The sequence below is a fragment of the Moschus berezovskii genome, chromosome 10 (assembly GCF_049115385.1).
Source record: "Moschus berezovskii isolate FMDL1 chromosome 10, NW_MosBer_1.0, whole genome shotgun sequence".
Taxonomy (NCBI): domain Eukaryota; kingdom Metazoa; phylum Chordata; class Mammalia; order Artiodactyla; family Moschidae; genus Moschus; species Moschus berezovskii.
Genome location: NC_142469.1, coordinates 47,608,734 through 47,752,912, shown reverse-complemented (window position 1 = coordinate 47,752,912; position 144,179 = coordinate 47,608,734). Strand labels below are relative to the sequence as shown.

At 40.8% G+C, this 144,179-nt stretch overlaps 1 protein-coding gene and 2 pseudogenes across 2 annotated transcripts; 2 read left to right on the top strand and 1 right to left on the bottom strand.

The window, feature by feature from the left end:
- Nucleotides 1-28,550: 28,550 nt before the first annotated feature.
- On the bottom strand, nucleotides 28,551-71,828 carry OSTM1 (osteoclastogenesis associated transmembrane protein 1). Its single transcript, XM_055433186.2, has 6 exons — nucleotides 71,328-71,828; nucleotides 64,229-64,343; nucleotides 49,194-49,291; nucleotides 42,051-42,215; nucleotides 39,247-39,412; nucleotides 28,551-30,624 (listed from the first exon to the last, which is right to left on the bottom strand). The coding sequence occupies exons 1-6, from the start codon at nucleotides 71,730-71,732 to the stop codon at nucleotides 30,569-30,571; spliced, it is 1,005 nt and encodes a 334-aa protein (XP_055289161.1). The 5' UTR covers nucleotides 71,733-71,828; the 3' UTR covers nucleotides 28,551-30,568.
- Nucleotides 71,829-71,950: 122 nt separating this feature from the next.
- On the top strand, nucleotides 71,951-140,731 carry LOC129560920 (protein Mis18-beta pseudogene; annotated as a pseudogene). Its single transcript, XR_016038418.1, has 3 exons — nucleotides 71,951-72,196; nucleotides 125,575-126,034; nucleotides 126,320-140,731. The product of XR_016038418.1 is annotated as a protein Mis18-beta pseudogene (transcript).
- On the top strand, nucleotides 77,061-77,761 carry LOC129560922 (transgelin-2 pseudogene; annotated as a pseudogene).
- Nucleotides 140,732-144,179: the final 3,448 nt, after the last annotated feature.

The following is a 144,179-nucleotide window of genomic DNA, read 5'->3' as shown; positions in this document are numbered from 1 at the left end:
CACAAGCCACTACAAATATGGTTTACAACAGATGTTTTAAGTTCTTTGTCTGCTAATTCCATTACCTCTGTTATTTCTGAATGTCTCTACTGTTGATTTTTCTCTTGGGTATTGGTCGTATTTTCTTGCTTCTTTGTATGACTGATAATTTTTAGCAAATGACAGACATTGTGCATTTTACTTTGTTGGACATAAGATTTCGTTGTATTGTTAAAGGGTTTTGGACTTTGTTCTGACATTTAGCTAAGTTATTTGAGTTTGATCCTTTCAGTGTTTTCTTTTAAACTTTTTTAGGGCAGATCTAGAGTAGCCTTTAGGACTTCTGCTTTCAGCCATGATGGAGTAACAGGAACTGGATTTACTCTCCCGCCTGAAACAATAATGAACCAGATTAAATGTATGAAATATTGGTCATCAGGCAATGAAGGACAGTGATCCCTGAGAGGTAGGAAACAAATGAGATAACTCCTATGATTGCCCCAGCTTTCTGCCTTGAAAGGTTCCCAGGGCACTCTCTAGAACTCTCTTTCTGTTTACCTCCCTCCACTTTGATACTGTCCAACACAAATTCCCCGAACTCTGATCTCTTTTAACTTGGTAAGGTTATCAGGTTGATTAGATTCCTTCTTCTTCTTCATTCTTTGTTTCTTTCCCTTCTTTCAGGGATTACAATTCATGACCCATTGTCCCATGTCTGGAAACTGTTTCAAATATTTTGCCTGAAAAAAAAAAAAAACACAAAACCTTGGTATTCTAGTTGTTTATGGTTGAAGGGAAATTCCTGCAGTATTTAATCCTTCATGGTCTGAAGCAAAAATCTTTCGGGTTAATTTTAACTCTTCCAAAAGATGTCACTGTGCTCACTTACTGTCTTTGAAATTCACTCTTGGCCAAGTAAAACTCAACTCCAGTCCAGATTACAGGGGAAATTGGTGGTGGTGGTGGGGGGGTGGTGTTTACCTAAAATGGAGCCTGAATGAATGAGGGGCAGAAGGAAAGCAGAGAAAGAAGTCAGAATGATGTCCAGGTTTCTGACTTAGGTATAGAGGAGGTAGTGATGCTATTAAAATAGCATGAATTTGTGCATGTTGACATTGAAATATTGATAGAAGACACTTAAATCTTGGGAGAAGAGATCTGGCCTGGGCTGGAAAAATAGATTCCAGTGTTCTCATTGTACAGATGTACAAGCTTTGGTAACAAATATTATTAGAAAGAGAAATATAAAGGAATATAAAGGAAAAAAAGTAGGTCAAGGGCAGGATCTTGAGTAAAGATACATTTTGGAGGATAACAGATAAAGAAAAAGATGTATAAAAAAAGACACTGAGAAAGCTTTGGGAGAATTGGAAGAAAACCTGGAGGAAGAAAGAATGATCTGCTCTGCAAATGAAGCAAAGATGCCGCTGAAAATGAACTGTTTGCCTTAGCAGTTATAAGTTCAGTGGTCTTTGCAAGAGCAATGTCAGTTAGGTGGTCTGGAATGAAGCCAGGCTGGGGCAGGTTTAGAAGTGAAAAGACAAAGAGCAAGTGAAGACAATGAATGGAGTTGACTCAGAAAACTGGATGAGAAGCGAAGGAGGGAGAGACAGTCACAGCTATAGGAGATCAAGGACCTTGAAAGGATAAAATTGTTTTTCTTTTTAATTTGTTCTTGCCTGGAGAATCCCAGGGATGGGGGAGCATGGTGGGCTTCCGTCTATGGGATCACACAGAGTTGGACACGACTGAAGTGACTTAGCAGCAGCAGCAGCAGCAGAGTTGTTCATGGCATCAGGGGAAGGACCCAGTAGAAAGGAGAAGTCTGGAACTGGAAAGAAAGAGATGCATGGAGTAAGTCCTACCAGAGTACAAAGGAGAAGGGAATCAAGCTTTTAAGGAACCCTGTGATGACTGCTTTCTGTACAGTGAAACAATAATTTGTAAGGAAAGTAATTATGGACATTCTCTCTTCTCTCCTCTTCCTTCCCCTTTATGAAAGCTCTCTCCTGCTCTTCAAAACAATGCATAATTTATATACTCTCTAAGTCTGATTGTCACACATCAGGTTTCCCTAAGGCAGTATGGCTTCTTTTTTAGACTGTAGGACCCAACATACCCATTGTGTCCCTCTGAGATGGTTGGCTAGAGCATGGCATAGACATCCAATTATCTGCTGTGAGTCAAGGAGTGTTTTGGGTGCTATTCAAATAGAATATATTCTGCCAAGAAAAGTCTCATGGGCACAGTCATTCAGTGACTATTCACTGGGCACTGCACACCGCTGGGGTCAAGGAGGGTCTTCCCTGCCTTTGAGCAGTCTACTATCCAGTTGTGGAGGAGACAGGTACACACAAGGGACACTAAACTGGTGATGCTAACCGTGTGTGCTGAGTGTGCACGACGTGGGTGTGCTGGAGAGAAGGCAATGCCTGCTGCAGATTTCCAACGGTCTGGGTGGCTTAGGAAAGGCTCCTCAAAGAAGCAGGGCCTGAACTGGCCCCTGGAGAAGGGCTCTCACAGCTGGAACATCACATGGGCAAGTGCACAAAGGTTGTATTGTGTTTCATGTTGAATGTGGTACATTTAAAGGGCGGTCACACATCCTGTCTGACCGTGGCTGAGGGTCCAGAGTGGGAACAAGTAACTCTGGAAATGTGGTCAGACCATTTCTCAAGATAGGGCAGAAGGCAAGGCTGATTCCAATTATTAAAACACCTATACTCCTAATTCTCCTCAAAGTTGCTCCAGCACCGCACAGCTGCCACTCCCAGACATCCTGGAATGCGAAGTCAAGTGGACCTTAGGAAGCATCACTATGAACAAAGCTAGTGGAGGTGATGGAATTCCAGTTGAGCTATTTCAAAACCTTAAAAATGATGCTGTGAAAGTGCTGCAGTCAATATGCCAGCAAATTTGGAAAACTCAGCAGTGGCCACAGGACTGAAAAATGTCAGTTTTCTTTCCAATCCCAAAGAAAGGCAATGCCAAAGAATGATCAAACTAGCACACAACTGCACTCATCTCACACGCTAGTAGAGTAATGCTCAAAATTCTCCAAGCCAGGCTTCAACAGTATGTGAACCATGAACTTCCAGATGTTCAAGCTGGATTTAGAAAAGGCAGAGGAACCAGAGATCAAATCGCAAACATCCGTCGAATCATCGTAAAAGCAAGAGAGTTCCAGAAAAACATCAGCTTCTGCTTTATTAACTACACCAAAGTCTTTGACTGTGTGGATCACAACAAACTGGGGAAAATTCTGAAAGAGATGGGAATACCAGACCACCTAATCTGCCTCTTGAGAAACCTGTATGCAGGTGAGGAAGCAATGGCTAGCACTGGACATAGAACAACAGACTGGTTCCAAATAGAGAAAGGAGTACGTCAAGGCTGTATATTGTCACCCTGCTTATTTAACTTATATGCAGAGTACATCATGAGGAACGCTGGGCTGGAAGAAGCACAAGCTGGAATCAAGATTGCCAGGAGAAATATCAATAACTTCAGATATGCAGATGATAACACCCTTATGACAGAAAGTGAAGAAGAACTAAAAAGCCTCTTGGTGAAAGTGAAAGAGGAGAGTGAAACAGTTGGCTTAAAACTCAACATTCAGAAAACTAAGATCATGGCATCTGGTCCCATCACTTCATGACAAATAGATGGGGAAACAGTGGAAACAGTGACAGACTTTATTTTGAGGGGCTCCAAAATCACTGCAGATGGTGATTGTAGCCATGAAATAAAAAGACGCTTGCTCCTTGAAAGAAAAGTTATGACCAACCTAGACAGCATATTAAAAGGCAGAGACATTACTTTGCCAACAAAGGTCCATCTAGTCAAAGCTATGGTTTTTCCAGTAGTCACGTATGGATGTGAGAGTTGGACTATAAAGAAAGCTGAGCACCGAAGAATTGATGCTTTTGAACTGTGGTGTTGGAGAAGACTCTTGAGAGTCCCTTGGACTGCAAGGAGATCCAGCCAGTCAATCCTAAAGGAAATCAGGCCTTAGCATTCATTGGAAGGACTGATGCTGAAGCTGAAACTCCAGTACTTTGACCACTGGATGTGAAGAACTGACTCATTTGAAAAGACCCTGATGCTGGAAAAGATTGAGGGCAGGAGGAGAAGGGGAAGACAGAGGATGAGATGGTTGGATGGCATCACCAACTCAATGGACACGAGTTTGAGTAAACTCCAGGAGTTCGTGATGGACTGGGAGGCCAGGTGTGCTGCAGTCCATGGGGTCAGAAAGAGTCAGACACGACTGAGTGACTGAATTGAACTGAACTGAACTGATACTCCTAATTGACACCAATAACTGAAAATGATATGTTGGATAAGCACTGTCTGCTGCTGCTAAGTCGTTTCAGTCGTGTCCAACCCTGTGCAACCCCATAGACTGCAGCCATGCAGCTGCATGGCTCCTCCATTTATGGGATTTTCCAGACAAGAGTACAGGAGTGGGTTGCCATTGCCTTCTCCGAAGCACTGTCTAGCACCTACTGGAAAGAAATTTCTAAGTGATGTTTTAGAGAATTATCTCAGTTTTCCCACAAAGGGAAGAATTAGGCTTTTAAAGTGAAATCTTTTAAAAATGGATACTTTGGAAACTTCCTTTTTGTGTCAAACTACTGCTGTGGAAATGAAGAAATTGGGGAGAAGGATGGAAACGCTCCATGTCTTGATTGTGGTGGTGTTTATATAAGTGTAAATATTTGTCAAAACCCATCAAATGACACACTTAAAATGGGTGTTTTATTGGATGCAAAGCATACTTCGCAAAAAAGTTTACTTTAAAAAAGCAATGTGCATAAAAATTAGTGATTCCAAAATAAGTAAACAAATAAGTGTCCCTGGAATTCCTTTCTTTCAGCTGATCAATACCATTTTGGGTACAGTTTAGAACTTCTTGAGTGTAAGCAGGAAAAGAAAAAAGATTCTGAGTTACTAAGATGACTGGAAACAAAAATTTCCAATGAACTATTATGATTATTAACCAGCCAGCATGGGTTTACATAATTAATGATCCCAGAGGTTTTTATGACTTTCATTTTTCTTTTGCCTTTAAACATGCTCTTCAATGAGCCAATCATGGGAATGCACTGCAGGTGGTGAGAGGCATAAATTGCTGGGTGTAATTACCTTCCTTAGACATCACGTTGGGCACAGATACACTTAAACTGGTGTTTTAGAATCTTTCTTTTCCAGCCTATAGTGTATGTGTTTGCTGTGTTATTTAAGTATATCCAATTGTACTATAGAAGAAATAAAAACCCATAGGTGGATAAAACCCATAATAAGGATTCAGCATAGATAGAAAGCAAATGAGTAAGTTTATGAAGAAAAAAACTCAGGATCTGATGAGTATGCATGAATGAATAAATAGCCTATGAAACATAGAATTCGTAAGATGTGCTAAGTATTAGCAGAGAGGGCAATGGCACCCCACTCCAGTACTCTTGCCTGGAAAATCCCATGGATGGAGGAGCCTGGTTGGCTGCAGTCCGTGAGGTCGCTAAGAATCAGACACAACTGAGAGACTTCACCTTCACTTTTCACTTTCACACATTGGAGAAGGAAATGGCAACCCACTCCAGTGTTCTTGCTTGGAGAATCCCAGGGATGGGGGAGTCTGGTGGGCTGCCGTCTGAGGGGTCGCACAGAGTCGGACACGACTGAAGCAACTTAGCAGCAGCAGCAGCAGCTAAGTAATAGGGAGTAATTGGTAACTTGTAAAATATTTTATATATTTTAAAAAGAACAGAAAGACATGCATTCTGGCTTATACTATCTCTGAAAGTGAAAGTGAAGTCGCTCAGTCGTGTCTGACCCTTAGCGACCCCACGGACTGCAGCCTACCAGCCTGTTCCATCCATGGGATTTTCTAGGCAAGAGTACTGGAGTGGCTTGCCATTGCCTTCTCTGAAATACTATCTCTAGGCTGGTAGATATGTCATCCCTAAAGTGAGGACTTTTCAGTCACCTCAGTATCATCCTTTATGGCTCCATGTGTGCTCTGCCCCTGAAATGCAGATGAAATTCATAGCTTCAGTAAATTGATTGGCATGCTTTGACTCTGTGCATGTGTACTCGCCCTGTGTCTTTCCAATAAAGCAAGCATGGGGTAGCTCTAGGGTAGCTCATCTTACTACTAACCCCCACTACCTTGTCCAGACTCAACTCAGGTGCTCCTAACTACAACACAAGCAGAGAAGAGTAATCTTCCTTCCATGCTGCTCGCCCCAGTCCTTAGGATGGGGCAACCCATCCCATCCATGTCCCCCCACTTCCCATTCTGTGTTTTAAATAGATTCAGTAAACAGTGTTATTCTGGAAATTTAATTTGGTCCATGAATCTTTCTATTCCATGACCTGTAAGAAAGCTTCCCTGAGTCTGAACTTGGAGGCTGTCATTCCTTACCACACAATCTGACTTGGTGGATAGTTAAAGCAGTCTTAAAATTCATTTGATGTTTTGCTTTATTTTGGCTATGCCATGCAGCTTGCAGGATCTTAGTCCCTCTACCAGGGATTGAATCTGGATTCTGGCAATGAAAGAGCTGAATCCTAACCATTGCACCTCCACGAAATTCCCTCATTTGAAACTTTAAAACATCTTCAAGAATGCAAATAAAATTTTATTCCTGAGTTTTCAAGCCAAGTAAGTGTTTATCCAATCAATCCTTTTGTCACATGCCCTGTGAGGCAGCATGAGTGCTTATGTGGTTACAAAGAAAGGGGACCAAAAAATCCCAAACATTTCTGTGGCGGGAAAGGAGAGGAGGAAGAGGGATTTAGAGGAAGAGGCACACGCCTCCTGGCATCCTCCTTTCAGCCCCAGGGCCTTCCTGACAATGTGTTCCCTCTGCCTCTGGGGAGTGGGGGGCTTTCCCGGCCCCGGTTTCCACTTAGTTCACTGCCTCACTTCCCCCAGTGCCTGCTCAGTAGCCTTCACACAGAAGCCTTTCCTGACCAAGCCGGGACAGTGCTGGTCTTCCTCCCCTGGCTCCAGATGCCCCACCCACTTGTTTTCTTTTCCCCGTAGCACTTATCACCATCTGACATACGATATATTAATACTCACTTGTTTATGTATTGTTTGTGTCCTCCACTAGAAGGTCAGCTCTACAAGTCCAGGAGTTTGGAGTGTTTCTCTCCATGGCTGAATTCCCAGTCCCAACACAGTGCATAGCACACAGTTCTAGCTCCTCTGTAAACATTTGGGGGGTGAATGAACAAGTGAATGAAGAACTGTGGAAGGATGTTAAGCAGAGGAATCTCGTGTCCTTATTTGTATCTTAGAAAGATCCCTCTGAAGGTGGCTGAGCCTGAAGCAGGAAGATGGAGAAGAGGTATTAAAGGTCCTGCCACAGAGGACTAGAATCTAAACATAGTTTAAAAAAAACAGAGACCAGAAGAGTGTTTATAGACTGACTGAGATTAGAGCTACAAGAGGAATTTCTATCCGATCTAGTATATATCTGGCCAGTATTGGTTATAGACAAGGCATCTTGGGAGAGAGAATGAGGGTGTAGGTGGGACAGATTCTGCCCTGAGGGGGTTAGAATCAGGTGAGTCATGGGCACAGGAGAGGTTTGGTGCAAATGCTGGGAGAGTGGAAGAGGGAAATATTTGATTTTCATCAGTGAGGGGGGTTAGAGAAGATGTCGTGGAGGAGGAAGTCTTTAAGCTGGTTCTTGAAAATTGGGTAGAATTTTGAAGGCAAAGGCTGGAAAGGGAAGTAAGATGATAGATTTTCCCTTTCACCATCTCTACCACCACTTACAGAACTTAAAAAAAAAAACTTTTAATTTTATATTGGAGTATAGCCGATTAACAATGTTATGATAGATCCAGGTGGACAGCAAAGGGACTCAGCCATACATATACATTTATCCATCCTCCCCTAGACACCCCTCCTATCCAGGCTGCCCACATTATATTGAGCAGAGTTCCCTGTGCTATACAGTCAGACCTTGTGGGTTATCCATTTTCGCTACACAACCTTTGATGGAGTTGCTAATGACTTGAGAAACAATTCTGTCTATACCATAAAGTATATTTTTTCAAAAGAGGGTGTGGGGGACTTTCCTGGTGGTCCAGTGGCTAAGACCCTGTGCTCCCCAATGCAGAGGGCCCGGGTTCAGTCCCTGGTCAGGGAACTAGATCCCACATGCTGCAACTTAGATCCAAGGCAGCCAAATAAATAAATTTGGGGGGAAAAAGAGGGTGTGGAACACATAAAAGCAGGAAGGAAGAGTCAGGATAATTTACTGCTGGATAATCTGGAGAACAAGTGAATCATACCAATAAGATTTTAAGAAAACAGGGAAAAAATCACTCCCTTGTTCAGATGTGTCACAAAGGGAACAAGAACAAAAACCATCCAAGCGAATGACTGCTGACTCCTGGACTTGGACCTGGGAATTTTCTGTCTCTGTGGTATTGTTTTATAGTTGAGTGAAGATCCGAGGTAAGCAGGATTCCTACATAAAGGCTAGCAGTCATGCTGGCTTGCAGAGCTTGCCTACATTTTTAATAAAACTGTCAGATTAAGCAATGCCTGGCTGCAGTATATTATTAATACAAATTCTTAACTGTCAATTAGTTAACTGGCTAGTAAAAAGAACCTGGTTTATAAGATTGCTGTTAATGAATATAATGCTTTGTTCTCAGGCAAAACATCTGCTTTGGATATGTAATTAGAAGAAGGGCGCCCTCCCTCCCTCCCCATAGGGAGAACATGTGCAGCTTTATTCAAAGGAGCTTATTATACCTGTGAGGGGTCAAAGTCTGTGGATCTGTGGCTTATGGTATTATGACAGATTACAAAATCACTCCATTATGCTATTCGATCTGTTTCCAAGCACCTAGCGGGGAGCGAGCTCGGCACTGGACGCTCAGAAACAAGATTCCCATTGGTTTTCCTCCTAAGGCCTTATGATAAGTCAGCTGTTGTTGACATCACCTGACAGCTCACATGTCAGAGCCTTTCTGTCTGACTTCTGCCTCTGTTACTGCCAAGTTCTCCTCTGAGAGTCAGCCTGTGCCTCAGGCTGCCACCAGCTCCCAAGAAGAGCTTAACTGGATTTCAAATCCACGGGTAGCCCCATCATTTGTGCTAATGCAAGGGAAAAGGAAGCAGAACACTTAAACCTCAAGTGTCCTTTGTTTCTGACTCTCCCTCTCTCCTGCCCTTCCCCCATTCCGCCCCCCCCCCCCCCCCCGCCCACCGCCTCTGTTTCTTTTCCATTATTTCTCTGGTTCCTCATCCCACTCCTCCTGCCATGAGCATGTGCCTTCTTAAAAAACAAATTTAGAGAAGGGAGCGACTAGTTCCAAAAGCCTTTGTTTTAAAGTCAGTTGTCAAGTGTACCTACAAACCCATTTCAAACTCAAGAGGTTGGAAGATGTTTGGTATTTGCCTGATACTCCAAAGAAGTGGTTTTAAGGAAAATCAATCTTACTTCCCTCAGCACGGTAATAATTACTCTTAAAAGTTTTTCTCCCTCATAGTCTACTTTTCCAGCAGAGCTGTGCCATGGGCTGGACAGCATGTGCAGGAAGGGAGGGGGGCATGTCTTCATTCCTGCCAACTACGCCCTACCTGCCTGGTTTCTGTGACTGTCCAAACAGCCCAGAGTTTATGAAGGGGAAATTGACTGGGGGATGTGACCTGTCAAATCATAATATTTATAAGGCTTAATGAGCTGGAAAAATCCCACAATTTCCAAGTAGTAACATCTGAAAGAAAAAAAAAAAGAAAACCATATCCACAGGAGCTGAGAGGAATGGAATTGCTCTCCTGAGATGGAGAAAAAGTTTGGCTCCAGTGGAAAACCAGCACTTAGGCTTGCCTTTCCTTAGGGACGTCACACCCCTTGGAAGACTCAGCCTCTTGCCATCAATGAATACATTTTTGGTGACTGTTAGGAACTGAAAATGACTTTGCTAAGGTGACTGAGGGAAACCTGAACAGACCTAGGGGCTAAATGGTGTCAGCCAGAAGGGCTCTGGCAGTTAACAAAAGTGGGAGCAGAGGCTGAGCCAATTAAGGGTCTTACGTCAGTCATATCTGTAACTGAGAGTTTAGTGTTGTTTTTCGCTGTGTCCTCCAGGTATCCTTAGAGCTCTCGCATTATTTAACAGTTCTATTAGCACAGTGTGACATTGGATTGCACCCTCTTTGTAAAGGAGACTGCCTGGGTCTTCAGGGGTTTTACCTGGTGTCTATAAGATGTTCTCTAACATATGTAGAGAAAGGAAGTTAGGAAGAGAGCCATTGTTGGTGAAAAATGGAGAAATTGGGTCCTGGAATATTTGAAACAAGAGCCTGTGGTGTAGTGCAAGGAACATGGGCTCTGGCACTAGAAACACCTGGATTTGATTCATGGCTATCACTTACTAGACGTGTAACCTTGAACTAGTTACTGAATTTTCCCAAGTCTCAGCATCATCATATGTAAAAATGAGTTTAATACAATTGAAACTATCTTGAGGGAAAAACAATGTAAAAAAGGCCCAGGATAGGATCTAGCACATAACAAGAGCTCAGTAATGGGCAGTTCTTTTTTTTTTTAATTCAAAATTGGTTTTGAGACACTGGGCAATTTCGTGGAGTCCAAAGGATCTTAGGCTTCAAAGGTGAAGGATTCAGGAAATATTTCAAAATCTCATATTGTAAAAACAACACTCCTGAGACTACTTCATGTACTAATGAAAATCCCGTGGTTTGGGCAACTTACAAAAGGTAAGACGCCTTATGTCTTCAACCCATTAGAGTACAAGATGCAGCAGGAAAGGGAGGGAGACTTCCTTACCTATGTGGAACCTCACAATACTGTTTGGACATTCTCTTATTGAGAAATTCAAACTGATACGTGATGGGAAACATTACAAGAGACAGAGTGCAGCCCAAGTTTAGGAAAAGTTCCAATTAGAAGAAATTGCCTTGGGCCAATGAGTCTATGTGTTTTCCTGCCCACATCGATGTTCTTGGAGACTTCATTCCTGGCAGGCAATTCTGAATCCAGTTAACATCATAGTTGCACAGCTCACCACTACTTGGACAATAATACACAATCCTCCATCTTGTTTTATTTGTTAGTTCATGTATTCAACAAATGTTTGTCAAGCATCTACACTGTGCCAGGTGATATCTGAAATGCTGGGGATATGGAGGTGAACAAGACAAGTAAATTCTTACATAACTTACCTTCTGGGGGGAGAGGTGGGGCATAGACAGTTAAAAAAAGCTTAATGATTTCCCACAGGTCTATGAGGGAAAGGGCTTCCCTTATGGCTTAGATGGTAAAGAATCCACCTGCAATGCAGGAGACCCAGGTTTGATCCCTGGGTTGGGAAGATCCCCTGGAGAAGGAAATGGCTACCCATCCCAGTATTCCTGCCTGGAGAATTCCATAGACAGAGGAGCCTGGCGGGTTACAGACTATGGGGTCACAAGGTGTCAGACACACTGAGTGACTGACATTTTCATTTTCTATGAGGGAAATGAATAAGATGATAGGCTGGAGACTGAGTGAATACAGGTGGTGCCTGCTTCAGGTAAAGTGCCTCAGAAAGGCTTCCCTGGGGATGAGGAGCCACTCTAGAAAGGGAGAGCATTCTCGGTCAAGGTAACACGTGAGGACAGGGGCTGGGCCTGGAAGGGGGGAACGGCGCATGTAATTTGAGGAATAGAATGAAAAATAGCTGGGCTGGAGCATGGTGAACAAGGGGAGAGTGGTCAGCAATGAGCCTGGGTGAAACAGAAGGGGTCCGTTCACGATGATAATGCAGGCTAAACAAAGTGAGGGGTCTGGGCTGACTGCAAGATTCTCTCATAGATCATTTGGTGAAAGCTTTCCATTTGTGTACACTGGCTCTTCTGCAAAGGGGATAATCTGGATCTCTACAAACCCCTTTATGAGTCTTTTAAGTCATTCTTTGTCTACCCCTATGAGCCATAGATCCTAATGAATTGGGACCAGCCCTCCCTTGGAACATTTTTATTAAGGGTAATATATCTGATATTTCATTTTTGTTTCAACTTTAATTTTTTTATGGTACACCTGAATAAAGAGACACTTGAATGAGTACCTTTCAAACAGCTGAGAATCTACAAGTAGGGAAGTAGTCAACAAAATTTATGAAAAGAAAGTAAAGAAAAAAAGTAAGGCACATGAGAGAGTTCTAAGCCTGTTGCATTAGTCTAAAGCTAAAGGGCCCCATGGCTCCATAGAGTGTGATTAGAAGGACATTATCAGAGTTTTGAACTTAAGTACCACTGGCAACTAACTAGTGAACTGGAGAAACAAAGTGGAGCTCTCATGATAAACTTCTAGTTAAAGAAAATATTTTTATTTTCTAATTTAATTGGAATTCTCTTTTATTTTACTACATAAGTTTAGCTCTTAACTCAGGAAATTTTGAAAGCACAAATGCATGTTGTATTTTTTTTTAATTAAAAAAAATAAACTTTTTCCTGACAACACGGGAGCCTTCTTACTATTCTCTTAGAGAAAGAAGCAAGGCAACAGTACACAGAATTAGGGGTTATCAATCAAAAATTGGTCTCCAACTGCTGTGGGCAAATCATTTCAACTTGCTGAGCTTCAGTTTTCCCCTCAGGGGTTATTAAACCAGACACTAGAGAATCTCTTGAGTTCCCCCCAGTTCTAAGAGCTATGATCCTAGAAAACGAGGAGATGTTTCTGAGGAAGGATGAAGAAAATATAATGAAAGATGAGAGAAGCAAGAAGAAACAGAATGTAAGAAAAACAAAGGAAGTTTTCCTTCCGCACTTGACAAATTGACCCTGAAGTCCAAAAGGTTAAAACAGATCTCTACTTTGCCTGGGCTTCTCCAATAACCTTAATTCAAAAGTCTCCCCCTTTCTTAATTTATCCAGAATGGTCTCTTCAGCCCTTTGCAATGCACTGCATCGAGGATTTCAACAACATGAGGAAAAAGCCCTGACAATACTTCGTTAGGTGAGCCTTAGAAAAGTTTCTCGGTTCAAGCTCATCATGTTTTACTGTCTAAGCTCATCATGATTCAGTTCAGGTCAAGTTCTCCTTTGAAATATATCTGTTGGCCTTGTCTTTAGTGTCCAGAGGTCAAACCTTGAGAAAGAATTTTCTCATTGAGTATGCCAGATAGAATTCCCAACCTCCTGTCTTTGGCAGTGACTTAGAAAATACTGTCACTCAGATTCACTCATTTATTCATTATACCAGGCCATGAGCTCATTTGAGAGTTGGCACGTGAGTAAAGAGCAATTACAGCTCAAGGCCAGGGGGTGGTACTGGGTGCTGAGAGGCTCAAAGGAGGGTATTGCCAACCAGCCGTGAGGGCGGCATGGGCTAGGATGGTGCAGGAGAAAGGGAGTGAAGTAGATAAACTTAAGACACATTGGAGGAAAAACAGACAAGAAATGGCAATGAACTGCATAAGGAAAATAAGGAAAGGGTGTGGTTTTAATTTAAGCAACTGCGTGGGCATTGGTACTCATTTACCGAGATGGGAAACCATCTCTGTTTCAGACATGTTACCTGATAAATCATAACTCCTAAACTAAGTTATAACTCCTCCAAGAGGTATATGATTTTAAAAAAGAAAACTCTCAAGAATCAAAAAGAGTGAAGCTAGTGAGGTAAATGGGGCGGGGGCAGGGGGACAGTTGCATTGTTTGTGGTTTGGTTTGGTTTTATGTGGGGAATTTTTTTTAAATTCAGATATTATTGACTTATAACATTATATTATCTTTTAGGTGTATGATCGAATTATTTGAAATTTATATCTATTGCAAAATGATCACCACACATCTATCAGTCACCATACGTAGTTATGCTTTTCTCTTGTGATAAGCACTTTTGAGATCTATTTTCTTAGCAAGTTTCAAATATGCAATACAGTGTTATTAAATATAGTCACTATGCTGTACATTTCACCCCCAGGACTTATCTATGGGCTGTCATTTTTGAATCAACGATTACCTATTCTGCCTTTGGGTAAAGCTAGTTGGGTCATAATGACCATATTTTTTGGAAGTAAGCACTTCCTCCTCTACCTCCTCTAGTACAGACATACACCCTCCTTTAAAAAAAAAAAAAAAAAAGATTCTGCTTTGTTCTGGTGCTAGGAAGCTGAGTTTGGTGGTGAATTTCCCCTGAGTTGCTCCTGACTACATCTTGACCTAGAAAGCTGGATAAAATCTCTCACCTGAAGTGGTCTGTGAAAGTGACCTCTATTCTCTTCCCAGAGCAGCACTCATCTCCTGTCCCTAAGGCCAACACCCATGGTGGGCAGGGCATTGGCCTTAGGGACAGGAGATGAAATTAGAATATGCAGCCACAAAGTAAACTTGGTTATGGTTAATATTACCTATAAGTTAGCTTAATTTAAAGGGAAATCACCATGCTTTTTTAGCCAACTTTGTTTTTCATGTAAAATTAAAACAGCCAAAAAGACAAAAACCATTTTATTAAAAAAAGATTTACAATTTTAAATAAAATATAATTGCTAAGACTAGTTCCAGTCCCCCTGCTTTTTAATAGTTCCTAACACCTGGTTTTCTCACCCAGGACCTGCCTGGTTCCTGACCTGGGCACTAGCCCACCTCATTAGCTTTGTCATTAGATCAAGAGCTCTGTGAGTTAAGGCCCCTGTCTGTCTGGGTCCATGCAGAAGCCCCAGGGCCTGGCACACTGCCTGCCTCGCCTTACTTGCTGCTGCTGCTGCTAAGTCACTTCAGTCGTGTCCGACTCTGTGTGACCCCATAGACGGAAGCCGACCAGGCTCCCCTGTCCCTGGGATTCTCCAGGCAAGAACACTGGAGTGGGTTGCCATTTCCTTCTCCAATGTGTGAAAGTGAAAAGTGAAAGTGAAGTCGCTCAGTCGTGTCCGACCCCCAGCGACCCCGCGGACTGCAGCCTACCAGGCTCCTCCATCCATGGGATTTTCTAGGCAAGAGTACTGGAGTGGCTTGCCATTGCCTTCTCCGTCGCCTTACTTAGGGGGACAGAAATATGTCTTCAATGACTGAGTGGACACAATCCAGTGCCAGGGCTTGAGGATAAACTGAGTCTGGCTGGATTATTTCTGGAGTGACTGGAAGGAGATAGAATTTAAGGGGTAGATGTGAATAAGAGTGGGGGATGGGAGCCAACCCTAGAGGCATATCAAGTGTTTTTTGTTTCATGTCATCTCACCACACCCACCCCTTCCCAGGGGATTTTTAATAGGCCAAAAATAAGAGATAAGAGGAAAGTTCAGGCAAGAGGACATCAGGAACTTCTCAGGAAATCAGGTGGGAAGAGGGTAAAGAACAGAGCAAGGGTCTCAGATGTTGTTCTTGGTGGTGCTGGGCACATGCTGCGCAGGCCACTTCTCCCGTTTAAAGTTGAGATTTGGTCCCCATAGAAACTTTCTTGAAACCAGACTCTTGCTGCCATAGCTTAAAAATTTTAAAACAATTTGACAAAAAAATCTTTACAGTGAGCTATACTGTAGTTGGAGCAGGAAATGGCACCCCACTCCAGTACTCTTGCCTGGAAAATCCCAACGATGGAGGAGCCTGGTAGGCTGCAGTCCATGGGGTCACTAAGAGTTGGACACAACTGAGCGACTTCACTTTCATTTTTCACTTTCATGCATTGGAGAAGGAAATGGCAACCCACTCCAGTGTTCTTGCCTGGAGAATCCCGGGGATGGGGGAGCCTGGTGGGCTGCCTTCTATGGGGTCACACAGAGTCGGACACGACTGAAGTGACTTAGTAGCAGCAGTAGCATACTGTAGTTAGGGGCTTCCCTGGTGGCTCAGACAGTAAAGAGTCTGCCTACAATGCAGGGGACTGGGGTTCAATCCCTGGGTCAGGAAGATCCCCTGGAGAAGGGAATGGCAACCCACTCCAGTATACTTGCCTGGAAAATTCCATGGACAGAGGAGTCTGGTGAGTTACCCTCCATGGGGTTGCAGAGTCAGACATGATTAAGTGATTAACACTCACACACACACACACACACTGTAGTTAGGGGAACCTCAGCTCAAGATAGCCTTCCCTAAAGTATCCTTTTTGGTTTTTCTTAATAACTTCAATGATTATAGAAATTATAGACCTTTGTAGAAGGAAAAATAATGAGGAGTAAAACCAATGTTAAGCAGTAACTTTCTTGCAGAAATTCTCAGAGCCTTTAATATGTTAATGTACATATTAAATTAAATCCCAGAGAGAGGGAGTAGCATCTCTGAAGACTATAATTCTACAGACCCTTTTTTAGGGGGATGAGTAATTCTACTTTCCTCTTAAGCACTCTTTACTAAAAGAAATGCCCCATCTACATCACCATTTTTCAGAGGGCTTCATTTTCTTTTTTTGGTAGCATGGCAAAAGCCCAAGGGAAAATATAAGGACCAGAAATATATGATTTTCCAGCAAGAAAGAAATATTCTCTCCTTAATTTTGGAGTTTTTGCCTACTGAAGCCAGAACTGGAATTATTACTTTATATAAATATAAAAGTCCTTAAGTGATCATCACAAACAGAAAAATAGGACAAAATTGCTTTGTGAAAGGATACAAAGTTACAAAAACAATTTACCAAAATACAATTTTGAAAATACTTTAAAAAATCAAACTCAACCACAAAAACAGATATATAATGTGGATTTATCACCATGTATTTGAAAAGTAGAATGACATAATTTTCATAATTCCTAAGGGTACCATTTTATAATTCACCTAAAGGTTTTTTCTCCTAGTGGCCCCAAAGTGGCAGTGAAAGTGAAGTCTCTCAGTCGTGTCCGACTTTTGTGACCCCATGGATTGTAGCCTGCCAGGCTCCTCTGTCCATGGAATTCGCCAGGAAAGAATACTAGAATGCATTGCCATTCCCTTCTCCAGGGCAAAGTGGCAATATCTGCTTATAAAAGCCCTGGTTTGGACTTTGTGGGCTGCTGAAGCTTTTTCAGACCGTTTCCCATTAAAACAAGATTGTATGGTAGGCTCACTCACTCATGCTTTCCAGAGACTTAAGTGACCGGAATTTGCCTCTTCCTTTTCTTTATATACCACTTTTTCTTCCTGGCTAATGCCTGCAAAATATCCTCTAAGAAGCTACAAAGTTCAGAATTTTTCCTTCTTCAGAAGTCAGAAGATTCATGAATCCTGCATTTCACACAAAATATTTTCTCACAGATTCCCTGCACCTCTCTTACTTTAACAAAAAAATTGTGAATAACATATGAGATACACACAACTGATGGTGGTATGGGCCTTAGCCCATCATTGCTTATCATTTAAGAGGTGTCTGCTGCTGCTGCTAAGTCGCTTCAGTCGTGTCCGACTCTTTGTGACCCCATAGACGGAAGCCCACCAGGCTCCCCTGTCCTTGGGATTCTCCAGGCAAGAACACTGGAGTGGGTTGCCATTTCCTTCTCCAATGCGTGAAAGTGAAAAATGAAAGTGAAGTCGCTCAGTTGTGTCCGACTCTTAGCGACCCCATGGATTGCAGCCTACCAAGCTCCTCCGTCCATGGTATTTTCCAGGCAAAAGTACTGGAGTGGGGTGCCATCGCCTTCTCTGTAAGAGGTGTCTACTGCAGTCTAAAACAAGTTTTTGGTTCCCATAGATTTTCAGAAAATAAGCAACTAGATTGGGCCCAACTAAGAATCATCGAAGCAGCTTTTTGTCTGACCACCATCTACTCACCTCTTTCCTCTGCCAGCTGCTTTTCCTCCTGTGGCAGGAAGGAATACAGCAGTACAGGCTGAGACGGTTCTAGAGAATCACTAGAGAGGCCATGGGGAGGAAAAGAACCCAGGGACTGCAGGACTGAACTGCCTACACTGCCCTGTAGACTTCTGAAGCAGGGTCATTTTTGAAAGCAGAGTTAAGGAAGTGAGTAGATACTGAGCTCTGAGAGCTACTCTCAGTCTTAAGGAATTTTTCCCTCAATGAGCTGCCCAAAGAGTCCATTTTCTAGAAAAGTCTGAACGATGGCTGGATTACAGAGCTCTTGTAGCTTATAGATGGACTGTGCTGGCTTTAATTCCTCTGCTTGCCTTCTAGACCTATTCAACGTCCTTCCCAGCTCTGCTCTGTGTTCAAGGAGACGACCCCTTCCAATGAGAGGGCGGGAGGTTAGAGGTTCAGTTCAGTTCAGTTCAGTTCAGTCGCTCAGTCGTGTCCGACTCTCCGCGACCCCATGAATCACAGCACGCCAGGCCTCCCTGTCCATCACCAACTCCCGGAGTACACTCAAACTCATGTCCACAGAGTCGGTGATGCCATCCAGCCATCTCATTCTCCGTCGTCCCCTTCTCCTCCCACCCCCAACCTTTCCCAGCATCAGAGTCTTTTCCAGTGAGTCAACTCGTCTCATGAGGTGGCCAAAGTATTGGAGTTTCAGCTTTAGCATCAGTCCCTCCAATGAACATCCAGGATTGATCTCCTTTAGAATGGACTGGTTGGATCTCCTTGCAGTATAAGGGACTCTCAAGAGTCTTCTCCAACACCACAGTTCAAAAGCATCGATTCTTCGGCGATCAGCTTTCTTCACAGTCCAACTCTCACATCCATACATGACCACGGGAAAAACCATTGCCTTGACTAGACGGACCTTGGTCGGCAAAGTAATGTCTCTGCTTTTTAATATACCATCAAGGTTGGTCATAACTTTCCTGCCAAGGAGCAAGCGTCTTTTAATTTCATGGCTGCAATCAGCATCTGCAGTGATTTTGGAGCCCAAAAAAACAAAGTCTGACACTGTTTCCATTGTTTTTCCATCTATTTCCCATGAAGTGATGGGACCAGATGCCATGATCTTTGTTTTCTGAATGTTGAGCTTCAAGCCAACCTTTTCACTCTCCTCTAGGTATCAGGCTTTATTCTCTGCCCTCCCTCCTGAGTAGCTGTGTCTCTCTTGATCGCTGTAATGTTCCACACCTATGGCTCCCCTCAGGGAGCTCCAAATCTGGCCAGACTCCAAGGCCACTTTTTCTTCCCCTTTAGCCCTGGGAGAAATAATGGCTTCCTGCTGGTGCCGGACTCTGAGTGCCTCAACCAGTTCAGTTCAGTTCAGTCGCTCAGTCGTGTCCAACTCTTTGCGACCCCATGAATCACAGCACGCCAGGCCTCCCTGTCCATCACCAACTCCCGGAGTTCACTCAAACTCATGTCCATCGAGTCGGTGATGTCATCCAGCCATCTCATTCTCTGTCATCCCCTTCTCCTCCTGCCCCCAATCCCTCCCAGCATCAGAGTCTTTTCCAGTGAGTCAACTCCTCGCACGAGGTGGCCAAAGTATTGGAGTTCCAACTTTAGCATCAATCCTTCCAATGAACACCCAGGACTGATCTCCTTTAGAATGGACTGGTTGGATCTCCTTGCAGTCCAAGGGACTCTCAAGAGTCTTCTCCAGCACCACAGTTCAAAAGCATCAATTCTTCAGCGATCAGCTTCCTTCACAGTCCAACTCTCACATCCATACATGACCACTGGAAAAACCATACCCTTGACTAGACGGACCTTGGTTGGCAAAGTAATGTCTCCGCTTTTTAATATGCTATCTAGGTTGGTCATAACTTTCCTTCCCAGGAGTAAGCATTTTTTAATTTCATGGCTGCAGTCAGCATCCGCAGTGATTTTGGAGCCCAACAATATAAAGTCTGACACTGTTTCCACTGTTTCCCCATCTATTTCCCATGAAGTGATGGGACCAGATGCCATGATCTTAGTTTTCTGAATGTTGAGCTTTAAGCCAACTTTTTCACTTTCCTCTTTCACTTTCATCAAGAGGCTTTTTAGTTCCTCTTCACTTTCTGACATAAGGGTGGTGTCATCTGCATATCTGAGGTTATTAGTATTTCTCCCGGCAATCTTGATTCCAGCTTGTGCTTCTCAATATCCTTCATTAATTTCCTTAACCGCGCCCACTCCCCTGGAGGTAGTCCCTTTATTACAGTCTCTCCATTGGACTATCTGTGGGGAACCTGACTGACACACCAACTGAAACTCATTTTCAACATGCAACTATTAAAAGAGATCTCGATTTGGTAGAATACATTTCTTCACAACTTCAGTCAGAGTATTGCTTAGGAGTATGGGTGTTGGAATCTGTTATTGATTGTAGGATTCTGGGTATGCTTAACCTTTCTCTCCAAGTATCAGTTAAGTATCTCTAAGTATCTCATCCAGAAAATGGAGCTAAAGAGTATTTAACTCATTTAACAAATAAAATTATTATTAGGATTAAGCAAGATAATGTTTGTAAAATACTTAGCACAGCGCAGTGCTTAAAAGAGAAGACTGTCAATAAGTTGGAGCACTTCTTTTTTTATTATCATCTAAGTATATTTCAATTTTCAAACTATGTGATAATGCATGTTTCTCTCTCTATTAATTGTTCAATGTTTCATATTTGTGAAACTAAAAGTCAAACACATTATAGAACACTATTATTATTTTAATATGGGCATTGATTGCTCGCAGGATTTGCCCTGGCTTAAGATTAAGGACTATTAGAGAAAAAAAGAGAGTTCAAAATCCTTGGCCTCTGTTTCTTTTAGGAAGTAGCATTGCTCCTACAAACCCCATCAAAATGATTGTCTCACTTTTCACCCTTTTCACCCCAGCTATCACACACTCACCCCTTCCTGAGTGACATGACACATTCCTTTGTCCTTTAGTACAAAACGGAATCCTTCTGCTCCTCTGCTCCACCTGAAATACACTAAATCAGTTGGTATTGGCTTAATTGTGAATGACCAAAACCTCAAGACAAGAGTAGCTTAAGTAGCATGGAAGTTTGTTCCTTCTTCAGATAAAATCTGAGTGGTCAGGCCTGAGTTGGTAGGGGGTTCCATGATGTCAAGGACTCAGGCTGGTGGCTCTGCTGTGTATGGCCCTTGCCTTTTCTTTCAAGATGGAATCCTAGCCATCACAGCCATATTCCAAGCAGCAGGATGGAGGAAGGGGAGAAAGATAAAGGGCCTTGTAAAATAATAGAAAATATGTTTGGGTCTCTGCCTCCCAGTTCCTGGCACAGAGCTCCTAAAAGCCTTGGAATTTCCTAAGTGATAAGAGCACCAGGAGCATCTTTTGTTCAACTATTTGGTCTGTGACCCCAATTCCTGACACAGAGCTCCTAAAGCCATTGGAATTTTGAGTGATAGGAATCTTGTTGTTCTAATGGGGAAACTCTTGGTAGGCCCTTGAATAGCTTTGGAATTGGCCTGGAAACCATAAAGACAAATCTATAATTAGAAGATTGGAGCTTCAATCCCAACCGCATACTCTGGGAAAGTCTGGAAAGGGTCTGGAGATCAAGTTAATAATTGATGTTACCAAGCCTTCCTTAAAATCCCCAGAATGTGGGGGTGGGGTGGAGGGGTGGGAGTGTTGAAGAATTTCCAAGTTCAGAGGGTGACATACCCCAACTCCACAGGGACAGAAACTCCTGTTCTCAGGCCCTTCTGGACCTCTCCTAGGTATCTCTTCATCTGGCTATTCATTCACATCCTCCACCATATCCTTAATTATATAATAAGCTGGTCAATGTGTTTCCCTGAGTTCTTTGAGCCATTTATGAGAGAGTCACAGGGACTCAATTATAGCCAGTCAATCAGAAGTACAAATAACAACCTGGAACTGGTGATTGACTTCAAAAGTGAGGTTGGCATCTGAGGCTATCTCCAGGTAGTGTCAGAACAGGGTGCCAGAGAATCAATCACTCAACATATGCAAAACCCACACACCTGCCATCAGAAGTGAAGTGAAGTGTGCTCTTGGTGTGAGAGTAAAGGAGGAGCACGGGAATTTGCCTCCACTAGTTCTCTCAAGGATCCTAGTTACCATTCAACCCTTCTGTTGAGAGCCCATGTTCCACAACTCAGTCGGGTGGCCCCCCTTCTATCAGGGAAGACAGGAATGTTGTCTTATCCTGAGAAGTCATGTGTCACATGCAAATTTCAAAAACTATGAAAGAAAAATGAAGAGCTACCACAGCGGGCAATGAGCAGCTTCTGTTAAAGACATCTTCCTCTCCACCATTCTCCTTCCTCTCCACAGTTAACAGCAAAAGAGAGGCAAAGAGATTTTTTTTAAAAAAACCAATGCCATCCCAACAGTAGAAGACAGCATTTTAAAGTGGTTTTCACCTTCTCAGACATGGTATGGTATAAAAAGAAAACCAGAAAACTGTACTGTCTCATTTTGCCCCACCTTAAACTCTGCTCAGAGTGTGGTTCCCAAACATGAGCCATCAGTAGACCTTGTCTTAGACTGTTGCACCTGTCCAAACACACCCAACAGTCAGAGCACAAATCCAGATTAAAATAACATTGATTGTAACTAGAAATACAGAATACATGTCATATCTGGGAGATGGAGACAGGCTGGTATAATGGTCTAAGGTTTATCTTTCACTACTGAGGTATGGATTCAGCTAACAGCCACGAAAATTGCCTGACTAGTTTATTCTGTTGCCCTGTGGCCATCCATAATTCATAAGACTGGAGTGTCAAAGATTTTTGAGTAGATGAGGAGGTAAGATCAGAATTGCAATAGAAAGATATTAACTCTGGTGAGGTGCTAAGTGGTCAGGAAAGAGAGAAAATGGAATTGAACCCCAGTAAGGTGGAAATAGAATTGAACCCAGTAAGCGGATACTGCAATGGACCTTGTCAGTGGTACTGAAAAGTGAGGTCTCCAATAGGACCAGAAAGGTTACAGATAGAGATCTGCTCTGAAGGACTCAGAAGTAGATTGTTTTTAGGGAGAAGGTGTTTAAATTAGGAAGCTACCAATTTTGTCTTCTCAAAAGAGTTTCATTTTGTAGGGAGTTGCTCCCCTATTGTTCCATGTGATACTGGCTAAGCTGCCAAATTGTAGGACTCTGCCCTTTGAATACACTGGTGGGGAGGCAGATGGGAGAGGGCGGGGAAGCAGTGGTAGAAGCAGCCAGTCATAGACCCTTAGGCCCAGCCAGTCACACCACCTCATTCTCTTGGGCACAGTGATTGGTCCAGGGAAAGGAATATGCCCCAGCCTGGTTCAATTAGCCCTTTTCTGAGCCCTTTTCTGAGATTAATTTGGAGCTGGAGGAGAAGGAGTCTTTCTTTTTGTAAATACTATGTGAATGGGGACTGCCTGCAGCCATTTTTTTTCATGAAGGTGTACATGAAGAACACCAGTCGGCAGTAGGAAAAAATGAAGACAATATAGCAAATGAGTAGAGGGTGAAGGTGGCAATCTCCCTTGAGGTCCTCGGTCCAATCAAACTGGAAGCTAGATCAATTCCTGGACTTCCCGTTATGTAATCCAATAAATCTCCTTTAATGCTAAACTAGTCTGAGTTGGATTTCTGTCACTTGTACAAGTCTGAACTGAAAAAAAAAGAAGGAAAAAAGTTAACAACATGCTCTTTCTATTAGAAATACACTTAACTTCTATGAGTCCACTATAAATTCAAAGAAATGAGTGCTTAAGCAGGTTGGTATATAAGAAATATTTGTTAGCAAACTATGGACAAATCAAAGGTGTTTAGGAGGATGTTGAGGAAGTCAGTTTTGCTTATTTTTATTGTTTTTCTTCTTATACTGGTAGTTTTTGCTTTTGAAATTGTAAGAAGAAAAACAGTGAGTCAGTCAAGAGAAGGAATAGGTGACAGGCACTTAAAGGAGGTGTGGGAAAAGAGTGATGGAGAAGGCAATGGTGAGAGATGGCACGGCATATCGGAGCTCCTGCCCAGGAGTCAAGGCACCTGGGTCACAGCTCTAGCCCTGCAACTATGGCTCTGTCTGCCTGTGTGAACCACTTTGACTAGTTGTAATTTCTACACCTGAGAAATAGGGAGGCCTGGAATAGAGGTGATTAAGATCCCTCTTGATTCTAAATCAATCCTTCTACTATAACCATATTTCTAGTAGGAAAAAGAAGGAAGCAAGGAAGTAGGGTGGATCACTATTGGTCTCACATCTGTCAAAGGCCATGACCTCAGGTTTCCCAAGAAGTCTAGCTCAGATGGTGGCTGTTCTGATACTCCCCAACCAGCTTCAGATGATTCCCAGGCAACTGAGGCTCTGGTTTTTCCCTGGAAAGGTCAAAACCTGGTCAACAATTATTATGCTGGGGGTGGAGGTATATCCAAGACAGATTAAGACTTCATCAGATGCTGTGAGCGGAGAGGGCAGAACCCACCTAATCTCCCTCTTCCCGCCCCACCTTCTTCCTGCCCACTGAGGAATCCTGATTCATGTTAAATCCTAGCCAGAGGAGCATGCTGGAACCCATCCAACATAGCGAGTGCAGCCTGAACAACAAAGACCTGAGCAAACCAGTTTCACACAAGAAAATTCAATAGCCCGCTATTGTCACAGCCAGGGAGGCAGCGTCGGAACCCTCCCAACCATCACAGCAATTTAAGTGGAGGAGAGACAAGAATGGGAAGAAGTGGTGAATAAACATGGTGAAAGGAAGCTCTACTGAAGTGAGCTCCTGCTCAAAAGTTGGGGTTGAAGGGAAGTGTCAGAGAAGAAAGTTTTCTTCTAGATCTTTTAAACTGTTTTCCCCCATTTCCTTCAAAATAGTCAGCAAGAAGTTTCTCAGTTCTTACAGTGCTGAGAAGTGAGACTTAGCACACAATGGTGATAATGGTTTCATCGCAAAATTGTGTCTGACTCTTGTGACTTCATGGACTGTAGCCTGCCAGACTTCTCTGTCCGTGGGATTTCCCAGGCAAGAATACTAGAGTGGGTTGCTATTTCCTTCTCCAGGGGATCTTCTCTACCAGGGATCAAACCTGCATCTCCTACCTTGCGGGTAGATTCTTTACTGACTACACTTTATGCTTTATACCAGGGAAACCCACTAGCACACAGTAGGTGCTTAATAAACTTTTACTGAAGGAATAAATCAATGAATGGATGGGAAAATCTGTTGGTCACCATGTTGACTCCCTTTGTTTTTGATGAACCATGAAAACGGGACATGCTCCCAGAGGAGAAGGCATGATGAGAATGGGGTGCCCTGCAGGCTCAGCTGAGGCTGATGGTCCCCACTCTGAACTATCCAGGTAGTCATAATGGGTCACACCACACAGGTTATTTCCTTCAGTCAAGGAGCAATTACTGGGCCCTTCTTTGGGGGTCAGGACCATACAAATGTTAGTCCCTGACTTCTGAGAGACTGCAGTCTAACTGAAGTGATAATCTTAGCCCCTATAGAACAATGATATGAATTATATAAATCAGTAAATAATCACCCTTAAGTTGTGTAGGGAGAACTATGATTACAATAGAGTTCAAAGAAAAGAGAGATATGTGGGGCTGGAATCGTCCAGAAAAATCTGTTGAAATGGGATTTGACCGTGATGCAGAGAACAGCCAAATGTACATTCACTTGTGGGACACTTGAGTTAATTTTCTCAATCAACTCTGATCACACCTGAGTCATCATAGTGCTATTTTCCAGAAGCATGGTCAAGCACCCTTCCAATTTTCCTTCCACAGTCTACATGGCAGGTGAGATTTTCATCACTGTGAGAGCAGAGGGGGGCGTCACAAAGAGCGATGCAATTTGAGTGCTGATGAGGCCAACAGGTTTGATTCTGAAGGTTGCTATTGGTACCAGGCTGTAACCTAGACACAGAAATGTGCTGCTTCAAATGTTCCATCAAGAGAATTGGCTGGGGAGCGCTAATCCTAAGTGAAACCATCTTGATTACAAAGGAAGAAACGACAACACCATATCGTTTAACTGCTGAACCTTACAATGAAACACAAAGCGGCATTAATGTTCTCTGCCTGTAATGCTGAGGTTTAAGCAGTTAATCTTATTTTAGCTGAATGGCATGTTCATTACAGCAAATAAGTAGGTAATGTGTGGGATTACTGAAAGGAAAGATAAATTAAACCAGTTATGGGCATGATGTTGGTTTTATTTTAACTGTCCGATTTAACTTGGTATTTTTCAAGAGTCAGATCTAATATACACTCATTTAGTAGAGATTATGCAGATGGAACTCTTGCCCAGAAAAGGTATTATATGCAACTTAAGATGCTAGATTTAAGGGCAGCAATCCGTGATCCTTGGCACTGGTTCCAGCCTGGAATCTTCAGTGCTTAAATTGGAGGGTTCCTGAATGGTAAGATAGCACTTTTCTCTTTTCATTAAATAGTTGTGTTTTCACCATTTATATTTTTCAAGGGCAGCTGAAGGACTTTTCTTCAAGGTCTCAAGCATCCTTCTGAGTGGATCTGCTACAAAACAGTGTGTAGTTCAGGGAAACACAGTGTTTTTCCGCTTACTTTCTTCAAAAAAGTGTTACCCTGACTCCAAAAATCATTCATTGACTGGGTACCAGAGGAAATGGAGATAGTCCTTGAACTGGAAAAGATTAGTCAGGCAAGCAGGGATAATAATCCCAAACATAAGAAACCTAGGAAACAATGTGAGAAGATGTCTAATCAAGTGGCAAATTGTGTACACAATTTGTGAGTACTACTGTCAAAAAGAAAAAGACTAGTACTTACTAAGCAGTATGAAGTACTACTTAGTACTTAATATCACAGTGGGGCATTGTGCACTGCACTGTAGGCTCTTCATATACCTAATCTCATGTAATCTGCACAATAATCTTGTGGGGCCAGTATTAGTACCTCCCACTTGTTCAAGGAAGGGGAAGTAAATTGTCCAAGAAAGGGGAAAAGCAGGAGTTTAATCCCAGGTCTGATTCTAAAGTCCTTATTTTTTCCTTTATGACAAGCTGCTTTTTTAAATATGAAGAGTAAAGAGCAGAAGAAAATCATAAAAGATGTCATGAAAGGAGTGAAATTGGATCTGAGTCAGAATGGACCTTAAGTCCAATTTAAAGAAAACAAAATTATTTACCAGTACACCCACTTGAAATTTTCCAGATAATACAATTACCTTAAAACATTTTAACTCCAAGGATCTGACCTTGACTTTTATTCCATTGTTATCTCTTTTCATTATGAATATTTTAACCCCACAGGGCATTATTGTTGTATACAGTCAGTAATTATTTAGACTTACCTATTTTATCCTTTTCATCAATCTTTTCTTCTTAAATCACTGGGTTTCCATCTAAGTTCTGCCTGAAGACCTATCTTTAGTATTTCCTTTAATCCAGGCCTGCTTGTAATAATTCTCTCAGCCTTTATGCCCAGATATGCCTTATTCCCCTTTTAATTTTGAAGAACACTTTTTGCTGGGCATAGAATTCTAGATTGTCAGTTACTTTCCTCTAGCACTTTGAAATATTCAGTTTGCCTTCTGGCTTTCATTATTTCTCATGAGAAACCAACAATGAGTTTAATTATGGCTCTCTTGAAGGTAAGCCTTTTTTTCTCTGTTTGTATGATTTTGCCTTTAGTTTTCATTTACTATGAACTATGTGACTAGGTTTGGGGGTTTGTTTTAAATTCTATTTGGACTTCTTAATGTGTGACAATGTTTTTCACCAGTTTTGGAATATTCTCAGCTATTATCTTTTCAAAAATTGTTTCAGGTCCATTTTTCTCTCTCCTTTGCTTCAAGAACTTTAAATTAAATCTTCTCACCGTCCTCTGTATCTCCTATCCTCCTATTTGTAGTTCCAAAATTTTTTATCTCCATGTTTTCTTCTGGAAACATTATAATTTATTCTTTATCATTATTTACTTTTTTGGCTGTACAGGGTCTTTAGTTATGGTACATGGGATCTTTAGTTGTAGCGTGCAGGATCTTTACTAATACAAATAACATCTATAGTGTCTTGTACCATATGAGACAACATTGATGTAATTACTGACAGACAATTCATCTTGTAAACAGATGACATAAACTTATATTGATACTACTATATATGTATTTTCCTTCCTTATGATTTTAACAACATTCTTTTCTGCAGCTTACTTTATTGTAGGAATACAGTATATAATGTGTATAATATACAAAATATGTGTTAACTGACTATGTTATTAGTAAGGTTTCTGGTCAACAGTGAGCTATTAGAAGTTGAGTTTGGGGAATTATATATGGATTTTCAACTGCATGAGGAAAGTCAGCTCCCCTAACCCCTTCATTCTGGGAAAACATTTCACTTTATAGGGAGTACATTGCACTAGAAAATAGATCCCATCTGTGAAACAATAGAAAATAGTGTCCCATAGAAGTAACATTTACCAACTAAACTCTGTTATTCATTGATTTAGAGTTACACTGTGGGAGAGTTGATGTTATTTCTACCTATCAAATCTAAATCATCATTATCTTCATCCAAAAGTACATTTTTATTTGCAACAAAGTTATAAGATAGATGGTACTTTTTAAATTAATTAATTTGGCCACATTTTATGTTCAATCTTAGTTCCCTGATCAGGGATTGAACTGTGTCCCCTGCACTGGAAGCACAGAGTCTTAACCATTGGACCACCAGGGAAGTCCCAATAAGTACTTTCAAAAGTACATATTGAAACTCAATACCTGAAAATTGAAATGTGATGTTCAATTACATCTGAAGTTAAAAAAAAAAAAGTATTTAAAAATCAAATCAGCACTTCAATATCTTTAAGCTATTTCCTTTATTTCAAAGTGTCAAAAAACTAAAGATATTCTGGTACACACACATATACTATGAATCTAAGAATTCAGAACTATGCAAAGAATTTTTCAATATGACTTTACAAATGAAATATTTACACACTTTAGCATAGTGCTTAATACTTATTTTTGAAATCTATTGCTGATGCTACTTCTAAAGAGCAATGACTCAACCAGAAAAATATTAAAGGGATGCCTTTTCTTTTGTAAAGTGCTTATTAGCAGCCATATCCAAAAGCCAGGGTTTTCAGAAATACATAATATTAAAAGGTTCTCAAAGAGTCACTTCTTACAGAATCGAAAATGCCATTTTGTAACTTTGCACATGTAAACTGATTTTATCTGCATTAATGAAGGATTGCCTTCAATGGCCCTCAACTATATGCTTCAAATCAAGATAGTGCTATTAGCATTAGCAGCGTGAACAGTAACAGCAGAACAAACAGCAGCACATTTTAAACAGATCACAGCAGACTAGAAAAACTGTAACAGCTTTTGGATATGTTACATATCCAAGAGTGAGCCTTCTCTTTCACTCTGTATATATGGTAAACATTTAAAAAAATAATAAAAAACATTATCTTGTCTCGCTATGAGAACATTTTACAGTGTATGAAGGGATTCAGATTCTTGTACCAATTAAGCAAATTCTTTTTTCTATATAGAGCAGCCTTTATATTTTCAACATTTAAAACAAAGCCTAAAAAAAAGAAAAAAGGAAAGAAAGAAAACCTATCTCCACCAAGATGGCGAGAAGGAATTAACAAATGAAACACCTAACACTAAAACACCTGAGGGAAGAAAACGTGAACAATTTTGAATTTTTTTTTAAACGTTGATATAAACATTCCAAAAAGGAATTCATTTTCAACTGTGAAATATCTGACTTCATTTTAATCATGTATCACCTTCATTTGATATTAATAATTTAGAAAAAAATAAGCATCATCTTAGCTGAACTGCTTTCTGTATCAGAATCTACTGACTCATGCCTGCAGTATAAACCATTCAATAGTCTTAGAGTGAGCATCCCCTCAGGTCCCTATTTTCTGAATCTTAAGGGTTTTTTTACTCCTCCTTTTGCTCGCTTCCAAAACTCCCCATATCTTCCAAGAGAAAAATCCCTATTAAAAAAAAAATCACAATTTAAATACAGTGTGACAATGCTACATTTGATTTAAAATAGTAATAAATTATAAATTGCCAAATAACTTAATATTTCACAATGCAAATCCCTGGTATAAAAAAGAATACATCTTGCCCTGAATATAATAAAGCAGTCCAGTGATTTCAAATTACTTATGAAATAAAGGCAAAAATAAGGTGTAAAATACTATTTATAAAAGTCAAGTAAGAAACCAGTTATCATAAATCTTTTTACAAAGATAAATGTAATGTGCCTTCCCAGTTCTAAAAATTGTTTGGGAGGTTTGTAATTAGTGGTTTCAAAAATGACTTTAAGGAAACTAGAGATGGAATTACATATTAATTGTAATATATGACATTAAATATATGTGATAATAACACTGCAGTGATGAGAAATTTAATCTTTGGACCTGCTACTTTTTGGCAAGTACATTTTTTTCAAAATCTTTGCTATAACTGATTAATTTTTAAATTGTTAGTTTTCAAAAACTTTGCTATTTGAGATACTATGTTAACCAAGGAGATACAGGAAGTCTCAGTAACAATATGTCTACAAAATGAAACAAAGATTGTTCTTTCATCTTTTGTTATTTTAACAAATACACTTTAAAATAGACAACATTGCTATGCCTGGAAATTAAAAATACCCAAACCCTTAAAAATGGGGTGGAAAAGGAAAGAAAAATTGAAAATTCTTATTTAAAAATAAATCTGAAGTCCTTGCATTTCTCAAGAACTTGACTTGTCAAATCACAGTTTATCTTCTTTTGGACCAAGCTGTGTCTTCCACCATTCATCCATGGGATAAGATGCTGATTCTCCATTCTGTAGGTTTCAATTGGAATTTTCTTGAATGTTTGCAAAGCTTGTACTGGACTTGAGACGTTTCGCTACATAAATCAAAAGTATTATATTTTAACTTATATTTCATTCTCCAAACATGATAATTCATTATTTTATGTAAACTATAGTGTTCATCTATTAATTCTATGTTTGAATCTGAATCTATTCAATCTTATAAGAATTAAATCTACATCTATTTTTTTCTACTAAATTCAAAAACATAACTTTGCTAGAAGCACATGACTTTGTTAGAAGTACCAAATAAGACAGACAATTTATGTCATTCTGAACCTTACAATCTTAAATATGTTATATAAGAGAAAGTACTCTAATTAAAAAATGGAAGTATAAAGTATAATAATAAAATTATATATTTAGAAGTCTAATCTAGAAATCCATATCTAAGTTTCTCTTGAAAGAATTCAATGAAAGAACTCTGCAATGTTTAAAAAAATTTTAAACAGTTTACAAAGAAAAGTGAGTTGGATATTACACACACTGCACAAACATAAACGGCTGCTACCAAAATATACACAGTCAATTTTGATTATGGTGTTGATAGGACTGAGTCATTAGAGTTAATAAAGAAAATCATGGTTATTACCTAGCCATGTAATGGTAATATGTTTTGTTCTTAGAGTTAAACATGTTTCTCATGTTCCAGAAATTAAAAACAACCATGCCATAGTGAAGGTAACTTACACTAGATAACTAAGGAATCTCTCTACTTCAGAGGTTCTTAACACTAGAACAGAGGTTCTGATTTAGGTTTCCAGTGGTATTCAGGCATCCAATTGTGCTTTTTCTTTTTTGAAAGCTTTACAGACAACTTTGATGTATGGCCAAGGATGAGAATGACTATTCTAGTTTCTATCAGGGTCTCCCCTGACCACTCTAAAGTGCAAGATGACTACCTGACTTCCTCAGACCAGTGTATGGCTTCAGCCTAAACTTAAAAGGAACGAAAAAGCAGAGACATTACTTTGCCAACAAAGGTCCGTCTAGTCAAGGCTATGGTTTTTCCAGTGGTCATGTATGGATTTGAGAGTTGGACTGTGAAGAAAGCTGATCGCTGAAGAATTGATGCTTTTGAACTGAGGTGCTGGAGAAGACTCTTGAGAGTCCCTTGGACTGCAAGGAGATCCAACCAGTCCATTCTAGAGGAGATCAATCCTGGGTGTTCATTGGAAGGACTGATGCTAAAGCTGAAACTGCAATACTTTGACCACCTCATGCGACGAGTTGACTCACTGGAAAAGAGTCTGATGCTGGGAGGGATTGGGGGTGGGAGGAGAAGGGGACGACAGAGAATATGGCTGGATGGCATCACCGACTCGATGGACATGAGTTTGAGTGAACTCCGGGAATTGGTGATGGACAGGGAGGCCTGGCGTGCTGTGATTCATGGGGTCGCAAAAAGTCGGACACGACTGAGTGACTGAACTGAACTGAAACTAAAAAACAACCTAAGATAAAGTCTTCTTAAGCCTTCAGTGTATTTCGGAAGCAAACTAAATCAAAATGCTTTTTTTTTTTAAATTATGTGTTGTTTTTTTTTTAAATATGTTGGTTGCATGTACTCCAATGTTCATTGCAGCACTGTTTATAATAGCCAGGACATGGAAGCAACCTAGATGTCCATCTGTAGATGAATGGATAAGAAAGCTTTGGTACATATACACAATGGAGTATTTTTCAGCCATCAGAAAGAATGCATTTGAATCAGTTTTAATGAGGTGGATGAAATTGGAGCCAATTATACAGAGTGAAGTAAGCCAGAAAGAAAAACATCAATACAGTATACTAATGCATATATATGGAATTTAGAAAGATGGTAACCTGAACCCTGTATACGAGACTGCAAAAGAGACATAGGCATATAGAACAGTCTTTAGGACTCTGTGGGAGAGGGTGAAGGTGGGATGATTGGGGAGAACGGCATTGTAGCATGTATATTATCATAAGTGACCAGTCCAGGTTCGACGTATGATACAGGATGCTTGGGGCTGGTGCACGGGGATGACATGGAGGGAGGATATGGGGAAGAGGGAGGTGGGAGGGGGCTTCAAGAAAGGGAACACATGTACACCTGGGGTGGATTCATGTCAATGTATGGCAAAACCAACCAATATATTAATGTAAGGTAATTTGTCTCCAATAAAATAAATTTAAAAAAATAAATAAAATTATGTTGTTTGATAATTTTAAAATTATCTTAATTTGAAATTAAAATTTTAAATTATTAAATGTAATCTAGTTTCTAATTACCAAATTCATTAAACCAATCAGGTAGCAATACCAGTGAGTACATATAATCATTACCCTGTGGCTCTGTGGTAGAGAATCTGCCTACAATGCAGGAGCCACAGGAGATGCACATTTGATCCCTGGGTCAGGAAGATCCCCTGGAGGAGGGCAAGGCAACCCACTCCAGTATTCTTGCCCATAGAATGCCATGGACAGGAGCATGGCAGGCTACAGTCCATAGCGGTGCAGAGTCAGACAGGACTGAATCGATTTAGCACGCCCACACCCATATGTAACTGTAACTTCTTTGCTTCCTTATTCTCTATATGATAAATCTCCACATAATCCAAAATTCTACCCCAGGGATCATCTAATGGTAAATTCCTAATGCCGAGTGCTTCTTCTCTTTCTCTGCAGTCCAACCACACTTTATGCACTTCTACTATATTTGTTGTAATGATTGGATTATGGTCAGTATATTTTTTGAGGGCATCTATTGTGCCTTGCTTCTTTTTAAATCCCTAATTCCCATAGGACTTGATGAATGGGAATGTATAAAATGGTAGCATAAAGAAAAGCAAATTAAAATCTCCATGAAGTAACAGCACAAGAGTTATTTGCTTATGCTAGCATTTCCTTAAATTCATCATTTAATTCATAAACAACGCTTCTGCAAAACATGAATAGGTATGATGCAAAGGTCCTACTGTCAAGTTTGGTGGATATAATTACCGTTCAGGTACATTATGAAGCTCATGTAAAGGAATTTTACAGGACTAATATTTTGAGGAACACACTCTAGGAACTTCTAACTTTAAGTATAATGTTCTTTTATTCCACAAATATTTTTGAGCCTTTACTATGGGCCATGTACTTTCTAGATGCTGGTGATATAGTGGTGAGCAAGATAAACGAAATCCATTTTCTGATGGAATTTACAGTTGAGTCAGGGTAGACAAACAAGGTGGAAAATAAGTGGAAAAGTTAATTTAAGCAGCAATAAAATGCTATTAAAGAAAGATGATACACAAGAACTAAACGAAGCGTGTATTCTTAGGTTGGGGGGATGGTCATAAAAGGCTTTCTTTGGTCATAAAAGGTCTCTTAGGTCTTTGACTTAAGACCTGGATGACAAGAAGCCAGTCAAGGAAAGTAGGGAGGGCAAATATAAGAGCCTTGGAAGGAGGGCAATGTGAATGAACTTGGTGTCTGAGAGGAAAAGAAACCTACACACAGCATCACGAGTACAGAGAGGGGTGGATGCAGGTAGTTCAGGAAGGCAGATGGGAGTCAGATCACACACAGCTTGGAGAGCAGACCCCAGAATAAGTTTGTATTTTATTCTAGCTGCAACAGGTACAAAGGATGGGTTCCAAATGGGAAAAGAGTATGGTAAAATTGGTGTTTAAAAATTCATTCTAGCTGGTATATGGAAAATGGATTGTACTGGGTCAGGAAATTAATGGACAGATATCAGTCAAGGGACCCCTGAATTACTGCTGACAAGGGACAATATATTTAAGATATATTTTTGGAAATAGGGCTGGCAGTATTTGCTGATGAATTGAAAGGAGTGGGGAAGTGAATATGGGAATGGGGAAATAAAAGAAAAAGAATTAATAGAGAGACTTTAAAAGAAATTAAGAGACAACAAGATTTGTGACTTTTACAACCGGATGAACTCTTACTGTTCACTTCAGTTCCGCCGCTCAGTCGTGTCCGAATCTTTGTGATGCCATGGACTGCACCACACCAGGCTTCCCTGTCCATCACCAACTCCCGGAGCCTACTCAAACTCATGTCCATTGAGTCGGTGATGCCATCCAACCATCTCATCCTCTGTCATCCTCTTCTCCTCCCACCTTCAATCTTTCCCAGCATCAGGGTCTTTTCCAATCAGTTCTTCACATCAGGTGGCCAAAGTATTGGAGTTTCAGTTTTAGCATCAGTCTCTCCAATGAATATTCAGGACTGATTCCTTTAGGACTGACTGGTTTGATCTCCTTGTAGTCCAAGGGACTCTCAAGAGTCTTCTCCAACACCACAGTTCAAAAGCATTAATTCTTCTGTGCTCAGCTTTCTTTATAGTCTAACTCTCACATCCATACATGACTACTGGAAAAACCATAGCTTTGATCAGATGGACCTTTGTTGGCAAAGTAATGTCTCTGCTTTTTAATATGCTGTCGAGGTCGGTTATAGCTTTTCTTCCAAGGAGCAAGCATCTTTTAATTTCATGGCTGCAGTCACCATCTGCAGTGATTTTGGAGCTCCCCAAAATAAAGTCTCTCACTGTTTCCATTGTATCCCCATCTATTTGCCATGAAGTGATGGGACCAGATGCCATGATCCTTGTTTTTTGAATGTTGAGTTTTAAGTCAACGTTTTCAATCTCCTCTTTCACTTTCATTAAGAGGCTCTTTAGTTCCTCTTTGCTTTCTGCCATAAAGGTGGAGTCATCTGCGTATCTGAGGTTATTGATATTTCTCCCAGCAATTTGATTCCAGTGCTTCATTTAGCCTGGCCTTTCACGTGATGTACTCTGCATGTAAGTTAAATAAGCAGGGTGACAATATACAGCCTTGACATACTCCTTTCCTGATTTGGAACCAGTCTGTTGTTCCATGTCCAGTTCTAACTGTTGTTTCTTGACCTGCCTACAGATTTCTCAGGAGCCAGGTCAGGTGGTCAGGTATTTCCATCTCTTTCAGAATTTTCCAGTTTGTTGTGATCCACACAGTTAAAGGCTTTGGCATAATCAGTAAAGCAGAAATAGATGTTTTTCTGGAACTCTCTTGCTTTTACGATGATCCAACGGATGTTGGCAATTTGATTGATCTCTGGTTCCTCTGCCTTTGCTAAATCAAACTTGAACACCTGGAAGTTCACGGTTCACATACTGTTGAAGCCTGGCTTGAAGAATTTTGAGCATGACTTTACTAGCATGTGAGATGAGTGCAATTGTGCAGCAGTTTGAACAATTTTTGGCATTGCCTTTCATTGGGATTGGAATGAAAACTGACCTTTTCCAGTCCTGTGGCCACTGCTGAGTTTTCCAAATTTGCTGGCATATTGAGTGCAGCACTTTCACAGCATCATCTTTCAGGATTTTATATAGCTCAACTGGAATTCCATCACTTCCACTAGCTTTGTTCATAGAGATGTTTCCTAAGGCCCACTTGACTTCACATTCCAGGATGTCTGGCTCTAGGTGAGTGATCACACCATCGTGGTTATCTGGGTCATGAAGATCTTTTTTGTATAGTTCTTCTGTATATTCTTTCTACCTCTTCTTAATATCTCCTGCTTCTGTTAGGTACATACCATTTCTGTCCTTTATTGAGCCCATCTTTGCATGAAATTTCCCTTGGTATCTTTAATTTTCTTGAAGAGATCTCTAGTCCTTCCCATTCTATTGTTTTCCTCTATTTCTTTGCATTGATCACCAAGCAAGGCTTTCTTATCTCTCCTTGCTATTCTTTGGAACTCTGCATTCAAATGAGTATATCTTTTCTTTTCTCCTTTGCCTTTAGCTTCTCTTCTTTTCTCAGTTATTTGTAAGGCCTCCTCAGACAGCCATTTTGCCTTTTTGCATTTCTTTTTCTTAGGGATGGTCTTAATCACTGCCTCCTGTACAATGTCATGAACCTCCGACCACAGTTCTTCATGCACTCTGTCTATCAGATCTAATCACTTGAGTCTATTTATCACTTCCACTGTATAATTGTAAGGGATTTGATTTAGGTCTTACCTGAGTGGTAGTGGTTTTCCCTGCTTTCTTCAATTTAAGTCTGAATTTGGCAATAAGGAGTTCATGATCTGAGCCACAGTCAGCTCCCAGTCTTGTTTTTGCTGACTGTATAGAGCTTTTCCATCTTTAGCTGCAAACAATATAATCAATCTGATTTCAGTACTGACCATCTGGTGATGTCCATGTGTACAGTCTTCTCTTGTGTTGTTGGAAGAGGGTGTTTGCCATGACCAGTGAGTTTTCTTGGCAAAACTGTTAGCCTTTGCCCTGCTTCATTTTGTACTCCAAGGCCAAATTTGCCTGTTACTCCAGGTATCTCCTGACTTCCTACTTTTGCATTCCAGTCCCCTATAATGAAAAGGACATCTTCTTTGGGTGTTAGTTCTAGAAGGTCTTGAAGGTCTTCATAGAATTGTTCAAGTTAAGTTTCTTCAGCATTACTGGTTGGGGCATAGGTATGGATTACTGATATTGAATGGTTTCCCTTGGAAACAAACAGAGATCATTCTGTCATTTTTGAGAGTGGATCCAAGTGCTGTGTTTCGGACTCTTTGGCTAACAATGAGGGCTACTCCATTTCTTCTAAGGCATTCTTGCCCACAGTAGTAGATGTAATGGTCATCTGAGTTAAATTCACCTATTCCAATCCATTTTAGTTCACTGATTCCTAGAATGTCTATGTTCACTCTTGCCATCTCCTGTTTGACCACTTCCAATTTGCCTTGATTCATGGACCTAACATTCCAGGTTCCTATGCAATATTGTTCTTTATAGCATCGGAGTTTACTTCTATCACCAGTCACATCCACAACTGGGTGTTGTTTTTGTTTTGGCTCTGTCTCTTCATTCTTTCTGGAGTTATTTTTCTACTGTTCTCCAGTAGCATACTGGGCACCTACTGACCTGGGGAGTTCATCTTTCAGTGTCCTATCTTTTTGCCTTTTCCTACTGTTCACAGGGTTCTCAAGGCAGAATACTGAAGTGTTTTGCCATTCCCTTCTCCAGTGGACCACGTTTTGTCAGAACTCTCCACCTTGACCCGTCCATCTTGGATGGCCCTACATGGCATGGCTCATAGTTTCATTGAGTTAGACAAGACTGTAGTCCATGTGATCCATTTGATTAGTTTTCTGTGATTGTGGTTTTTATTCTGTCTACCCTCTGATGGAGAAGGAAATGGCAGCCCACTCCAGTACTCTTGCCTAGAAAATCCCATGGACGGAGAAGCCTGGTGTTCATGGGGTCGCAAAGAGTCAGACACGACTGAGTGACTTCACTTTAGGAGGCCCTAAAGCATCACTGGGAATTTACCCTAGTAAACTCCGCCTGCAATGCAGGTTTGATCCCTGTATTGGGAAGATCCCCTGGAGAAGGAAATGGCAACCCATTCCAGTATTCTTGCCTGCAAAGTCCCATGGACAGAGGAGCCTGGCGGGCTAAGTCCATGAACGACTAACACACCCTCTGATGGATAAGGATAAGAGGCTTATGGAAGCTTCCTGATGGGAGAGATTGACTGAGAGGGAAACTGGGTCTTGTTCTGATAGGGGCCATGCTCAGTAAATCTTTAATCCAATCAAACAAAGACACTGATCAGAAGTAGTATGTGTCTCCTGCAGCGTTAAATAGATTTGCAAACCAAATACAATACTAAACTTCAAAGGTACACAAAGCCCTGAAAAATCATTTCTCAACAGTGAGGTCCCTCCAGTGTTTTGTTATGGTTATAAATAAATGCTTTTAAGACTGAGTTATGACATATTTACAGAATTCTGACAATCTTCAAAATACTTTACTAAATACACCCATGATGAAGACTCTGCATTGTGCATTACTGATCTACAAGTAATCTTTTTTTTATTTAAAGTCAGATGTATTAGAAGTGAAGTTGGATAAATCATGAAGAATGCCAGAAAAAGATTTACAGGGAAAAAAATTTTATATCATAGGTTCTTAGATTTGGAATAATATTTGAGAGAAAAAAAGCCTGATGTTTTCTCCAGAAAATATCCTCTTTTAGAAATACTAAAACTACTCAGGGATAAGCCCATATTTTCATTCTGATAATACAGAAGAAACATATGAGACTTGGAAGTCACTTTTCTTTGGCTAGTTGAAACGTTCTAGTTAGTGCTTTCTCTGCTCTGCCCTATTTGATAGGGAGAAAGGAAAGGAATTAATACATACTGAGTACATGCCATATGTCAAATAACATTCTTGCAACTACAATTCCAATTTGTTCATAAACAAACTGTCTCTATGCAAGCTACAGTTTCTCCCTACTTGCTGCTTGTCTGGTGGTTCTGCCATGGGTAGGTCTGCAAATGGGCCTAAAAGTGGTCTACTATTTATTTACCTATTATGGCTATTTCAGGTTTGCAAAGCCTTCGCTGCTATTGCTCTGTTGTTGTCACCTTTATTGCAGGGAATCTAGCTTTCTCAACTAAAGCTTCTGAAAGATACTGTATATTAAAGTTTGATTATAAACTCACTTATAAACTTACACAGCTCTTCCATTAGTGAACAGAGTTGTAAAATTTGAAGAAGACAGCTGTTTCAAGCTAATATACCTTGAGCTCTCAGAGTATATATCATTTCTAAAGCAGGCTTAGATTTTTTTAAAATACAGGTTTTTATCTAAATAAAAGAATAATCGTAAAAAGAAACTTACGTAGGATGAGTTTGCGTTTCTTTTGCTCCGAGTGAAGAAAACTACTAAGGTAGAAGACAACAGGCAGAAAGAGAATGAACACAGAAACAGCGATCACAGGCACCGTGTCACTGCAGGGGACTGAACAGTTGAAGGTTCGACTCCAAAGTTTGCGAGTAATATTCATCTGAAACAATAACAAATACTGTTACTCTGTTTTTCATTTAATTTGTCTTCAAATTCATATAATTATTTTGTTAATAACAAGAACTCAGAATTTAGACTAAATATACATCCCTAAAAAGTTATTAACAGTTGGGGACAATTTCTTTTTGTAGTGAAATAAGCTGGTTCACAATTAGTCATTGTATAAATTTACACCCATATAAAAATCTCATATTCAAAATTCATAATACTGTCCAAAGAATTTCAACCTTTCACAGACTTCAAACACAGAACTTGCATCAATAGAAATATAGTTAGACTGTGCTTCATTCATTAAAAAATATTTAAAAGGGTAGCTGTGTGAGGTGATAAATGTTAACTTGACTGGGAATTCTTTCACAGTGTGTATCAAATCATCACGCTGTACGCTTTAAATATGTAACAATTTTATTTGTCAAATATACCTTAATAAAACTGGGGGGGAAGTGTCACAAAAACAAAATATTTTTTTCATATGTTATCTATGTAATCTCACTGAGCTTGTTGCAATATTTTTGGAATGGAAATAAAAATACCAACTTTATAAGGCGTCTCTTTTTTTTCATAAGGCTTCTCTTCAGGAGATGATATCTATGAAATGCTTAATCTCTTATCTAATATATTATGAAAGATTCATACTCATGGCAAGTAATTTTTTAAGTATGTAGTATCTAACAGCGGAGAAGGCAATGGCAAGCCACTCCAGTACTCTTGCCTAGAAAATCCCATGGACGGAGGAGCCTGATAGGCTGCAGTCTGTGGGGTCGCTATGGGTCAGACACGACTGAGCGACTTCACTTTCACTTTTCACTTTCACACATTGGAGAAGGAAATGGCAACCCACTCCAGTGTTCTTGCCTGGAGAATCCCAGGGGTAGGGGAGCCTGGTGGGCTTCCGTCTATGGGGTCACACAGAGTCGGACACGACTGAAGTGACTTAGCAGCAGTAGCAGCAGTATCTAACGAGTCATAGAAACTTTATTAAGACAATGTGTGCTAAGTCCCTTCAGTCATGTCGGACTCTTTGTGACCCTATGAACTGTAGCCCGCCAGTCTCCTCTGTCCATGGGGATTCTCCAGGCAAGAATACTGGAGTGGGTTGCCATGCCCTCCTCCAGGGATCTTCCCAACCCAGGATTGAACCGGTATCTATGCCCTTCACTGGGAGCTGGGTTCTCTACCACTAGTGCCACCTGAGAAGTCCTTATTAGACAATATTAACATCTTATTTAGCAGCATGCTTTAAATACACATAGGGCCTGCTGTACCTCACATTCGTTGAGCTCATGATTTCTGTCAAACAGGCTAAATGAAACTGTCAAATTTAATGTAGAAAACTGTTCCTGCCTCAATTTTGTTTAATTGAGTTTACAAACGGTGCCTTGTAAGTTTGTTGTAATTTTTGCTTATTGCAAGATGAATGTTCTAAAATAGGTTGGTCATGTTGATTTCTTCTGTAATCCAACTTATGTCATAGAACCAATATTCATTTTTTCTTATTAAAATAATCAAAGACTATTATTCTTTTTTATTGGAGGATAAGTTTTCTTTTAAATTCTTTTAAAGAGAATATAAAAATTATTTTTAAAATATAAAAATTCTTTTATATTCTTTTAAAAAGATATTTATCATTTACTTTGAACCTACTAGAAAGCCAAGTATTGACTATTCTAAACATCAGGAACAGCAGTAACAAACAAAAATCCCCATGGTACATCCATATTAAGTGCTTTTTACCATGCTAAATATTACTGATCCACTATGTCCATCTCAAGCTGCTATAATTCACACTCATCATTCTCAAACATTACATTTACCAATTTTGACCACAAATTATCTGCTTTTTGCCAATAATTTTTCAATTTCTTCTAACACTTCAATAATCAGGCATCAAATTCCCATAAAAAGATATGATCGCCATCTAGTGGTACCCCATGTAAAGGCAGGCTATTCAATGGAGAAGAGTTTTTGTTGACCATTCAACCTATACATGTTACTAAGGGCCTGCTATTTGCCAGGCGCTATTCTAGAAAACAGCGAACAAAAAAGGACATGAAGTCCTTGTCCTCCTGAGGCTTATGTTTTTTAGTAAGGAGAGAAAGACTACAAATAAGGAAACAAAAGTTTTCAGATGGTACTAGATACAAAGAAATAAAGCAAGAGGATAGGAAGTAATTGAAGAATGGCTTCAGAAACATGGTAACAGCAAAACCTAGAGACTTCCTGAATTAGTAACAAGTGCACCAGAAACTAAAATGCAAACATTTAACAATACCCATACCTCTGAAAAGGACACTCATTATCGAATTTAAAAAACAAAATGTATAAATGGAGTATAATCAATCAAAATATTAAATCACTATGTTGTATGCTTGAAACTAATATAATATTGTAAGTCAACTATACTTTAATAAAAAGAACTAAATATACTAAATTATCAACTTGCTGATGAAGTATCTGATTAACTTCCACTTTAGCTTTACACATCAGGATATTCTAAAACTTACTATTTAGCAACTAGTTATTTCTGGTTGAAGACAGCATATGCAGATTCCAATAATAACACAGAAGGCATATTCAACACTGCAAAACATATATTGTTTCACAAGCAAAGTACTTACTGCATCCTCCACGTCAATGCATAAATGTGCTCCAAATTCAGCCTTACTTTCACGTTCATTTATTTTTTGCATTTCACTGTACAGACTACTCAGAGTTTTATATGCTTCACGACAGTTTTTGCATACTTCCGAATAATTTCTTAACTGAAGACTCTGTGTGCTCCCCTAAAATGTCAAAGGCACATGTGATACACATTACGCATGTAACACACACACACTAAACATTGAATTTTAATTAAATTTCCTAGAAGAAATAATAGAGTGCATTAAAGTACTGAGCTGTGATGTGGGGAAGGTTGCTAAACCACTGTGAGCCTTGGTTTTATCACCTATAAAGTAGGGATACCCTTACCTGTATTACCTGTAGTCCCAAGGAATAAAGACTGATGTATAACACATAGCAAAATATTTGGCACTTTCTAGTTGCCCCTGAATTTTGAAAATGACAGCACTAGCCACTGTTAACTGAGAACAACACTAGCTCATACACCAAATTAATGATACCTACATACCAAAAATTTCCTAAGTTATCTTGTCATTTATATATCTGCCCTTATCTATCTTACTTTCACCAAATAAAGCATGCTCTTGCCTGTACTGAACTTGAGCAATGAAGTCTACCTTATTGAGACAAAGAGGACTTTATTAACAAATAAGAAAAAGGCATCTAAACTACATTCCTTCCTCAACCCTCAACCCTTCCTCAACCCTTGGGGTAACCAAGGCTTATAATCCAGGACTCATACCAATGAATTGTATAACCTGAAATGAAGGTAATGGGTATAAGACATAATGTTAGTGGATCTTAATCTTTTCCACTTCTAGTACTGCTGCTGCTGCTAAGTCACTTCAGTTGTGTCCAACTCTGTGTGACCCCACAGACGGAAGCCCACCAGGCTCCCCCGTTCCTGAGATTCTCCCGGCAAGAACACTGGAGTACTAACACTTATTATTTCAAGAACAAGTTTGCTAAACAGTTCACACTTTTGTTTTCTATTCCATTTATTCTTTACCTCGGAGCCTGAAGAAATAACATTAACTGACTGCTGTAATGAAAGAAAAAGAAAAAAATTAAGGCTCCATCAGCCTTAATGGAGCCTCTACAACATTACCCTCACCATCTGACAGAGAAACTCAGTCTCTGTTCAGTGCTGCTACAAGAAATAGCCCATTGCCTATTTTTCATAGAACAAACGTACATTTAGCTAAATATGTTCAAAAAATTGAGCCTAATGCCTTGACAGAGGAGTATAATTTTGTCATTTATATTAAAACTTAAAATGTACATATCTTTTGACATTGCGATTTCACTTCTAGGAATTTACCAGACAGATAAACATGGATAATACCACTAGCCCTGCCAAGGGTAAGTAGAACCATGACTGACCCCAAACCCAGCATGCCCTCCTCTGAGGACCTTGTGGCTGTCATGTCCATCTGTCCATGGGTCTTTCTTTGCTCTGAGTAACTCCAAAAGGGGGAACTGCAGCTTATCTGAGCTCGGCAGCTGACCACAAACCAGACAGGCAGTCCTCCAAAGAAGCGGGGGAAGAGGATAGCTCGGACCTTGGAAAGACACACAGGGCCAGGAGAGCAGACAGTTGGAGGGGGGTCAAGGCAGTCAGGGGGTCAAAGGCGAAATCTGCATGCAGGTCAGGAAGCAACAGTTAGAACTGGACATGGAACAACACACTGGTTCCAAATTGGGAAAGGAGTACGTCAAGGCTGTATATTGTCACCCTGCTTACTTAACCTATATGCAGAGTACATCATGCGAAATGCCTGGCTGGATGAAGTACAAGCTGGAGTCAAGATTGCCGGGAGAAATATCAAGAACCTCAGATACACAGATGACACCACCCTTATGGCAGAAAGTGACTAAGAACTAAAGAACCTCTTGATGAAAGTGAAAAAGCTGGCTTAAAACTCAACATTCAAAAAACGAAGACCATGGCATCCGGTCCCATTATTTCATGGCAAATAGATGGGGAAACAGTGGAAACAGTGTCAGACTTTATTTTTCTGGGCTCCAAAATCACTGCAGATGGTGACTGCAGTCATGAAATTAAAAGATGCCTACTCCTTGGAAGAAAATCTATGACAAACCTGCTGCTGCTGCTAAGTCACTTCAGTCGTGTCCGACTCTGTGCGACCCCATGGACGGCAGCCCACCAGGCTCCGCCATCCCTGGGATTCTCCAGGCAAGAACACTGGAGTGGGTTGCCATTTCCTTCTCCAACGTGTGAAAGTGAAAAGTGAAAGTGAAGTTGCTCAGTCTTGTCCGACTAGTAGCGACCCCATGGACTGTAGCCCACCAGGCTCCTCTGTCCATGGGATTTTCTAGGCAAGAGTACTGGAGTGGCTTGCCAATGACAAACCTAGACAGCATATTAAAAAGCACAGACGTTATTTTGCCAACAAAGGTCTGTCTGATCAAAGCTATGGTTTTTCCAGTGGTCATGTATGGATGTGAGAGTTGGACTATAAAGAAAGCTGAGCACTGAAGAATTAATGCTTTTGAACTATGGTGTTGGAGAAGACTCTTAAGAGTTCCTTGGACTGCAAGGAGATCCAACCAGTCCATCCTAAAGGAGATCAGTCCTGAGTATTCATTGGAAGGACTGATGCTGAAGCTGAAACTCCAATACTCTGGCCACCTGATGGGAAGAAGTAACTCACTGGAAAAGACCTGATGCTGGGAAGGATTGAGGGCAGGAGGAGAAGGGGATGACAGAGGATGAGATGGTTGGATGGCATCACCGACTCAATAGACATGAGTCTGAGAAAGCTCCAGGAGATGGTGATGGACAGGGAAGCCTGGCATACTGCAGTCCATGGGGTCGTAAAGGGTCAAACATGACTGAGTGACTGAACTGAACTGACCTTATACCCCAAAAGGACTGTCCTTGTTTGTAACAGTAAAATACTGAACCAAACAAAAATCTCCATCAATATAATGAATGACTGAATAAATGGTGGCATGTGTGTGCTGCTATTTAGTCGCTCAGTCATGCTTTGCGACCCCATGGACTGTTGTCTGCCAGGCTTCTCCGTCCATGGGATTCTCCAGGCAAGAACACTGGAGTGGGTTGCATGCCCTCTTTTAGGGGATCTTCCCAACCCAAATGGTGGCACAGGCAAACAATAAAAAAGCCCTGTGATGTTTGAAACAAATGAAGAAGTAGGATTCTCGGAAGATGATGACATCAGCAAGTGCCTGTCTCCTGATTTCTTTTCTGAAGAGACTCAAGAACAGACAGTAAACCCAGGCCCCTGAAGAGCACTGTAAATTATAAAGGCATGCCACGCACATCTCCTCATGGGAAGGCTGTACGACAGCTATCACACCATCCCCAGGGAAACTAGCTGGCACCACAGTCTCGTGTGACCTTCTAGCCCCTGCAACCACCCATTGTCCTCTAGAGATGCGAGGGGCTGGCAAAATAGCCCCACCCTGCCTGCAAGGCCATCCACAAAAAGGAGTCTTCACACCCACCAAGACAGTCCAGCCTCCCAGAAAAGCTACCTGTAAACACATACTGACATAAGATGGATTTGGTCTGGAACTTAAACCCACATCCCTGCCTCATCGTTTAGCCAGAAGCCACTGCCACAGCCAATACCATCAATTTCACTGCTACCACCTATCTCTTTAGGTAGTTCCCCTCCCCTCTGTAACATACACACACACGCGCGCACAGGCACAGACACACCCCATGTAACACTGGCATTGCCCACACACACACACACACACACACACACACACACACCCTATACACACACACACACACACACACACCCTATAAAACACATTGCCCACACACACACACACACACACACACACCCTATACACACACACACACACACACCCTATAAAACACTGGCATTGCCCAGAACTAAGGCCTCTTTATCACCTCTATCTACACTCACATCCAAGTCCCCAGACTTGAAACTATCTGTACCTGATGACTCAAATCTACAGCTCCAGCTCATACCTCTCCCCAATAACAAATAAACCAATCAACCATTCAATTCAAGGAATGAGAAAAATGACAAAACCAAAGGAATATAGGAGGAATTAATCAGTGCAAAAGCATAAATTAACACATTAAGAAAAACAAAATAGAAACTGATAAAGACAATTGTGGGTATTCAAAAAGCTCAATACAAACGTACCTTCAACAAGCCTAAATAAAATTCAAGGGAAAAAAGGTCTCAGAAGTACAGCATTTAAAGTAAGAAAGGAAATGTAGCTACATATATGATAGAAATTTTAAGGAGTAACCAATTACTAAATGCAATGCATTATCCTGGAATGAATCCTGAAACAGAAAAAGGGTATTAGTAGGAAAACTGGTGAAATCAGAATGAAGGCTGGCATTTAGTTAAGAGTTATGTACCAATGTTCACTTTTCCCCAAATGATAAATCTAAATTTCTTATTTATGACTAATGTACCATGGTAATATAAAGTCAACATTAGAAGAAACTGGGTCAAGGGTATACAGGAATTCTCTGTACTACCTTTGTAACTTTTATAAAAATCTAAAATCATTCCAAAATAAAACATTTTAAACTAGCCAGTTAAAATATGTAGTGGGGGAAGAAAAGATACAATTCCCATGGGCACCAAACACTACGTAATAATACCTTGAAATAGGGACTTTTCTACCGGTCCAGTGGTTGGGAGTCTGCCTTGCAATGTCGGGGATGCAGGTTTGACCCCTGATCAGGGAACCGGGATGCCACATGCCATAGAACAACTAAGCCTGTGCACCACAACCACTGAGTCTGCGTGCTCTGGAGCTTGTATGCCACAACTAGAGTCCGGCATGACACAACTAAGACACGCCACAGCCAAATAAATATTTCTTAAAAACAACCTTGAAATAAAGTTAAGAAACATTATAAGGCCTATATGAAATTTAAATAAATACATAAAACTGTGCTAGAGAACATTAAAAAATAAACAATAGTGGTGGCTGCCAGGGGCTAGAGAAGGAGGAAATGGGGAGTTACTGCTTAATATGTACAGAGTTTGAGAAGATGAAAACATTCTGGAGATGGATGGTGGTGGAGTTGTACAACAATGTGAGTGTACTTTAATGCCAATTAACTTTACACTTAAAAACTGTAATGTAAATTTTGTATTGTCTATTTTATTTTGATAAAAAAATAGTGAATATACTGTACTCCTAGATAGGAAAGCTCAATATCATAACATGTCAATTTTCCCCAAATGATAAATCTAAAATGTAATGCAATTATAATAAAATATCAAAATGACTGATTTTTTTTAACTTGGTTCTAAAATTCATTTCATGGATTTATTTAGTAAATCCTGTTTTGACAGTCAAGAAGCCATCAGAATAAAAAGTTGGAGCTAAGGCTCACATGTGTGTGTGCTCAATCACTAAGTCATGTCCAACTCTTTATGACCTCATGGATGTAGCCCACTAGATTCCTCTGTCCATGGAATTTCCTAGGCAAGAATACTGAAGTGGTACTGAAAAAAAAAAAAAATACTGAAGTGGGTTGCCATTTCCTTCTCCAGGGCATCCTCCCGATCCAGGGATCGAACCCTCATCTCCTACATTGGCAGGTGGATTCTCTACCATTGAGCCACCAGGGAAGCCCCTAAGCCTCACATCTTGCACCAAAATAAATTTCAAATAGATAAATGATGCTTGAATCACTGTTAAAGACTCTGATGCTGAGGGGAAAGGGACGACAGAGAATGAGATGGCTGGATGGCATCACCAACTCAATGGACATGAGTTTGAGTGAACTCCAGGAGTTGGTGATGGACAGGGAGGCCTGGCGTGCTGTGATTCATGGGGTCACAAAGAGTCGGACACGAATGAGAGACTGAATTGAACTGAACTGAACTGAAATATATAAAACAAAATCCTGAAGGTCCTAGAAGAAATCATAGGAGAAAATTTTTAAATAATTTCAAAGTGGGAAAAGGCTTTCTAGTGGGACACAAAATCCTTAACTCATTAATTTTGATAAATCTAATGACATGAAAATTTAAATTTTCTTCACAACAAACAGAGAAGCATGATAAAAAGACAAACAACAAACCAGGATAAAAATATTTGCAACCAACATCGCAGGAAAAATGCTAGCTTCCCTAAAGTACATGTATCAGAACTAGTGTTGTTTGGTTTCTAAAACCAAAGAGCTCCCAAATAGGTTTGGTAAATGTTGTGTACAATAATTACCATTTTGAAGTTTTACATAACATACATTTGTCCACTGAGGCTCTGCAGTCCTGTCATAAAGCATGTCTCACCTTTATTAACACTAAACCTTTTTTTATGGACTACCTATTAAATACTTGCAGAACATATTTTGGGAAATATTTATCTACTATATGTTCATCTAATAAATGTTTTTTACTATACTCAGGGAAATTCGTAATTCTGTTATCACATTTATTAAAGAGAAAATCATACATACCTATATCTTAAACATGTTTATAACTATTTGTGTGGATTACTTACTTGATTAAAAGCAAGTTTCAAAACTAGGACTTTACCAGAACTCCAGTTTCGCCCTTCACCACCACCAGGAAAGCTCTAATACTAACATTCAAAGGTCAGAGGTGGAAAAAACAAAACCCAGTAACTTGGTTTCTTAAAGGCTACCTTTTATATTATAAATCAAAACTCAAAGTTACGTTACTAAACAGTCTTTTAAATTAGGTAAAATATATTTAAGCAAACACTGAGGCAGAGAATAAGCTTCTTACAGACAATCATACTGAACTGCAAAATACATTAATGCATAAACAAAGTCAAAGTAAATTATTGTCAGACAGAACAACATTGTGTTTCAATTAAACAATCACATGCTTCAGTTACTATGTTCATACTCATTAACTCATTGGATCCTGACTACAAAAATACTGGAAGGTAGTCAGGGTAGATCTTACTATTCCCACCTTACAAATTAAAAAACTGAAGTTTTGTTGATTTGCACAAGAGTTAGTAATAGAAGGATTTAGCAGAAATCCAGGTCTACCTCTACACTGTATGTGTATATAAATATCAACAAGTAATGCTATAAAAACTGGAATTATTTATTATTCATTTGGACAAAGCAGCATTTTAATTTCAAGTATCATATATAAAAATACCTGAAGGTTATTCTCAAAGCAGGTCAAGGTGTGATTAAATTGGTTGAGGAAGTATACTGTGCTATTTGATAATTCTTCACTTTTGTTCGTTAAACAATCTGTCAAGAAACCAAAAAAGTATACTGATATAACTCAAGCAGTAATTATATACAGTCATTTATCTCTTAAGCTGTTACCTTCCGTTTTGCACTATTGTAAACCTCTGTTCAAACAAGCATGAAGTGTCACACGTTAAGAGAATTTTCCAAATACATGAAAGTTACCCCTTTTAGTTTCCGAAATATTTTTGTTAACATCATAACGATTTTCATGAAAATCTTAATTACACACTCTCCTCTCTTTGTAAAAACAATATATCAAATAAAATTGAAATTGATTTTTGACAGTGCAAAGTCTTAATCATGAATATCAGTTATCAAATGCTGCCTTAATAGGAGTACTTCAGGCATAAGACCATTTATATGCATTAATTTCAGCTAAATGTATATGCTTTTTGATCCTTTCCTGTGTTAAATTTAGTTCTGGGTCTCTTCCATCTCCACTAGTAGGTCAGTTACTGCATCAAAGAGGGTAATTTTTTAAAATCTGCTCTTTCTAATCTATTGTGAGTTGGGAGACCAAAGAAACAAGCTGGTGATAATTTTGCATAAAATACTGACAAAGGGACTTACAAGTAACATCTGGAAATAAATTATTTCATATCTTTCTAAAAATCTCACATAAATGATATTCCTCTGCAGCTTGCTACTCTCACTTAGTATAAGCTCAAACTAAGTCCTTTGAATTATTTCATATGCATGAACACAGCACAGTGTATTCACCTAGTGCCCCTCCTTGGATGAACCTATTACTTATCCTCAGTTTATGCTCATATTCCTTATCCTCTCCCTGTGCTCTCAGATTACTCTCTGGGATCCAGGTTCAAGTGCCTGACACCACATCCTGGAACTCATGGTCAGCCATTTCAATCTCACTCTCCTAGAATCCGTGTCCTCCTTACGTTCCACATAACCACAAGTATTAAAATTTAAAGCGCAGTGCCACCACTGTATTCTGCCTGCCAATACAGAAGCCTGGGTTGGGAAGATCCCTGGAGTTGGAAACGACAACCCACTGCAGTATTCTTGCCTGGAAAATTCCATGGACAGAGGAGCCGGCAGGCTACAGTCCACGGGGTCACAAAGAGTCAGACGCAACTGAGCGACTGACACACACACAACTTTTCTCTATTCCCAACTGTAGCTGTAGAACGCTACGACAGAAAATTCTGAAGTTATAATGAGGGGACTCAACTCAAACTAATGTCAGAGTCACAAAACAATCCTTGTAGATGAACTGCCAATTATTCCACAAGAGATATTAAAATATTTTATATTCTCTAGTACTCAACCATACTCTTGTTCCTCTTAAATTCAACGGACAGCTGTACATTATACCCACCCGGGGCCATCTATTATTATGTTTCAACTGGGGGTGGAGAGACAGGATAGAAGGCTGTTTCAACTATCCAGGAGAAAAGTGGCAATGCAAACAAAGAGAAATCAATGGATAAGAGACAGATTGAATAAGTAGTGAAGAGTACCAGAATATGCCAACTCAAAATATGCCTTTTTGGCATACGATTATTCTGAGCTAAAGGACTTTAAGAACTAATAGATTCAGTACAGTTCAGTTCAGTCGCTCAGTCATGTCCGACTCTTTGCGACCCCATGAATCACAGTACGCCAGGCCTCCCTGTCCATCACCAACTCCCGGAGTTCACTCAAACTCATGTCCATCGAGTCGGTGATGCCATCCAGCCATCTCATTCTCTGTTGCCCCTTCTCCGCCCACCCCCAATCCTTCCCAGCATCAGAGTCTTTTCCAGTGAGTCAACTCGTCGCATGAGGTGGCCAAAGTATTGCAGTTTCAGCTTTAGCATCAGTCCCTCCAATGAACACCCAGGATTGATCTTCAGAATGAACTGGTTGGATCTCCTTGCAGTCCAAGGGACTCTCAAGAGTCTTCTCCAGCACCACAGTTCAAAGGCATCAATTCTTCGGCGATCAGCTTTCTTCACAGTCCAACTCTCACATCCATATATGAGCACGGGAAAAACCATAGCCTTGACTAGACGGACCTTGGTTGGCAAAGTAATGTCTCTGCTTTTTAATATACTATCAAGGTTGGTCATAACTTTCCTTCCAAGGAGTAAGTGTCTTTTAATTTCATGGCTGCAATCAGCATCCACAGCGATTTTGGAGCCCCCAAAAATAAAGTCTGACACTGTTTCCCCATCTATTTCCCATGAAGTGATGGGACCAGATGCCATGATTTTTGTTTTCTGAATGTTGAGCTTCAAGCCAACCTTTTCACTCTCCTCTTTCACTTTCATCAAGAGGCTTTTTAGTTCCTCTTCACTCTCTGCCATAAGGGTGGTGTCATCTGCATATCTGAGGTTATTGATATTTCTCCCGGCAATCTTGATTCCAGCTTGTGCATAGATTCAGGAAAAACTAAACACAGGGTTCAAGTTTTTATTTTGTAAATAAAATTTACACTTGTGAAGGAAATTTCCATTTGTAAAGATGTCTTCCTCTCCAGAGAAAGGAGAACTCATAACAACTAACTGTTCCCAATGGAGAAGGCTCTAACTTAAATCTACATAAGCAATCTTATGAAGCAATCCTGTTTACCATACTTGACTGGTCACTTCCCCATAACTTGCCTCCTACATCCAGAAGGCCAAAATCCCTTTCCTCTGATTAGCCTAAGATGGTATATAAACCCAAATTCTAACCATCCCTTTGAGTTCCTCATCATTGGGCGCTCCCACATGTACATGTGCAATGCACATGTTAATAAACTTGTTTGTTTTTCCTTGTTACTCCATCTTTGGCCAGTCTAATTAGAGAGTTTCAATCAAAGAACCTAAAATGGGTACAGAAAAAAGAAAATTTTTCCCTCCCCTTGAGCAGACATTAGGATAAGACACACTATACAATGTATTCACTATTATAAACAACAATCACTACAATGAAAGCTAACGTTAACTGAGTAGTTGCTATGTTCCGAGTGCCATGCCTGTACTTTAAACACATTCACTCAATTCTTACAACAATCTTATAGGGAAACGTGGTGGTGGTGGTTTAGTTGCCAAGTCATGTCCAACTCTTGCAACTCCATAGACTATATCCTGCCAGGCTCCTCTGTCCATGGGATTTCTCAGGCGAGAACACCGCAGTGGGTTGCCATTTCCTTTTCCAGGCAATGTTGCCAAGCCAGGGATCAAACTCACATCGTTGCAGGCAGCCTCCTGCATTTTAGGTGGATTCTTTATCATTGAGCCACCAGGGAAGCCATGAGGCAAGAACTATTATTATTTCCACTTTCTAAATAAGGAACAGAGGCTGAGAGGAATTAAGGAAGTTGCCAAGGTCACACGACTGATAAGTAAAAACCAGGAATTGCTAGTCAGTCTGATTCCTAAGCCTGCACTTTCAAACACTGCAAACACAAAATATTCACATCTACACTCTAAACAATTAAAGTTTAATATGGATAATTAATAAATACACGCCTCCACTCCTCCATCCACCACCCATAGATTTCCCCACAGATTTTACACCATGCAGGGATTCAGGCAGTTGCTATCAACTGCTCAGTACTGGCAACTGAGATGAAGCCTAAAACTGAAGAACAGGGCAGCAACTAGCACGTTAAGACTCCTTTATGTAAACTGGAAAAAGATACTGCCTTTGGGTAATTTACCAAAAAAGTGCTTCTGCCTCCAGAAGCTGAATTGGAATCCAGCTCCATTCACCCGCTCACATGGGCCACTAGTGTAGGACCTGGTCTGTACCTGGGGCCCTGCTGATGAACCTATTCCAAGAGTCCTTCCCTCTCTGAACTCACATACTCTACAGCTCTACATACTCTGCAGCTTTATCTTCTCAAGCGTGTAAGTTCTGTTCTGATCGTTCACCTTATCATTTGAAAATCTGAGGGATCACTTCACAAATTAGGAAACAGCCAGAGAAATAAGATGATATACTGAGAATCATACATCAAGTTAGTAAGTCATTAAAATACAAAATATACTTGTCAGGCTCTTAATTAAGTTTATCTCAATTATACCATTTTTTCTTTACTATTTAAAAATGTTACTCTTTCTATTGGCTTTAAAAAAGTTTATCACTAAATTCTTTTAAAAAATAACAACATAAGCCTCTCTTAATTTTGGTTTAACATCATCACAAAGTAGCCCTGAATCTTTTTACACATGAGGTAGAGTATACATAAATAAAAACAAACAGTTACAAGCGAGTATAATATTAGTATAAAGGCTAATGAGATTGAAGTGGTCTACAGTTTTTGTAGTTGACATTTTGTAGGGAGGTTGAGGGAATAAAATTTCACCTACCACAATTGTACATATGTATATAATGAGCCATGTCATGGCAATGGACATGTATGATATAGGGGGTGGGTGTATACCCCTGTATTGCCATATAAAAGTAGTCTAAAGCATGAATATGAGAGAGCAATGACAATTTATTCTATATAAAATATGTAACTGAAGTAATTTCCTTATAAAAAGGTAATTTATGGAATAATGAAAAATAAAAACAAAAGAAAAAAATAATTAAAAAAAAGAAGCTTCTCTGAACAACAAAGAACTTAACTCCTCTTATTATACTAACAGCCATTCCTTTTCATTTGAAATAATTTGAAAATTAAACTAAAAGCTAATATAGATCCGTCATCTTATTAAGTACTGCATTAATGCAGCACTATCAAAAATCTTTCAGTGATCATTAGTGATATTATAAAGCAAAAAGGAGTTCAGTTACATAATGAGATTAAAAATGTCTTCATTATTAAAGAACTCTGACTTTCTGATCTAAAACAAAGGAACTCCAGTGAAATTCCTCTTTTATCCTTTTGTAAGAATTGGGAACATAAGGTTACAAGCAGTGAGAAGCTATATAGTTTAGAAATTAGTAAGTTAAGAAATATTAGTAATAATAAAGCTTCCTATAAGCACTATAAGTGAAGTGGTCATTATGAATTTTCCTCATCTCAGATAATCAATGCAGCCTCATCAAGGACAGATTAGCACAGTTTCTAGCTCAGTGAGGGCTCAGGCATCAGCTCAAGAGGCATTCTTAAAGGTGCTAAGGGTTCAAGTTAAGACCTTACATACAAACCTACTAAATATCATAACAGGAATTATGTATGCATCTTTAGATAAATGTATGTGACATCTATTCGGAGTTTATATAAGGATCTCTGCTGTTTTTCAAAACTAGTTTTATAGAGAAAAACAGAGACAGTCACCAATTTCTGAAAAATAGGGTAAGCTTCAGAAAATATAGCATTAAAGTATGGCAACTTTTTACCTAAACAACATAATTAAGCTTAATAAGTATGAAAATAGAATATCTAAAGTTATAAGATATAAATGTGAGTCTAATGCTTAGTATGCTACCATTTGGATAAAATACGGGAAAGATGGGTTCCAATTAATTGACCTTCTTGTTCACTGTTTTTTTTTTAAAGATTCATTTATTTATTTATTTTTGGCTCTGCTCAGTCTTCAGTTTGGAGCACAGCGTCTAGGGCACGTAGGCTTCAGGAGTTGCAGTGCTCAGGCTTCGTTGCTCTGAGGAATGTGGCATCTTCCTGGATCAGGGATGGAACCCTGGGTAGCTAATAAGTTTTATTATTGATTTTTAAAGAATCAAGACAAAAAGTGAAGAGTGGCAGAATATGCCTTTCTAAAATAGGCTTATCTGCCAGAAGGATTATTTTGAACTGAAGGCACTTGGAAAATAGCCAATGCAGTGATAAGCTTTCTATGAACTCCCCCTTATCAGCCTGAAGACAGAGCTACCAAAAGAAACTCAACTGTCATAAATCTCTTCTCCAGGCGTTTCATCAACTAGAGAAGATTTTCTCCTATCAGGGGAAAGGAGACCAACTGAACAGAATGGCAAGTCCAGAAATAAATTCCTGCAAATATAGTCGACTGTGGACTTCCCTGGTAGCTCAGAGCCGAAACGGGCTTCCCTGGTGCCTCAGTAATAAAGAATCTGTCTGCAATGTGGGAGATCCCTGCAGTGCAGAGACCGGGGTTTGATCCCTGGGTTGAGAAGATCCCCTGGAGAAGGAAATGGCATCCCACTCCAGTATTCTTGCATGAGCTGAAAGCATAGAAACAGAGTGGAATGCTGATTATCAAAGGGCGGTGGGTGGGGGTAAAGGGGGTGGTTGGTCAAAGGGTGCAAACCTCCAGTTGTACGATGAGACAAGTTCTGGGGATCTAATGTACAGAATGGTGATTTTAGTTAGCAATACTGTATTGTATACTTGAAAGTTGCTAAGACAATAAATTTTAAGTGTTCTCATCACACACACACACACAATGGTAATCATGTGACATGATGGAGGTGTTTGTTATCCAACACTATGGTGGTAATCATTCTGTAGTATGTAATTATATCAAATCAACACATTGTACAACTTAAATGTAAACAATGTTACATGTCAATTACATCTCAAAAAAGTTGAAGAAGAAAAAAGTAAAAAACAAAGTACCAAAACACTACCATACAGCAAGTCATGGTCTCATCAAATCTGGTCACTCTACTGTCCATCCAACTGTCACATGCATAAGATAACTAAGAAGGATCTCAATAACCAGGCTATCCTTATGTCAACAACACACAGCTTAAAAATTGTGAAGAGAAATCCGTGATATATTTTCTTTACCTCTTAGCAGTCACTCTCCACAAATATTAATTTTCATGTTATTTGTAATGTGAATTGGAAGAGTTGAATTAACATTTCTTTTGAATTTTAATTTTCCAAAACTCATTTCTAACAAAGACCAATATCATTCAAAGACACAGAAATTCTAAATATGAAATAGATGGTAGTGGTAATAGATGGTACTCTTTTCAAAATTTTTTTATTTTATACTGGAGTATAGAGATGGTTAGATAGCATCACTGACTCAATGGACATGAGTTTGGGCAAACTCTGGGAGACAGTGAAGGACAGGGAAGCGAAGCGTGCTGCAGTTCATGGGGTCGCAAAGAGACAGACATGACTTAATGACAGAACAACAACAACAATAGTAGATTAACGATGCTGTATTAGAATGGTACTCTCTTTTACTGAGTTTCTAGCCTTCCTTTCATCAAGGAATAATGGCAAAGACTAGGAACTAACCCACAACTAGGTCAAATAGAAGGAAAGGTGATGGTGATTTTTGGCAATGTATTAATTAAAAAAAAATTCTTTTAAACAATATTTTAGCTTTTACACTTTTACATGTTTATATTTTTAATAATTATTTTTAAAAACCCTAACACCCCCTTAAATTAACTTTAAAAGGTTTTTAAACTATATAATTACAGTTTTACATTTTCTTAGCATAGAAGATGAAAAAGGAATAGTCATTTTATATCAAAAGATACATGCCTACAAAATGGATCACATATTGGTTTAAGTTTCAGTTAAAAGCAAATTTTTAAAACACATCAGTAATTTTTGTTCTTCCTTTGTAATTTTTTTCCTTCCCATTTTATCTTTTAGATGCCAGATGGAATAGACTCCAGATTAGTTACTACTAAAGGTCTCTATAGAAGCAGAAGATGTTAAGAAGAGGTGGCAAGAATACACAGAAGAACTGTACAAAAAAGATCTTCATGACCAAGATTGTCACGATAACATGATCACTGACCTAGAGCCAGACATCTTGGAATGTGAAGTCAAGTGGGCCTTAGAAAGCATCACTACGAACAAAGCTAGTAGAGGTGATGGAATTCCAGTTGAGCTATTTCAAATCTTGAAAGATGATGCTGTGAAAGTGCTGCATTCAATATGCCAGCAAATTTGGAAAACTCAGCAATGGCCACAGGACTGGAAGAGGTCAGTCTTCATTCCAATCCCAAAGAAAGGCAATGCCAAAGAATGCTCAAATGACCACACAATTGAATTCATCTCACACGCTAGTAAAGTCATGCTCAAAATTCTCCAAGCCAGGCTTCAGCAATATGTAAACCGTGAACTCCCAGATGTTCAAGCAGGTTTTAGAAAAGGCAGAGGCACCAGAGATCAAATTGCCAACATCCGCTGGATCATGGAGAAAGCAAGAGAGTTCCAGAAAACCATCTATTTCAGCTTCATTGACTATGCCAAAGCCTTTGACTGTGTGGATCACAACAAACTGAGGAAAATTCTGAAAGAGATGGGAATACCAGACCACCTGACCTGCCTCTTGAGAAACCTATATGCAGGTCAGGAAGCAACAGTCAGAACTGTACATGGAACAACAGACTGGTTCCAAATAGGAAAAGGAGTACGTCAAGGTTGTATATTGTCACCCTGCTTATTTAACTTATATGCAGCGTACATCATGAGGAACGCTGGGCTGGAAGAAGCACAAGCTGGAATCAAGACTGCCGGGAGAAATATCAATAACCTCAGATATATAGATGACACCACCCTTATGGCAGAAAGTGAAGAGGAACTAAAAAGCCTCTTGATGAAAGTGAAAGAGTGAAAAGGTTGGCTTGAAGCTCAACATTCAGAAAACAAAGATCATGGCATCTGGCCCCATCACTTCATGGGAAATAGATGGGGAAACAGTGGAAACAGTGTCAGACTTTATTTTGGGGGGCTCCAAAATCACTGCGGATGCTGACTGCAGCCAGGAAATTAAAAGATGCTTACTCCTTGGAAGGAAAGTTATGACCAACCTAGATACTATATTAAAAAGCAGAGACATTACTTTGCCAACAAAAGTCCGTCTAGTCAAGGCTATGGTTTTTCCAGTGGTCATGTATGGATGTGAGAGTTGGACTGTGAAGAAAGCTGATCACCAAAGAATTGATGCTTTTGAACTGTGGTGCTGGAGAAGACTCTTGAGAGTCCCTTGGACTGCAAGGAGATCCAACCAGTCCATTCTAAAGGAGATCAATCTTGGGTGTTCATTGGAAGGACTGATGCTAAAGCTGAAACTGCAATACTTTGGCCACCTCATGCGACGAGTTGACTCACTGGAAAAGACTGATGCTGGGAAGGATTGGGGGTGGGTGGAGAAGGGGACGACAGAGAATGAGATGGCTGGATGGCATCACCGACTCGATGGACATGAGTCTGAGTGAACTCCGGGAGTTGGTGATGGACAGGGAGGCCTGGCGTGCTGTGATTCATGGGGTCGCAAAGAGTTGGACACTACTGAGCGACTGAACTGAACTGAACTGAAAGGTCTCTATTGCTGGCATCACTTATCTGCTCTACATTTGTAAATTTATAACTAGATCACCACACCAAGTTAACTGAGATAAAAGGGATCATGGCTTGTATTTAACAATTTTATACAAATTCTGAGAAAACTGACCAGTCTTCTGTGTTTAAATAAAAAGGCAAATAATCTAGATTTTTGAATATTTATATTGCGCTTTTTATGTATATACTGTAGGGAAGGAAAAGTAATTTTCCCTCTACCCTTCTAAGTTCTCAGCTGGGACCTCTGTAACAAAAGACAGATTCGTAGGAGAAAAACAAACAGAAGTTTGTTAACTTGTATAGCTACTTTCACATATACATGGGAGATACAAAAGGAAATTGAGTAACTCAAAGAGGTAGTTTAGAATTTAGGCTTGAATATAATCTTCAGGTAAAAACAAATAAAGATGGGTGTAAAGGAGGTCAGTGGTTAAGTGACTAGGAAAAGTAACGTAAACAAGTACAAGGTTATGCAGGTTTATGCCCCTGCTTTCTCCACTTACAAGATTTTCTTGTGATTTAAAGTCATCGTTTTCTTCCTGGTGCAGAGACGGAGACTCTTATAAACAGAGATTTCCTTTATAAGTATAAATTTCTAAACAAAATGGTTATTTCTACTCTGTTTTCAGAGCTTCTCCCGTGTCTACTGTTTCTTAAAATAACAAGCCTAAAATAACCCTCATGCCAAAGAGGCATATTTTGGGACAGCACATTTTGGTTTCCTACAGTACAAAATGACAACATCCTGGCAAACTTCTGATCAGACACAAATTTATTTAAAACTATAGTGTGACATGATTGCTTTCTTCCATTTTATTAAAAGAGTAAATATTCTTTGTATTCGTTCTTTTACCTATTCTAAAGGCCAAAGATTTAAAACAAACAATGACCGAATAGGTAACAAATGGATTGTACGTACAAGGTAAACAGAAGCCTGGGGCTTCCTAGGTGGCACTAGTGGTAAAGAATCTGCCTGCCAATACAGGAGACACAAGAAATGCGGGTTTGATCCCTAAGTCCACAAGATCACCTGGAGGGAATGGCACCCTGATCCAGTATTCTTGCCTGGAGAATCCCATGGACAGAGAGAGGAGCCTGGTGGGCTACAGTCCATGGGGTCGCAAAGGGTCAGATATGACTGAGTGATTTAGTATGCACACGCACACACACACACACAAACACAGAGAAGCCTATAGCATCATTTATAAAGAAAATAAAAGAATGTGGATCTCAAGAAATCAGAGATGGTTTAATAGATCTGGTTGCTAAAGATGTGATTGTCTCAGAACTTGATGCCTGATTCCTGATCATCACTGAGGATTAACAATAGAAAATGTGCAGCTTTACTAAAGACTTTTTTTTTTCACATTATCTACTTTTAATTTTACGTAGCACTGATAGAAAAAAAAAGAATATTTTATATTTATATTTTTAGTAAAAGACTAGGTTTTCTATAATATCAAACATGTATATAGCATAAACATTAAACTTTGTAGGGCTAAAATGTATCTATATTTCTTACAATGGAGACTATGCAACGAATTTATCAAACAGCACTTTAAAAACAAAATTAGGCCTTAACCCATGAATAGTCTTTTCTTAAAGCCTTTTGACTTTAGTTCCACACTCTTGATTTGTAATTCCTTTACACTTTCTGAACCTTCATTCTACCTCACAAGGCTTATTGTGAAGTTCAAATGAGCCAAGTGTTATGAAATTGAGAAATATTATTTAACTGCTGACTTATTACTCACCTTCTTTAACTCATTTTTCCCTTTCTTCAAATTTCTTTTCTCGCTACTTTGTACGAAAACACTATGTTGCTCAAGTAACAATGCCTTGTTAAATTTTGGTGAAAATTATAAAGTTTTTTGAACAATTCTTTAAAATTTTCAGAAAATGTTCATAATATCTTTATTAAGCACATTTCAGAGAACATAATTAGAAGTGTTTCCAGGTAATTTAGTAGAGATTATTCATTTCTAGGTAAGATAATTATTTTAGAATGAATGCTTAAGGGAAAACTGCTGAGGAATACAAATTTATAAAACTATTTTATTTCCATATAAAATACAGAATATAAATTATGATAAATTTTAAAACGTGAAACAATGAATGGAAGACAATTTTTTTGGACGCATAATCTGGGAAAAGAAAATAGCCAATCTTTCTAATTACATCTAATACACAAATAATCATAGCAGATTTGGACAATCTGTCAAGTTTTTTTAAATTTTATGTATTTTTGACTAGGTATTAAATGCACATGGTATATAATCCAAAGGATACAAATGTAAGTAGAATGAGAACGACATCTTTCTTTCTTTCCTGCCCACCTAGCTATATAAATCTCCAAAAGATGTCATACTTCTCTGCACCCTGCTTGGCCATACATTCTGGGCAAATTAGTTTTAGTTAGGGAGTAAACATTTCATTTTTTCTTCAGAAGTTCAATCAAGGAATATTTTCAAGATAGGGTGCTCATAGAAAAACAACGGCAAACAAAGGCACCCTAAGCATTTATTCTAAAGAGTGTTATACCTGCCATACTGAGGAAATATGCAGCAAAATGTTTTTTCCTTTTTTAGAAAATAACTAGAGAAGAAAGCTTCTTTGAATTGGTAAATTCATTACAAAATACCTTTTAAAGAAAAGATGCTTCACCTCACACATATATAAATTAAGCAACATCAGGTCAAGTTCTTAAAGAAATGGGAATATTAGACCACCTTACCTGTCTCCTGAGAAGCCTGTATGCAGGACAAGAAGCAACAGTTAGAACTGGACATGGAACAATGGATGGCTTCAAAATTGGGAAAGGGGTACATCAAGGCTGTATATTGTTACCCTGCTTATTTAACTTGTATGCAGAGTACTTCATGCAAAATGCTGGGATGACTCACAAGCTAGAATCAAGATTTCTGGGAGAAATATGAACAATCTCAGATATGCAGATGATACCACTTTAATTGCAGAAAGTGAAAGGAACTAGAGTCTCTTGATGAAGGTGAAAGAAAAGAGTGAAAAAGTTGGCTTAAAACTCAACATTTAAGAAACTAAGATCATGGCATCCAATCCTATCACTTCATAACAAATAGATGGGGAAAAAGTGGAAACAGTAACAGATTTTATTTTCTTGGGCTCCAAAATCATTACGGACAGTGGCCGCAGCCATGAGATTAAAAGACACTTGCTCCTTGGAAAGAAAGCTATGACAAACCTAGACAGCATATTAAAAAGCAGAGATATCACTTAGCCGACAAAGGTCCGTATAGTCAAAGCTATGGTTTTTCTTGTAGTCATGTACAAATGTGAGAGCTGGACCACAAAGAAGGCTGAGCGCCAAAAAATTGATATTTTTGAACTGTGGTGCTGAAGAACACTCTTGTGAGTCCCTTGAACAGCAAGGAGATCAAACCAGTCAATCTTAAAGGAAATCAACTCTGAATATTCATTGGAAGGACTGATGCTGAAGCTCCAATACTTTGGCCACCTGACACAAACAGTCAACTCATTGGAAAAGACCCTGATGCTGGGAAAGATTGAGGGCAAGAGGAAAAGGGGTGACAGAGGATGAGATGGTTGAATGGCATCACTGACTCAATGAACATGAGTTGACCAAACTCCGGGAAATGGTAAAGAACAGGGAAGTCTGGCATGCTGCAGTTCACGGGGTCACCAACAGTCAGAGATGACTTAGCAACTGAACAACATCAGTTAAAAGAAGTGAACCCCAACATATACCCCATTTATTCTAATGAACTGATTTTAAATTATTTACAATTAACATATTTTTTAGTTCAGATGGTAAGGAATCTACCTGCAATGCAGGAGACCTCAATTTGATCCGGTGTCAGGAAGATCTGTTGGAGAAAGGATAGGCTACCCAATCCAGTGTTACTGAGCTTCCCTTGTGGCTCAGCTGGTAAAGAATCTGCCTGCAATGCAGGAGACCTGGGTTTGATCCTTGGGTTGGGAAGATCCCCTGAAGAAGTAAAAGCCTACCCATTCCAGTATTCTGGCCTAGAGAATTCCATGGACTATATAGTCCATGGGGTTGCAAACAGTTGGACACAACTGAGAGACTTTCACTTCACTCACTTCATCTATCAGTGGATTTTTGTGAAGGGCTTAATAATACTGAAAAACAGCTCTTCTGTATATGTTAAACAAACTGTTCAATCATATTTATACTAAAAAGTTTTACTCCAAAAAGTAAAGATTTTACCTTAAAAAAAAAAAGTTAGCTGTCAGCCTAGCCTCTATTCAAATTACTAGAAAATCTGAATTAATAGAAACAAAATTAACAGTTAATATCCAATATCCACGGTATACTACAAAGGAAAAGAAACTTAGCAGGGAGTCTTTTTTCCATCTTCATATGAACTAAACAAAAAGACAAAGTCCTTAGAAAAGTTAAACTCCTTAATGACTTACGGGTACATAGATTTTTAATTCATTCTGTCCTTTCTATTTTTACAGCCCATGCCCTACTTCACATTTTCTTTGCCTCTTGCCTAAACCATTGTAATAATTTCCTCACTGGTCTCTCCCTTCCAGTGGGGTTTCACAGGAAAAAAAAAAAAAAGGATTTTTACAGTTTAAAAACATTCAGAAAGTACTAGGTTAAATGATATTTGAAAAGTTTTTTTAACCTATAGTCCTCACTGACTTTAATATTCCACGTGTATTTTAAGATACTATAGTATATAACCATTTCATAATACTATGCTGATGCTCTAAGCAGTATGAAAAATGTTGACATAAGTGATAAACTACTATATAGGTCAAAGTCCTACTTTCCCTTTCCAAGTTCATCTCCCACTGTGCTTCCAGCATCCTGTAATGTCTATTACTGTTTTATCTCTCTGCACCTCTGTTCAGGATGCCTATCTGCAGTGTCCTTCCTCTTGTCTCTACTTACTGAAATCATGTCCAGTCATAAAGGTGTAGTATCAAAAGGTACCTCCTCCTGGAAGTCACTTCAAATTCTTGTCAATCTGATTTTTTTTTCAATTTCCCCAAGGACTCTATGATGTTTTTGTAGCATTTATTGTCGCCTTAGGTTATATTGTAACTCTAACTTTCTTCTTCACTAAATTATAAGGTATGGAAAACAAGAATTTCCTAATACATAGTTTCCAAAACACTTATGAATTGAAATAATAATTTTAATTTTTCCAAAGAATGCCTGAAAATAAATCTCATTTCATTATACAAATACATATAAGCCCGCAAACCTGCTGGAACTGATGTTACCACCTCCCCCTACCACCATGTGACAGATTATTATAAACATAATAATTATTAAGCAGTTAACATTCCTTAAACAGTAACTATACACCAGGTACTGAGCTAAGAGCTTTACACAATTTATTTCATTTAATCCTCAAAACTCTTAGGTAAAGTAGGTTCCAATATTACCACAAATTTACAGGTGAGGAAACTGAAGCTCCAAGAGGCAAAATTATATGCCCAAGGTCTGACAGTAGTAGGTTAAGTTAGAATAAGTCGCAGAGCTTAGAAAAAAATTCAGATCTGATTGCAAAGCTCACTGTTAACTGCTACACTTTGCTGCCTTTCATTATTTGCCCAAGATGTTCTCACTAATAAACCATGATGCTAATCGCAATTCATTTAAACTTAGTAATAAAGAGTATTCAAAATTTTCAGAGTTCAAAATTCACTAAAGTAAAATCTGACATCTATGCTATTGAAACACAACTTCAAAAATGAAAGTGAAAGAGTTTACTTACTTGCACAATTTGCCTTCTGCCATGTGGAATTAAAAAACTCAGACAGAATCACAACTATTTGCATTCTATCTGCCATTAAAAGGCTTCTGGCACAACTATGACTCTCTGAAGAATTCTGTAACCAAACAAAAGAAAAACATACAATCTGAGTATTCTTAGACTTCCCAACAACAACCTGAGGCCCCAAAAACCTTATAAAAATAATTCATATTTATTATAAGCTTTTGGGGGCTTCCCAGGTGGCTCAGTGGTAAAGAATCTCCCTGTCAAAGCAGGAGACGCAGGTTTGATCCCTGGGTCGGGAAGATATCCTGGAAGAGGAAATGGCAACCCACTCCAGTATTCTTGCCTGGAAAATTCCATGGACAGAGGAGCCTGGCGGGCTACAGTCCATGGGGTCACAAAGAGTCTGACACAACTGAGCAATGGAGCACATATGCATTACAAGCATTTAATATTTTGTTTGTTATAATCAAATAATGACATCATTAATAATAACTGTAATAAAACAATAGCAGCTAACATTTATTGGTACCAGGTTCACTTGCAAGGGAAGAAAATCTTTGCTTCTTAAATAAGTATTTGCTTCTATGGTACCATTTCAACTACTTGCTGCTGTTGCTGCTAAGTCACTTCAGTCATGTCCGACTCTGTGCAACCCCAGAGACAGTAGTCCACCAGGCTCCCCCGTCCCTGGGATTCTCCAGGCAAGAACACTGGAGTGGGTTGCCATTTCCTTCTCCAATGTGTGAAAATGAAAAGTGAAAGTGAAGTTGCTCAGTCGTGTCCAACCCTCAGCAACTACTTAGGCACACATATAATATTAATATACTTCTTATGAACAGGAAAATATTCTGGAAAGCTGTTCACCAAAATGTAGCAGTAGCTGTCTCTGAATAATGGAAATAGAAGGGTTTTCATTTTCTTTTTTGCCTCTTTTACACTGTCTGAATTTTTCTACAAAGAACATATATTATTTATGCATTTTAAAAAATCTGGTGGGTAAATGATGACAAAACATTGTTTCATCTTCTGGGCAGTTTTGGCTCAAAATCTTAAAATCCACAAGAATGGATTTACATTATGTAAATGATAAATTCAAGTTCCTGAATTACTGGGTCCTTATCTTTTTCCTTTCCTTTTTGCCACAAACAAAGTTAAGTCTCGCTGACCCTTCATCCTTTCAAAGTTATTTAACTTCTACTATTTACCAGGCATTATACGTATCCTGGAGTTTTGGGGATAAGTTTTCCCTGGTGGTCCAGAGGTTAAGAATCTGCCTTGCAATGCAGTTCAATTCCTAATCTGGGAACTAAGAACCTGTGGGCTGCGGGCTGCTACTGAAGCCTGCATGCTCTGAAGCCTACAAGATACAACTAGAGAGTCCATTTACTGCAATGAAAGATCTTACATGCTGCAACTAAGACACAACATAACCAAATAAATAATTTTTTTTTTTTAAAAAGAATCCTGGTGTATTGAGGGTACAAAGAGTGATAGGGCATGCCATAAACACTGGGCCTTCGAGAACCTCCTTAGAGACATACAGATAAGGAATTAGCGTGATGAGTAATAAAGGAGAGAGTGTATCAGCTCTAGAAAAGAACTGATCCGCCATGTGGGGTTAGAAAAGAGGGAAGTGAGGCTTAACAGCAGAACTCTTGCTTTAAAATATCTCTGAAGATCATTTTGGGATGATTACCCATTCTGTGGCTTAGTTTTGTTAACTCATTAAAAGATGCAACCAAGTGAATGCTTGCCTTTAAACTAGTGACCCGAACAAAATATGTTAAAAGCCCCTTTATTGGAATTGCTTTCAGAGCAATATCAGCTATAGAAGAAAAATTTCAGGAAAGAAAATGAAACAATATTTTGTGATAATTTACCCACCAGATTAAAATAGAGTATGGCCTAAAGAGTCAGACAAACCTGAATTACTAGCTGGCAATCTCGGAAAGCTGAGGTAAACTCTATGAGGTCCAGTTTCATAATCACTGAGTCCTGCAGGTACAGTATTAAATGAAATAGCATAGATGAATCACTGAGCACACTGCCTGGCACCCAGTAAGTAATTGCTATTTGCTATTTCACCCAGCTACCTGTTGCCACAAAAGTGCTCTGGGTGGGTGTAGCTGGCTAAGTGTAACCTGTGCCTCAAGAAGGAACTGGACCTAAGTGGATGATTGGCTATTTTAAGTCAATACAGAATAACCTGTATGAGTGGTCAGCGTGTGGACCTGTTCAGTTGAGGAAGACATCAATGTAGTTGGGAGAAATGAGAAGAGTTCATGGAGGAAGCAGGATCTGAACTAAGCCCAATACTAAGAAAGGAGCAATATAGTGGTTAGGACTCCATGCTAAAACCCAGATTCAATCCCGGTTGGGGAACTAAGATCCCACATGATGCATGTGTGCTAAGTTGCTTGCCGTATCCGACTCTACGACCCATGGACTGTAGCTCACCAGGCTACTCAGTCCGTGGGATTCTCCAGGCAAGAATACTGGAGTGGGTTGCCATGCTTTTCCCCGGGGATCTTCCCAACCCAGGAATCGAAGCCGCATCTCTTATGTCTCCTGCATTGACAGACGGGTTCTTTACCACTAGTGGCACCTGGGAAGCCCAGGGAAAAGGGAAGAAAGGGGAAAAGGTTTTAAATGGAGTAAATAAAATGATCAAGGGGTGAAAGAAGGAATGACTATGTGGTATTCAGGGAGTATCCAGGAGGCCAATGGAAGGTACCGCTATGAAAGCAGAGATAGTAAAGGGAAAAGTCAAGGAAAGTTTTTAAGATGTTTCAGGAAGATGGCCTGTAAAACAGAGTTTGGAGAGCATTGGTCTAGGTCACAATATGTATGGTGAGGCAGGAGACTAATTAGATTATTTCCATAGTTCATATATGATGAGAAGTTGGTGGCAACCATGAGAATGGAAGGGAAATCATGAATAACCCCAATGATGATGATGTACTTTTAAATACCTAGTGGTTCTAAATGCCCTAAATGTGTAGCTCATTAAATCCTTGTAAAAACTCTATGAAATAGACAGATCATCCTTCTGGATGCAAACCAGCCACTTTCACTGCATGGGGCTCATGACCTGGCACCTGCCCACTTTCTCAGGCTCAAATCACTAGTCTCCTCCTGGCTCACAGTGCTTCGAGTTCTTTCCAGTCCTTAAACATACCAGACTCTTGGAGTCTTCACACCTGCTATTTCTTTACATGTATATATTCTCCCCATTCTCCCACCCTCTCAAATTTTAGGTGTCTTTAACAATTCACCACTTCTATCTATTCCCAGCCTGAGTCCTGATCAGCACTCTTGTTACATACTTTGGTGGCATCTGGGATTTTTTTCTTTGCAACACTTAGATCACACCTGAACTAAATAATTATAATGATGTTTAATGTCTGTTTCCTCTATCAGACTATAAGCTCTTCTCATTCACAGCTATGTCCCTAGTAAGTACAACTACCCCCCACATCATAAGTATTCAAGAATTTTTCTGAATGAATAAGAACCAGTGCTGGAGAAGGAAATGGCAACCCACTCCAGTATTCTTGCCTGGGAAATCCCATGGACAGAGGAACCTGGCGGGCTACAGTCTATGGGGTCGCAACAGTCGGACATGACTTAGCAACTAAACCACAAAGGAACAGTGCATTCTGATCTCCAGTGAAAGACAGACATATTATGTCATGTTGTGTTCCAATCTTCTCCTTTTATTCCTAAGAATTTGTAAATCTACACTAAAATTATGTTGAACACTTCCAGATACATATCCTCAATTACTAGCACCTTCATAAAAATATATACATATCTATATGTCTATCTGGGCTTCCCAGGTGGCACTAGTGGTAAAGAACCTGCCTACCAATGCAGTTGACACAGGAGACATGGGTTTGATCTCTGGGTTGAGAACATTCCCTCGAAGAGGAAATGACAACCCACTGAAGTATTCTAGCCTGGAGAATCCCATGGACAGAGGAGCCTGACAGACCATAGTCTATAGGGTCACAAAGAGTTGGATACAACTGAAGTGAATAAGCATGCAAACATATGCCTACCTATCTGGTTATATAAATTTTAAACGAACCAAGTAGAATAAGATAGAGATTAGCAATTCAGAATTAGAGGAGAGGAAAAGCATCTTGGCAACCACTCTGATGATGGTGAACAGCTCAATGAAACTATATTCCTATCAGTTTAAACTAAAAGAAGAAAGTATGATTCAAGTAAGAAGGAATCCATTAATTTCATTATTCAGGTTTCACAATTCACTGTATTCTTTATCTTGAGATAATAAAACTATATGGAGTACTTGACCCATTAATTCCAAGAGGAAGTGACTAGAAAATAGAATTCTCTTCAGATAACTCTATTACAGTTAAATGAATCAGCTTGCTGCGCCACAGAAATAGCATGCTAATTTCTACTATTGATTTTTTTTCTCTTTACATTCTCCTCCTTTCTCAGTCAATCCATGGACATGGATTCACACTAAAGAGTTGAGAAAGAATGTCCTGATAAAATTCTGCTTGCAGGTTTTCTCTGATAAGCACCCCCGCCCCCCGCCTCTTGCTCTCTTCCCTCCTTTAATTCAGCATCTTCACTCTTTTGTTCTAAAATCCTATTGTACAATTTGTAACATTCACGAGAATGTTTTTTTCCTTTTTAAATTTTTCTCAATATACATTAATTTTATTTCCCTAACTACACTGATAATTTGAAGTTTGAAGCCTGGACTATCCCCTCCTTTTCCTTCAGTACCCTTTTACCTTTTCAATATTTAAGAATAGCATGTACTTGTTAATTAAACTGATTTAAATGAAAGACTTGAGTCTATGTGAGTCAAAGAAAATACATTACTCTCCAGAAACAACTCCCTGCCACACACACACACATAAAGGACAACTGAACATTTTAAGTTCACTCCTAAGAAATTTATACATATTTTTCCATACGTTCATTAGTACACATAATGGCTCAATTTCCACACCCATCTGAAAAAGCCTACTAAATCCAAGAAGTACCCCCAGAACTTTAGAAATCATGCTTTTGAGCTATAACATCCAGCTCTACTGAGGAAAGGGGTGGATGAGTTGGGAGAGGAAATAGGCTGGGGAAAGGGTCTTTCTGCCTCTTGTTATATCTTTCCTCTGATCCTTTCACACAACAGTGAGGCAATCTGGGTGCGCAGGTCACTGGTAGAATCTGAGACACAAAGCAGAGGACACAGTTCATGCTACCCCTACATTGCCATGGGCAGTGGGGAATTCATGTGGAAATTCATACACAAATTTGCCCATAATTGGCCCACAGAAGCCCATAACACTGTACCACCAGAGTTTGGAGTAATTTTTTAACTTCATCTTAATTCCACAGAAACTACACAAATGAGAAAAGTATTTGCTGCCTCAAGAGCCAAGCAGTACATCAAGATTCACAGTCATTCTGATCACAGAACAACAAATTCACTTACTGCTTAAATCGGATATGATGCCATACATATCCTGCTATAGTATGATAGCAAGGGACAAGTGTTGGGTGCTTTACTTTAAAATAATGGGGTATATATATACACACACACACACACACACACACACACACACACACATATATATCCCTGGCTATACCCAACAGAAGGGTGCACAAAAAATATTGCATGTAAGCCTAAAGTTCCTCGAAAACTTACTCTTTACAGAAAGACTGAGCACAGAATTTATTTAATACAAATAAATTCCCTATTTATATAAAAATGCATATTTATGTCAAGTAATATCATATTGACAAAGTAGGGGATGCCACTATATATGCCTAAATTCTGTCAAATCAACCATGATTTATGAAATAATTCCAATCAAATTTTCATGAGACTTTTTTTTCTCAGTACAAGAGGAACTTTCTACTCCATAATCCCAATGTCATTCCTCATGTTTTTCCTTTAAAAGGCATATCTAGCCCATACCTCATGACTCCCACCAGCCTTGACACTAATCCTTTCCTATGCCAAGTCCGATAAGGTCCTTAGGAACAGGGACACGTCTCTGTGTCTTTCTTTCAATTAAGTGCCTCATAGCACGTACCACATGACCAGAAGAGCTCTGAGTACCAAGACACGAGAGCAGCTTTACCATTTTGGAAAATTTTAGTTCCCATTTACTGAAAACTATCACTATGCACCATTTTTTTTCTTTTATAAAATATGTATTTCCTTACTAGGCTGTGCCCAGTTTTAGTTGTAGCATGCAGGATCTTTCAATTGCGGCATGTGGGATCCTATCCCCTAAGCAGTGATCAAACTTGGGACCTCTGCATTGGAAACTCTGTCTCAGTCACTGGACCACCAGGGAAGTCCCTGTGCCTGTTTTCTAAGAGTTCCTTTTATCTCCATCTTACACATGAGAAAACAGGCACAGAGAATATAACTTGCTCAGAGTACACCTCTAATAAGCAGAGAAGAACTGGTCTCCTGGATAAATGCCTCCAGACTGTATTAATGACTAAAATGAACTTTCATGCATTATCTCTTTTTATTCTTTCAACAGTCACATCTGGCAGCGGTTTTTCTGTATTTTACAGAGAAGGAAACTAAGACTCCAAGATAATTAATCTGAGGTCACACTTCTAGAAAGTAGTGAATCTGAAACGGTCTGGCTACAAAGTTCAAGTTCCTCATCACCAGCACACTGTAGTTTCTCCACTTCACCTGGGGTTTCAGGAAAGAGTCCTTCCTGGGAACTGCAAGTGGAGAAGGAAAGAAGCTGTGGCAGAGCTGGGGCAAAGGGGTGAAGGAAAGAAAGAAAAGGTAGGGTTGGGGTGTAGAAGTCCCCCCAAAGCTAGTCATACCTATCTATTTGCAAATATGTACCGAAAGAGGCCCAACAGCAGCCATGGTGGCAAAAATCCAAACCCCAAGCCCTATACCACCACCCACTTTTCTGATGCCCCTAACTCCACTGTCCCAATCCAACCTCGTCTTCTCACAGATGGGGAAACTGAGGAGCCACCCTCGCCCCCACCCGAGTTAACTATCATTACATCCTCCTCCCTTCCCAACAATCCACACCAGAGGTCCCGGGTGTGCTCTTATACCCACCCCCACGGCTCGGCTGATGTTGTCCATCTTGTTGGCGACCTGTTGAAAGAGTGGGTAGCAGGTCTGACAGAGGCGCACCGGCCGGGCGCCGCGCACTAGACACCCGGTCAGCTCTGCACTGCTGTTGGCGAAGTCCAGCAGCAGCTCCCGGCACTCGGGGTCCAGATCCGGCAAATCTGGGGGTAATGACAGTGGCCCCATCCTTCCGCCCTGCAGCAGAGCCAATGACAAGTCTTCCACCTCCAGCAACTGCTCCTCCGACAGGAGGTCGTGGAGGACCCTGTGGGGGTTGCTGCCCACGGAGAAGGTGCCCAGAGCCAGCCCCGACCACAGCAGCACCACCAACAGCAGCCGCAGCAGCAGCAACGATGACCTCCGCCGCTCGATGGTCCGGTTCGGGTCCATCGCGCGGTTCCTCAACCCCCAACGCGCAGACCGCCGCCTGCTCACTTCCAGTCGGGGCTGCGGGCAGCAGCCGCTTCCGGCTTCCTCAGGCGCAGGCCGCTGGCAGGGTCACGAGGTGCGCGCGTCACGGCCCCGCCCCCGGCGCGCGGCTCCCTGCCCCATTGGCCGCCGAGAGCCGCGGGCTGGAACGCGTGCGGGAGCGCGCACACACGGGCGGTGTCGCGCTCCCAGCCGGAGACAAGCGCCTGACTGAGGGTCGCGCGAGACCCGGGCGGCGTCTGGCTGGGGAACACCGAGCCGAGGCTCGCCCGCGCTGTGAACACAGGCGTCGGCCTCTTTGAACAGTTAAATCTTGGGAGTCTTGCCCTCAGTTGCCCACCGCCTTGGGAGTTTGCTGAGTTCTACAAGTCTGAGGAACTATGTACCACAGAAAGACGGAGGGCCTCCGCCGTGGGAATTAACGAGTGAGTTGCTGAGGGAGCCTGCTGGCAGGTGCCTTTGCAGGTTTCTTTTTATTTGGTGTTTCTTAGCATAATTTTTCCCCTCAAAATATCTGGAAAGAGTCGTAACGTCTCTTGGTTGTTTTTGATTGTGGAGCCTAGTGGCTTACAAACTTGTTCTTAACTCTAAACTGTGTCAGCGCTGTCCGATAGACTTCCCGAGGTGATGGAAAGATTCTACATCTGCGCTAATACGGTAGCCACTAGCCTGCTTGTGACTGTTGAGCACTCGTAGTGTAGCGACCGCGACCCGGGAACTGAATTTTTAACCGTACTGAATTTGAATGTGAATAGCTCTGTCTGGTGGGCTTCTGTCTATGGGGTCACACAGAGTCGGACACGACTGAAGTGACTTAGCAGCAGCAGCAGCAGCTCTGTCTGGCGAGCGGTGCCATGTTGGACAGCGCCCGTCTACGTTTTCTCACTGTGTAGCCTGGTCCTGGGGTGGCTACTGTCCGTGTTTCCTTGCGACTGAAGGGGTCCCTGGGGTGCAGCACAAACCTGTATCCAGTGCAAAAAGCTGGAAAATCCTGACCAAACCGCTCAAGTTCCTCTCCAGTTTCTGGCAAGCCCGAGGCAGTCTTTGGAGACACTCTGAAAAGTGTCCTGATACCACTACTGGGCTGTGTAAAGAATTTAGCTAATGAATGACCTGGGAAACGTTTTTATGACAAGTACCTAGCAAATGTGGTAGAAAAATTATTTCCTGGCTGTTTTGTGTCATCCTGCTTTTGTTTTTGCCTTGTGAATTGCGGAGCTGCTTCATTTTATGGTGCTAATTTCTGTTTCTGAGAGTTGTTAAACTTTTTAGCCAATCTGATTATTGTTCTGTGTTCCTAATGGGAAAGCGTCTATAATTTTTTAAATGCCCCTTTAATTTATCCTTTTACTATTAAAAACAATATTGCAGGTAATCATATCTATACAAGGTTGGTATATGTTTAAGATAAATTTCTAGAAGTAGACTTGCTGGGCCAGAGTATGTGCATTTACGATGCTGTTGATTGTGCTATATTTCTTTCCATGGAGGTTTAATAATTTACTCACAATGGTTCCTAAAGAGCTCTTGAGTGGTAATTCTAATATATCAGTTCAGTTCAGTCGCTCAGTTGTGTCCGACTCTCTGCGACCCCATGAATCACAGCATGCCAGGCCTCCCTGTCCATCACCAACTCCCTGAGTTCACTCAAACTCATGTCCACAGAGTCGGTGATGCCACCCAGCCATCTCATTCTCCGTCGTCCCCTTCTCCTCCCGCCCCCAACCTTTCCCAGCATCAGAGTCTTCCAGTGAGTCAACTCGTCGCATGAGGTGGCCAAAGTATTGCAGTTTCAGCAGAAAGACCTAAAAGTTATATGATGACCTTTGAGAAAATTAAGACAGCTTATTTTCCTGGGGTGACTGATGTCCAGGCTTCCTTAGGGCTGAAGGGGTTCCTGGGAATGCAGCACAAAGCTGCATTCAACGCAAACACCTGGAAAATCCTGGACAAACCATTCAATTTCACACTTCTGTTCAATGCCATCCTAAAGCCATTAGATCAAGTAAAGTAGACATCTTGGTTTGTGGGGTGGGGATGTCAGAAATCCAGAGAGGGATATTGGCGCACAGGTAAGAAGAGGAAGACATGATGAGGGTGGGGGAATCCTGATGCAAGGTATTGGATCCTGAGTTGGGTAAGAAAGGCTTCCTCGTAAGGGAAGGTACAGCAGTGACCGGGAGTTTGCTTACCTTCAGAGGACTGATCAAATAGGTAAATATATTAAGCATAATGGGAGTCCGGTTTCTTATTGTCCAAGAAGGGAGTTACAAATAGGAAAAGGGAGAAAACAAATAGGAAGGGAGAATGAACTCTATAGTGTTGGAATGGGTCAGTAGCTTAGTCATGTCTGACTCTTTGTGATCCCATGGACCTATAACTCATCAAGCTCCACTGCCCTTGGGATTCTCCAAGCAAGAATACTGGAATGGGTTGCCATCTCCTTCTCCACTGTTGGAAAAGAATTAGCAATATCAGTGGCTGCAATTCATAGAGATAGAGAAACAGATTGTGGCTTCTAAATGTCATTCTCTACTAAAAGGAATCAAGAATTCTTACAGAAATAGCTATTCTACTACTAGGGCAGGAAAAGCATAAGTTTAACCTGGATCATCTTTTTGTACTAGAAAGTAGGGAAGTGCTGGAAGAATGATGGGAACATGTCAAGAACACACAGAGGACTTCCCTGGTGGTCCAGTGGCTAAGAATCTGACTTGCAATACAGGAGACATGGGTTCCATCCCTGGTCAGGGAACTAAGATCCCACATGCCATAGGGCAACCAAACCTGCATGCTACAACTAGAGAGAGTCTATGTACGAAAGCAAAGACCCCACATGCTACAACTAAGACCCAATGCAGCCAAATAAATAAATATTTTTTTAAAAAAGAACACATGGAAACCAGCTTAACTAGGCTTCCCACTGGCCATATCTGGGACAATTTGAGGATCAAAATAATGATAGTTAATGGGTTGTAAACCATTGAATAAAGCAGGAAACCATGAGCCTATAGTGATATATTTAAATAAATGAATAAGGTGAATGTTTCATGGGGATTAAAATATTTACATATTTTCAAAATCACCTGCTAAAAAACACGTATTGATTATAAATGGGAAAATATGAGTGACTTTACAGTGGAGAAGTCTATCGGATTCCACACTAATCAAATGATCAACATGAACATCATCATAATGGAACAAATAGAAACTGTAATGCCACCTGATAGAATGCAGTTAGCAGAACATAGCACCAGTTCTATTATACTCCTACCAAAAGGGAGGGAAGAGAGGGATATGCATAAATTTATCCTAATCATGAGAAAATATCAGATGAATCAAGTTAAGGTCCATTCTGCAAAATATCTAGCCTGTAATCTATAGTGTTATGAGTTAAGAAAAGATTGAGGAATTACACCTGACATAAAAGACATTATTTGGACAACTAGTGAAATTTGAATGTGATCTGAAAATTAGATGGTAGTAATGTACAATGTTAATTTCCTGATTTTGATAGTTGTATTGTGATTATGCAAGAAAATGTTTTTATTTGTATAAAACACACAGAAAAGCATTTGGGGTGATAGGACATCAAGTCAACAACTTACTTTTTTTTTTTGAGGTTGTAGCTGATTTAAAATACTGTGTTAGTTTCAAGTATACAGCAAAGTGATTCAATCATATATCTATATTTTCAGATCATTTTCCATTATAGGTTATTATAATGGAAAATGATCTGAAAATATATATATATATGATTGTTCCTGTGTTATACAGTAAATCCTGTTGTTTATCTATTTTATATACAGTAGTGTGTATCTGTTAATCCCATACTTCTAATTTATCCCTCTCCCCCCTCCCTTTCCCTATTGGTACCATGTTTGTTTTCTATGCCTGTGAGTCTGTTTATGCTTTGTATATACATTCATTTGTATTATTTTTTAGATTCCACATATAAGTGCTATCATATAATATTAGTCTTTCTCTGTCTGACTTACTTCACTTAGTATGATGTTCTCTAGGTTTATCCATATTGCGGCAACGGCAATATTTCATTCTTTTTATGGCTGAGTGGAATTCCATTGTATACATCTTCTTTAGCCATTCATCTGTCAATGGACACTTAGGTTGCTTCCGTGTCTGGCTATTGTAAGTAGTCACTGTTGTAAATAGTGCTGCTATGAACATTGGGATGCTTGTACCTTTTCAAATTAGAGTTTTTCATCTTTTCCAGATATATACCCAGGAGTGAGATTGCTGGATCATATAGTAGCTCTGTTTTTAGTTTTTATAAGGAACTTCAGACTGTTTTTCATAACGGCTGCACCAATTTAAATCCTCCCCAATAGTGTAGAAGGGTTCTCTTTTCTCTACACCCTCTCCAGCATTTGTCATTTGTAGATTTTTTATGATAGCCATTCTGACGGTATCTCATTGTCATATTGATTCAGCAACTTACTTTCAGTTGGTTCTGGAAAGAAATGATTTGTACTGTGCTTCCATCTTTTTTGTAAGCTTGAAATTGTTTCAAAATCTAAAAATACATTGTAAAAAATTAGGGTACAGCAATGCAATAGAATTCTGTGCATTTGAAACCTTAGGTACCCAATGTGGAATAATTGCCAATATAAATGGAAAAAAATGTCAGAAAAAAAAATTTTTAATGCTCATGTGTTCATATACAGAGACTGTCTCCAGAAGAATACACAAAATGTGGTCACTTTGATAGAATAGGAATTGTATTGAATATTATGGGAAGAGGGCTAGAACAGGCTATTCATTGTAAAGTTTATTACTTTAAAATTTTTGTTCCATGTAAATATTCTTACTCAAAAAATTAATAAAAATGAAAAGATAGTTTCTTAATTTGTCAGGTATAAGTGGGTTCAGGGCATCTGTGAATCCTACTATGTGTCTATATCTTTCTGCGTAGAATATTACAACTTTCATCATAGTTTTTCTCAATAGGGGTCTGTGATCCAAAAGATTAATAACCATAGATTTGAAATAAACCCAAGGGACTTACCTGGTGGTCCAGTGGTCAAAAATCCACTTTCCAATGCAGGGGATGTGGGTTCAACCCCTGGTCGAAGAACTAAGATCTCACATGCCATAGGTTAAGTAAGCCCAAGTGCCACAACTACTGAGCCCAAGTGCCACAACTAGAGAGAAGCTCAAATGCCACAACAAAGAGCCATGCACCACAACTTAGACCCAACACAGCCGAAAATAAATATTAAAAAAATAAATAAATTCAGACTTGTGCTGCGGCCCCCGCCTCCAGTGCGCAACTTTCCGACCCACGTGAACCTCCCCCACAGCCACTGCTGCCACCCTTCGAAATGGCCAACAGGGGACCTGCCTACGGCCTGAGCCAGGAGGTACAGTAGAAAATTGAGAAACAATACAATGCGGACCTGGAGCAAATCCTGATCCAGTGGATCACCACCCAGTGCCGCAAGCATGTGGGCCGGCCTCAGCCTGGGCACGAGAACTTCCAGAACTGGCTCAAGGATGGCATGGTGCTGTGTGAGCTCATTAATGGGCTGTACCCCGAGGGGCAGGCCCCAGTGAAGAAGATCCAGGCCTCCACCATGGCCTTCAAGCAGATGGATCAGATCTCCCAGTTCCTGCAAGCAGCCGAGCGCTACAGCATCAACACCACTGACATCTTCCAGACTGTGGACCTCTGGGAAGGAAAGAACATGGCCTGTGTGCAACGGACACTGATGAATCTAGGCAGGCTGGCAGTAGCCTGGGACGATGTGCTCTTCTCTGGGGATCCTAACTGGTTTCCCAAGAAATCCAAGGAGAACCCTCGGTACTTCTCGGACAACCAACTGCAGGAGGGCAAGAATGTCATTGGCTTACAGATGGGGACCAACCGTGGGGCTTCTCAGGCAAGCATGACCGGCTATGCAATGCCATGCCATATCTTCGGATCTGCTCTGCAGCCCTGCCCCTGCCCTCTGTGAATGGTTAATATATATGTTTGTTTGTTTGTTTTTTAGCATTGACATTTCCTGAGAGCCCCTGGGAGCTCTCGTGCTCCCTTCTGCTAGGGTGGGGGCCTGGCTTGTCTCCTCTGGGGGTGCCTGATGGTGGCCTCCCCCTTGTGCTTACTAACACATTCCCTTCTCCAAACCCACAAAACTGGACCAACTGGCCTCTTTTCCCCTGGAACAAAAACTGGTGGGGGGGGCGGCTCACCCCCTCTCCACACCATACCTCTTCTCTTTCCTCTGGCCTCTTCCCTCTGAGCCCTGTGCCCTAATCCATTCCTTAGCTGGGAATCAAGATGTTGCCTGATGGCCTCCTCCCCCGACAAGTATGCCTTGCCCACAGCTGTGGCTGCAGGGGATTAATATATAGGGAGGGGCCTGTGGCAGCCGCCACCCCAGCCCCAGCTGGACTGCACTCACCATACTTTGGAGTCAGCCTGCCCTGGCAGAGGCCCCCAGGCTTCTCATTTTCCATTCCTTTCTGTGGCTAAGGGGTGGGGATGAGGGGCCTGGGAGGGAAGGCTGCTCACCATAGGCTAGGGCTTGAAGAATCTGAGTTTGCTGATTTAAGTAAAGAATCTCTGTCTTTAAAAACAAGTAAAGAAAGAAATGCAAATGAAATTCCTTCCTACAAGTTTAAATTTTGCTTTTTATCTCACATATTTTAGAATATGTGACACAGACAATAAAGCAAAACAAAAAAAAGTAGTTTATTGTGGTAGGCGCTAGAATAAACAAAGATCACTTGAACACTACTGTGCTCTCAAAAAATAGAACATAAAACCAAATTGTATATAGTAAACTTAAATATTAAAGGAGGTAATGTGGAGATGTTTTAGGAGCATTAAATACTGAACTAACTGTGCCTCGGGATCTGGAGAAGAGTCAGAAACCTTTTCAAAGAGGAGGCAGTTTTTGAGTGGGGCTTTTTAGAATGAGTAGGAATTCACCCAGTGGCAACTCTAGAATGTCTGTTGGAGGAGTGAATGGCAGCCATCTAGACAGCAGGAAAAACTGGAGAACTTGTCTTAAAGTTGTATTCGCATGGCAAGCACACTATTTTTACTTAGAACTCATGTTTATTAGGGTTACTGACTGATGAAGATCATAAGGATAATGCTAAAAGCTCAAGTTTTATCCTTGTAGGCAATGGGGAACCTTTAAAAGATTTAATCAGGACAATCATATAGGCATTTTATGAAAAGAACACTCACAGCAGTGGATTTTTTTTTTTTTTTTGCAGTACCAAGACTAAAGCATAATTAAAGCAGCTAAAGATCTAAAGGAGGTTGAGGTGGAAGTGGAAAGGAAGAGGGGTCAGATTAAAGAGATAGTTACGATAGCGAAGAACAAGAATTGATGGTTATGTAGATAGATATGGCATGTGAAACAGTGATGACTCTAAGGTTACAAATTTAGTTAATTGGAATGCTACTAAACATAATATGCAAATGGTCACCCAAAACAAAGAACCAGAAACATAAATATTTTAGATTTTTTCTCTTGGGCAGATCATACTATTCAAAAAGACTCTGCCAATATTCTATCTGGCTGCCAGCATTCTGAGATCCCAACAGTGGAAAAAGATTGTAGGTCTTTGCATTCTGTTAGTAAACCTTTATTTAATTACCCTATTTTTAGCAAAATGCTCCTTCCCTCAAATATGCTGTGCTTCTTATGCCTCCCTCTGTTTCACTTTTTCCAGAGATCAGAACTTCAGGGGTATTCTGCTGAAATCAGGGCGAGACAGAGTTGTAGGGAGGGTGGAAAGAAGAGAAGAGAAAGGCAAGGAAGAAAGGGAAAGGTATACCAGTTGAATGCAGAGTTCCAGAGAATAGCAAGAAGAGAAGCCCTTCTTAAATGAACAATTCAAAGAAATAGAAAAAAACAATATAATGGGAAAGACTAGAGATCTCTTTAGGAAAACTGGAGATATCAAGGGAACATTTCAAGCAAGGAGGCGCACAATAAAGGCTCATAAGTTAGGACCTAACAGAAGCAGAGGAGATTAAGAAGCAGTGGCAAGAATATACAGACCTATACAAAAAAGGTATGACTGAGATAGTCACGATGGTGTGGTCACTCAGCTAGAACCAGACAACTGGAGTGTGAGGTCAAGTGGGCCTTAGGAAGCATTACTATAAACAAAGCTAGTAGAGGTGATGGAATTCCAGCTGAGCGATTTAAAATTCTAAAAGATGATGCTGTTAAAGTGCTGAACTCAATATGTCAGCAAATTTAGAAAACTCAACTGTGGCCACAGGACTGGAAAAGGTCAGTTTTCATTTCATTCCCAAAAAAGGCAGTGCCAAAGAATGTTCAGACTGCCATACATTTGCACTCATTTCACATGCTAACAGGGTTATGCTCCAAATCCTTCAAGCTAAGCTTTAGCAATATGTGAACCAAAAATTTCCAGACCCTCAAGCTGGATTTCAAAGAGGCAGAGGAACCAGAGATCAAATTGCCAACCTATTTTGAATCATGGAGAAAGCAAGGGAGTTCCAGAAAAACATCTATTTCTGCTTCACTGACAATGCTAAAACTTTTGTGTGGATAACACCAAACTGTGGAAAATTCTTGAAGAGATGGAAATACCAGACCACCTTATCTGTCTCCTGAGAAACTTAAATGCAGGTCAAGAAGCAACAGTTAAAACCGGATATGGAACAATAGATTGGTTCAAAATTGGGAAAGGAGTACATCAAGGCTGTATATTATCATCCTGCTTATTTAACTTATATGCAGAGTACATCATGTGAAATGCTAGGCTGGATGAATCTAAAGCTGGAATCAAGACTGGCAGGAGAAATATCAACAACCTCAGATATGCAAATGGTACCACTCTAATGGTGTAAAGTGAAGAGGAATTAAAGAGCCTCTTGATGAAGGTGAAAGAGGAGAGTGAAAAAGCTGGCTTGAAATGCAAAGGTCAAAAAACTAAGTTCATGGCATCTGGTCCTATCACTTCATAGAAAATAGATGAGGGAAAAGTGGAAACAGTAACAGATTTTATTTTCCTGGGTCACTGCAGACCAGTGACTGCAGCCATGAAATTTTAAAACAAGACTCGCTCCTTGGAAGGAAAACCATAACAAATCTAGACAGCGTATTAAAAAACAGAGACATTGCTTTGCTGACAAAGGTCCAAATAGTCAAAGCTGTGGTTTTTCCAGGAGTCATGTCCAGAGGTGAGTATTAGAATAATGAAGACTGAGCACTGAAGAATTGATGCTTTCAAATTCTGTATTGGAGAAGACTCTTGAGAGTCCCTTGGATAGCAGGAAGATCAAACCAGTCAATCCTGAAGGACATCAACCCTGAATATTCATTAGAAAGACTGATGCTAAAATGAAGCTCCAATCCTTTGGCCACCTGATGCAAAGAGCTGACTCATTGGAAAAGACCTCGATCCTAGGAAAGGTGGAAGGCAAAAAGAGAAAGGGGCAGCAGAGGATGAGATAATTAGATAGCATCACTGACTCAGTGGACATGAATTTGAGCAAACTTTGGGAGATAGTGAAGGACAGAGGAGCCTGGTGTACTACATATAGCCCATGGGGTCACAAAGAGTTGGACACAACTTAGCAACTGAACAACAGCATTGTAAACAAACTTTCAGGTAATCATCTTTTTAGCTTCTCCACCTACATTTTCAGAGGTACCTGAGGTCCCGCATTTCCTGGGTTGTTTGAGAGTTCTAAAATGTAATTTTCTTGCTTTTTCTCCCCTACTGCAGGCTTAGGATTCAGTTTTCCTGGTTCTGCTGTCAGTTATCATTAGACCATCTGCTTTCCAGCTTCCAGTATTCTTACTTTTCTTTCCACCTGTTCTCTATGTCTTTATGTGTCTTTAAAAAAGGGGGATGGGGGGACTTCCCTGGGGTTCAGTGGTAAACAGTGCCTGCAAATGCAAAAGACACAGGTAGATCCCTGGTCTGGGAAGATTCCACATGCTACGGGGCAACTAAACCTGTGCACTAGTGACTTACTAGCAAAATTTTTGCTTCCTGTCCATGAAACTCTATGCTTTGCTAGCCTAGAGGTGTTAGTTCCAAAAGGTGGAATGTTTCCACCAGGCGACACAACAGGCGACAACACAATGATTCCATTTAACTGGAAGTTAAGGCTGCCGCCTGGCCAAATTGAGTTCCTCATGAATCTTAATCAGTAAGCACAGAAGGAAATTTCTGTGTTGACTGGGGTGATTGATCCTGACTACCAGGGGAAAACTGCACTATTGCTTTACATGAAGGTAAGGAAGAGTATGTCTGAAATACAGGAGGTCCCTTAGTATCACCATACCCTGTGATTAAGGCCAGTGGAAAACTACAACAACCCAATCCATTCAGGACTACTAATAACCCAGACCCTTTAGGAATAAAGATTTGGGTCACTCCACCAGGTAAATAACCATAATCAGCTGAAGTGCTTGCTGAAGACAAAAGGAATACAGAATTGGCAGTGGAAGTAGGTAGTTATAAATACCAGCTATGATCAAAAAGATAGTTATAGAAATGAGGATGTAATTGTCATGAGTATTCTTCCTTATTTTGTTATGAGTATGGGTTTATGTATCTTAAATATCTTTGCTTTCTTCCCTCTCTTATTCCTTTATCATATAAAATATTTGGTTTTATATCATAGTATTTAAGTATTGTTAATTTTATATCATACAGTTTAAGTTATGTGATATCAAAGAACAGGATAAACACTATTCTAGGATAATACCTCCTCTTCTGCAGATGTGGTTAGTATTTTTCTGTCCATATACAGGATAGTTGTATCATCTTAGGTAGAATTATGACATTTTTGTCTTTATTTAGAGATTAAATTTGTTTTAAGGAGAGGCACATGGGTGCCAGGTTTACAAGGAGTGGATTTGTGATGGTTAATTTTATGTGTCAGCTTAACTGGGCCATTGGGTGTTCAGCATTTAGTAAAATTATTCAGGGTGGTCTGTGAGGATGTCTTGGGGTAAGCCAACATTTGAATGAGTACCCTGAGTAAAGCAGATTGCTCTGCCTAATATGGGTAACCTTATCCAATCAAGCAGAGACCTAAATAGAACAAAAAGGTTGAGTAAGAGGTAACTCCTCCTACCTGACTGCTTTGAGCTAAGACATCGACTTTTTCCCCTGTCTTTGGACTTGAACTGAAACATTAGCACTTTTTGGGTCTTGAGTCTGCCAGCTTTTAGACTGGAATTTATACCATTGGCTCTCCTGGTTCTTAGGCCTTCAGACTCAGACTGTACCTACACATCAGTTCTAGATCTCCAGCTTGCCCATTGCAGATCTTAGAAACTCTCAGCCTCCAAAATCATGTGGGGCAATTCCTCATAATAAATACCCCTCCCTCCCCATGTATATCTGTATCTACATATCTATATTGTATCTCCTATTGGTTCCATTTCTCTGGAGAATCCTAATATAGATACCTTAATTATAAATAGAAAGGTGATTGTACCATTTAAAAAAATCTTACTAATTATTCAATTCTTATTAATAACCATACACTATAGATTTTATGTATCTCTTAACAGTTTCAAAGTATGTTCTATTATTTATTGTTTACTATCCATTAAGTTTCCTGGGATAAGTAGATTGCTAGAAAAATCAATAGGATGTATTTCTATTCAATACACCTTTTTAAATATAAAAATTTAAATATTCTTTGTAAGTTAAGTCATATTCACCATGTACGTGCCAATAGAAGCAGGAGGAAGCAAATGTTACAAACAAGGTAAAATTATGAATATGTGTGTCTCAGAGAAGTGGATGTTGTTCACTTTACCTATGGCCTCATTTGGAGCTAGTACCACTTGTTATTATCCCTTACTTGAAGACCTGGCCAATGTTAAATGGTTTGCTTTCCCTCTTTTGTAAACTATTTTCCTTCCAATTCTAATTCTGCCCAATTACTCTATTGAAGTAAAGTCATTTAATCTCCCCTGTTCTGATTGATATTTTAATTATTAAGTTATTTCCAGCTGCGTCCACCTCAACTTTGTTTGAAGATCAGAGAGCTATGCTTTCTGTATTTGAATAATAAAACTAGGGACTGGGTCATTTTTTTTCCTCCCCAAAATTAGAGAAAGTTCAGTTCAGTTTAGTTCAGTCGCTCAGTTGTGTCTGATTCTTTGCGACCCCATGAATCACAGCACGCCAGGCCTCCCTGTCCATCACCAACTCCCGGAGTTCACCCAAACTCATATGCATCAAGTCAGTGATGCCATCCAGCCATCTCATCCTCTGTCATCCCCTTCTCCTCCTGCCCCCAATCCCTCCCAGGATAAGGATCTTTTCCAGTGAGTCAACTCTTTGCATGAGGTGGCCAAAGTATTGGAGTTTCAGCTTTAGCATCAATCCGTCCAGTGAACACCCAGGACTGATCTCCTTTAGGATGGACTGGTTGGATCTCCTTGCAGTCAAGGAACTCTCAAGAGTCTTCTCCAACACCACAGTTCAAAAGCATCAATTCTTCGGCTCTCATTACCCTTTAAGAAAAACTGTGCCATTTTTTCTGAGTACCATGAAGGAGATAGTTGCCTATCTGTTCCCTTTTGTTAGTCTGCTAACATTTTAAAGAGTATAACAACTATTTAAAACAATTACTTTGTTTTACAGCAAATCAATCAATCAATCTTGGACTTGTCATATGTGAACTAAGATCTCATTTTGATTCTCCTGGATACCTAGATTGTATTCCTAGGTCTTCAGAGACAGAGATTCTCTGTGCACTTGAGAATAACTACTGGCTGATATGACAGGGGCAATAATGTGACGTGGGACTTGCCAGTAGGCTTCCATCAAGACAGCCTGTCTGATGGATCTCTTGATTTCAACAAACAAAAACCAACTCACTCAACTTAAGCAAAAAGTAGAAAATTTAAGGATGAAACCAAGGCCATGTCTCAGGATGGGACTGAAACTGTGCACCAGACACTCTCTTTGTTCCACTTTATGTCTCTTTACCCCAGTGTTCATGGTAGAAAAAATGCTGAACAAACTCCAGTTTTTATATCTCATGCATTAACGATTTCAACCTAGACAAAGACCAGATCTTTTACTCCCAATTTCAAGTTTTCTAAGGATGAATCTGTTCAGCCCAAACTTACAGCCAGGACAAAAATTGGGGGTCATAATTCATACTCATGGCTGCCTGGAGGCTATCCTGTTACCATGTAGATGAGAGCAACTTCCCTAAAAGTCTGCAGAGAAGGGAGGCTGGATGACAGACTTAACAGGTATCTACTGCAAGGCCCTCCCTCATGGAAAACTGATCTTAAACAGTAGCCTACTGGAGTCCATGCTGTGGATAGAATTAAGATAGGTTAGGTAAAAGGAATTTTGAGGCAGTTGGGCATTTTGGGATCACTTTAATATTTATCATATATTTTTAAAAATATATAGCTCATTATTTGAACAATTCTTATACAAAGAGATTTAATCAACTGTAGCAAATTTATTCCTGGATTTTGAGCCATCTTCAAATTCAAATGTATGTTAATTATCCAGGTCAGCTTTGCAGAGGTTCAACTCAATTGTCATAGAGCCTGAAATGATCATAATGTACAAGCAGTGACTCAACTGTTTTTATCCTGTAAACCAATGGGTTCCAGTCTAAGATCCCTGGACATCTAGGAGTCCATAAGGGAAGAACTGAAGATCCATAAGCTTTTTGCAGTATTTCATACAGTTGAAAGGAAATCATATACTTACCTGACTCAAATTTCTGGGACTTCCCTGATGGTCCAGTGGTAAAGAATCCATTTTCCAATACGGGGGATGTGAGTTTGATCACTGGCAAGGGAACTAATATTCTACATGCCAGGAGCAGCTAAGCCCACGCACCGCAACTACTGAGCCTGAATGCCACAACTACAGAAGCCTGCACATCACAACAAAGACCCAGTGGTGTAGGAAAAAAATCGAATTTCTCTGTTTTATAATGGAATTGCATTAAGTCAGGGCAGCGAGTCTGTTTTTCAGTGCTGATCTTAAGCTCTGGTTTAATGCATCGATACCGACATCCATACTGATATATACACATACAGTGATTGGTTAAATAAATTCTAGGTCCACTTCCCATGGACTATCAGGGAAGTCCCAGAAATTTGAGTCAGGTAAGAATATGATTTCCTTTCAACTTTATGAACTACTGCAAAAAGCTTGTGGATCTTCAGTTCTTCCCTTATGGACTCTTAGATGTCCAGGGATCTCAGGCTGGAACCTACCGGTTTATAGGATAAAACAATTGTGAGTCACTGCTTGTCCATTATGGTCACTTCAGGCACTATGATACTTGGAGAGAGGTGATTTTAATACATGTTTATATGGCTGCTGTTATTCTGTTTAGACGGGCTTCCCTAGTAGCTCAGACAGTAAAGCATCTGCCTGCTGCTCAGGTGACCCGGGTTCAATCCCTGGTTAAGAAAGACCCCCTGGAGAAGAAAATGACAACCCACTCCAGGATTCTTTTTTTTTTTTATTTAAGTAATTAATTTATTTTTTATTGGAGGCAAATTATTTTACAATATTATATTGGTTGGTTTTGCCATACATTGACATGAATTCGCCCCGGGTTTACATAAGTTCCCCCTCCTGAACACCCCTCCCACCTCCCTCCTCCCTTTATCCTCCCTCTGGGTCATCCCCGCACACCAGCCCCGAGCATCCTATAACATGCATCGACCCTGAACTAGTGATTCATTTCACATATGACAACATATGTGTTTCAATGCCATTCTCCCAAATCATCCCACCCTCAGCCTCTCCCACAGAGTCCCAAAGACTGTTCTATATATCTGTGTCTCTTTTGCTGTCTCGTATACAGGGTTATCATTTGCATCTTTCTAAATTCCATATATATGCGTTAGTATACTGTATTGGTGTTTTTCTTTCTGGCTTACTTCACTGTGTATAATAGGCTCCAGTTTCATCCACCTCATTAGAACTGATTCAAATGTATTCTTTTTAATGGCTGAATAATACTCCATTGTGTATATGTACCAAAGCTGTCTTATCCATTCGTCTGCAGATGGATATCTAGGTTGCTTCCATGTCCTGGCTATTATAAACAGTGCTGCAATGAACATTGGCACTCCAGGATTCTTACCTGGAGAATTTCATGGACAGAGGAGCCTCGCAGGCTGCCATCCATGGGGTCGCAAAGAGTCAGACACAACTGAGTGACTAACACACACACACACACACACACACACACATATATTCTGTTTATAGGGGGTTTCACACACACACACACACACACACACACACACATATATTCTGTTTATAGGGGGTTTCCCTAGTAGCTCAGTGGTAAAGCATTCACTTGTCAAAGCAGGAGGCTCGGGTTCAATCCCTGAGTTGGGAAAATCCCCTGGAGAAGGAAATGGCAGCCCTCTCTAGTATTCTTGCTTGCATATCCCAGAGGAGCCTGGCAGGCTGCAGTCCAAGAGGTTGCAAAAGGGTTGGACACGACTGAGTGACTAAACAACAGCATTCTATTTATATTCTAAAGACTGTTGAAAGAGAAATTTGAAGTTCAAGATTACTAAAGTCATCTTTCCTGGAGATCTAGAAACATGAGATAATTAGCCAGCTCTCTAAAATAATGATCTCTTAGAAATCCTTTTACTTTCCTCTTAAAATATACTAAAATATCATCTACCCCATTATTAGAAAATATATTGATTAGGTGAATATAATGCCTTCATGACAGAGACCTGTGGGTAATAAGTTGTTTCCAGAAATGATCTGCCTTTACAACATGGATTTTAGGTCATCCTGTGAATGACAAGACCTTGATGTTTAGGATTTTCAGCAAGTCCTCATCTCCATAATGATAGTAAGCACTTGGTTATTTCTCTGCTTTATCCATGATTAGGCCCTCTGGATCCATATGTAAGGACAAAATGGACAGGAAGAACTTCTAAGATATTAACTCTCTATTTATAGTCCAAGTTGTCAGAAACCCTTTAAGCCCTAGGCAGTTGTACATATACTTGCCTAAAATCTACTTTGCAACAAAGCTATTCCTCTTCCTAAAGCAAGACATATCAGTAGGTCATTTTCAGCAGCCTTGAATTCATCTCTCTCACCTCACCAAGGTTCAAACTTCTACACTAAGTTGTTGTTCCACTCTACCCTTCAGAATAGTAATTAATCTTAAATCAGATGAGAAAACCCATAATTGCAACATCATCTTTAAATATACCCTCTACTTCAGTCTTAGAAATGATACATCTAAGTTTGAAAAGAAATTGATGGGATTAGAAGCAGTATTGAACACAAATTCTAACAGGAAACAGTTTTTGTTTTTTTTAAGCATTGTTTTAAATATAAAGCTACAAAAAATAAATATAAAGCTACACATTTATTGAAAATTGATTCATATGTGATGGACAAACCACTTCCCAAATGTGCTTCTTTGTAAAGCTATGAAAAGCAAGGAGAAGTAGGTAGGACATGCATTATTGAGTGTAAGGTCTTCTCACCCTTAAATGCTTGTACAGGATATTCTTTTTAAAACAAATGTAGTGAAAATTCCCCCTTTTTTCCTTGAAGCATCTGTGAGTCTTTCTTTAGATAAAATGAGCTTTTTTGGTGAGCACATGACAAGGAAGAGGTTCAGTGTAACAAGCAATCATGTTATTTTAAAAATCTCCATCTCAAATTAAGTTTACATATGGCAGCTTTTTAGAGAGGCTGGGTTGCAACATGTGAGCAATTTAAAAGTGTAACGTTTCATTTACAGGTTCAGAGTAGCTTTCAATTCCCGTACTAGTGTGCTTTCTAATTAAATCTTAATTGTACCATTCATTATGAATTGAAAGAAACACTGATATACTGGATTTTCTACAAGAGGAACACAAGATGGCCCTCATAAAATGGCTGGCTAATCCAAAGAAAAGGAGTAAAATGTAGAAATGATCCTTAAAATTAAAACCTAACATTTGAAGTTGCATGATTATTAAATTGTCACAAATATCTTTTTTATAGACCCAAATAATTTAAATATATATGATTAGTTATAGTATATCACCAGAATGCATGAGGAACAGTGAGTAGGTAGCAAATGTAATGAAAATGACACATCCTTTCATTTAAATTGCTACTTTATCATATATCAGTTTAATATATCCTTGTGAAATAAACATTTTTAATTGGTTTATCTTAAGGTCAGAAGAAGAAAGGACCAAAAACATAAGTGAAGCCAATGCTGCTTTCTCATGGGACAGGAGTTTTTCTGAATTGTAGGATAACTACATTTGTCTTATTATACCTCTTTGGCATATGCTTGGAATCTGAATTTTCAACATAGCATGAAATAATTTTCGAAAATAAATCAATGCCCCTTCCATTTTTAATTCCTCCTGTTTATAGTCATCATTCCTGAAATCTGGTGACTTCGAATTTAAAATTTAAATGAGCTCGTTCTCTTGCAAACAGCTCTATAGAGAATAAATGAAACAATAACTTTGGGAGGATATGGGGAAGAGGGAGGTGGGGGGGGTTCAAGAAGAGGAACACATGTACACCCAGGGCGGATTCGTGTCAATGTATGGCAAAATCAACCAATATATTAATGTAAAGTAATTTGCCTCCAATAAAAAAAATAAAAAATAAATACACTAAGAAAGTTTCCAACAACCTTGTGGAACTGAAGTTGAAAACAAAAGGTGTATTTCTGATATTCCAGAGAGCTGGAAGATAGCAACTCAGCCCTAGGTTTTTCGATTGTCTGGAACTGACCATTTATTTTTTTTTAGATATAAAGAAAATACATACTAATGTACCAAACACCCATGTATTCACAACCAGATCTTAACAACTAACGTTCTGTTGTGTTGTTTAAAGTCATCTTTATAAAAGTAATTTTTAAAATTCTCCTTCATTTTTCCTCTAACCCCATTCCCTCCTATTCCTTTCTCCCCAATCCAGGCTATAACCCTCCTAATTTGGTGTGAGTATTAGTATCTATGATAGTGTTAGTTGCTCAGTTGTGTCCAACTCTTTGCAGCCCCATGGACTGTATAGCCTGCCAGGCGACTCTGTTCATGGAATTCTCCAGGCAAGAATACTGGAGTGGGTAGCTATTTCCTTCTCCAAGGGATCTTCCCAATCCAGGGATTGAACTCAGGTCTTCTGCATTGCAGGCAGATTCTTTATTGTCTGAGCCATCAGGGAAGCCCATTAGTATCTACTGCTTCATAACAAATTACCCCAAAACTTGGTGGCTTAAAACAATACCATGTATTACCTTACAGTTTCTGTATATAGGAATATGTGTGGTGTAGCTGGATCGTCGGCTCAGGATCTTTCACAAGGCTTCCGATAGAGTGTCAGCTGGAGCTGCAGTCATCCCTAGGTTCAACTGGGGCAGAATCCACTTCCAGGTTCACTCACTGGTTGTTGGCAGGATTCAGTTCCTTGAGAATTGTTGTACTGAGGACTACAGTTCCTTCCTGACTCTTGGCTAGAGGCTGCCCTCAGTTCTTTGCCAGAAGAGCAGCTCACAACATGAAACTTACTTCATCAAAACTAGAAAAGCCAGAGCCAACAAAGGAGAAGTCACAGTTTTTTATACTTCATCTTGAAAGTAACTCTGTTCATTACAGGCAAGTCACTAAGCCTAGGCCAAACTTAAGGGGAGGAAATTATACCAGAGCATGAAGTCTAGGAGGCAGGATTCATTGAAAGCCATCTTGGGGGCTGGCTAATGTATATCACTTCATGGCAAATAGATGAAGAAACAATGGAAACATTAGCTGACTATTTTTCTGGGTTCCAAAATCACTGCAGATGGTGATTGCAGTCATGAAATTAAAATATGCTTACTCCTTGGAAGGAAAGTTATGACCAACCTAGACAGCATATTATAAAGCAGAGACATTACTTTGTCAGCAAAGGTCCATCTAGTCAAGGCTATGGTTTTTCCAGTGGTCATGTATGGATGTGAGAGTTGGACTACAAAGAAAGCTGATCACTGAAGAATTGATGCTTTTGAACTGTAGTGTTGGAGAAGACTCTTGAGAGTCCCTTGGACTGCAAGGAGATCCAACCAGTCCACCCTAAAGGAGATCAGTCCTGGGTGTTCATTGGAAAGACTGATGTTGAAGCTGAAACTCCAATACTTTGGCCACCTGATGCGAAGAGCTGACTCATTTGAAAAGGCCCTGATGCTGGGAAAGATTGAGGGCAGGAGGAGAAGGGGACGACAGAGGCTGAGATGGTTGGATGGCATCACTGACACAATGAACATGGGTTTAGGTGGACTCTAGGAGTTGGTGATGGACAGGGAGGCCTGGCATGCTGCGGTTCATGGGGTTGCAAAGAGTCAGACACAACTGAGCCACTGAACTGAACTGAATGTATATCTTTAAAATAGCTAATCATTATATACTTTGTCTAAGTATCTATCAGTGAACATTTTATATATATAAATATGTACAATGTTACATGTTTTCAATTTACATAAATGGTTTCATGTGTGAATTATTATGCATCTTGCTCTTTCATCTCAATGTTATATTTTTGACATCTATTCATTGATCTATTTAGATCTAGTTAGTACCTTGTATCCACTATTCAGTATTCAGTCTATGGATTAACACATTTTACTGAAAATTCTACTCATTCATTTTCCTATTAATGGACATTTAGTTCCTTTATTACTTTTTGGTGTTACAAATGAAGTGACAATTAGCATCTCTGGATATGACTCTTAGAGTACATAAGCAAGAATTTCTAAAAACCTAGAAGTTATTGAAATATTATTATATATTTGCAAATTGTTCTTCTAAAGTGATTATACCTGTTTATACTTATGCCAGTAGTTTAAGAGATTTACCTTTACCCAGTTTGCATGCCAACCCTTAGCTGGTAATACATGCTATCTCATTGTTATTTTACTTGTTTTTTTTTTTTCCCTGATTACCTATAAAGCTGATCATCTTTTCACATGTTGATAAATCATTTGGATTTTTTAATCTCTTCAGTCTCTGTTGCTCACATACTATGACCATCTTCCTACTGGATTGTTTGTGCTTTTTATTACACTTTGATTATATGCCTTTTGTTTTATAAAAAACAGTTTTAATATAGCCAAATATTAGTTCTTGGCCTTTATGATTTATGGTTTTTGTTTCTAATTCAAGAAATCTTCTGTGATCCAAGATGCTAAAGATACTGTCTATATTTTCTTCAAGCAGTTTACAAGTTTTGGTTTTTTACACTTAGAGCTCTAATCTATTTTAAATTTGCTTTTCTGTTTTGTGTGAAGTAGGGATCTTAATTTTCTGTATGAAAAGTGAGTTCCAACTTCATTTATTAACTCATCCGTCCTTTCACTCCTGATTTTAAATATCACTTCTGTCATAGATTAATATCCCTTAAAGGCATGAGTCTGTTTCTGGAATTTCTGTTTCACTCAGCTGATCTCTTTGAACATTCTTGAACCAATACCAAACTATTTTAATTGCCAAAACTTTATAATTACTAAATACTTTAAAGAACACTTCCCACTTCCTTGTTCATTTTTTTCAGAATTGTTTGGAATATTTGTAGATATTTTTTCTTCCATTTGCATTTTAATCAGATTCTCAAGTTGCATAAAAATCCAGGTGGGATTTTTATTGGAATTATTTTAAATTTACACATATCCTAAAACTGAGTCTTCCCAAACAAGAACATAGTTATTACCTCCATTTTTAATAAGCCTTCCTTATATCCTTTATAATATGCTGTAGTTTTCTTCTGTAAAGAAATATACATCTTTTGTTAGATTTAGTCCCAGATACCTTATAGTATGTTTAATATAGTGAATGTTATCTTTATTTCCTGTTAGATTTTTAATTTTTTATTGCTGATTTATAGAAATGCTGTTGATTTGTATGTTATAAATTTTGCCATTAATTTTACAAGATTGTCTATAATTTACCTTAAATTTTCCATGTAGATTATTGTAGCATTTTCAAATAAGGACAATTTTTACTTTTTCTTTTGGGGTGTATATTTGTCATTTGTTTTGGCCATCCAGCATCTCAACTCCTTTCTGTGTTTAAGGAACTTCCTGCATTATGAATCTGGTTGTAAGACAAAGACTTCTTCCTCTTTAGGAGCTTAAAATATTTCAGACTTCTCTCCCAGCCTTCCTTGTAGCTGAGGAATAGGCATTTAATGACACTGGCAGTGACAGCAGTGACGGAAACAATAGTGATGGAGCAGAGGCGGCATTGGTGTTAGCAGGAACAGCAGCTGCAGTCAGCTTGCAGGAGTAGAGGCGACAGTGGTCTAACAGTCATGTCTGAGGCTCAGCGGTGGCAGCAAAGGATTTCTTCTCAGACTATTTCTACCACATGTTACGGGCTCTTGTGGAAATGCAGCTTTAAGCCTGGTTTTTCAACTCTCCCAATGATTCTGTCAGCTGACAGATATTCTTGTTATAAGCTCTTTCTGCTTAATCAGCTAGAGTCAACAGTATCTATTGCTCATAACTAAGAACAGTAAAGCATATATTTTGGATCTTTAAACCTCTAAATCTCAGTGGATTTGCAAGGATCTCTGTATAATGTTGAATAATAGGAGTGATAGTATATAGTATTATCTTGTTCCCAACTTTAAAAGGGAATTTTTCTGAAGTTTGAAAATACTTAGCATACTATTTGTATATGTTTTTAGTAGATACCAAATAATCAGGTTAGGGAAATTCTCTTCTATTAATATTTTACTGAGAGGTTATTTAAAATCATGAGTGGGGATTGCATTTTATCAAATGATTTTAAATGTATCTTTTGAGATAATCATATAATACTTATTCTTTGGTATGTTAATATGGTCAATTAAATTAATAGTTACCTAACGTTATTGTTTTTGCACTCAATTTATTTTGCATTTGTGCTCATGAGATTAAAGTTTTATTTTCTTCTACTTCACTTTGGGTTTCAAGGTTATTCCAGCTTCATAAAATGAGTTTGGTAGCTTTCCCTCTCTCCTTTTTTCTAGGACAGTTTGCAAAGATACAATTTTTCTTTCTTCATGGACTGGTATAACTCACCTATGCCTGTATATTAATCTTTTTTAATTTTTGGTATTTTATGATGCCTTGACATCTTGGGGCCTTATAGACTTGAGGAGGGACTGCCCCTTCCTGGACTAGACTATTCATAGAGATAACAAACAATTTTGCCTTTGAGCATGTCTTTGTTCATGAACTTCCAGATGTACAAACTGGATTTAGAAAAGGCAGAAGAACCAGAGGTCAAATTGTCAACCTTTCTTGGATCATAGAGAAAGCAACAGAGTTCCAGAAAAACATCTATTTCTGCTTTACTGACTACATAAAGCCTTTGACTATATGGATCGCAACAAACTGTGGAAAATTCTCAGAGAAGAGAATTCCAGACCACCTTACCTGTCTCCTGAGAAACCTGTATGCAGGTCAAGAAGCAACCAGTAGAACTGGACATAGAGCAACTGACTGGTTCAAAACTGGGAAAGGAGTACAAAAAGACTATATTGTCACTCTGCTTATTGAACTTCTCTGAAGAGTACATCAGGTGAAGTGCTGGGCTGGATGAATCCCAAGCTGGAATTAAGACTGCTGGAAGAAATATCAGCAACCTCAGATATGCAGTTGATACCACTCTAATGGCAGAAAGCGAAGAAGAACCAAAGAGCCTCTTGATGAACGTGAGAGAGGAGTGAAAAACCTGGCTTAAAACTCAGCATTCAAAAAGCTCAGACCATGGGATCTGGTCCCATCACTTCATGGCAAATAGATAGGAGAACAATGAAAACAGTGACAGATTTTATTTTCTTGGGCTCCGGAATCACTGCAGACAGTAACTGCAATCATGAAATTTAAAGACGCTTGCTCCTTGGAAGGAAAGCTATGACCAACCTAGACAGCATATTAAAAGGAAGAAACATCACTTTATTGACAAAGGTCCACATAGTCAAAGCTATGGTTTTTCCAGTAGTCATGTACAGAGGTGAGAGATGGACCATAAAGACAGCTGAGCGCTGAAGAATTGATGCTTTCAAATTGTGATTCTGGAGAAGACTCTTGATGGCTTACCTGGTGGCTCAGTTAATCTGCCTGCAATGCAGGAGACTGGCTGCAGTGCAGGAGACCTGGGTTTGATCCCTGAGTCAGGAAGATCCCCTGGAGAAGGAAATGGCAACCCACTCCAGTATTCTTCCCTGGGAAATCCCATGGACAGAGGAGCCTGGTGGACTCTAGTCTATGGGTTCATAAGAGTCAGACATGACTTAGTGACTGCTTGAGAGTCCCGTGGACAGCAAGGAGATCAAACTAGTTAATCCTAAAGGAAACAACCCTGTGTATTCATTGGAAGGACTGATGAAGCTCCAATACTTTGGCTGCCTGCATTGGGCAAAAAACCTGATGCTGGGGAAGGTTGAGGGCAGGAGGAGAAAGGGGAAACAGAGGAGGAGATGGTTGGATGGCATCACTGACTCAATGGACAGGAGTTTGAGCAAGCTTTGGGGTATAGTGAAGGACAGGGAAGCCTGGCATGCTGCAGTCCATGGGGTCACAAAGAGGCAAACACGACTTAGTGACTAAACAACAACGTCTTTGTTGTGCAAACCAAACAACCTTAAGTCTAGATCTCCCTCCTTTTATCGGAGTGCTGTAGTCTGGGACTTTTATGCCCCAGTGGTAAATCATCCTAGGGCCAGTACTGGACAACTAGGGACTACCCCCTTATAGCCCAGAGCCTGCCAAAAGTATTCAAACTATCCAGTTCTAAACATGCTCAGTTTGCCTACCATGCCCCATCCATTCCTTCCCACTAAAAACCATAATCAAGGATCTGGCTATACCTTCCTCCTTGCTCCTTCTGCCTCTAGATCATCCCTGCTACTTTCATGTGTGGCCCTTCTGCTTGGCATGTTATGCCTTCTATTTCTAGAGATATGAAAGTATAAAAACTTCTTCCTTCATAACAATAACTTTTGTGTCTTAAGGTCTTAATACCTGATTAGGACAGATCCTGAGTATATTTTAAAACAGTCTTATACTTTTCAATCTGATTTTGGTGTTGACCATCTGGTGATGTCCATGTGTAGAGTCTTCTCTTGTGTTGTTGGAAGAGGGTGTTTGCTATGACCAGTGCGTTCTCTTGGCAAAACTCTATTAGCCTTTGCCCTGCTTCATTCCGTACTCCAAAGCCAAATTTGCCTTGTTACTCCAGGTATTTCTTGACTTCCTACTTTTGCATTCCAGTCCCCTATAATGAAAAGGACATCTTTTTTGGGTGTTAGTTCTAAAAGGTCTTGTAGGTCTTCATAGACTCGTTCAACTTCAGCTTCTCTAGCATTGCTGGTTGGGGCATAGGCTTGGATTACCGTGATATTGAATGGTTTGCCTTGGAAACGAACAGAGATCATTCTGTTGTTTTTGAGATTGCATCCAAGTACTGCATTTCGGACTCTTTTGTTGACCATGATGGCTACTCCATTTCTTCTAAGGGATTCCTGCCCACAGTAGTAGATATAATGGTCATCTGAGTTAAATTCACCCATTGCAGTCCATTTTAGTTCACTGATTCCTAGAATGTCGACGTTCACTCTTGCCATCTCCTGTTTGACCACTTCCAGTTTGCCTTGATTCATGGACCTGACATTCCAGGTTCCTATGCAGTACTGCTCTTTGTAGCATCGGACCTTGCTTCTATCACCTGTCACATCCACAACTGGGTATTGTTTTTGCTTTGGCTCCATCCCTTCATTCTTTCTGGAGTTATTTCTCCACTGATCTCCAGTAGCATATTGGGCACCTACCGACCCAGGGAGTTCCTCTTTCGGTATCCTATCATTGTGCCTTTTCCTACTGTTCATGGGGTTCTCAAGGCAAGAATACTGAAGTGGTTTGCCATTCCCTTCTCCAATGGACCACATTCTGTCAGACCTCTCCACCATGACCCGCCGTCTTGGGTAGCCCCACAGGTCATGGCTTAGTTTCATTGAGTTAGACAAGGCTGTGGTCCATGTGATCAGATTGGCTAGTTTTCTGTGATTATGTTTTCAGTGTGTCTGCCCTCTGATGCCCTCTCGCAACACCTACCATCTTACTTGGGTTTCTTTTACCTTGAAAGAGGAACAACACAAGAGAAGACTCTACACATGGACATCACCAGATGGTCAACACCGAAATCAGATTGATTATATTCTTTGCAGCCAAAGATGGAGAAGCTCTATACAGTTAGCAAAAACAAAACCAGGAGCTGACTGTGGCTTAGATCATGAACTCCTTATTGCCAAATTCAGACTTAATTGAAGAAAGTAGGGAAAACCACTAGACCATTCAGGTATGACCTCAATCAAATCCCTTATGATTATACGGTGGAAGTGAGAAATAGATTTAAAGGATTAGATCTGATAGAGTGCCTGATGAACTATGGATGGAGGTTCGTGACATTGTACAGGAGACAGGGATCAAGATCATTCCCATGGAAAAGAAATGCAAAAAAGCAAAATGGCTGTCTGAGGAGTCCTTACAAATAGCTGTGAAAAGAAGAGAACTGAAAAGCAAAGGAGAAAAGGAAAGATACAAGCATCTGAATGCAGAGTTCCAAAGAATAGCAAGGAGAGATAAGAAAGCCTTCCTCAGTGATCAATGCAAAGAAATAGAGGAAAACAACAGAATGGGAAAGACTAGAAATCTCTTCAAGAAAATTAGAGATACCAAGGGAACATTTCATGCAAAGATGGGCTTGATAAAGGACAGAAATGGTATGGACCTAACAGAAGCAGAAGATATTAAGAAGAGGTGTCAAGAATACACAGAAGAACTGTACAAAAAAGAGCTTCATGACCCAGATAATCACGATGGTGTGATCACTCACCTAGAGCCAGACATCCTGGAATGTGAAGTCAAGTGGGCCTTAGAAAGCATCACTTCGAACAAAGCTAGTGGAGGTGATGGAATTCCAGTTGAGCTATTTCAAATCCTGAAAGATGATGCTGTGAAAGTGCTGCACTCAATATGCCAGCAAATTTGGAAAACTCAGCAATGGCCACAGGACTGGAAAAGGTCAGTTTTCATTCCAATCCCAAAGAAAGGCAATGCCAAAGAATGCTCAAACTACTGCACCATTGCACTCATCGCACACGCTAGTTAAGTATTGCTTAAAATTCTCCAAGCCAGGCTTCAGCAATATGTGAACCATGAACTTCCAGATGTTCAGGCTGGTTTTAGAAAAGGCAGAGGAACCAGAGATCAAATTGCCAACATCTGCTGGATCATGGAAAAAGCAAGAGAGTTCCAGAAAAACATCTATTTCTGCTTTATTGACTATGCCAAAGCCTTTGACTGTGTGGGTCACATAAACTGTGGAAAATTCTGAAAGAGATGGGAATACCAGACCACCTGACCTGACTCTTGAGAAACCTATATGCAGGTCAGGAAGCAACAGTTAGAACTGGACATGGAACAACAGACTGGTTCCAAATAGGAAAAGGAGTACGTCAAGGTTGTATATTGTCACCCTGCTTATTTAACTTATATGCAGAGTACATCATGAGGAACGCTGGGCTGGAAGAAGCACAAGCTGGAATCAAGATTGCCAGGAGAAATATCAATAACCTCAGATATGCAGATGACACCACTGTTATGGCAGAAAGTGAAGAGGAACTCAAAAGCCTCTTAATGAAAGTGAAAGAGGAGAGTGAATGTTGAAGCTCAACATTCAGAAAACAAAAATCATGGCATCTGGTCCCATCACTTCATGGGGAAACAGTGGAAACAGTGTCAGACTTTATTTTTTGGGGCTCCAAAATCACTGAAGATGCTGATTGCAGCCATGAAATTAAAAGACGCTTACTCCTTGGAAGGAAAGTTATGACCAACCTAGATAGTATATTAAAAAGCAGAGACATTACTTTGCCAACCAAGGTCCGTCTAGTCAAGGCTATGGTTTTTCCAGTGGTCATGAATGGATGTGAGAGTTGGACTGTGAAGAAAGCTGAGTGCCAGAGAATTGATGCTTTTGAACTGTGTTGTTGGAGAAGACTCTTGAGAGTCCCTTGGACTGCAAGGAGGTCTAACCAGTCCATCCTAAAGGAGATCAGTCCTGGGTGTTCATTGGAAGGACTGGATGCTAAACCTGAAACTCCAATACTTTGGCCACCTCATGCGAAGAGTTGACTCACTGGAAAAGACCCCTATGTTGGAAGGCATTGGGGGTAGGAGGAGACGGGGACGACAAAGGATGAGATGGCTGGATGGCATCACCAACTCGATGCACATGAGTCTGACTGAACTCCGGGAGTTGGTGATGGACAGGGAGGCCTGGCGTGCTGTGATTCATGGGGTCGCAGAGTCTGTCACGACTGAGCGAGTGAACTGAACTGAACTATACTTTTCAGGAATAGTTTTTTATACCAGCAAAATTTTCTTAACAGTTATTGCTCTATTCAGTTTTTCTGTTTCTTCTTGACTGTTAGTGATTTTTATTTTTCTAGAAAATTGACAATTATATCTTTTTCCAAACATACTGACAAAATTAATAAAATGCTCCTGATTTTTTAATTATTTACAACTTCTGTAGTTGTGTTGCCCTTTAAAATTTCTAATAATGTTCACTTAATGCCATTATCCTGTTTTCTTGATTATGTTATAAAAGGTATGTCTATCTTTTTGGTATTTTCAAACAAACTGCACTTGGTTTTATTAATCATATTTTTATTTTTCTGTTTGTTTTAATTTTAATTTCTGATTTTATCTTTATATTTTCTTTTACTCTACTTTCTATGGATTTTTTTTTGATAGCTTCTGATGTTGAATGCCTAATCCCATTTATTTTTAGTTGTTCTTATTTTCAAATACATTCTCCACTCCCCAGTTTTTCTCCATGTTCAAAAAACTCAATTAGTGTAATACTCCTGGCCTGTCCATCCCTTTACTTACTTCACTGCGGAGCAAGTAAAGAAACTTATTTGATTAGTGAATTTTAGAAGAGTTCTAAATTCTAAGAACTAAGGACATTTAACTTAACTCTTCTCCCTTCTTTTTGAAAGTTAATGATCAGCAAAGACCATGAGTTCTCCTCTGCTATTCCATGATATCTCACTTAGACAGAATCCAGTGTGAGGAAACCTGTCCACATCCAGTGTTCTTGTGTATAAACTCCCAGTTCTGGACCTATGTTCCCACCCTTGTGAGTCCTGGTTTGTTACTGTTTCTCCATGAAAGCAACCTAGTCCCTAAGATTACCATCTTTCTTACTTTCCTGTGTATCTTACAGAATGAAAGCATATTCCTTAGGGTTTGTAAATTGTAGACGCCATGTCAATGAAGTATACTTAATATTCTTCCAAGTTATAGTTACTGTGAAAATGATATAAAGGTATTAAATGAATATTGGAAAGGGGGGAAAAGTGGCTAATAATTATTCAACATTATAGAACAGCCATTATCACTATTCTTTATATATTCTTTTGCCATGGTATATATATATATTTTTTTTCATACTTGTAATCATGTAACATATCTAGCATATATATTTTTCATGTCTAGAATGTCTTCATACTTATAATTTTCAATGACAGCATATTTCATTGAGTATACATTTCATAATGTAACCACACCATATCACTTTCAGTTTTAACACTGTAATAAACATTTTCAGATATTTAATATTTCCTATCTTTTAAATTTTTCCTTGGGATTAATATTTATAGTTGTTGAATTAAATAAAGTGACCATTTTTGTGAATCTTAATGTGGGTTCCAGTTATATCCCAAATAACTGTTAGTTTATAATAATTCATGTAATGCGTGAGTACCTCAGTTATACCAAAACCTTGCCAAAATTGGATAATTTAAAAAAATTTTAATATAGGTGGGTTTTTTGTTATTAACTAGTACATTTGAACATATTTTGCTTTCTATAAAACCAGATTTCCCTCTTTTTTTCAGGAATATCTGTGATTTTCCCTACTGATTTTTTGAAGTTTCAATGTTTCCTTTTTCGGTGTGTATGAGTTATTTATATAAGATATGAATACTTTTGAGACACTTGCTATAAATTTTTGCTGGTACTTAAAAATATTTGAGATAACACACAAAAATATATACACAAACTTAAAATTAATATAAGGATTTTTTTAAAGCTGGAAAATAAAGAATGAATCTAATATGCTAATCATAGGAGCTAGCAAATGACCTATTGTGAAATTTAGCCCTATACTTAATCTATCAACATGAGATTCAACTCCTGGTCTGCCACTTAGTATTTACCTCTAATTTACCTATTTAACCTCTTGAAGCCACAGTGTTCCCATCTAGTAGTAACTGTACTTTTATAATAAGGAGTAAAAAAAAAAAAATGTGTAGAATTCCTGGCACCTGTTATTGGTAGTTATAAAATTCTCATTATTAGAAAAGGACAAACATAATTATCCTTTATAGAAGATGAAACTTTCCTGGTACTAAACTCTTAAAATTACCACCTATCACATATATAGTTCCCCTTCTTTCTTCTCAAAGCTGGGGTGGGCTTAGTAAAGCATGTGGTTGAAAAGAACCATGTGACTAATCCTGGCTAATGAATTTGAGCAGACCTCTTTTGGGCTAGAACATTTGACTATTTATACAAGACCACTCGAAGTCCTCTTTCTGTTGGCCATGGCAACTGGCAGTATTGGAGAAAGCCGTTTGTTCCATTAGCCTGGGTCTCAGAGTGGGAAAGCAAGGAGCCGAAGCCTCTAGCCTCACTGCAGTGGCTATGTGGCATGGTTGGTGGTTTATTTGCTAAGTCATGTCCGACTCTTGCAATCCCAATGGACTGTAGCTTGCCAGACTCCTTGTCCATGGGATTTTCCAGGCAAGAATACTGGAGTGGGTTGCCATTTCCTTCTCCAGGGGATCTTCCCAACCCAGGAATTGAACCTGGGTCTCCTGCATTGCAGGCATATTCTTTGCCAACTGAGCTATTCATGAGCAATAAATAAATCTTTTTCTTATAAACCACTAAGATTTGAGGTTGTTACTAAAACATAACCTAAACTCTCATAACTGAAACAAGAAAAATAAGTTTCTTCATTCCTACACATTACTGCTCTAGGGACTTCTATAAATGCATCAGGAAGCTACAAAATTGACTTGTGCTGCACCCCTGTTTGGGCTTCCCAGGTGGCATTAGTGATAAAGAACCTGCTTGCCAATGCAGGAGACATAAGAGACTCAGATTCTATCCCTGGGTCAGAAAGATCCCCTGGAGGAGGGCACGGCAACACACTCCAGTATTCTTGCCTGGAGAATCTCATAGACAGAGGGGCCTGGCAGGCTAAGTCCATGGGGCTCAGAGAGTTGGACGTGACTGAAGCAACTTGTCACACATGCATGCACTCCTATTTACAGATGGACCTACTAGTCTACAGTAGCAACATGCTGGTCAGGTCCTGTCTACTTGAGTACCACACTGTCCACGAAACAGCAGCCCTTCCAGGGAAAGGGATTAATACTACTCTCTACCCTCTATTTATCTTTTATTTTGATGAATGAAAGAATCCTTTTATGAAACAGCTTATGGACAGTGAGAGAACTGTTAAGTAGCCCAAATATGTAAGATTAAATCCTAAACAGTTTACTGTTTTCAAATTGTCAACTAGTTATCTCTATGACATTTATTGAATAAACCTTTCCTCTTAATTTTTTTGCTATACCTCCTTATCCTACATTATTTTATATAATTATCCATATCCGGCCTATTCCAAATTTGTATATGTTTTTATACCACTGTGTCAGTGTTTCAACAAATGTTACTAGTATTTTCATAATTGCCAAAATATTTGAAGCAACAAAAAGTGAATGGATAAACTTGTGGTATATCCTATGGTCGCATATTATTCAGAGATTTTTTTTAAAAGATGAAGAAGATACAATAGCAGAGTAGAAAGACCCTGAGCCCACCTGAGGAGTTCATAAACACACCAAAAATCACAACTATCCACAGAACAACTATCAGTTCAAACCACTGAAATCTACCAGGAAAGATCTTCTACAACTAAAGCAGGAACCACAACAAGACAGATTGGAGGGCTAGGCTCACAGTTCAGTCAAGTCCAATACTCCCAGGTGGGTGACCAACAAAGTGGAGAATAATTACATTGCAGATTCTCCCAAAGGAGTGAGAAGTCTGAGCCCTACATTGGGCTCCCCAGCCTGGGAGTATTGCACAAGGAAGACAAGCCCCTGGACGTTCGGCTTTGAAGGCCAGTGGACTTTACTTTCAGGAGTCCTAGAGGGCTGGGGTGAATAGAGACTTCACTCTTAAGGGCACACACTAAATCTCACATACTCTGGGACCCAGGGAAGAAGCAGTGATTTGAGAGGAGCCTGGGTCAGACCTTCTTACTCACCTTGAAGAGTCTTCTGGAGAGGCAGAAAGCAACTGTGGCTCACCCTGGGAATGTAGACACTGGCAGCAGCCATTTGGGGGTGCTCCTTCTACCATATGGACACTGATGCTGGAGACCTACCTGGTAGCAGAAAAACAGAAAAGTAGTGAGGCAGACAAAACATATATAGCAGAGGTCCCAGCATAAGCCTAACAGAGATGAGCTCTGGGATTCACACATCTGAGCACATTGGTGGGGTTGGAGCTGTGAGGGTGTGGGAAGGCAGCTGCTAAAGTCTGGAGCTTGAGAAACCCAAGGGCTTGCTGAGAAATAATGGATTCTTGGAACCAGGGGCTTGACGTTTGGTTCAGGGACAAAAGGATAGGTAGAGAAGTGATTTTGAGCATAATAAGAAATCTGGCTTAGACTGGCTTCTCAAGTCCAGCCCCTTAAAATCCTCTTCTTCTAAGCAAAGGATCTGAAAGAACTAAACCAGCAAGAACTAAAAGATATAGTTTTTTAAATTATGCTGTCTGTAAAAAGTTAAGATCTTGAGTCTCCAGAGGCATCAACATTAGTGACTCTTCAGGATCAGGGATTTATCTGTGAGGGGAGAAGAGCCAGGAGTATGTTCTGATAATATTTCAAGGCACTTGCACGTTCAGGCTGGTGCAGAGAGGAGAGGTGCCCAGAATGGAGACTTTGTTGGGACAAAATAGGACACATTACTAGAGCACATCAGAGGAAAAGGGCTGATGTCCCAGGATGGCCACAGGACTAGTTCTCAGGACAGCATGTAAGACTCCCAGGGAGTTCTCAGAAATAAAGGGTCAGGAGTTCCCACAAAGAAATACTAATGCACTTCTTTACTACCTGTTTGGAAAACATGTATTTCTTTGACCCTACAGTTACCCTTTTGCTCATTTCCATGTTTGGTAGTTTCCCCTCACTTCTCGTTCAGATAGTCCTTCTCCACTCAAGAGAAGCTAATACTGGCCCTTGTATGGACATTACACTCCCATTATATGCCCCCACCTCCCCCAGCCATGATTTTCTGTACCCCAGTTGTGTATAAATTTTGGAACTAACTTCTATTCTGATGTGAAGAATATTCCACTGGGGCTTGCCAGGGTCAAGATCAGAACTCAGTCTTATGAATACACTTCTCACCTGAAGAGGGAGGTCATTTGCTGGGGGGCAGGAGGGGGTGGTGCATCAGTCATCTGACTAAGTTTGGAAAGCTCAGACACAAAACTAGAACACTGGTCAGAATCTAAGGAGGGAGACGGCCTCTCTCAAGTTAGATTCCTGGGAATTTAAATAGCACTAAGTGATGCTAAAGCGGAAACTCCAATACTTTGGCCACCTCATGCAAAGAGTTGACTCACTGGAAAAGACTCTGATGCTGGGAAGGATTGGGGGCGGGAGGAGAAGGGGACGACAGAGAATGAGATAGCTGGATGGCATCATTGACTCGATGGACATGAGTTTGAGTGAACTCCTGGAGTTGGTGATGGACAGGGAGGCCTGGCGTGCTGTGATTCATGGGGTCTCAAAGAGTTGGACACGACTGAGCGACTGAACTGAACTGAACTGACTGAAGTTCATGCTTGACTGATGGAGGTCAAAATGGCATCTACCAGGTAGAGGGAGAATAACCAAAAGATTTCTTTCCCTGGGTTCTCTGATTAATGGTGTGAGTCTTTAATCATGGATCATGCTGTCTTACAAACTGTGTTTATTTCCGTTTTATCATCCCTTTTTCTAGTTAGCCTTGAGTAAAATCTTTTTTTAATGTTCTAACCATATCTCTGCTGTACTACCAGGAAACAAGAGGGCTGACTGCCCACTTTTGGCTCTTGAGGTGAAGAATCTGAACTTTATTTAAATTAAATAATAATGACATTATTTTACTGGAGGCTCTTTAAGTTTTTTTTTAATGTAAGTTAATGTTACCCTTCTAGAACTTTTTGAGTTCTAACATTGTTACAGGTTTTTCCCACTGTTGAAGGAATTTTCAAGCATTTAGAAATCACATGTAGCAGACATTTTTGGACAGAAGTAACTAGAAATCCTTCTATAGTGGAAATCTCCTGTTGTCAGGACTGCTTTCTGACTCATAGTACCCTAGCTTTTTTTTAAATGGAAGTATAGTTGATTTTATTATGTTAGTTTCAAGTGTGCAGCACAGTGATTCAGTATTTCTGCAGGCTATACTCCATTTAAGGTATTACTTCAGTTCAGTCCAGTTATTCAGTCGTGTCCGACTCTTTGCAGCCCCATGGATTGCAGCACACCAGGCTTCCCTGTTCATCACCAGCTCCCGGAGCTTGCTCAAATTCATATGCATTGAGTCAGTGATGGCATCCAACCATCTCATCCCCTGTTGTCCCCTTCTCCTCCTGCCTTCAATTTTTCCCACCATCAGGGTCTCTTCCAAGGAGTCAGTTCTTTGCATCAGTATTGGAGTTTCAGCTTCAACATCAGTCTTTCCAATGAATATTCAGGACTGATTTCCTTTTTTTGTTTTTAATTTTTTTTATTATTATTATTTTTTATTTCCTTTAGGATTTATTGGTTTGATCTCCTTGAAGTCAAAGGGACTCTCATGAGCCTTCTCCAGCACCACAGTTCAAAAGCATTAATTCTTTGGTGCTCAGCTTTCTTTGAGGCCCAACTCTCCCATCCATACGTGACAACTGGAAAAACCATAGCTTTGACTAGATGGACCTTTGTTGGCAGAGTAATGTCTCTGCTTTTTAATATGCAGTCTAGGTTGGTCATATCTTTTCTTCCAAGGAGGAAGCATCTTTCTTTTAATTTCATGGCTGCAGTCACCATCTGCAGTGATTTTGGAGCCCCCCAAAATAAAATCTGTCACTGTTTCCAATGTTTCTCCATCTATTTGTCATGAAGTGATGGGACTGGATGCCATGATCTTAGTTTTCTGAATGTAGAGTTTTAAGCCTACTTTTTCACTCTCCTATTTCACTTTCATCAAGAGGCTCTTTAGTTCTTCGGTTTCTGCCATAAGGGTCGTGTCATCTGCGTATCTGAGGTTATTGTTATTTCTCCAAGCAATCTTGATTCCAGCTTGTGCTTCATCAAGATAAAAATTACTCTATATAAAATAAGTAGGCAACAAGGATATACTGTGTAGTATACGGATTGCAAGACTGTGGTCCGTGTAATCAGATCGACTAGTTTTCTGTGATTATGATTTCAGTGTGTCTGCTCTCTGATGCCCTTCTCGCAGTACCTACCGTCTTATTTGGGTTTCTCTTACCTTGGTCGTCGGGTATCTCTTCATGGGTGCTCCAGCAAAGCACAGCCACTGCACCTTACCTTGGAGGTGGAGGTATCTCTTCACTGCCGCCCCTCCTGAACTTGAACGTGGAATAGCTCCTCTAGGCCCTCCTGCGCCCGCGCAGCCACCGCCACTTGGACGTGGGGTAGCTCCTCTCGGCTGCCGCCCCCGCTGACCTCCGGCGTCCGGTAGCTCCTCTCAGCCGCCGCCCCTGGCCTCGGACGTGGGGTAGCTCCTCTCGGCCACGCTTCTGCGCGTGGTCGGTTGTGGAGCCCGGCGTCGCGTCTGTGCGCTCGGAGCTCGACGTGATCACAGGGACCACAGCCTTGTCTAACTCACTGAAATTAAGCCATGCCAAGATGGGCGGGTTATGGTGGAGAGGTCTGACAGAATGTGGTCCACTGGAGAAGGGAATGGCAAACCACTTCAGTGTACTTGCCTTGAGAACCCCATGAACAGTATCAAACGGCAAAATGATAGGATACTGAATGAGGAATTCCCCATGTCGGTAGGTGCCCAGTATGCTACTGGAGCTCAGTGGAGAAATAACTCCAGAAAGAATGAAGGGATGGAGCCAAAGCAAAAACAATACCCAGTTGTGGATGTGACAGGTGATAGAAGCAAGGTCTGATGCTGTAAAGAGCAATATTGCATAGGAACCTGGAATGTTAGGTCCATGAATCAAGGCAAATTGGAAGTGGTCAAACAGGAGATGGCAAGAGTGAATGTCGACATTCTAGGAATCAGTGAACTAAAATGGACTGGAATGGGTGAATTTAACTCAGATGACCAATGTATCTACTAATGTGGGCAGGAATCCCTTAGAAGAAATGGAGTAGCCATCGTGGTCAACGAAAGAATCCGAAATGCAGTACTTGGGTGCAATCTCAAAAACGACAGAATGATGATCTCTGTTCGTTTCCAAGGCAAACCATTCAATATCACGGTAATCCAAGCCTATGCCCCAACCAGTAATGCTGAAGAAGCTGAAGTTGAACAGTTCTATAAGACCTACAAGACCTTTTAGAACTAACACCCAAACAAGATGTCCTTTTCATTATAGGGGACTGGAATGCAAAAGTAGGAAGTCAAGAAACACCTGGAGTAACAGGCAAATTTGGCCTTGGAGTACAGAATGAAGCAGGGCAAAGGCTAATAGAGTTTTGCCAAGAGAACACACTGGTCATAGCAAACACCCTCTTTTAACAACACAAGAGAAGACTCTACACATGGACATCACCAGATGGTCAACACCAAAATCAGATTGATTATATTCTTTGCAGCCAAAGATGGAGAAGCTCTATACAGTTAGCAAAAACAAAACCAGGAGCTGACTGTGGCTCAGATCATGAATTCCTTATTACCAAATTCAGACTTAAATTGAAGAAAGTAGGGAAAACCACTAGACCATTCAGGTATGACCTCAATCAAATCCCTTATGATTATACAGTGGAAGTAAGAAATAGATTTAAGGGACTAGATAGAGTGCCTGATGAACTCTGGACGGAGGTTTGTGACATTGTACAGGAGACAGGGACCAAGACCATCCCTATGGAAGAGAAATGCAAAAAAGCAAAATGGCTGTCTGAGGAGGCCTTACAAATAGCTGTGAAAAGAAGAGAAGTGAAAAGCAAAGGAGAAAAGAGAAGATATAGGCATCTGAATGCAGAGTTCCAAAGAATAGCAAGGAGAGATAAGAAAGCCTTCCTCAGCAATCAATGCAAAGAAATAGAGGAAAGCAACAGAATGGGAAAGACTAGAGATCTCTTCAAGAAAATTAGAGATACCAAGGGAACATTTCATGCAAAGATGGGCTCGATAAAGGACAGAAATGGTATGGACCTAACAGAAGCAGAAGATATTAAGAAGAGGTGTCAAGAATACACAGAAGAACTGTACAAAAAAGATCTTCACGACCAAGATAATCATGAAGGTGTGATCACTGACCTAGAGCCAGACATCTTGGAATGTGAAGTCAAGTGGGCCTTAGAAAGCATCACTACGAACAAAGCTAGTGGAGGTGATGGAATTCCAGTTGAGCTATTTCAAATCCTGAAAGATGATGCTGTGAAAGTGCTGCACTCAATATGCCAGCAAATTTGGAAAACTCAGCAATGGCCACAGGACTGGAAAAGGTCAGTTTTCATTCCAATCCCAAAGAAAGGCAATGCCAAAGAATGCTCAAACTACCGCACAGTTGCACTCATCTCACACGCTAGTAAAGTCATGCTCAAAATTCTCCAAGCTAGGCATCAGCAATACGTGAACTGTGAACTTCCAGATGTTCAAACTGGTTTTAGAAAAGGCAGAGGAACCAGAGATCAAATTGCCAACATCTGCTGGATCATGGAGAAAGCAAGAGAGTTCCAGAAAAACATCTATTTCTGCTTTATTGACTATGCGAAAGCCTTTGACTGTGTGGATCACAAAAAACTGGAAAATTCTGAAAGAGATGGGAATACCAGACCACCTGACCTGCCTCTTGAGAAACCTATGTGCAGGTCAGGAAGCAACAGTTAGAAATGGACATGGAACAACAGACTGGTTCCAAATAGGAAAAGGAGTACGTCAAGGCTGTGTATTGCCACCCTGCTTATTTAACTTGTATGCAGAGTACATCATGAGGAATGCTGGGCTGGAAGAAGCACAAGCTGAAATCAAGATTGCCGGGAGAAATATCAATAACCTCAGATATGCAGATGACACCACCCTTATGGCAGAAAGTGAAGAGGAACTAAAAAACCTCTTGATGAAAGTGAAAGAGGAGAGTGAAAAAATTGGCTTGAAGCTCGACATTCAGAAAACTAAGATCATGGCATCTAGTCCCATCACTTCATGGGAAATAGATGGGGAAACAGTGGAAACAGCGTCAGACTTTATTTTTGGGGGCTCCAAAATCACTGCGGATGCTGATTGCAGCCATGAAATTAAAAGACACTTACTCCTTGGAAGGAAAGTTATGACCAACCTAGATAGCATATTCGGAGAAGGCAATGGCAAGCCACTCCAGTACTCTTGCCTAGAAAATCTCATGGATGGAGCAGCCTGGTAGGCTGCAGTCCGTGGGATTGCTAAGGGTCGGACACGACTGAATAACTTCACTCTCACTTTTCACTTTCACACATTGAAGAAAGAAATGGCAACCCACTCCAGTGTTCTTGCCTGGGGAATCCCAGGGACGGGGTAGCCTGGTGGGCTTCCATCTATAGGGTCAGAGTCAGACACGACTGAAATGACTTAACAGCAGCAGCAGCAGATAACATATTAAAAAGCAGAGACATTACTTTGACAACCAAAGTCCGTCTAGTCAAGGCTATGGTTTTTCCAGTGGTCATGAATGGATGTGAGAGTTGAACTATGAAGAAAGCTGAGCGCCAAAGAATTGATGCTTTTGAACTGTGGTGTTCGAGAAGACTCTTGAGAGTCCCTTGGACTGCAGGGAGATCCAACCAGTCCATTCTAAAGGAGATCAATCCTGGGTGTTCATTGTAAGGACTGATGCTGAGGCTGAAATTCCAATACTTTGGCCACCTCATGCGAAGAGTTGACTCACTGGAAAAGACTCTGATGCTGGGAGGGATTGGGGCAGGAGGAGAAGGGGACGACAGAGAATGAGATGGCTGGATGGCATCATTGACTCGATGGACATGAGTCTGAGTGAACTCCAGGAGTTGGTGATGGACAGGGAGGCCTGGTGTGCTGTGATTCACGGGATCGCAAAGAGTCAGACACGACTGAGCGACTGAACTGAACTGAACTGATAGGGATTACAGACATTATAACCTCTCCCCTTTGGTAACCACAGTTTTCTTCCCGTATCTGTGAGTCTGTTTCTGTTTTGCACATACATTCATTTGTATTACCTTTTTAGATTCCACATATATGTGATATCATATAGTATTTGTCTTTATCTGTGTGACTTATCCCACTAAAGCGTAATATTCTCTAGGTCCATCCACATTGCTGCAGATGGCAGTATTTCATTTTCTATGGCTGAGTAATAGTCCATCTTCTCAATTCAGTTGTCTATGTTTTAATTATTATTATTTTTTAATTTTTTTGGCTGCACTTTACAGCATGTGGGATCTTATTTCCATGACTAGGGATTGAACCCACGTCCCCTGCCTTGGATACACAGATTCTTAATTGCTGGGCCACCAGGGATGTCCCTCAGTCATCTGTTGATGGACACTTGGGTTGTTCCATGTCTTGGCTATTGTAAACAGTGCTGCTGTGAACACCAGGGTGTATGTATCCTTTCACATTAGTGTTTTCATTTTTCCAGATATATATCCAGGAGTGGAATTGCTAGATCATATGTTAGTTCCATTTTAGTTTTTTGAGGACACACCATACTGTTTTCCATAGTTGCTGTACCAATGTACATTGCCACCAACAGTGTTCAAGGGTTCCCTTTTCTCCACATCCTCTCCAGCATGTGTTGTTTGTAGACTTTTTGTTGATACCCTGTCTTACATTTTGTGCTCTGCAGATCTTCCACTATTTCTCACTCTCACTCCAACCCAGTCTGATATCTTTAAAATTCTCTAATAGCCTTAAACAAACCATGGAATTCAAAGACTAGTAAAATTCAGCTTCATCTACCTTAGCACTCAAAGTACTCATCGCCTCCTAGAGGTTGGAACCAATCTTTATTTTTAATTGGAGGATAATTGTTTTACAGTGTTGTGTTGGTTTCTGTCCTACAACATGAATCAGTCATAGCTATTCTTTCCCTCCCACCCCCACCCCATCTCACCTGTTTAGGTCATCACAGAGCACCAGGCTGGGCTCCCTGTGTTATACAGCAGCTTCCCACTAGCTTTCTGTTTTACATATGGTAGTGTATATATGTCAATGCTATCTTCTCAATTTGTCCCACTTTCTCCTTCCTTCCCTGTATCCCTAAGTCCATTCTCTACATCTATATCTCCATTCCTTCCCTGCATATAGGTTCATCAGTACTATTTTTTTTCTAGATTCCATATATATGCTTTAATATACTGTCTATTTGTTTTTCTTTTACTTCATTCCATATGTGGAGCCGATCTTTGTCTGACTACCATACCTTGTGGTCAAAGAAGTCAGAAATAAGGGTATTCTTATTCCTTGCCATTCTGCAGAATGAATGACTTGGTTTCATGAAAATGTAGGAGATAGTATGTGTCAGAGAACAAAGAGGGTTGGGCTTGATGTAGGTAGATCAGCATTTCATTTATGCCCAACCTCCATCTCTCTCTTGCTGCGTCTACAATAGAGATTTGAATGCCAGATACAGCTTTCCCAGCTCTCCAGCAGTTTAGGATGCCATATGACCCAGTTCTGACCCAAAAGAATACTGCTAGGGGACTTCTGGTGAAGCATATGTTTCCCTAATTGACAGGAATAGATGTGACTGGCATGGCCTTTTCTTGAGCTCCTGTCTTCTGTCTTGAGTGCAGAAATAATGACTGGACATGCAATAGCCACCTTGAGACCCTGCGGAAGAGACTGAGAGAAAACAGCTATCCTGTAATCGTTAAGTCACTAAAGCAAAGCAACTGCTGACCTCTGACCTTCTCATTGTCTAAGGAAAAGAAAATCCTGTTTGTTCAAGACCCTGGAATTTGTGTTTCTGATACTTTTAGCTAAATACAAACAACCTTTATTATAAACAGCCCAGTTCTGGGGACCAGAATATTTCTGAGTGAGAAGAGTATCCCCTTTGGTTTATCTGTCAAAAACTATGCAAACAAAAAGTTGACTCAAACAATGAAGATGGGATTTGGGCTTTCAGATGTTCATTACCAAGCAAATCAAATTTCTTGTATCTGGTGTTCCAGACGAGAGTTATCCAAACTGATTAATTCCCAATTAAGATTTTTAAGTCAAAGACTGACTCTTTAAGTCCAGTTTTTAAATACTCTTTTGATTTCAAGTGGCAGGACACCAGGAAGCAATTTTGCCTGTCATGTTTCTTGTCATAGAAGAGGATTTGGAGTCAGAAATCAGAAGATTTGAATTTTGGATATGTGTGTGCCCCAAAGACACTATTTGCCCCCAAAGTGACTTCTCTGTCACTCCTCTATGCAATAAGAAAAATATGTATCACTGGTAAAAAGAAATAATTTACTTGGAATATGCTTTGAAAAGGATGATGTGCTTCTCCTAGTGAAATGCCTGATTCAAAGGTATAGAGTAATGGGAATTTTATAATGAGGGAGTGATACCACCTGAACATGCTGATCAACCTGTTGCTGCTAAGTCGCATCAGTCGTGTCCGACTCTGTGCGACCCCATAGACAGCAGCCCACCAGGCTCCTCCATCCTTGGGATTCTCCAGGCAAGAACACTGGAGTGGGTTGCCATTTCCTTCTCCAGTGCATGAAAGTGAAAAGTGAAAGTGAAGTCGCTCAGTTGCGTCTGACTCTTAGTGACCCCATGGACTGCAGCCTACCAGGCTCCTCTGTCCATGGGATTTTCCAGGCAAGAGTACTGGAGTGGGTCACAAGTGCCTTCTCCACTGATCAACCTGAGCGTCACTCAAACCAGAACAAGACATTGTAGGCCTCCTGATTCTGTGCAATGTGAAATTCACCTCTAATATATACTTGCCCAAACAATGGAAGAAAAAAAAGAACCTAAATTTATTCATTTTTAGATCTTATTTCTAGTCTTCAGAAAATGCAGAAGATAGAAAATCAAGTTGAACTTCTGTTTCACTGACACATGAAACTTCTGCTAAATGATACCATGAGGAAGCAAGAAGACAAACTCCATTCCTCAGCATAATTGACCTGGTTTCTTTAAAAAGAAAAAACAACAATGTCATGTGAAAAGAGGGGGCAGGAGATAGGAGAGACTATAGTGAAAGATTTCAAAAGGTGAAAAAGCTATAACAAAAACAAACAAAAAAATGTTTTTAAAAGATTTAAGAGCTGTACAATCAAAAACGAGTGTATCTCATTTGGATTCAAACAGACTATTAAAATTTTTCTTTTAAATGATTAGAGAAATTTCAATATGAACTGGATATTATATGATACTAGAGAATTACTATTTTTTTAAGTGTGATATTGCCATTGTAACTATGATATGTCATTTTTTGAGATGTATAATGAAATATTTAAGGGTGAAATGATATGTAATATCTGGCATTCACTTTAAAATACCCTAAGCAAACCAAGAGGGAGATAGGAAGCAAGAAGGCAAATGTGATGCTTATTGGAGTTCGGTGATGGATTCATGGGGAATTATTATACTCTTGTGTATGGTAAAAAAATTTTCACAATAAAATCTATTAAAAAAAGTATGAGATGCTAGGACTTCCCTGCTGGTTGAGAATCTGCCTGCCAGTGCAAAGAATGCCAGGTTCAATCCCTGGTTCAAGAAGATTCCACCTACCATGGGGCACCTAAGCCTCAGTGTCACAACTACTGGGCCTGTGTACCTAAAGCCCGTGACCCACAAGAGAAGCCACTGCAATGAGAGGCCCATGCACTGCAACAAAGAGTAGACCCCACTCCCCGCAACTAGAGAAAGCCCGTGTGCAGCAACGAAGACTCAGCACAGCCAATAAATAAATAAAATATGACATGCTATATAATGTGACATACTATTCAAGTTTTCTGTTTTCTGCTGAATGTTAATTTGGGCTTTTTAAATCTAGATAAAGTATGCGAGTAGATTTTCAGTTTTCACCAAAGGGATGATGGCATCCCAACAAACCATTCAGGGTACTAAGCTGTTCCTTATATGCCCTGAGAATTCTTCTAAAGAGCAAGCTTGTATCTACAGAGCACAAAGCAAAGCAAAATTATTTAATCATCTGGTGACAGAGTGGACTACACAATTCAAATAATTCAGTCTTTCAGTGTATACTCTGGCCTGAATTGTACAGTTTGGCTGTCTCAAAACTTGAATTGCTTAAATGCTTATTTAACTTATATGCAGAGTACATCATGCAAAATGCTGGGCTGGATGAAGCACAAGCTGGAATCAAGATTTCTGGGAGAAATATCAATAACCTCAGATTGGCAGGTGACACCACCCTTATGGCAGAAAGCAAAGAGGAACTTAAGAACCTCTTGATGAAAGAGGACAGTGAAAAAACTGGCTTAACACTCAGCATTCAAAAAATGAAGGTCATGGCATCCAGTCCCATCACTTCATGGCAAATAGGTGGGGAAAAAATGGGAAATAGTGAGAGACTATTTTCTTGGGCTCCAAAATCACTGCAGATGGTGACTGCAGCCATGAAATTAAAAGACGCTTGCTCCTTGGAAGAAAAGCTATGACCAACCTAGACAGCATATTAAAAAGCAGAGACATTACTCTGCCAACAAAGGTCTGTCTGATCAAAGCTATAGTTTCTCCAGTAGTCATGTATGAATGTGAGAGTTGGACTATAAAGAAAGCTGAGCACTGAAGAATTGATGCTTTTGAACTGTGGTGTTGGAAAAGACTCATGAGAGTCCTTTGGACTTCAAGGAGATCAAACCAGTCAGTCCTAAAGGAGATCAGTCCTGACTATTCATTGGAAGGACTGATACTGAAGCTGAAACTCCAATACTTTGGCAACCTGATGTGAAGAACTGACTCCTTGGAAAGGACCCTGATGCTGAGAAGGATTGAAGGCAGGAGGAGAAGGGGATGACAGAGGATGAGATAGTTAGATGGCATCACAGACTCAATGGACATGAGTTTGAGCAGGCTCCGGGAGCTGATGATGGACAGGCAAGCCTGGCGTGCTGCAGTCCATGGGGTCACAAAGAGACACAACTGAGTGACTGAACTGAACTGAATGATTGTACATTTTTCTCTCTGCTTCACAGTGTTCAGACTCAGTCCAAGTAGGAAAAAAAAATCACCTTTGAAATTAGCCAGAGAAGCTACGAAACATTCTGGCTGTTTTCAGAACAATGGCTACAATACTAGGACGTACTGAGTGTGTCATGATTCTCTGATGAACAGGAAAAACTGAACAGGATGCGTGTGTCAAGAGCTCGTGAAAGCTTTAAAGAGAAGATACGGTGGTCTGAGGAGAATGCCCTGTTCCTAAGTGGGGTCACCAAAGCTCTGCCTCTTGTTCCAGGGGTGTCCATAGGAATTATAATTCATTTGCCAGGGCTCTTTGTTGACTTGGTGTCCCTTATCTCAAGCCTAGGTCATTGGGTCTGATTTGGCCCAAGGCAATGATGGCTCTACCAGGGAGGCAAAGTGGAGAAACTGTAAAAGAAGCATATGTTGTCACTGACAAAACTCTGTGGGATATAGTGCTGTCTGTTCTCATGGGAACATGTACTTACCTCTTATTAATGTTTCCTGCAGTCTATTTCTTTGGCAAAAATGTGCTACAACTATTTCATTAATGTTTGTCAAGAGGGGCAATTTGCCCTCTGTCCAGGGCACCAAACTGATCCTCCTGACCTGCTTTAATCAAAGCAGATTTCAGAACAACTGTGCTCTCTGTGTGTCTGCCTGCCCTCATCTGCCTCTCCCCCATGTTTAGCATTTGCATTGGAGAGACATAAGCATACCATGTAGATTTGTCTTCCTATAATGCACTGAAACACAGCCATTGACAGCATCTTCATCACACCCCTCAGCAGTGGTTGTTCTCAGTTGCCAGAGTGGATGGAACTGGGTAGGTTGAATTTTTGCCTTAGTTATTTTTACTCAGCTAAGACTGAGAGGATAGGATGGTGGGAGGCAGTGCTTTGTCTAGAGTAAAGGAAGTTTCTGGAACTTGCATGCTCTCTGAGGCAGGCAGGCAGATGCTGCCAGTGTCTAACAGAGACCTCCATCTTCCCTCTGCAATCATAGAACTTCTGACTTTCACTGGACAGAAAGAGAAGAAATCAGAGGTACCTGCCTGATCAGTGACACTGGTCAGGCCACAAGCACTGAGGATGCATACTTGACCCAAGGGGCCCAAAGGACTTGGTCTCTCATTCTTCCCAGTTCTCGCGACCTGAATTCCACCTGCTGCCATGTGATCTCTGCTGTTTTCTGCCTTCTCCAGTTTTCCTTTTCCTTATTTACCCTTTCCCAATCTCTCTTCCTTCTCCCTTCCTTCTCCCATGTACAGATGTTTGGGCAGGAGGCCCTCACAAGCCTTCCTTATATTCTTAACTTTCATTTTCTTCCACCAGGGGTCGGCTTTGTTTCTTTTTTCTGAGGCTGACGCAGCTCCCACAGAGTGAGAGATCTTAGTCCAGAAACAGCCTTTTTTTGGTAGGCTTGGGAGATCCAGTGGTCAGGCCACAGGCAAGATGTGCCCACCAAGGAGGGGAAGCTGGAGTCCAATTTGCCATCAAAATGCCAAACTCTCTGCCCCATTTGAGCATTTGAGTTGGATCACGTCTTCCAGGTTGTGCTTACCAGGAAGTGTTGGGAGCCATTGGGGTCAAGACACCAAGACTAAAATGCAAATACTTAGTCCAATGTCCTAACTGAAAAGAAAGGGCCTGCAGGTTCTGCCCACTTGCCATTGGGGCTGGGGAGCAGAGGGATTTAATCCCATTGGGTCTGAGCGCAAGGAGGTTGATTAGGGTGGGGGAACTGAAGCTGAACACCTCAGCCCTGACAACCTGGGCCAGGCCTAGGTGCCCAACCGAGACTGCTGCTGCTGCTAAGTCACTTCAGTCGTGTCCGACTCTGTGTGACCACATAGACGGCAGCCCACCAGGCTCCCCTGTCCCTGGGACTCTCCAGGCAAGAACACTGGAGTGGGTTGCCATTTCCTCCTCCAATGCATGAAAGTGAAAAGTGAAAATGAAGTTGCTCAGTCATGTCCGACTCATAGCGATCCCATGGATTGCAGCCTACCAGGCTCCTCCATCCATGGGATTTTCTAGGCAAGAGTACTGGAGTGGCTTAGGTGAGGCCAAAGGCAGGCACCCTGATGTCAAGTTCTGTGCCTTCTAAGGTTCCTCCACCTGGCCCTGGTGGCACGCAGGAGCAGCCAAAACCCACTATGGGACATTCATTTCCGAAAGCCTTTTTCTCTTCTTGTTCTTCCTCCTGTTTGTTCCTTCTCATTTGTATCTATCTGTCTGGCTGCAAACCAAGAAAGGCACCCAAATATAAAAGTCAAGTAGAATTTTAAAAATTGTATGGCTTGTGCAACTTTAGCCCCTCCCCCCTTTATATTGTGTTGCAAAACAACATGGTGACTTTTGGACAAGATTTTTCTATTTTGCAAATACCACAATAGAGATACGATGAATGCGGCTGGTGCAACGTTTGGTTGTGTCAAATTCAGTCCCACAGGCTGGCTTGGGCCAGCATTGGGGCTCCGCTTTGTGTTATGTTCACGGAGAAGATATTAATTAAAAGAAATACATGATTAAAAAGTAATGAGTTGAATAAAAATTATCTCAGCTCATTTTCTGATTATGTTAATTGTTAAAAACCCTTCAATCACGCCGTTGCAGTCAATGGGCTTTAATGTGAAATTAGTGGGCTCTTGATAACTTACAGTCCAGAATAATCCTGGCGGTTTAGTCATCATTCCTAATAACAAGGATGTTGCTAAGAACAGAAATTTTACATGATTTTGATACATTCAGCCCTTCCCCCCACGTGTCATTTAAAAAAAGAAAAACGCTTAGCCTACCCGCGGATTTCCAACTTCTTGCACGGATCGACCGCGGCCTTGGGGGACTTGAGTTTGTGTTCCAGCCGCTTTCGTTTCCCGTGCGCCGCCCCTCCTCCGAGCGTCTGTGATTGCCAGATGCGGCTTTGCGAGACTGAGCGCGCAGTTTCCCCGACTGGCCCGGCCGGGGCGCGGCGCAGCGCCTGGGGCTGTGTGCGGGGAATGGGGATAGAGGGAAAGGAGAGATTTCGCAGCTACGCGGGCTGGAGGGGCCGGACGGCTGCTTGGGGACCGGTCTATCTGCGGCGGGCGAGTAGGACTGTGCGTAAACGCGTCAAGATAGCGGTGGTGCGCCCCGTGGGGTTGCTGGGCAGGGGCAGGCCGAGTTTGTGGCGTGTGTGAATTAATGTGTTTGCCTACCGCTCTAGCGTTTTTGGAGCTTTGGATGTCACCGTTCTTAGAACCCATCCAAAGCAAAGAGGGGACAGAGGGTCAAGCCAACTAGGGAAATGTTCCGTGTGCCTCAGAACCTGAATCTTGCTCCTGACAAAGAGCCTAGTGCAGAATAGGTTCTTAATGGGTTTAGGGGGTGAGGATTTAAAAGAAAGCTAGTAAATTAGTACATGATCTGATAAGTGATGACAGCTGGTGTTTTCAGCAGCCCCTGACCCTCCTAGGACACCCCATCCCAGACCAAACTCAGAGCCAAGATTGGGAGTAAGAGGACGGTTAATCTGGTCGAGGGTGAAGAGGGATATTTGTCACATATAAGATAAACTCTTTATTTTCACTCTCAACGAGTGGAGGGAGAGAATAAATGCCCTACACTCTCTTTTTGACTTCTTGGGAAAGAGTGTTGCACAAATTCGGCCTGTGAGGGAGGTGTGACTGGGAGAGTTGTGGTGTCCAGGACCTTATAGGGGTATGGGCAATAGACTGCCTGAAGTGGGAGAGACATCTCAGTTCACCTGATGCTGGACATGTAGGAACCTTAAAACTTCCCATTAGAGGTGCTTTTGACACCTGGGCCAGCCACCACCTGCCATCTAGCTGGAGTTAAAGATATTGTCTGCAGACAGGAAGATCCAAGCCCTATTTTTCTCCCAAGAGAAAAAGTGGAGGAAATTGCCTTTCTTGAGTTCTGTCTGAAATCATACATACTTAAAGATAAGCCTGTAGATATTGGTATGCAAGTCTGTGGGGGGAGGAGTCAGCAAGGTGGGGAGTAGGAAGAGGAACAGAGAGATAAAAGATTTGATTCATTCATAGAGCATGAGTTTCTGTATTTCAAAGTGCCATATTCAAAGCTTCTACCTTTAAAACTATCGGTCTGGATGAGGTAGGGAATTTGGTGTTTCTTGTTTTCTGTTTCTTTTGTACCTCCAAAAGAGCAATTTTCTTTAAAAACTTTTTTAAAATATGCTTCCATCTTCTCAAGCCTAAACAGCAAAGACTCTTCCCTGGGGAGTAGGAGGTGAAGTTGTCAGAAACGACTGGGACTCTTCCCAAGGCTAATTCTTGTTCGCTTCTCTATTTGCATCCGCTGTTAGGCTGAGGATCATTTTAATAAATAACAATGAACGGGAATGGCATCTAGAGGGCTTGTCGGCAACATTTAAAAGCCAATAGAGTTTATAATTCTACTCTATCATTTCTTATTGATTAGAGTAATCAAGATAAAAAGCTAGCCAGCTCAGAGAACTTCAGCGGCATATCATTAAAGATAAGAGTCAGTTAATTCTGGAACTGGGGTAATGTGGCTGAAATGAAGAGTTCATTTGCATGAGATGCTGAGCCCAGTAACAAGGGGACAAAAATCACTAATTAGGATTGCAGAATGTCGGTCGCCCTCTCTGCAAGCACCCTTTCCAGATCTTGGTGGAAGCGGGGATTCCACGTTAATGTAAATCTGGGGCTAGGCAGAACCATCTCACTCTCACTGGTTATATAGATGATGTCCTATATATACCTGCCACCACCTCCTATGCCATCCTCCCTGGGTGGGATGCCTTACCTGGGTGGGTGCAGGTCAGACAGGTTGGACAGTCTCCTTCAGTGTCCTTCCCACTCCCTGGCCGCATGACCACAACGGAGGCTAGCTCAGCCACTCCCTTAAAGAGGCTCATGGGCATGTATCTGGTGCCGTGCTGGGGTGAGTCTCACTGTCCAGTGTTCACCCTGGACTCTGGCCTGATTGGTGTGGCCACCTGGGGCTGTCCCAGCTCTGGTGCAGCCCACACCGGGTGGAGAGTGTGAGCGTCACACAGGCCCGGTGAGAAGATTGGGGCATCTGCCCTGGTGAGCATCCTGAAGGAGGCCTGGGTCTCAGACCTAAAGACCGTGACCCCCCAACCTGGAGGACTCCCTCTAGTCCCCTCTGCCTGACCTGGAATTTCTGATGGAGCCAATATCTGGATGCCCAAGGGTATTTAAAGAGTGTGCATGATCCATGTGTGCCTGGGTGTGCAGGAATGCATGCATGTCTGTGTGCCTGTGTATTGGGTGAGTACAGGTCTTGTGTAAATATGATTGTTTCCAAAGCTTGTTGCTCCCTGAATGTTGCCTTCCTCATGTGTGTACACATGTGATAATGCATGTGTTAATGGTATGCAGCATGTAGTGTGTACACATGTGGTGTGTGATGTGCCTGTGGTGTGCTGTGGGAGTGAAGTCTAGAGAGGTTCCTCAGAGAGATACCTACAACAAGCTTCACAGGGTAGGTGCCTAGATGTTGGGGACCAGAGTGTGGGGTGGGGTAAGGGGGTTGAGGGTGAAGTGGGTGGCTGGGAGGAACAGGATGCACCTCTAAGGCCTGAGGAAGGAGATGATGAAAAAAACACCTTCATCCCACATGTGGCCCTTCCTCATTGCCCTGAGCAACCAGGAGAAGCAGCCTCACCACTTGATCACAGGAGGTCCCCTGAGGACCTGGCAAGGGGAAATGACAGTAGCCAAAAGGCACCTTAGACTGGCTTTGTAACCTCATGAGAGAAGTCGACTTGGAGAGGTTGCTGGGCTGTGTGTTCTGGCCCTTTCTTTTGGGATTCAGGTCCTCTAAACCCTGTGCTGGCCATCAGCCCCACATCCGTGAGCAAGGGAGCAGCCCCAGCCCTTGGGAGAGAGAGAGCGGCGGGAGGCTGCAGGGCCACCCCTCCCCAGACGCTGCAGTAGTGCCAGGAATCCTGCCCTGCATCCCCGCTTTACTTTGCCCCTCACTTGGCTGCAGCATAAAGGAATCAAGGCCTATGTCATATAATTATAGGTGTCAGCGTGGAAAGTGGCTGTGTATGCACACTCTCACAGGTCTTTCTGTGTCTGCTCCAGCGATTCCCGGGACTCTCACACCCCACCCCTAGCCCACAGTGCTGTGGGTCCAAGCTACTGTGGAAGACAGGAGGCTGCATGGAGCCCGTGGCCCGTGGACCCAGTGCACACGTGCATCATGCAGCTGCGCCAGGACCCAGCCTCCAAGTCTGCGCACCCACGGAGCTGCAGGGGCTGTGGAGAGAGGGTTGAGGGGGAGTCCCAGGCGGTGGCTGGACCCAGGCAGGAGAGGCCCAACCGCCCAAGCAGGAGGTGCCCAAGAGGAGCGCGTTCCTTTAGCATCGTCACTCCGCCCCCACCCCATTCCTCTCTCCTGGGACCTTTTTGTATTCATGCACAGCTGGGGGCTCCCTCACCCCCCACCTCTGGGCCTCCCCATACAGAATAAAGTCAGTCTGTATTTAATGGTTATGGCGGATGTGAGAGGGATTTGGCAGAGGCAGAAGAGAGGCCTTTGGCTCTCAAATATCGCTCCTTACGTCGTGTGAGTCTACCAACCCACCACGACCCCATATTCTTGTGTGGGTGTCTGACTCGAATGACAAGCGAGCTGATTTTTTCAGTACATAGCTGGGAAATGTAGTGAGTGATAATAGAGATTTCTCTTTCATTTTTTACGCTTGACTTGGTTATTGTTGCTTTTCTTTTCCCGTGATTCCTTCTGAGGATTAGCTCTGACTTCCCCACTATTGGCGGTCAAAGTGGCCCCGACTCGGGATGACAATTGACGGGGATCAAGGGATTGCCCATTCTGTGCCTGTAAGAACGGATTCGTGCCAGAGAAACTCATCAAGTGGAGGCGGAGAATAAAGACCGTTCGGGGGTAAATGTATTCATTGAGAGGGGTTCTCCCAAATTGCTTCTAAGTTTTTTTAATGAAAAGTAACGATTGCAGCAATCAGCGGCTTTTTGGCGGATTACAAATCTGGAGGGAGCTGTGGCGCTGCATTGAAAAGTGCCCGACACCCCCACCCCCCCACCCCACCCCTGCCTTCGCACAGGGCAGCCGGTTCACAGGAACAGTGTTAGGGTGGGGGTCCAGTCGCCAGACAAAGGCGGGAACAGGTGAGCAGAGGAGGGTGCCTCTGGGGTGCTCGAGCACTCGCACCCAATAACTGGACGAAGGGTCTTCCACCTTGGTGGCACTTGTGTGGTGGGGATCCCCGGAGGAAGACGAGGGGCAGGGTGCAGGGGAAGTGCCAAGAGAGATCGATCCCATCACCACCACTGAGTAAATTCCGGGCATCTGGAACCAGAAAGGTGCACTAGAGGAGCAGATGGCCATGGAGGGCAGAAGAACAGAAGGTGCGACCTCGTCCCCCACCTCCACCTTGGACCTATGAATCCTTGTTCTTCTTTCTGGGACACGTTATTTTGCAAACTGGAACCAAAATGTGGCTCGGTCTGGGTAGGATCTTACCTAGGTGTTACATGCAGGAGGAGGGAAAGCTGGGTCTCCTTCTCCAAGGAGGGGGCAGAACCCCTGACTGCAGTACCCTGATCAGCTGGACTCGCACCAGTGCGAATGATGCTTCCATATACTGTGATATGGCTCACACTAGTCCCCTTTGCCACTGAGGAACTGGAATGCATGCCCTCACCCTCAAGGAATCCTGGTGTGCAGTCTCCAGACCTGCAGGCAGGCAGGCCCAGGCGGAGGGGCTCTAAACCCCAGGACTGGGAGAGTTGCCTTAGCAAATGGGGGGAGGGGAAGGCAAAGAGCAAACACTGTTCCCACAGAGGTTGAAATCAGCAACAGCAACCTAAGGCTGCTCACATTCATTCTGACTTTTTTACATATTAAAAAAAAATAGTGTATCTTAGCAGAGGTGTGGGAGGTATGTTTTTTCACATCGACTTCTCTAAGGTTCTCTGAAGTAAATAAGGGGAGTAGAGAGACAAGGGTGGGGAAGAGAAGAAAAAGACTCTCCCCTCTCCCACTCACCCCCCTTCTCAAGTTTAAAAAGAATAAATCCAGCAGGCAAGTCCGTAGCCCTGAAGGTTTAACTTTTTTTCTTTGCAGCTTGTCAATGCGACCATTGCTTTGATGGGAGGCTCCTCAAGGTGACACATTTCTGAACTTCACCCCCTTTTCAAACTAACTCCCTACCTCCTTGTTAGTGGCCAGCTCTGAACTTCTGCAGAGTGTTTTTGTGTGAGTCAAGGCTCATTCACGGGCGCTTTTGTGGGCCTCTCCTCCTTTCAGGCCTCAGCGTGTTACACCAATTAAAGGGCGACGTGCTGTAAATGTAATGGGCCGCGCAGCAATTGTTTCTGACAAGCAACAAAACACATAGATCCACCCCTTAGATTAGGCCGTTGAAGGGGAGGTTGAGGCCGGTCAGTTTACTGAATAGTTTGTGAACTGTAATTCTGAGGACTCCTGTGAAAAAAAGTCTCTTCCCCTCTCCCTTGCCTTGCTCCCCCTCCCCAAAAGTACCAAAGAAGAAAAGAGAGAGAAACAAGCGACATCTATGGTGCAAAATCGGGGTCACTAGAGAAAAAAACCTGGGTGAGGGACTTGTCCTTTCATTTGGACTGTCTGGAAAACTCCTTCAGTTCTTTCCCCTCCTCCCTACTCATTGAACCTGGACATCAGTTTTACTGGCCACAGCAGCCTTCTCCCCTGATGGTGAGCTTCATCTTCCAACATTAGACATTGGATCAGGGTAAGAATTAGGAATAGTCAGGTTGCTGTAGAAAATTCCATTGATTTCATTGATCTGGTCCTGGTGGGACATCAGTGAGTCACAGGCTGCAGCTTCCCCTGGCAGGTCACTCAACCCTGGCTTCCCCTCCAGCCTCCAGTCCTTCTCCTCAGCCTTGCATGCTATAAAGGTCTCTGAAGCCAGCACTCTGCCTGGGCTCTCTCTGTCCTCCTAAGATTTCCTTCTCTTTTCCAGTGTCCTGGATCTTACCTGACTTCTGCAACTCTCTGTCACCATCTGAACTGTAAACAGCACATTTTACCTGGAAAGGAGATGTTAAGAAATCACCTACTCACTGCATCTTCATCACAAGTTCTGTGGCCAAGAAAAGAGAAGTGACTTGTCCAAGGTCACAAAGCAAGTAGCTGAGCTGTAACTGGAGTTCAGATCTCCCATCCCATCAAGCACACTCCCACACCGCACTGCCCTGCCTTGCCAACCTGCCTTTTAGATGATTCCCCTGCCTTGCATTATGCTCAGGTACTCCCAGCTCCTGAGGCTTTGCTTATTTGGTCTTGCTCTCACTCTCCTGCTGTCCCATCCTACCACACTCTGCCCATCCCTAGCCTTCTCAAACCAATTCTGTTCAACAGATAGATATTGAATATCTGTTACATACAAAGAACATTTTGCCTTTTCTATGAAACTTTCCCCAGCTACTCTTATCCACTGAGTCCACACCCCACTCAAATTCCTCTAGCTGGAAAATACCCCATCAGTTTCTGCCTGGAAATCTCTTATCTATTCTTCAAAACCCTGCTCAAAAGATAAATCTGTGAAACCCTCTCATGGGCAGAGACCCTTGAGGAAGGAAGGAGGTTTAACCTGACTGAGGAACTTAATGAAGCCCAGTATAAGTGGAGAGAGGGGCAAAGGTCAGATCTCCTAGCTTGTGGGTCACATTAAGGATTTGGGATTTTACACTGGAAGCAATGGGAAGCCATTGAACAGCTTTGAGCAGTGGAAGTCCCTTGTCTAGACTGAATTTCTTGAGAACAGAGACTGGGTTCTCTACATCTTTGTGTCCTTCTACTGCTGTCCCAGTGTCTGGTATTTAAGGCTCAAAAACCATTTCCTTAGTACATAAGTGAACCAGTAACTCATTAAATGCACATCACCCAGCCCTTCCTATCTCTTAATTCTGGATAACCAGGTTGTAAGTGCCAGGGTGATAGGAACCAAGTGACGATGTCTTTGAATTCTTAATAGAACCTGATTGAACTTGTTCCGTGCTAGGAATAAAGTATACACTTATCTATTGACTAAAGGTATGTAAAGGAAAGAACCAAGAATAAGAACAAAGATGGAGACTTCTTATCTTTCCCAGTACTAACAGCCTTAACTTGGGGAATGTGTGGCTTAAACCACTCTGAAGCCTTGGTTTCTTCATTAATAAAATGGGGACAATGCTACTTTATTCATGGATTATGAGGACTAAGTACCATTTGTATGATAATAACTTAATTGCAAAGTAATATGTTAATGAATGAAAATTAATGCACTCTCCTAGGTCAAGGCAAGACCAGTGGTGAAGACCACTTTTAAGACCACTTTAAAATGACAAAAGATGGTCCAGAAGCAGTAAGGATCCTGGAAGAACTACTCTGACTCACAGCAGCCTTACCTTCTCTTACTGTTGGCTCAGAGCCCAGCTGGTCCCACATCTTCTGCCAGGGCGTGTCACCATTGCTGACACCCTTCACACTTGGCTTCCTCTGCTCTTGCTCTCAGAAACCTGTTTCAGAGAAGCCTGGATTCCCTTGTTGCACATAGAAGGCTGCACTTGGAGACAGGACAACTAGATGCTGGGACACCAAAATCACAGACTTTCAGCCCTGCTAAACCAGGCCAAAGAATCCCTCATGGCAAGAGCAGACGGAGCCCACCAGCCCCCTGGCTGCTCACCAGACTCTACTGCCCAGTGACTGTGGTTCTTGTCCTGGAGGCCTGCATGTCCTCAAGGGTGAAATGTGAGTAAAAGAGCAGAGACTGGTGTGTTGGGGTGAGCATGCTTGTATGTGTGTGTGTGTTCATGTTCCAAAAGCACCTTAGTTTTAGCCTCTGACAAACGTAGTGGAAAAGAATCCTCAAAGAGGAAAGGGAATTTCTTGTTTAAGTTTCTATATCCAAATGAAATTTCTTTTAAAAAAACTACCTCTTAACTACCATTTAAGAACAGAGAGGAGAGAGACATAGGTTTCTTACCTTTCCCTGTTGTGCCTTCATCTGAACTTTTTTTTTTTTTTAATTTCAAGGAGCAGAAGTAAAAGCTCATATTCATAAAACTCTGAAGCCAAGTCAGCCAGCCACCCTGCCAGGGAGAACTCCAGGAGCTTGCAGAGGCATCCAGGGGGGTGGTGGGAATCGTTTGACTAGTCACGTCCTCCCCTTCCCTTGGAGATGGCTGGTGAGTCTAAGGAGCTAAGTAGAAGCCAAACCAGAGGCCTGCTGTGGGAATGAATATGTCTTTAGAGACTTTTCACTCCATCCTGATGTGTGTGTTGCTAAATCCTCTCCCATGGACCCCAGACAACAACAAGAGCTATCTTTCCTCCTCCTACTGATGCATACATCCCTCTTCCTACTGATGCATACATCCCTCTTCCCTAAGGAATGCATGTTCCTTCAGCTTAGTGTCACCTCCCGCAACGGTCAGTGATTTCAGTCAAAGATTCTAGACGCCTCTTTGTATGTTCCTGCACCAGAATTCTCTCAGAGGGTATTTTTCAGATGATCTCCTCCACAGCTGATGGAGTTGTTCATTTTCATAGGATAACTTTTGGGGCTGGGGAGTGCAAGGTAGTGGAGGGGCAGATTGCTGAGCATCACTGGGGGAGCGGAGGGTATAGAGGAATTTCCCTGGGGTGTGAGAAGACAGGAGCTTTGGAAGAAAAGACCTAGAGCCTCTGATACCTGGAGAAGAGATATTCAAACGTGGTTTATGACTGTGCCTGTGCCACATGAAAGCAGAGCAGCACTGCCCTTACCTCTGGGTGGAAGGTGGGGAGGCAGAAACCAAAACAAGTGAATTCAATTATATCTGAAAAAAGAATAGGCTAAATGAGGATTCAGTCCTTGGGCCTGTTCCAGGAAATATTTGTGAAAAGTTGGTTGAAAGAATACCACTATCCAATCCTAATTTCTCTATTATATAAAGGCCCAAACTTCTTTGCAATTTCTGATTAGAAAATGTTTCCCTGATTTTGTCTTTGCTACTGGCATGTGACCTCTTAATTTAATTTTGGTTTTTGCTTATACAAACCAATTGCCGTGGAAACTTTTTCCTGGGGTGCAGCAAAGACAGGGGGGAAAGTAGAACATCAGTAATTATATATTGTGTTTCTAATTCACTTAATTAGTAGTTATCAAGCATCCTTAATAGTTCATAGCCACAAACTAGGTTTATATCTGAGGGCATCAGCCTGCTTCAGAAATCTCTCATGTGTGTCTCTGTGATACAGAAAGAAAGAGATTGTTTTTAGTAGACTGAAGTTAGAATTCACGAATCTGATGCCCCAACACTTTCCTGCTGCCTTCTGCCTATGCCTCGCTCCTAGCTGAGCCACTGAGGTTGCTGCCCGGTCAGTTATGCCACTGCCCAATTTACCCAAAAAGTCAGTCAGTCAGAGGGAAGATCTAAAATCTGATATTGTAAAAAAAATTAATTTTTGACTTTTCAGTCACTTGCCTGAGCTGCTAAAGAAAATGTTCCTGGGTTTCGCCAATTCCTCTTCTCAGAGAGTGCTGTTAACTTTTTGAGGGAACTCTCATGTCTATGGGATATGCTATGCATTTGAGAAAAAAGACTAAATTAGTGAGAAAGCACAGACTTAGAATATGTGGTACATTTTTTATCATGTGCCATTCCACAGCAGATGAAATTCAGAGATACTACATTCAGTTGTATAAGTTTCACACTGCACAATGACAGAGGAAAGTGTTCCATCAGACTATGAATGGAATTGGGTCTTCTGCTTATGGGGGTAGGAGGTAGGGAAGAACGGTCCCTCACATACTAGTGATCTTTATTTCACCAATTAATGAAACTGATAGACATTGAAAATAATGTATTTCATTTGGATGAAATGACAGATTTTAATCTCTGGCCCCAGGCAACTTGAGTCTGACTCTGTCTCTGCCATATATCAGCTCAGTTATCGTAGACAAATTGCTTCATCTCTCTGTGTTTCAGTTCCTCGTTTGTAAAATAATAGTTCAGTTCAGTTCAGTTCAGTCGCTCAGTCGTGTCCGACTCTCCGCGACCCCATGAATCACAGCACGCCAGGCCTCCCTGTCCATCACCAACTCCTGGAGTACACTCAAACTCATGTCCACAGAGTCGGTGATGCCATCCAGCCATCTCATTCTCCGTCGTCCCCTTCTCCTCCCGCCCCCAACCTTGAAACTGCAATACTTTGGCCACCTCATGCGACGAGTTGACTCACTGGAAAATAATAGTTAAAGTTTAATAAAAAGAGTAACTGCTTCATAGGTTTTTGAGGATTGAATAAATTCATACATATAAATAGATTAAGATAGTATCTGCTGCTGCTGCTGCTGCTAAGTCACTTCAGTCATGTCCGACTCTGCAACACCATAGATGGCAGCCCACCAGGCTCCCCCGTCCCTGGGATTCTCCAGGCAAGAACATTGGAGTGGGTTGCCATTTCCTTCTCCAATGCATGAAAGTAAAAAGTGAAAGTGAAGTCGCTCAGTCATGTCCAACCCTTAGCAACCCCATGGACCGCAGCCTACCAGGCTCTTCCATCCATGGGATTTTCCAGGCAAGAGATAGTATCTAGCACATAGTAATTGCTCAATTAATATTACCTGTTGTTATTATCATGTATTATATTGAAAGACATGTATTTTGTGACAAGGGACAGAAACACAGCTTTCTTACTGTTCTGTTTGCATGCGTGCTAAGTTGCTTCAGTTGTGTCTGACTCTTTGCGACCCTATGGACTGTAGCCCACCAGGCTATTCTGTCCATGGGATTCTCCAAGCAAGAATACTGGAGTGTGTTACCATGCCCTCCTCCAGGGGATCTTCCCAACCCGGCATTGAACCCACGTCTCTTATGTTTCCTGCATTGGTAGGCAGGTTCTTTACCACTAGTGCCACTTGGGAAGCCCACTGTCCTGTTTAGAAAATAGTAAATGCCCTACATGGTTTGGCAGCAAGAAGGTATGTACTCAAGTAAGACAGAACAGGTTTAATTCTGGTATAACCATCTATTGTGACCTTGGCCATGTCCTCTGTAGCTGCAGTCTCCTCGTAAGCAAACTGAGGATGATGAAAGTATCTATCTTGCAAGGCTGGTGTGAAGATTAAAGACAAAACATGGAAAGTGTTCAGTACAGTGCCTGACCCTGGACAGACTCTCAAATAGTGTTAGCTATTAGATAGCTATTGGAATAGTGTTAGTATATTGGAGTAGAGGCAAGACATGACATTTAGATACTGTTATATACAATCAGTGTTCCACCTTTGGTGAAAAAAATCTTCTCCCCCACCTCAGCCAAGGACAGTGATCTAAAAATTATTATGTGGGATTTATATTCAGGCCCAAGCCCTCTTCTCAGTTGCTGGACCTTGGTGTTTGTCCTGCTTCCCCCAACTCGTTCTAGGCCCTGGTCAAAAGAAACATTTGCAGGAACTCAGAAAATAGGCCAGGGGAGATGGAGCATATATCCTTAGTGTCTTTTTGATGTATGAGTGTTTCAAGTACGAGACTGTCAGCTCCATGACGACAAGGATCATGTCTATTCAACAACATGTTCCCAATATCCTTGGTGAGTATTTGTTGAATAAGCTTAAAAGAAATGAATACACTATTAATGACTTTCTTGTACAGTAGCAACTTAGTTAAACATATATTCAGTGAATGAACCCTCAACTTATATATTTGTTTTCCTACTTTCACTTTGTGAAAAAAAAAAAAAAAAAAACCAAAAGAACTAGTTCCTATGAGGAATTTGGTATCAAAAAAAAAAAAACCCTAATATGATCTAGAATATACACAAATTCAGCCCAATTTCCTATCCTTGTATATGGAGATCATTCACACTATAAAAGTCATTCAACAGACATTTATAGTGCAAGTCCTATATACCAGAGATAAAAACTGAAGCTTTCAACTTTCAAGTTAATTTCACATATAAATTGAAAGTGATTACCCCCAGATAAAAAGAAAAGTATTCCTACCATCATTTCCTCTTTCTTATATGAGGAAAGCAGGGCTCAGAGAGGCTCAGTGACATGCCTGAGGTTCCTTGGATGATACAGCTGGGATGAATGTGGTGTTCTGACTCTCTAAACTCAGTAGTTTCTACTTTTCCCTGAGATCTCTTCCATGGGAATTGCTATTAAAACGTATGATTCAAATATCACCAAAAGGGAGCAAATATTGTCACTATCTTAAAAAGAGAGGAAAGTAAACATTTTAGAAATACTTTACAATAGAGGTTTTTTAATAAAAGAATTTTGTTGTTAACACAAAATTTTTATCAGAAAATGAATCATAATACTTCACTCAGTATGCCTATTATCCAAACTTAAATCTAATTATTTAGGACTTAAAATAGACAAAATAAGGTATCTTTGGACATTTCTAACAATCTGAACAGAAATTTTCAGCATGAATTTCCTCAGTGGATGTTTTATGATTGACAACCCCGGCCAGGCCCATCCCACCTTGAGGTGGCTGAGAGAGCCTTTGTAAGAGAGGGTGGGTAGACCTGCCCGGTGAACTAACACGAGAAGCCACAGGGCCTGGTGGTAAGGAGCAGGGTGGGGGAAAGAGGAAGAAATAACTGTAGTTTCCCAAGAAGTCCTGCTGGACTTCCACTGTATCCATTCAATAACGACCCTTCCCCCAATACATAAGTAAGTTTGAATGGTTCTTTAACCCTTACAGTCAAATTTGCTTTGATTAGGACAATTATGACAAAGGCCACTCTCAAGACGAATTGGAGGTGAGGGGTAAAGAATCCCCAGGGAAAACTGCAGTGCCTTGTGTCCTTCAATCTCCCCACCCTCACCTACTTCTTAGCCACTCCCCTATAGGTGTCCTACACTCACATTCTGACCTTTGCTTCTGAAAGATCCTAACTGCTGTCCTTTTAAGCCTTTCCTTTTTGGAAAGTGCCTCAAGTTTCAAAATCACTGTTACAATGAGCTTTTCAGGTAGGTGCTAAGATCTGACCAAGTAACTTACCCTAACGTGAGTTATGCCTAGAGAATTCACAATGCAAAAGAAGATCTTATGAGCATAAATGAAACTCTGATCTGTGGGGTTTATGCATGAAATGTTTCAGGGGCCCATGGATAGAGTCTTCTGGGTCAGGTGCTCACCCTGACCAATAAGCTGAGGACACAGGAGCCTGTATCCCATGGGGCAGGTGAGGGTAGATTATTTTAGAAGGGGATATGTGTGGGGGCAGTGATTGATATCTCCTTTAGATGGTTCTTATATTTGTCTACTCAGGCTACCATAACAAAATACTATAGATTGTGTAACTCAAACAACAGAAATTTATTTTCTCATAGCTTTGGAAGCTAGGAAGTCTAAGATTAAAGTACTGGTCAATCTGGTTTCTGGTGAGAGCTCTCTTCCTAGCTTACAGATGTGCATCCTCACGTGAGGAAGAGAGGGCTCCAGTGTCTCTTCCTCTTCTTATAAGGATGCCAGCCTTATTGATTTAAGGCCCCACTTTTATGGCCTTATTAAACCCATATCACCCCCCAATAAGCCCTATCTCCAAACATTGGGGGGTTAGGACTTAGGTATATGAATTGAGGGGGCATATTCAGTCCATAACATTCTGACCCTTCAGTTCAGTTCAGTCGCTCAGTCTTGTCTGACTCTGCGACCCCATGAATCACAGCACGCCAGGCCTCCCTGTCTATCACCAACTCCCGGAGTTCACTCAAACTCATGTCCTTCGAGTCAGTGATGCCATCCAGCCATCTCATTCTCTGTCGTCCCCTTCTCCTCCCGCCCCCAATCCTTCCCAGCATCTGACCCTTGGGGCCCCCAAATTCATGTCCTTCTCACGTGCAAATACATGTACTCCATCCTAACAACCCCTAAGATTTTAATTTATTCTGGCATCAACTCTAAAGTCTAAAGTCCAGAGTCTAATCTAAATAGCTTCTAAAGCAGAAATGGGTGAGACTCATCCTAAAGAAAAATTCCTTTCCTAACCAGACAAGTTATATGTTCAAAATACAGTGGGGAGGCAAGCATAGTATAGACATTCTTGTTCCAAAAGGAAGAGACAGCAAAGAAGGAAAGGGTGACAGGTCCCAGGCAAGTCTAAAACCTAGCAAGAAAAATTCCATTAGATCTTAAAGGCTTGGGTATAATCCTCTTTGGTTTGAGGCATTGCCCTCGGGGCCACTGAGGTGGCAGTGTCACCCTCAAGGCTCTGTGGGCAGCCCTACTCCTCCAGTTCTCTGCTGAGAGCCCCCACCACGGCTTTTTTCAAGGGCCCCAAGTTCTGAAACCAGGAAGGAAACAGCCTTGTCCCCTGGGCCTATGTTAGGCAGCCCTCTGAATCACCTTCATATCATTCTCTTTTCTTGAAGGATAGCCCATGTTAGCAACCTTCCTTCATTCTATCCCATTTTCTTGAAGCTAGCACGTTTCTGGTGGTATAATCTCTGTTTCTGGCATCTGCTGAAATGACTGATTGGATCTATGGTTCATGCTCATCTTAATCTCCTGTATTTTATTAAAAGCAGTAAGGATGACTAAAGCTACATCTTCAGTACTTTGCTTTAGAAATCACCTTTGCTAAATACCCAGTTTCATTGCTGGTGAGTTTAATCTTTCACAAAACACTAGAGCACAGTTCAGCCAAGTTCTTATCCACTAGATAATAAAGAGCACCTTTCCTCCAGTTTCCAATAACCTATTTCTTACTTCTACTTGAAATTTCATGAGAATAGTCTTTAACATTCACATTTCTACAAACATTCTGCTAAGTATTTTCTAAGAAGATCCAGGCTTTCTCTCTAGCTCTCTTTTTTTTTTTCTGAGCTCTCACCAGAATCACCTTTAACATCCATGTTTCTACCACTAGTACCTAATGGCAATATAGACTTTTTATTAGCATGCACCTCAAAGCTCCTCTGGCCTCCACCTATTTTCCAGTTCCAAAGCAGCTTCCACATTTTTAGGTATTTGTTGCAGCAGCATCCCACTTCATAGTACCAAAATCTATATTTGTCAGGGTTCTCTGGAGAATCTGAACCAATAGGATGAATATCTATACAGAAATAGATTTGTTGTAAGGAATTGTCTCACACAGTCATGGAGGTTGACAAGTCCCAGAATCTGCAGTCAGCAACCTGGACCCACAAGAGTTAATGGTGTAGTTGCAGTCCAAGTTCAAAGGCCTGAGAACTAAGAGAGCCAATAATGTACAGTTAACCCTTGAACAACATCAGTTTGAACTTTACCAAGTCCATTTATATGCAAATTTTTTCACTAAATACGTACTACACCATCCAAGGTTGGTTGATTCTGCAGATGCAGCTTTTCAGATGAAGGGCTAATTGTGAAGTTATGCTTGGGTTTTTTTTCTTTTACTCAGTTGAGGGTCAGCACCCCAACAGTGGCATTGTTCAAGAACCAAGTATAGGCAGGAAGATGGCAGCTCAGCTGCAGAGGCATTGCTCTCACTTTGCAAAACAGCTGTGGGGTGACTTTTCTGATGGGGATAAGAAGGCGATTGATGAACCTTCTTTTACAACTTCCATGGAGTGGGACATGCAAGTGGTGAAAGGGTCTTCTGTGCTCAGCCCTGCAGGGCTGGGGCTGGAGGAGATGCCATCCAGCCCAGGACTGCTGTGGTGGTTGCAGCCAGAGAGGTGCTCCATGTTCCAGTATGCACAGTACCATGCTGTGCACCTCCCCTGGGACCTGTTGAGAGCCCTTGCGGCCAGGAACTTCTTCAGAGTCACAATAATGTAGTTTATGAGGCTCCCTTCCTCGTTGGCCTTGAAAGTTCCTTCAAAGGCAACACTTAAAACCTTTTACTCTGTAGTTCCTGTGAGATTTCCATTCGTTTCCATCTGTATTCTACCCATTCTGCCCTGGCTGCCTTGAGAGGTCACTTCTGCCTTTGCAGTGACAAAATGGTGTGTTTCCTCTTAAAAGCAAAAGCCATAGTAGATGCACCCGAGATGGATATTCACAGCACATCTCTACCAGAAATGGTTGCAGATCTGAAAGAGAAGATGATGTTAATGCATACTCATTTAAATTTGCTCTTGAAGATTCTGAAGGAAGTGACTCTTGATCAGTTCAAGCCAAAAGACTGATCCAGAATCAAAACAGGAGTATCAGGCTCAGGCCTTATTGCTGTCTTCAACAATAGGTGCTATTTTATCACTTCTCAAGAAAGATCAACTTCAAGAATGGATGGGAGGGGCTTCCCTGGTGGCTCAATGGTAAAGAGTCTGCCTACCAATGCAGGAGATGTGGGTTCGATCGCTGGTCCAGGAAGATCCTACACGTTTTGGAGCACCTAAGCCTGTGACCACAACTACTGAGCCTGCGCTCTAGAGTCTGGAAGCCACAACTACTGAATCCACATGCCGCAACTACTAAAGCTCATGCACAAAATGGCCCATGCTGTGCAACAAGAGAAGCCACTGCAATGAGAAGCCCACGCACCGCAACTAAGAGAGTAGCCCCTGCTCACCACAACTAGAGAAAAGCCTGCACAGCAGTAAAGACCCAGCACAGCCAATAAATAAACAAAACTACAAAAAAGAAAAAAAAGTCAGCTGTAGCTCCAGTCCAAGGACTGGTGGTCTCAAGATCCAAGAAGAACCCATGATGTTTCATTTCAAGTCCAAAGGCAGGAAAAAACTGATATCCCAGCTCAAAGTCTGTCACGTAGGAGGTGTTCCCTCTTACTCCTTTTTTAGTTCTATTTAAGTCCTCAGCTGGTGGATAAGACCCACCCACATTAGGAAGGCCAGTCTGCTTTACTCAGCTACTGATTTAAATGTTTACTTCAGTCCAAAACACCCCCACAGACACATTCAGAATAATGTCTGACCAAATATCTGGGCATCCCTTGGTTCATTCAAGTTGATAAATAAAATTAAACATCACAGTTCTCAACCTCATAAACCACCTTAGATACGTAAGTGCACATTGGAATCCCTGGGGAGCTTTAAAAACATACCATTCTATAGTCCTACCCTCAGAAATCCTTATGTAATTGGTCTGAGATGCATCTTAGAAATTTTCAAAGCTCCTCTGATGACTCTTAAAATGCCATTAAGGTGGCCAGATTAAGTGCTTCAGCAAGCAATCTTTGAAGCAGAGAAGTCACACAGGAGCACTTTATGTGTGTGGCTCAACCACCACCAACTAGCCACTAAGAGACTGTTAATTCAGTTAGTTGAGGGTCCTTTATACATTGCTAACCATGACAGCAAAGAAATATGAAGCAATTTAACAACATGCTAAGTATACATTACAATAAAACTGAAATCAAAGGTACAAAGCTTTGGGGGGTGGGAATAGAGATCCTTTGGATGGGGAAGATAATTGATTTACAATGTTGTGTTAGTTTCTATTGTACAACAATAGAATGTGTGAATAGAATAGAATGTGTGAATCAGCTGTAAGTATACATATATCCCCTCCCTCTTTAGCTTCTCTCCCCACCCCATCCCCATCCCACCCGCTAGGTCATCACAGAGTACCAAGCTGAGCTCCCTGTGCTATACAGCAGCTTCAGTGTTGGGGTTTTATTTTAAATTTTCATGTTGATAACATATAGAGCTATGACATGGGCTTCCCCAGTGGCTCAGTGATAAAGAATCCTCCTGCCAATTCAGGAGATACAGGAGACAGGAGTTCGATCCCTGGGTTGAGAAGATCCCCTGGAGGAGGGCATGGCAACCCACTCTAGTATTTTTGCCTGAAGAATCCCATGGACAGAGGAACCTGGTGGGCTAAAGTCCATAGGGTTGAAAAGAGTTGGGCACGACTGAAGCAACTGAGCACACACAGAGAGCTAAGACATGTAAATCTTGTGTTTCATAATTTATGTTTTTTTATTCCATGCGCTTATAATCATTTAGCTGCTTGACAAGTTACTACTATTTCCTCTGTTAAGCTGGGGACACTCGCCCTCCCTCTTTTTCCCCAGCCCTGTGCCTTCAGCCAGGAAGGGAGGGATAACTAAAGGGGCTGCTCACAGGACCTTGGTGGCAGCTGCTGTTCCAGGCCCTGGTTTGAGCCATGAAGTTTAGCCTCCTGTGTGGGAAGGAGCTGGGAGGAAGACAGAGGAAAGGAACTCTCCTTGGCTGAGAAAGACAAGGGCCTCGGTGTTAGTAACTTTGTATGTATAGAATAGTAGTTTGGGTCCTTTCCATGGTGATGCTAAGAACTGAGAGTGACACTTCCTTCTCTGAGCAACCCTTACCCACTCTGGGGTGGCATAAGTAAGGCAAACCAAAATGGCGATGTACTGTCTAGGTGAGGTTTTATACAGTATTTGCTCAATATCAGTCCAGCGAGACACAGAGGTACATAGAAATGTTTTGCATGGTAAACAAGGGCCACATTGTATGGTTCCAACTTTTGCCATTGAAGAACTATGCAAAAACTCCCAAGACTAAAAGATGCCGATTCCTTAAGAGCTTACTGATAACTTGGGAAACCATGGAACCAACCCTGTAATGTAGTTTAAAAAGTAAGTATCACAGTGTAGACAGTTGGGGAAGATGGATGGTGGTGATAGGTACACAATAAAGTGAATATACTTAATGCCGCTGAATTGTACACTTAAAAATAGTTTAAATGATGTAGAGAAAAAAGTTCTATATTAAAAAATAAAGGCATTTCATAATCAGAATTAACACCACCTTAAATACATAATACCAAGGCTCTACTGTCTAAATTACAAATTCTGGGTTCAAATAAGCACAAGAGGAGACCAGAAACGGGATGGCAGAGAGGTCGTTGACTATGCAACCACCACCAAATACGCAGAGTTTTCTATTTCCCTTGTGGTTCTCAAGATGGCAAAGAGACTCAAAAGTTTTTCCTTAGTTGAGCTGGTGTTTTGGTTGCAGAGAATCAACAGGAAGGGAGAGAGACAGGGAGAAACCGTCCTCCTCAAAGCAACCAAAAGAGTCCGGGCGCCCACCAGACCCGGACAGCCGCGCCCAGCCCGAGCTGCCCTAGTCCTCGGGGCTGCTGGAGCCGCGGTGCTGCCGCAGAGCGTCTGGCAGCGCGGCCCACCCCGGGGGAGAGCTCCTAACTCCCAGGGCCTCCTGTGGCTTCGAGGCGGGAGCAGAAGCTTCTCCCGCCTCCCTCGCTCTCCCTCGCCTTCCAGGTTCAATAAGGATTACATCATGGAACAAGAATGCGGGGCAGCCTGAGAATCAAAGCCGTCACAATCAGCGGCTGGTTAACTGTACTGTTGCTGAAACACATCCTTCCCACCCCCTCCTCTCTCCCCTCCCCCACCCCAGACCTCTGCTTTTCGTACTATTAAGGATAGCATTATTGGGGAGAGGAAAATCTGATCAAAACTGTCGACTGCCAACTGCAGACTTTCTATGGATTCTATAAAGGCCACCTTAACGATTTCCCTAATTAATGGATGACATCTTTGGTTGAAGGAGAGGCGATGGGTTCGACTCTGTCTTCGTCTTTGTTAACCTTCTAATTAACTTTCGTAGGTCACCCAGGTCTCCCAAACCTAAAAAGTGAAGAGGCCCATTGTGCGAGGAGCAGTAAACTTACTTTTTCTGCTGGGGTACTTAAAAGGGAGAACGATTATAGGCTGAGAAAAATAACTCCATTTAAAAGCTTTGTGGCTGCAGAGAATGCATAGGTCCCTCCCTTAGAAAATAATTGAAACACCTTTTATACCAATATTTCTATGCATAATAAAAACAAATTAGCAAAATGCATCTAAATTCAGCAGCACTTTCAAATTACCTTTTTTGGAATGCAAGCCTCTACAAGTCAACAAACGAGCAGGAGTTTAGAGAGAATATTGCAACTGCAACAGCTCTCAGTCTGTATGCAGAGTGAGTGCAGCATTGGGCCAGCCTGGGATATCTGAGTCACCTCCTGGAAGAAATGCTTCTAATTTACTGCCTTTGCCCAGGCTGGGTATGGACTGCCGGGGGGAACCAGAGGCTGTTATCAAGTGAGCAGGTCTTTTTTTTTTTTTGGATAGCATTGTCTTTGGAAGTTCAGAATGTTTAATGGTCTTGGTGAAAAACAGAAACCACCATGGTAGAAAAGCCAGAAAGCAAGTGAAACTCCACCATGATCATTGAAATTGATAAAACAAATTTTAAAAATATAAGAGGGGTTCTTGTTGGAATTTTCATTTTGGTAGCTTTTTCAGACTATGCAGATGTGTTGTGGTCTCTGCCCCAGTTCCTTTGCATCTCTGGCTCAGCAGAGGAGACACTGAGGGAAGAGTAGGTGCTCAGCCTTTAGTGGAACTGAAATGAAGGCTCCTATAAAGGAGGGCTTTGCCTAAAGGGAATGAGATTCCTAACCCAAGGACAAGAGTAGTGTGACTTTACTATTGTTTTCTGATTACAAACAGAACCAGAGTTAATTGTAGAAAAGTATAAAGATTTTAAATACTGTCAATATTTTAATCATGCCTTTCCATTCATTCTCCTATGCATCCTCAAATTTTTACCCATTTAATTGTTATATTCTTTTTTCAGTTCCTGTAATACCATAACATTTTTTTCTGTATTAAAAGTGAGAACAAGATCCTATCCTGCCCACACACCCAGATTGAAGGTGCAAGGGGTAACTAAGAAATCTCTTTTCTGGAAAGCTGCCACTTGTGGAGAAAACAGTGCTCTCATGCATTGCTGTGGGAATTTAAATTGCTATAACCTCTCTGGAATAAAGAGAAATTTGGCTTTATTTATAATATTACAAAACATACCTTCTTTGAGGTAGTAATGTCTCTTTAGGAAGCTTCCCTAGAGATACACTAGCATAAGTATAAAATGACATATGTAGAAGTTACTCTTTGCAGCACTATTCATAATATATTGAAAGCTATCTAAATGTCCACTAATAGGGGACTGGTTAAAGAAATACAGTATATCCATTGAGTGGAATATTGCTGCTGCTACTGCTAAGTCACTTCAGTCGTGTCCGACTCTGTGTGACCCCATAGACGGAAGCCCACCAGGCTCCCCCGTCCCTGGGATTCTCCAGGCAAGAACACTGGAGTGGGTTGCCATTTCCTTCTCCAGAGTGAAATATTATGCAGCTATAAAAAAGAGATGAGTATGCTCATTATATGCCAATTTGGAATGGTCTTCATAACAGCCTGTTGGGTAAAAAACAAACAGCAACAAGAAAATGCAGCAGAACAGTGGTGTAAATTATGCTATTTCTAGGGAAAGGCAAGTTTAAATATTCATAAACATTTTCTTCTAGTAGCAGTTATCTTGGGAGAAGAGACCTGAGTGGCTGAGGAACAGCTGTGGGAGGGAGAATGCTGTATAACTTTTGTATCATTTGAATTTGTACTGTGTGAATATATTGCCTATTCAAAAAATTAAAACATAATTTTAAAATGTCAAAAAGAGAAAGGTTGCCATTTTCTAATCTGCTCTGTGCATAGCTCTATATAATTCAAGGGTAGCCCTGTCATGAGACGTCCTATTCATTTCCATATACTAAATAGCTTATTTTAGATTTCTCAAAGTCTGCCTAGATTAAAAGACCCCTAAAATGGAAGGTACACAGTCACTCTCTCTTTGAAATCTTTAAATGTTTCTTAATGAAAACAGAATAATGTATTCTGTGATTTAATTGTTCAAAATTAAAATTCAACAAACTGTTAAGTCTGTATAAATGAAACATTCACGGGCTTCATCAGCACGTGTATCAGGACAAATGCTTTGGGCCTCAGAATAGTGGAAATACTTTGAGATGTGCCAAGAAACATATAAAGAAGTCAAATAAAATATTCTGTTATTATTCTGTTGTTTATTTTGGCTGCACAGCATGGCTTTCAGGATCTTAGTTCCCCGACCAAGGACTGAACCCTGGCTCGAGGCAGTGAAAGCATAGTCCCAACCACTGGACTGCCAGGGAGTTTCCAAATAAAATCCTGTATTACACAAATTCTTTTTGCTCACAATAGTCTGATTTACTTGTATCAATCAATTTAAGTTATTCATGGTTTATGAGCTATACTGTTTTTAGTGATTAAACTAAAACCGGAACCAATGTTACCCTCTCCTCATTCCTCAGCCCAGTCTATCAAATGGCATTGGAAATGATTAGGCTGAACCTTATGAAATTAGTGTGTGTCAGCAATACAATAGCAGCAGTTTCAAGTTTCAGCCTAATATTTTTCATCATCATAATGTTGTTGCCTGTAGCTATGTAACAGAGACATTGTTATAGTTGCTTGTCCACCATCCATTTCTCCTTTCTTCCTTGTTAGCAGAATTCCCATTTAGTAAGGCAATAAAATCTCAATTCAACTATATACATGGGATTCTCATTTCTTTTGTCTCTGATTGGTTTAGATTTGGGCATGTGATACAGTTCTAGGCCAATGAGATATAAGAAAAGACAACTAAAAGTTTCTGAGATAGATTTCTCTTCCACCAGACATTTTCAGGTCCAGATGGATTGCCCGGAGTTCCTGCAGTCATCTTGCTACTGTTAATACAAAGTGTGCAGACATAATGGGCATGCTTGGATGACACAATAGGAGAAACGAAGTTGGATCTCCATAATAGTACTGAGTGGTTGTATTAAACAACTCTGTAACCCTCTGACCTTGTGCTTCTTGTTATATGACATGATAATTTTGTGCACAGTTTAAGCCATTTTGAATTGGTTTTCTATTATATTCCAAATACTAATAGACCATCATGGTAAATATTTTTACCACTTTAAGTGGTGTGACGCCCAGGTAGTATCCTATAAAAGCTCCTCAAGAAAAAAAAGCTCCTCGAGTAGTTCTGTTTTGTAGTTCTCTAGTAAAAATTATCTCAAATCATAAAAATAAATGCCCGCTCAACATCTTTAGTCATTAGTGAAATGCAAATTAACACCATAATGAGATACTGTTTCACACCCACTAGAATGGCTATAAGCAAAAAGATGGACAATAACACATGTTGACAATGATGTACATTGCTGATGAAAATATAAAATGATGCAGCCACTTTGGAAAATAGTTTGGCAATTCCCCTGAAAAGTTAAACATAGTGTTATTGTATAACCGGGTAATTCTACTCCTAGATATATATTCAAGAATATTAAAAATATAACATTCACACAAAAACATACACAGGAATGTTCATAATTCATAAAAACCAAATTCATAAAGCATTATTCATAAAAACCAAAAGGGAGAGAAAGCACAAATGTCTATCAACTGATGAATGGATAAATAAAATGTGCCATATTCATATATAGAACATTTGGTAATAGAAATGAAATACTGATACATGCTACAAGATGAATCTTGAAAACATTATGCTAAATGAAAGAAGCCAAACATAAAATACCACACAGTGTATGATTTCACTTATATGAAATGTCCAGAATAGGCAAATTCATAGAAACAGGAAGTTTCAAAATACATATGACCAATTTGTTAAAAGACTATTTTTTATGTAATCAAAGCTGCATTTTTGCAGTCATTTAAGCAAAAATGAGTGAAGATTCTATCCTCCAGAAAACTATTAAATTCATGAAAGCATTGTCCCCCTCCTGTGTCTTGGTGCCAGCACATTCAACTGGACCACACACACTGCAGAATATGTAAGTGAATGGATCTTGGTGCATTTTCTGAACAATTCTGGGCTTAGTTCCTAAAATAGGCCTCTGTTTACTTATCTGCAAAATGGGACTAGAGCAGTAACTACTTTAGAGGATGACTGTGAGGATTAAATGAGATATGAGAGCTCATTTAAACTTTACAGAGTTCCTGGGACATAATCATCAATAAGAGGTAGTCATTGCTGTTTTGTTTTATTGTTGTTTTAAGTATTAGTACTGTTATTGTATTTTGGAACCTTATGCCCACTCATCACAAGATGTAGAAATTTCTTATCAGCTGGCATGAGAAATTCTTGAATGATACTGTTTACATATATATTCGTTCTTATAAATTGAAGAAGAAAGGATTAGTAATTTTCAGGATTAGTAATTTCCAACAAAAATAGTTGGAAATTCAGATTCAGCAATCATAGGATTTTATAACAGTATATTAGTACATGAAAAAAATTTACAAAAGTATAATAGATTTGCTATTGTTCAGTCATTCAGTCTTGTCCAACTCTTTGCAACCCCATGGACTGCAGCAAGCTAGGCTTCCCTGTCCTTCACTATCTCCCAGAGTTTGTTCAAACTCATGTCCATTGAGTCAGTGATGCCATCCAGCCACCTCGTCCTGTGTCATCCCTTTCTCCTCCTGCCTTCTGTCTTTCCCAGCATCAGGGTCTTTTCCAGTGAGTCAACTCTTTGAATCAGGTGGCCAAAGTATTGTAGCTTCAGCTTCAGTCCTTCCAATGAATATTTAGGGTTGATTTCCTTTAGAATTGATTGATTTGATCTCCTTGCTGTCCAAGGCACTGTCAAGAGTCTTCTCCAGCACCACAGTTCAAAAGCATCAATTCTTCGATGCTCAGCCTTCTTTGTGGTTCAATTCTCACATCCATACATGACTACTGGAAAAACTACGTGTGCTTAGTCACTCAGTCATGTCCGACTCTTTGCAATCCCATGGACTGTAGCCCGCCAAGCTCCTTTGTCCATGGGCACTCTCCAGGCAAGAACACTGGAGTGGGTTGTCATACCCTCCTCCAGGGGATCTTTCCAACCCAGGGATCGAACCCACGTCTCCCACATTGCAGGTGGATTCTTTACTGACTGAGCCACCAGGGAAGCCTGGAAAAACCATAGCTTTGTCTATACAGACCTTTTTCGGCAAAGTGATATCTCTGCTTTTTAATATGCTGTCTAGGTTGGTCATAGCTTTCCTTCCAAGGAGCAAGCGTCTTTTAATTTCACGGCTGCAGTCACCGTCCACTGTGATTTTGGAGCCCGAGAAAATAAAGTCTGGCACTGTTCCCATTTTCCCCCCATCTATTTGCCATGAAGTAATGGGACCAGATGCCATGATCTTAGTTTTCTGAATGTTGTGTTTTATTGAATTTCTATAAATGATCCGGTCTGAAACATTATTTTTCTAAACTATTTTTCAGATACTCCACTAAACTTAAAATACCACAGTCCTTAAGTTAACTTTAGGTCATTTTTCAGCCTCTGTTACAAGTTTTTAAATTGTCTTCCTCATCCCCTACCCTTCCCACTTACCAATTTATAACATGTATCTTATTTGAATGAAATATTTTTCACCATATGTGAAATTTAACATATACTCATAGGATACAGATTGAGTCAACAATTGTTCGGTGGTAGGTAGGGGTGTGCTAAAAGCCAAACTTTTCCTCCCATCTCAAGGGAAAAATTTAGGTAAGTGATTTATCTAGAGTCACATAACCTGCTAATGGGATTTTAAAAGGAAATTCAGGACAAAGGTACTCTTCTTTTCTGCTGCTACAGCACACAAACCCTCTCCATCATACAACACATGGGCAAACAATAGACAAGCAGCAAAACATTTCCCTAGCTGTGACATCAAATATTATAAGGACAAGCATAGGGAAGGTGAAAAGTGCATAGTTTTTAAGTGCATTCTTCCAGGTTTCAATCCAGATTTTGATCATTTATATGTTAACAAGTTTTCATTAGGTTAATATGCTTCATTAATCTTGTTTGCCCTTGTGAGAAAAATACAATGGCCAGGGGAAAGTGGGGAAAAGATGAGCAAATAAGTGATTTGTCGGAAAGGTTAGAAAATCTGTCAGAATCAATTCTGTGTATTCACACCAACCCTTAACTACCCTCTCTTCACCCCACAAAAATAGAACAGATAGTAGCAAAGAAATAGGAGAATCTTCTGATACCAGGCAGTAATAGAGTTAGCTGTCACCAAACTGGGCCAGAAATAATGGATGGCAACCTCACCCTTGCACACCATTCCTAGTATC

Excerpts from the sequence above, each read along its gene's own strand:
- OSTM1 (XM_055433186.2), bottom strand. The coding sequence starts at position 71,732 with ATGGACCCGAACCGGACCATCGAGCGGCGGAGGTCATCGTTGCTGCTG. Across the intron at positions 42,216-49,193 it reads GCTTTGAGAATAACCTTCAG|GGGAGCACACAGAGTCTTCA; the intron begins GTATTTTTATAT and ends TTGACATTTTAG. Across the intron at positions 30,625-39,246 it reads GAAACGCAAACTCATCCTAC|CGAAACGTCTCAAGTCCAGT; the intron begins GTAAGTTTCTTT and ends TGATTTATGTAG.